This window comes from Rattus norvegicus, chromosome 12, assembly GCF_021556685.1.
Source record: "Rattus norvegicus strain SHRSP/BbbUtx chromosome 12, alternate assembly SHRSP_T2T, whole genome shotgun sequence".
NCBI lineage: Eukaryota > Metazoa > Chordata > Mammalia > Rodentia > Muridae > Rattus > Rattus norvegicus.
The window spans coordinates 17,906,764-18,031,581 of NC_141545.1; the positions used below are offsets into that span (position 1 = coordinate 17,906,764).

The 124,818-nt window shown below is 50.2% G+C and overlaps 6 protein-coding genes across 19 annotated transcripts; 5 read left to right on the plus strand and 1 right to left on the minus strand.

The window, feature by feature from the left end:
• The first annotated feature begins 7,105 nt into the window (after nt 1-7,105).
• Nucleotides 7,106-20,706, plus strand: Zdhhc4 (zDHHC palmitoyltransferase 4). Of its 4 annotated transcripts, XM_087578237.1 has the most exons (9): nt 7,127-7,180; nt 7,801-7,980; nt 10,341-10,465; nt 11,587-11,660; nt 12,986-13,164; nt 13,707-13,973; nt 15,301-15,426; nt 16,914-17,158; nt 20,363-20,706. In XM_087578237.1, exons 7-9 carry the CDS (start codon nt 15,360-15,362, stop codon nt 20,651-20,653), a joined length of 603 nt encoding a protein of 200 aa, XP_087434363.1. In that variant the 5' UTR covers nt 7,127-7,180; nt 7,801-7,980; nt 10,341-10,465; nt 11,587-11,660; nt 12,986-13,164; nt 13,707-13,973; nt 15,301-15,359; the 3' UTR covers nt 20,654-20,706.
• A 1,132-nt stretch (nt 20,707-21,838) lies between these two features.
• Ints15 (integrator complex subunit 15) lies at nt 21,839-36,204 on the plus strand. Of its 3 annotated transcripts, none has more exons than XM_087579286.1 (6): nt 21,839-22,326; nt 22,773-22,994; nt 25,003-25,168; nt 29,069-29,593; nt 30,452-30,491; nt 35,433-36,204. In XM_087579286.1, the coding sequence occupies exons 2-6, from the start codon at nt 22,812-22,814 to the stop codon at nt 35,632-35,634; spliced, it is 1,116 nt and encodes a 371-aa protein (XP_087435412.1). In that variant the 5' UTR covers nt 21,839-22,326; nt 22,773-22,811; the 3' UTR covers nt 35,635-36,204.
• Nucleotides 36,205-45,133: 8,929 nt separating this feature from the next.
• Nucleotides 45,134-52,505, plus strand: Zfp853 (zinc finger protein 853). 3 transcript variants are annotated; one of them, XM_087579660.1, is made up of 4 exons: nt 45,134-45,291; nt 45,830-46,070; nt 46,557-46,679; nt 49,127-52,505. In XM_087579660.1, exons 3-4 carry the CDS (start codon nt 46,595-46,597, stop codon nt 51,118-51,120), a joined length of 2,079 nt encoding a protein of 692 aa, XP_087435786.1. In that variant the 5' UTR covers nt 45,134-45,291; nt 45,830-46,070; nt 46,557-46,594; the 3' UTR covers nt 51,121-52,505. The 3 variants fall into 3 exon arrangements, with proteins under 3 accessions (XP_087435786.1, XP_087435784.1, XP_087435785.1); XM_087579658.1 differs by having other exon boundaries at nt 46,562-46,679; XM_087579659.1 differs by lacking the exon at nt 45,134-45,291 and having other exon boundaries at nt 45,491-46,070.
• Nucleotides 52,506-71,104: 18,599 nt separating this feature from the next.
• On the plus strand, nt 71,105-90,296 carry Zfp316 (zinc finger protein 316). 3 transcript variants are annotated; one of them, NM_001107121.2, is given in 7 exon segments: nt 71,105-71,269; nt 76,183-76,299; nt 76,649-77,025; nt 77,170-77,261; nt 77,862-77,988; nt 78,414-78,527; nt 84,895-90,296. In NM_001107121.2, coding segments are annotated over 5 exon segments (3,051 nt in total). In that variant the 5' UTR covers nt 71,105-71,269; nt 76,183-76,299; nt 76,649-76,673; the 3' UTR covers nt 87,261-90,296.
• Nucleotides 90,297-93,420: 3,124 nt separating this feature from the next.
• On the minus strand, nt 93,421-106,941 carry Zfp12 (zinc finger protein 12). Of its 4 annotated transcripts, XM_087577915.1 has the most exons (6): nt 106,737-106,941; nt 105,805-105,864; nt 102,084-102,210; nt 101,753-101,848; nt 97,139-97,257; nt 93,421-97,046 (listed from the first exon to the last, which is right to left on the minus strand). In XM_087577915.1, the coding sequence occupies exons 5-6, from the start codon at nt 97,210-97,212 to the stop codon at nt 95,423-95,425; spliced, it is 1,698 nt and encodes a 565-aa protein (XP_087434041.1). In that variant the 5' UTR covers nt 97,213-97,257; nt 101,753-101,848; nt 102,084-102,210; nt 105,805-105,864; nt 106,737-106,941; the 3' UTR covers nt 93,421-95,422.
• A 6,860-nt stretch (nt 106,942-113,801) lies between these two features.
• On the plus strand, nt 113,802-121,261 carry Spdye4 (speedy/RINGO cell cycle regulator family member E4). Of its 2 annotated transcripts, none has more exon segments than NM_001034153.1 (7): nt 113,802-114,042; nt 115,420-115,638; nt 116,737-116,795; nt 117,356-117,441; nt 118,415-118,583; nt 118,761-118,863; nt 120,400-121,261. In NM_001034153.1, coding segments are annotated over 6 exon segments (696 nt in total). In that variant the 5' UTR covers nt 113,802-113,939; the 3' UTR covers nt 118,821-118,863; nt 120,400-121,261.
• The last annotated feature ends 3,557 nt before the right edge of the window (nt 121,262-124,818 follow it).

A 124,818-nucleotide genomic window follows, 5' to 3' on the forward strand; every position in this document is an offset into this window, starting at 1 on the left:
CTGGCCTCTGTGAGCATATGTACATGCACATAGACAGACAAACACGCATAAGGAAAGCAGAAAAATTAACCTTTGAAAACAAATAAAGTATCCTGACACCTTATTCTAGTTTTATTTCTGTTACCATGATAGAATAACCTTACCAAAAACAGCTTAGGGGAGCAAGGGTTATTTTATTATAACTCCAGGTTACAGAATAGCAGGTAAGTTAATGCAGGTGATCACAGCCAGTCAAGAGCAGAAGGAAATGAATGTGTGAGTACTTAGAACTCAGCTTTCTCTACTCTTACACAGTCCAGGGTTCAAAGCCAGGGAATGGTTCCACCCACAGTGGACAGTTCCTCTCACATCAATTACAATCAAAGCAATTCCTCACAGACATCCCCACAGGACAACCTGAGCTAGGCAAAACCTCACTATGACTCTCTTCCTAGATGATGCCACATTGTGTCAAGCTTGTTATTAAACAACTAACCATCACTCTTACTCTTACTCCAGAACCTTCTTGCTTTGTTCTTCCGTTCTGTCTGCATTTGTTAATTGCCTGTTTATGGCATCAGTGGCCAGCGTTTACTGAAAATGCTCCAGGGACACTTCCATGTTTAATCCTCACAATAACCCACCAAAGTAAATTCTCTCATCCCTACTTTTGAGTCCGAAGAAACCGGAGAAACAGAGAGGTCAGGTGACCCACCTGGTTTCACACAATAGGCGCTATCGGAAACCAGGAAATTCCGTCTCTGAGCATGCGCATTAGTGCCTTTATGGCTACGCTAAAGAAAATGGCTCTCCCTTCCCTTCCCAACTCTACCCATCTTCATGACAGGATGTCCGCAGGCCCAGTTCTGTAAATGACAGCCTTAGGTAGCAGCTCACTGTGTAGACCAGGCTGGGCTTACATTCACAATCTTCCTGCCTCAGACTCCTGGGTGCTGGGATGGTAGGCGTGTCCCACTATGCCTGGCTGTGTGTGCACACTCTACCTTTCCTTACCTACCCTTGATATTCCTTGGGAAATATCAGTTCCCAGCTGATATTTCCATACCTGTGTTTCTTTCTTTCTTTCTTTCTTTTTTTTTTTTTTTTTTTTTTTGGTTCTTTTTTTCGGAGCTGGGGACCGAACCCAGGGTCTTGCGCTTCCTAGGCAAGCACTCTACCACTGAGCTAAATCCCCAACCCCACCATCCTGTGTTTCTTGCTGGAACTATCTTTTCATCTGTCCACAGCAGAGCTCAAAGGGGGTCAGAACGCCCTTGTGGTCAGAGCTCAAAGGGGACCAGGACGCCCTCGGGGTCAAAAGTTTTATTATTTACTTTTCTCACTGCTGTGAGAAAATACCTGGCACTGGAGACTTAAGGAAGGGCTAACACGTTAGTTTTGTTTTGTCTGTGAGCACATGTGTAAATGTGTGTGCTGTAAACCGGAAGTTGGTGTCCATTGTCTTCCCTAATTCTTCTCTGTCTCATATATTGGGACGGCCTCTCACTTACAGGCAGAACCTGCTGAATCAGCATGCTGGGGCTTTGGAGTGGGGGAGTGGCCGCCATCTGTGCCTTCCTGTGTTGATGTTACAGGAGGGTTTCCACGCCCATGTGGCATTATGTGGGCTTCTGGGGAACCGAACTCCTGTCCTCACGCTTATGGAGCAAGCTCTGCCCATGGCATCATCTCTCCAGACCTCAGGGCCTATTTCTACAGTGTTTCGATTCAGAAAGTTATGGCTGGCCGTGCGAGTTTGAGATGGTTGAACACGTTGCATCTGCAGTCGGTCAGGACAGCAAGAGGCAAATGCTGGTGTTCAGTTCATGTCCAAAAGACCCAGCCCCACAGCACGGTGTTGCCTGTATAAATGGGTCTTCCCTCCTCCGTGGACCCCTTGGGAATGTTGCCATACACATAAGTACTCAATATATAGAGAACTACATAGTTTAGGAACAGTTCAAAATGAGTCCCAAAGAGGAGGTTCCTAAGCACAGTGCAACCATCACAGAAGACAAGTGCAAATTCCAAAGGGTGAATTGGACTCCCACAGACTGATGCAAGCCAGCTCACTGCGATATGCTGTGGCGCCACCTACTGGCCAAAGTAATTTTTGTTCTGATACCTCCCCCTCTTCCCTTCCCTTCCCTCCCCTTCCCTTCCCTCCCCTCCCCTCCCCTTCCCTCCCCTCCCCTCCCCTCCCCTCCCGTCCCCCTCCCCTTCTTCGTCGTCGTCGTCTTCTTCTTCTTCTTCTTCTTCTTCTTCTTCTTCTTCTTCTTCTTCTTCTTCTTCTTCTTCTTCTTCTTCCTCCTCCTCCTCCTCCTCCTCCTCCTCCTCCTCCTCCTCCTCTTCCTCCTCCTCCTCCTCCTTCTCTCTCTCTCTGTCTCTCTGTCTCTGTCTCTCTGTCTCTCTCTCTCTCTCTCTCTCTCTCTCTCTCTCTCTCTCTCTCTCTGTCACAGAATAACTTGTGGATGTCAATTCTCTCCTATCATTATGTAAGACCTGGAGATGAAACTTGGGTCATCAGGGCAACCAGCACCCTTACCCTCTGAGCCACCTAGCAGGCCCTGTATGACTATTTCCTTCAGTATAGATTTACATCAGGTATAATACTGATATCAGGACGAACTAAAACAAGTCAGGTTTTACCTCAAAGAAAAACATTTCTGGGGTTGGGGATTTAGCTCAGTGGTAGAGCGCTGGCCTAGGAAGCGCAAGGCCCTGGGTTCAGTCCCCAGCTCTGAAAAAAAGAACCAAAAAAAAAAAAAAAAGAAAAAAGAAAAACATTTCTGTTATATCTCTTCCTCCCCTAGTCTGTTTTCCCACGGAAAAATTTCCTATGACCAATACATTTCTCCCACATGAACAGCTATGGAATCTTTATGCCTCTGTATGTGTGCTTGTGAGCATGTAGAGGTCAGAGGTCATTCCTTAGGAGACACCGACCTTGCCTTCATAGCATAAGACTATTTACATGTATGTGTGTTGCATATGCACGTGTGTAATGGGACCCATGAGCCCATGCACACATAGAGGCTGGAGGAGGAGGCCAGTGCCATTCTCTCCCATTTTCCTTTATTCCTTTGAGGCAGTGTCTCTTGCCAAACTCGGAGCTCTTGTTTTTTCCAGATAGGCTGATAGCCAGAGAGCTCCAGTAATCCTCCTGCCTCCACCAGTCAGGACTGGAAGTCTGCAGCAGTCCACTTTTGCTTTGGTGTAGGAATACTGGGAGATAAATTCTGGACCTCGGGGTTGAGCTATGACACTAGTCTCCAATGTCTTTCTTAAAGAGTTTCTCGTTGGGACACGGAGGGAATCCGGCAGCCTAGCCCTGCTGTGAGCCAGCCCCTTTGATCTTCCGGATTCTGGCCTTCCAGCACTGGGTCACAGGCCAATGCCACCAGGCCTGGCTCGATTTGTTTTGTTTTCCCTGAAATAGGGTTTCTCTGTGTAGCCCTGGCTGTTCTGTAACTCACTCTGTAGACCAGCCTGGCCTCAAACTCACAGAGATCTGCCTGCCTCTGCCTCCTGAGTGTTGGGATTAAAGTCGTTCCCCATCATGCCTGGCTATGTTTGACGTTTTCTAAGTGGGTCTCCATGTTGAGTCAGGTACTTTACACCCAGGCCAGCTCCCCCAGCCCAGCTAGGAAGTCTGTATCCCATTTCCTTACTGTCTCAGACAGCCTCCCAGGGACAAAGGATCACGGTATAAAAGGTGGTTGATCCTGTCAATGGATCTCAGGGCAGGTTAAAGCAAACAGACAGACAGACAGACAAAACCAAACCGACACCACAGGTCCAGTTTCTGGGGTTGGCAGAAAAGTCTAAGAAGAATTCTTTGCTCTATGCATCAAAGGCAATGCAATCCTTTCTGGAAGGCTTGAGAAAAGCCCTTATATTTTGGCTTTAGTATTTTTTCCTATTGGCTTATAAAACGGATTCCAGTATTCGTGATTGGAGGTTCTGAGGGGCAGAGAGGGAAGGGCAGAGTTTAAGAAGCGTTTATTCTCAAAATCCAGCAAAGTACTGAGAAACGTATCCAGAACTTTTACCATGGAGACAGGGTTCTGTCATATCTAACCTGGGTTCCCCTTGACCTCTCAATCCCCCTATGTCAACCTCCTGAGTGCTGGAGTCACAGGAATGTGTCTATGTGTCCACAAACTCATGACTTTCTTCCCTAACCTTATGAACCTCCTTCTTTCACCCCACCCCCACCCCCGGAATCATGGGACTGTACTACTGGGTTTGGTCCTGTGATAATTTTTTAAGCTAAGAATGCTTCATTGAAAAACTATTTGTAACATTACCAAGTAGCCAGGTATGATCCAGCACTCAGGAGGCAGAGGCGGGGAGATCTCTGGGAATTTGAGACCAGCCTAATCTACAGGGTAAGTTCCAAAACAGGACTATACAGAGAAATCCTTTCTTGAACTGCCCTCCCCTGGAAAAAAATTACAAAGTAATTACAAAGTGTTCTGCAATAAGAATGTTTTTGTTTTTCCAGACTGAGTCTCATGTATGGTCTGGCTGTCCTGGAACTCACTAGGCTGGCTTCTAACTTACAGAAATCCATCTGCCTCTGCCTCTCTCGGAGTGCTGGTATCAAAGGTGTGCACCATAACTCTTGGCTGAAACTGTCTATGGAGACAGGTGTATCCCATCTGTGGCCTACACGCTGAATGCTGTCTTATGTAACCTAAGGTGGCTTCAAAATCGTGTAACTGAGGATGACTTTAAACTTACACTCCTTCTGCCTTCACCTCCCCAGCAATAGCATTACAGACATGTGCCGTCATGCCAGGCTTCATGTGGTGCCTGAGACGGAACCCAGGGTCTACCCAGTGACCCATAGCCCCAGCACAAGTTTTGTAATTGCTGTTTGACTGATATGTTCCCTTGACCTAGATGAGCAGCTGGTACCTATTAGTCAATATGTGTTTATTGAATGACTATGTATTCATAAATACAAAATGAGTTCTAGTCAACCCTATAATCCCAGCACGTCTGAAGCTGACTCAAGAGGACTGTGAGTTCAAGGCCAGCCTGGGGCACATCATGAGAAGTTGCCTCTCCCACAAAAAACAAAAAGAAAAAAATGGAGTTTGCAGGATACATATCAAATAAGGACGATTCCATCACAGAGGAGGTGGTCCCTGAAGGTTTTGTTTTGGATAACGTGACTCACTTATAGTCCAACCCTTTTCTCTTTGTGTGTTTATTGAAAGGTGACAGAACACAGGATGAAATGGATGACTGAATTGAGAATCAAAGTTGGTCAGAACTGAAACTCTCTAGAGAAAACCACAGAACCCTGCATTTACGTTGGGGAAAATTCAAGGTATTAATTGCAGGCTCAGTGCTCACCAGCAGGGGTGAAGCCTGCTGGAGACCTTGATGAAGTGTAGCCTACTCTGGATGCCAGAAGGTCTCCATATGGAACCTTTCAGGTCTCACCATACCTGCTCATTCTGTGTTCCCAACATTGCAAAGGCCGTGGATACAATATATTCAGAAAGATGGTTGTTGGTGGGTTTTTCTTTTTAATTTCTAAAAGGAAAAAGAATTCAGAGGCTAGGGTAGGAGGAAGCAAACAGGAAAAAAGAGCATTGAGGCTAGTGTTTAGAGATCAGACATTTTTCCTAAAAGGGAACCTGTTTTTCAGAGGCGTTAAGAATAGTTCTCGGAGGACCTGGGGAAACTCAGACAAAGCAACACCCTGCAGGGAACTTCTCAGTGCTATGTTTAGAAGCAGCTCCTCTCACCCCAAGTCTGCCCATCATCCAAACAGCCTTTTTATCCTCAAGAATAAAACACCAGTCACTGCTCCCTACAGGGAGGATATTCAAAGCTGTACACAGAGATAGCAGAAGCAAGGGGTATGCCATCAGCAGAATCTGACTCAGATGGGGACATTATTGTGATCTCTGGCAGTGTTAGATGCTAGGACGGTCTGGACAGGTCCCAGTGGTGTGGCTGTGAGAAAACTGTCTGCCAGGAAGACACAGGTGCCACTGTCTAGGGCACCTGCTGAGTTGTCAGGGGCCACTGATGAGTTCCTCCCAGGACACCGAAAGGCCCAGGCACAGTCCAACGGTTTTCCTGTACTGACCCAAGACAGTCTTCGTTTTCTATCAAAAGCGCTAAAAAAAAAAATTCCAGTCCCCGTGTTGGGTGTGGTTGTGTGTGCCTGCCATCCCAACCAAAGTTAGGCTGAGACAGGAGGTTCAAAAGCTCAAGGCCAGGGCTGGGGATTTAGCTCAGTGGTAGAGCGCTTACCTAGGAAGCGCAAGGCCCTGGGTTCGGTCCCCAGCTCCGAAAAAAAGAACCAAAAAAAAAAAAAAAAAAGCTCAAGGCCAGTCGTGTATAATTTGGTGGGACTTTAATTTTGTTTGTTTTTAGAAAAGGTCTAGCTACGCAGCCCTGTCTAGCCCGGAACTCAAGTAAACCAGAATGGCCTCTGCCTCAAAAGAGATCTGCCTCTGCCTCCTTAGGGCCGTGATTAAAGTCAAGAGCCACTATGCCTAGCTGAAATTTTAGTTCTGGAAAGAAAAATTTAAAAAGAAAATAGCTTTTCTACCCACGCATATAAAAGAAATCCAAATTAAACTCAGCTGATCACAACAAGCAAACACACTCACCAGAGTTAATTAAATAAAGGCCACGAAAATGGGACGGGAGTTTGAGAAATGAAGGGAATCAGACATTGTACATGTAGTAAACTGTCAAGTAATAATAAAAGTAGGGGGCTGGAGAGATGGCTCAGTGGTTAAGAGCACTGACTGCTCTAACAGAGGTCCTGAGTTCAATTCCCAGCAATCATATGGTGGCTCACACCCATCTATCATGAGATCTGATGGCTTCTTCTGGTGGATCTGAAGACTGCTACAGTGTACTTATATATAATTGATAAATCATAAACAGTTTTAAAAATAATAAAAGTAGGAAGGAAGAGAAGGAACAGGAAGAAAGACACGTTAAAAGAAAAAGAAAGAAAAAAGAAATAAAGACCACAACGGTACGAAACATAACATGCTCGCAGAACGAGAGGCCAAACCCAGTAATCTCCTGCCTCCCGCTACTGTTTCCGTCGGAAGTCGCCTCTATCGCGGGCACTGATGACGCCATGGACGCGCCGGAAGTCTCCGGGAGCGCTCAGCCGGGGTCAGCTGGCAGCGGCTGACAGTTGGCCAGGCTTGGGGTAAGGTAGTTTCGGGAGGTTCTGTGATATCCCCACTGGGCGGCGGCCGACGGGACCCCATGTTTGAGCCTCCCAGTTATGTGTGAGACCACAGTCCTCTGTGAGCTCCCTGCATCCCGCTTCCTGTGTCCCCCTCTCCCAGTCGGCTGCCCGCCTGGTCCTCATTCCGGACTCTAGATGCAGTTATGGTCTCACAACCTGCTACAGAGCCTTCCTTATCTCCTCTGAACCGGACGCATCTGGGATCTGGTTAGGGATGGTCTCCATTCACTATTACCCTTCCCTGGTTCCTCACAGCTGCAGATTCTGTGACCTCAGTATGCAAGGGCCATGAATAATGTGTCGGGAAAGTGTCCAGCAAGGGAAAACTCCCGGGAACCTACCTCATGTGGACAACCTCACTCTGAGTTTGGACCCAGGTGTGGGCGCCTCAGAGATAGGCGTAGTGACAATGGCAGCTATAGGTAGGGATGGTAGACCCCAAACTAGTGGACTTTTAAGTTTTCTTCCCAGTTCAGCGGCGGTGCAGCATCCTCTACTTCCGAGCGCCTTTCACAATGCAGTCCACCACTGACACTTATTCAACACGGTGTAAGTGTTACACTTGATTGTCTTCGCAGCCACTTCCAGCCTCCTGGAACAATCATGTCGCCGGTTTTGCGTGTGCCGAATTCATAGTGCTGCCCCAGCAGAGCTGCTATCTGAATTCTCCGTGGATGTGGCAAAGGGGAATGAACGCTAACGGTGTCGCTGGAAGTGTCCGACCTAGAGAAATATGTAGACTGGAAACCTGTTACCTTGTGAGAATGGCCTCTTTTGTTTGTTTCCTCTTTTGTTAATAGTTTCTTTTTTTCTTTCCTTTTTTCTTTTTTTCGGAGCTGGGGACTGAACCCAGGGCCTTATGCTTGCTAGGCAAGCGCTCTACCACTGAGCTAAATCCCCAACCCCTGTTAATAGTTTCTATTTTGATTCTCTGAGTTGGAATTTTGGCCCAGAATCCGGCCTTGGTAAAGCCAATGTCAGTATTTTGTGTCTTAACACAGGCTTTTTATATTTCTGCATTCTGGTTCTCGTGGGTGATAGGTGACATCATGGCCATTGACCTGTTTAATATATCTGAGTTTGGGTGTGGGACCCTGACTACCTTTAGGAGTTGCTCATTCTAATAAACTCAGTAGATCCATTGTCAGGGCTTTATCGGTGTCTATGTGAATATTTAAAGCAGTAAAAGGGTTTGTTGCTGGGTGTGGTGGTGCAACTCCAGAATCCCAACACTTGGAAAGCTGAGGCAGGAGAATTCTGAATTCCAAGCTAGCCTGGGCTGCATAGTCAGACTCTGTCTCAAAAAACAAGGAGTTGATGGGCTGGGAGCTCGCTCAGTGGATAAGAGTGCTTACAGTGCAAGCATGAAGTCCTGAGTTTGGATCCCCAGCTCCAACATGAGAGTGGCTTAATGGCTGTCAGCCTAGCCACAAAATGCTGAGCTCCAGGTCTGAGCTCCAGATCTCAAGACAGTGGTTCTCAACCTTCCTAACGCTGTGACCCCTCAATACAGTTCTTAATGTCGTGGTGACCTCCAACCATAAAATTATTTTCCTTGCTACTTCATCAGTGTAATTTTGCTTCTGTTACAAATTATAATGTAAACACCAGTGTTTCTGGATGGTTTTAGGTGACCCCTGTGAAAGGGTCATTTGACCTCCAAGGGGTTGTGACCCACAGGTGGAGAACCGTTGCCTTAAGGGACTGTGATGGAGAATGACAGAGAATGTGTGACATCTTCCACATGCCTGCAAGCATTCACTTGCGAGCACTGCCCCACCAAACATCAGACACGGAAGAAAAGGAAAGTAAAACATATATCTGGTGGTCAAGCAGTTCAGTATAGTCCCAGCACAGGGGAGGAGGTGACAAGCAGTAGGCTCTGTTGGACTTGCTGGCCAGCCAGTCTAGCTGAGTTTGTGAGCTACAGGTTCAGAGAGAGAGAGAGAGAGAGAGAGAGAGAGAGAGAGAGAGAGAGCGAGAGAGCGCATGTCTCAAAAGATGTGGAAAAGGGCAGGAATGGTGGCTCCAAGATAGATTGCTTGCCCAGCGTACATGACATGAAGTCCGAGGTTCAATTCTCAATATTGACGGGGGTGGGAAGGAACCCATTGGACTTGACTTGCCTTGACCAATTCTTTGGGATGGAGAGCTAGCTTAGCAAAGTACTTGTAATGTAAGTGTAAAGACCAGAGTTCAAATCCCCAGAACATATATATAGAAGCCTGCTGTAGCAGTGTGTGTCTATATAATTCCAGTTTTCCCACTGTGAAATAGGAGAGTCCTCAGAAACACACAGGCCAGCCGGCCTGGTGGACGCCACAGAGAACAAACAGGAAACCGTGTCTCAAACAAGCAGGGTCTGGGCTTGGTCACACACACCTTTAATTTTAGCACTTATGATGCAGAGGCAGGTGGATCTCGGTTGAGGCCAACTTGGTCTGTGTAGTGAGACCTTATCTCAAGCACCCACAAAAGTAATAACCAGGCCCCAGCACTAGTGAGATGTCTGTTGGGTAAGGGTATCTGCTGCCATGCCTGAAGAGCCTGTGTTTGTCCCCAGGACTCACGTGATGGAAAGAGAGAATCAGCTCCCCAAAGTTGTCACACACACACACACACACACACACACACACACACACACACTCTGTGGTACTCACATGTGCACAGAGACAACAATGTAGTGTAAAATAAGGTGAAGCATGATTGAGGAAGATACCCTATCTCGACCTTGGGCTCAGGCACACAGAAACATGTTTGTGCACACCTGCAGACACATGTGCACACACAGACATGTGCACACACTGCCTACAGACAAACTAATGAAGGGATTTGTTGCCTCAAAGGCAGGCCTCGGGGCTGGGGATTTAGCTCAGTGGTAGAGCGCTTACCTAGGAAGCGCAAGGCCCTGGGTTCGGTCCCCAGCTCCGAAAAAAAGAACCAAAAAAAAAAAAAAAAAAAAAAAAAGGCAGGCCTCTTTGTTCATCTTGAGAATGGCCTAGGGCTTACCCACCGATCTGATCGTGAATCTCAACTGCAGGAGTGAACCCGGGGCCGGAATACGTGCTGGGGAGAAATCCCTCAGCAGCAGCTGCTCATGCTGTCTCTTCCTTCACAGCCTCCAGCATGGACTTCCTGGTTCTCTTCTCGTTCTACCTGGCCTTCTTACTGATTTGTGTCATCATGATCTGCATCTTCACGAAAAGCCAGCGTTTGAAAGCTGTGGTCCTGGGAGGAGCACAGGTAGCACTGGTCCTTGGGTACTGCTGAAGTTTGAATACTGTGCTAGGTGCTAGTCTGCGAGGCTCACCGGACCAGGCAGTGTGAGTCTTGTGTTTAATCTCAGCACTTGGGAGGCTGAGCCCTCAAGGCCAGTTGGGGCTACCTCACAAGAGCCTGTGTTTAGACAAACAAAGAGTCGTCTTGTTATTTAGCTTTGAGATAGGTCGAACTTTCATGGTTGGCTTTGTAAGCAGTGTTTCATGTCTGTGTCTGGGTGTGGATGTGACCAGTGTTTGACTAGAAATGCTTGCAGCAGGTGTAACACATGTGACCAGAAAGCTGAGCATCTAGCTGTCCATCTTCACATCATCCCATCCATCTTCCCTTGGGGGTCAAAGCAAGGTGGGGGCAAGTAGCCATGAAGAGGTTGACTTGGGAGGGACCTGGGGATCTGGAGGCAGACCTTGAGCATGGAGTAGAACCCAGGGTGAGGAAAGGTCAGCCTCCACAGCAGCCTCTGCCCACTCCCTTTTCTCCAAAGACTCTGACAAACACATTCTTTGCAATCAGGGTAGAAATGGAGACGTTGCCTACACGACCTACACTTAGGAAGCTGAGACAGGAGGACCATGAATTCCAGGCTAGCTCAGGTTATGTACTGAGCGTTTCAAACACAGAGTGGAGCTGAGGAGATGGCTGAGCAGTCACAGTGCTTGCCGTGTAACCAGAAGGACTGGATGGCAGAGAAGCAATGCAAGAGAAGGAAGAACAGGGCGACTCAGATCCCCAGAGTGGATGTAAACCCTGGGGATGGTGGCCGACCTGTTTTTCAGTACTTGGGAGGCAATGCCAGGAGATACGCAGGGCCCACTGGCTGGCTAGACTAGCCACATAGGGAGCTCTGGCTTCAGGTGAGAGAGCCTGTGCCAGTATAGAAGGCGGAGATCCATTAGGGAAGATACCTGGCTCTGACCACTTGCATGTGTTCATATGTGGACACGTGCACAGGCACCACACACGTGAGCAAGTCCGCCATGTGAAGACACAATGATAGGCTAACCACCACTGCAAGTGGAAAACCTCCTTGTGTGGGAGTGAGGGGGGAGAGGTGAAACTGACCCTTCCTTCTCCTGTGATTTCAGGTATGCGCCCGTGTAACCCCACAGTGCTTCCAGAGGGCCGTGCAGACGCTCCTTCATCAGCTCTTCCACACACGGTATTTGTGGCTCAGGGTTTACGCACGGCCACAGTCAGCCTGGGTGATTAATTGTTGCCATTCGATAGCTTGTGGGAGCACCTTGTGGTTTCCAGCGGAGTAAAGGAAGGATGCCGGACATTCAGGGCGGGCTGGGCTTGGGATCTCTCTTTAAGATCATTCACCTTTTGCTGTGGGCTTTTAAGGTAACTAGTGTGTTCTTTTCATTTATCGATTGACTGTGGTGCTGGGGATCGAGCTGGAGGTGTTGTGTATGTCTGGCACGCTCTGTCTCAACCACTGAGGTATATCCCAGACCAACATGGCCAGTTTGTTGGGGTGCAGTGCGGTCTCATTTTACAGCACAGGCTGGCTTGGAACTGACTACATAGACTATACTGACCACAAACTCATGACAGTCCTCTAGCCCCGGCCCCCCAAGGGCTGGTATCATAGCCATTTTTCTATTGCCTCCACATCATGTCTGCCTTCAAGTAAAGATGCTTAAAAAGTAGGAAAGTGTTCTTAAATACGTCTGTAAAGTATATGCGAAATGTACTTCTGTTTTTCATTTAATTATTTTTTTTTCTTTTTCTTTTTTTCGGAGCTGGGGACCGAACCCAGGGCCTTGCACTTCCCAGGCAAGCGCTCTACCACTGAGCCAAATCCCCAACCCCCTTCATTTAATTTTTATTTTAAAAAAGCATGTGTTTGTGCCTGAGCATATGTGCCCCACACATGTGTAGGAGCTGGTAGAGGTCGTAAGAGGACTTCGGGTCCCTAGGACTAGAGTTATAGATGATTGTGACCTGACATGTGGGTGCTGGGAACTGAACTTAGTCCACTCCAAGAGCAGCAAGTGCTCTAACCACTGACCCATCTCTCCAGCCCCAGTTACTGCTACTACTACCACTCCTACAACCACCACTGCCACCACCACTGCCACCACCACTACCACTGCCACCGCCGCCACGGCCACTGTTATCCACAGGGTCCACAATGTGCCTCTGGCTGGCCTAGAACTTTCTATGTAGAACTCAGAAATCTGCCTGCCCTGGCCTCCTGAGTGCTGGGGTTAGAGATGTGTACCCATGCCTGGCTTTTGTTTCTGAGAGAGAGCCTTACTATGTAGCCCTGCCAAACCTGGTTCTTTCTGGGCAGCCTTGGCTGAACTCAGACTCAAGACAAACCTGGCTCTGCCTTGAGGTTCTGGGGTTCAAGGCACGCGCTACCACATTGGCCCTGGTTAACTCTTACAGAGGTGGTTGGCGGGGGTTGTGTTCCTCGGATTCATGTGGGTTCTTCCTGGAATGGCCTGTGCATAAGGCGCATGCGCTTCCTTCCAGCCACCCGGCCTTCCTTGCCTTGCACCTGCTCCTGCAAGGGCTAGTTTACGCGGAATACACCTACGAAGTCTTCAGCTACTGCCGCGAGCTGGAGTTCTCCCTGCCTTGCCTTCTCCTGCCCTACGTGCTGCTGAGTGTGAACCTGGTCTTCTTCACCCTGACTTGTTCCACCAATCCTGGTAAGGCAGGTTTCATGTCGGGGCTGTGACAGCTCACGCCTGCTGCTCAGTGTCACAGTTATGAGCTGTCCCCTGTGAGATGGCAGAAGGCCCTCTCTTACGTTCCCACTGTCTTTCAGCTTTGAATATTTTCCAATTTTATATTTGGTCTTTGATCCGTGGGTTATTTACAATTTTATAATATATTCACCAGCGTGAGACCTTCTAATATAGGCTGTTTATTCTGAGACCAGGCTTGTGTCTCAGGCTGACTGAACCTGGGAGCTCCCTACTCGCAGCAGGCTGTGGTCACAGGCATGTGCCTCCACACTGGCTTCAGTGAACCCTGAACCCTGGCTTCAGTGAACCTTTCAGTTCAAAATTGCCTATGTCCATGGAGAGCTGTGGTCCCTGTGACACAGCTTCCTTTTTACTTTATTTTTAATTGTGTGCCTTTCTCTTTGTGTGCATGTGGTATGTTCATGTACACGTGGAGGCCAGAGGGTGTGTGAGCATGCATGTGTGATTTCTGTTTTCTTTCTTTAATTTTTTTTTTTTTACAGCCAGTCATTGCCCCGTCCCGATCTGCCCTCCAACAGTTCCTCATCCCATTCCTCCTTCCCATCTCCAAGAGGATGTTCCCACCCCACCTCCACCCCACCACTGCTCCCCACCTCCTGGGGCCTCAAGTCTCTTGAGGATTAGGTGTGTCCTCTCTCACTGAGGCCAGACGAGGCAGTCCTCTGCTGTGTATGTGTCAGGGGTCTCATATCAGCTGGTGTGTGCTGCCTGGTTGGTGACTCGGTGTCTGAGAGATCTTGGGGGTCCAGGTTAGTAGAGACTGCTGGTCTTCTCATGGGGTCACCTTCCTCCTCCTAGCCTGTTTTTTTTGTTTTTTTTTTTTGTTTGTTTTTTTTAACAAAACAAAACTAAATAGGGTTTGTGTGTGTAGCCCTAGCTGTCCTGAAACTCACTTTATAGATAAATTGGCCTCAAACTCAGAAATTTACTTGCCCGTACCTCTCAAGTGCTAGGATTCACACTCTGATATAGATGAACCCTGAAATGTTCTGCTGGGTATTGGAAGTTAGCACCAAAAGCTGCAGATTATTGTCTCCATTTCTAATACTCTCTCTTTTGTGGTGATACTGGGATGGAATTTAGGGCCCACTGCATGCTGAGAATGCTTGGGCACTGCACCCCTTCCCGGCCATAGCATTTCGTTTCCATGAGTGATGGAGAGGAACTGGGAGTAGCCGATGGCCGCACAGCTCTGGTACCCTGCCAGCCACGGCGCTCAGTGTGCTTTAAATTGGCTCACATCTAATCACAGCATTTGGGAGGCTGGGGCAGAAGGATTGCTTCAAGCACAGGGCCAGCAAAATGGCTCAGTGGTAAAGGCACTTGTTGCCCAGGCCAAGTCTGACAACTGAACTTGATCCTAAAACCTCCATACAGGTGGATGGAGAGACGGGACCCATACAGTTGTTCTCTGGCCTTCACCTGGGCTATAGACACAGTCTACACTCATACACACGATACTCAATAAATAAGTGACTTGGATCCCTGCGTTGTTGCCCAATAAGCCAGTTAGTTACTCAAAGTGAGTTAGGGACTGGGTGGCTGCTGTGTTGGTGAAATGCTTCTATGCAAGCCTCAGGACCCTAGTTCCATCTCCAGAACATGTAGAAAAGGTAGGGGCTGGGAGCAGTGTTTCTCACCTGTGCTTCCTCACTGGGTGCAGAGACAGGAGGAGCCCTCAAGCCTTTTGGCTAACCAGCGTGGCCCAATTTCTAAGCTCCAAATGAGTAGGAATCTGTCTGAAAGAAAGTTGTCGGGGTTGGGGATTTAGCTCAGTGGTAGAGCGCTTGCCTAGGAAGCGCAAGGCCCTGGGTTCGATCCCCAGCTCCGAAAAAAAGAACCAAAAAAAAAAAAAAGAAAGTTGTCCAACAACATTGGAGATTGACTTCCAACTTCCACATACATGTGCACTTCGCCACACACACACACACACACAAGCACACACATGAACATCACAGAAGAGAAATATGTTTTTTTTAAAATAGTAATCACAGCAGTTTCAGCTGCATTGTGCTAGTTTGGGTTTTGTGGCCTGGTCAGCCACATTGCTTGAAAGTGAGCTTCATCCCTCCTCAGGAACCATCACTAAAACGAACGTGTCATTACTGCTGCAAGTCTATGAATTCGATGAGGTGATGTTTCCAAAGAACTCGAGGTGCTCCACCTGTGACTTAAGGAAACCAGCGCGCTCCAAGCACTGCAGTAAGTGTGACTTCCGGGCTCTACAGCCTCCTCTCCTGGCACGCACTGGCCCATTCACAGGGGAATGCTGGCAGGGCAAACACACCAGCCTCCATGTTGGCATTGTCCAAGGTTTACCACCTAGTGGACCGGAATGGGGGTCAGAGGTTGAAGACTGCACACCTACCAAGTGCAAGGCCTGGGCTCCTCCCCAGCTCAGGGAAGAGGAAACAGACTGACTGAGAGTGTCCACATCAGTATTGGACTCCATCTTATCCACCTCCATGTTCAGAGTGAACTCAAGAGTTTTGTATACGTCAAAAGCCACTAAATCTGCTAATGTCCAGAAACTACTTTTTCAAGTTTTTCTTGTTCCCAGTTGGTGTGTAGTGACTATCATAGTTACACACTGCAGTTCTGTTTAAGATACATGTGTGTGTGCATGTGTGTGTATGGGTAGATGTGTGGCATGTGCGTGCGTTTGTGCATGTGTGTGTATGGGTAGATGTGTGGCATGTGGATGTGTTTGTGCATGTGTGTGTATGGGTAGATGTGTGGCATGTGCGTGCGTTTGTGCATGTGTATGTATGGGTAGATGTGTGGCATGTGCGTGTGTTTGTGCATGTGTGTGTATGGATAGATGTGTGGCATGTGCATGCATTTGTGCATGTGTGTGTATGGGTAGATGTGTGGCATATGCATGTGTGTGTGCATGTGTGTGTATGGGTAGATGTGTGGCATGTGCGTGTATTTGTGCATGTGTGTGTATGGGTAGATGTGTGGCATGTGCGTGCGTTTGTGCATGTGTGTGTATGGGTAGATGTGTGGCATGTGCGTGTGTTTGTGCATGTGTGTGTATGGGTAGATGTGTGGCATGTGCGTGTGTTTGTGCATGTGTGTGTATGGGTAGATGTGTGGCTTGTGCGTGCGTTTGTGCATGTGTGTGTATGGGTAGATGTGTGGCATGTGCATGTGTTTGTGCATGTGTGTGTATGGGTAGATGTGTGGCATATGCATGTGTTTGTGCATGTGTGTATATGGGTAGATGTGTGGCTTGTGCATGTTTTTGTGCATGTGTGTGTATGGGTAGATGTGTGGCATGTGCATGTGTTTGTGCATGTGTGTGTATGGGTAGATGTGTGGCATATGCATGTAGAGGCTAGGGGTTGATAGCAGCATCTCCTTCAGTCACTTGTCACCTTATCTGTGGAAGGCCGAGCTCACTGATTTGCCGGCTTGCTCAGGGAATCTGGTCTTCTGCCTACCTTGGTTACAGGGAGGCTGTGAGCCAAGCCTGCCCAGCATCTGTCCACCTAGGGATCTGGCTCCAGGCATGCTCGCATGGCAAGCATTCTTACCTGGTGAGCCACTCCCCAGCGCATACCCTGCAGCTCTAAAAGCGTGGTGATAACAGCCGCCCTGCCCCCAACTGTCAGTGCTCAGGGAACAGTCCAGATGTTTTTATCATCTCTCCAGGACAGCCAGCTGAACCGTTCCTTTCTCTGCAGGGGTGTGTGACCGGTGTGTGCACCGCTTCGACCATCACTGTGTTTGGGTGAACAACTGCATTGGGGCCTGGAACACCGGGTACTTCCTCATCTACCTCCTGACACTGACAGCCTCTGCCGCCACCATAGCCATCCTGAGTGCCGCCTTTCTGCTCCGCCTAGTGGCAGTGTCAAATCTCTACCAGGAAACTTACCTGGATGACTTGGGGCGTTTCCAGGCTGTGGACACAGGCTTTCTCATTCAGGTAATTTTGTACTGGGTCCCAGGAAAACACGAAGCTACTCTTTTATTCTTTTTAAAAAATAAATATTCTTATTCTTTGAGAATGTCCTAGATGCATACAGTGTATCTTGCCCCTCCCAACTCTGTGTCCTCCCTGGGCTGCCCATAAGTACTCATCGTGTGGGGTCGTTTACTGGGTCACACTCAGCCTTCCAGGTCCCACACCCTTAAGGGAAACTGACTGCCCCTCCCCCAGAAGCCATTAACTACCTACAGCTACAGGTTAGGAGGAAGGGCTTTGCTCCTCTCTGCTCTGGGGAATGTTGTCTGGCTTGATCTTGTGCAGACAGCTGTCCCTGCTATGAGTTCATGATCCTGTCATGTCTGGAAGACACTGTTTGACTCCAATCCTCCTGGTCTCTGGCTCTTTGAGACTTTCTGCATCGACCCCCACCCCCATCCTATGTTAGTCCCTGGCCCTTGGTGTGTGTGTAAAAGAAATAGAGTCAGAGATATAAATGTCTGTCCCCTTTTATGACTGAGCACTTCACAGACACTTCTCTGCACTTTGACCTGTTGTCTGCACACTGTCCACTGCATAAAGGATTTCCTCTGATGAGGTCTGAGACCTGTACTAACCTATGGGTAGAGAGATACGACTTCAGAGGGCAGTGTGATACTCCGTCCATTCAGCAAAATAATAAAATAATAACAGCTTCATCCCCGGGGCTGTCGAGCCCTTGGATTCTTGGTCCTTTATCCTTTTTTTTTTTTTTTTTTTTTTTTTGTAAAATGCCTGACTTGCTAGAACTTAATATGCAAATCAGGCTGGTCTTGGACTCAAGAGATCTGCCTAAAGAGTTATGGGTTAAAAATGTGTGTCATTACACCTAGGTAACATACAGGGTTTAAAGTTATTACAGCTTAACTAATTTACTGTGATGGGGCCCCGTGTATATCAGGCTGGAGGTTTTGATCCTTTTGCTTCCTGATCCTGGGTACTGGCATAGCCGGTGTATTCCACTGTGCCTGGTGTATGCAGAGCTGGGGGTCAAATGCAGGGCTTTGTGAATGTACAAGTCAATGGCATTGGGGCATTCGGGGTTGTGATCGAGCACTTCAGCACTCCTGTGTCTGAGACCATTTTATTACCCCCAAAGGAACACTCGCCATTCCACCTGCCCCCGCCATGGCAACCATTCCAGAGCTTCCTGTCGCTCTGAGTTCCTGTAAGTGGACATTTCACAGGTTCAGTCATGCAGTATGTGACCCTCCACACTGGCTTCTCAGTGTTCTATGGTCCATGCTGGAGCCTCAGTCGCTTCTTCATTCCTTTCTGGGATCAAGCAGTAGAGTTCACGACCCACTATAATTTACGTGCTTTGAAGTTGATGGATGCTTGGCTAGTCCCGTTTCTGGTTACTTTTGAGTAATGCTGCTGTGAGCAGTGCACACACTTCTATTGTCAGCACGACTTCATTTCTCTTGGGTGTGTGCACAGAAGTAGATTTATGAGGTCGTGTGTGCCTTCTAACCACTTGGACAATAGCTAGAATGTTTCCTACAAGCACTGTATAAGGCCTACAGTCTCTGACTGGTCACCAACACTTTAAATTACCTACCTCTAACAGTTTTTGTTTTGTTTGGGGGTCGGGTATCACTATGTAGCCCAGGCTTGCTCAGATGCTCAATCCTCCTGCCTTACCTTCCCAAGTGCTGGGATACATGTATTATCATCCTGTCCAGTTGGTATACAGTTTTTGGTATAAGAAGCTTAGACGTCCTTTGCCCACTGTCTCCTCTCTCTGTGACTTGAGTTACGCAGATGCTCTCATCAAGGCTTTTGATGAGAGTTTTTTCCTCCTCTGACTTCCAAAAACATTGAATTCTAATTTTTTACCCCTCATATTATAAAAATAACATGATATTCAAATAACCAAGAAGTAGCATTTGGCTTAGGGATCTACATGGCTGAGTGGGTAAGGCACTTGCCACATGAAGGAGGATCTCAGTTAGGATCCCAGAACCCATATAAAACACAGTATGGCAAACATCAGGAACACCAGGCCGAGGGCACTGACAACAATACCCACCCCTCTAGATGGGTAATGCGAGGCTAAGAGATGGAGACGGAAATCCTAAGAGCTCACTGGCCAGGCAGCCTGGCATTCAGCAGCAAGCACTGTGGAGAGTGAAGACAGACACCTGACCCTGCGCTCTGATGTAGACACGTGCAACATAGCACCCGCAGAGAACTCTCACACTGGGAGATGTAAGAAGTGTTTAAAAGAAAACATGCAGCGTGAGACCTCTGCCCTGCCTGTCCACTTCTGGTTCTCAGAGGTGGCCTGGCATTATACCCTCACCATCCTGGTGCCACAGTCACATAATGTACCAGGGGGAGCCCTGAGCCTTACGTACTCACTGCGTGCCAATAATCCACAGTCTGAGTTGACTTTTAATTGCTGCTTGGTCAGACCCAGGGTCTCATTCTTCCTCATACACAGCCATTTAATTTGTTATTGTTTTGTTTTGATGTCTTGAGACAAGGCCTCACTCTGTATCTTGAGCAGCCTGAGACTTGCCATCCTGGTTTCAGTCTTGTGAGAGTTAATGCTCACCAGCTTCCACCGTCATTCATAAGCAGAGACACTAGAGGGGTGGGTGTTGTCAGTGCCCTTGGCCTGGTGTTCCTCTGCTCAGCGGCCTTAAAGAGACTGGTTTGCCTTGCAGGGTTTTAGTTTGACGCATGAGCTGTCTTCACATATTTGTCTTATAAGCAGTGGATGGGCAAAGTGCTGTGTCATGAGTGACCTTTCTGCCTGTGTGACAGTTATCCTGCAGGAAGCTCTCGCACACACTAGAATCATGCCTGGGTTGCCTGTGTTGACTGCGACTCAAATCTATGTTTAAAGGGTCAGAATTGGGGCAACTGAAGTGTATGTATGTGCGTGCGTGTGTGTGTGTGTGTGTGTGTGTGTGTGTGTGTGCTTGCACTTGTGCACACAAATGTGTGCATGGGAGACAGACAGAGTCAGAGGCACAGAAAAGAGACATAGAGAATTTTGAACCCAGGGTCTCATGAATGCTCCGACATTGCCACACCTCTGAGCTGTGTACATTGCCTGGTGGTCAATAACTGAGTGGTGGGTGTGTACCGTAGGGCCAGGCTGGTGCTCTCGGACATCAGAATCTATTTGCTAACGCTCTGATTTTCTGCCCCCAGCACCTGTTCCTGGCTTTCCCAAGGATTATCTTCCTGCTGGGCTTTGTCATCGTCCTGAGCTTGCTCCTGGCTGGCTACCTGTGCTTTGCTTTGTACCTGGCTGCCACCAACCAGACCACAAATGAATGGTATAGAGGCGACTGGGCCTGGTGCCAGCACTGGCCTCTGGTGGCCTGGTCCCCATCAGCCGAGCCCCAGATCCACCAGAATATTTATTCCCATGGGCTTTGGAGCAACCTTCAAGAGGTCTTTATACCTGCTACCCCCAGTTACAAGAAAAAGAAGAGATAGAAGGGAGGTGTCCAGCCTTTTGAATACAGTACACAGCTATTTGTACTCATGGATATTTATTTTCTCAGCCTTGTTTGTGATGGTTTCCGCTGCGTGAGTGTGAGTGGCCTTTTGGTGGGGAGACAGAGAGGAGAGCCGGGCTTGCTGAGTTCTAGTACTTCCAGGGCACATTTCCCTCCTGCTTACTTCCAGAGCCAATACCTTCTGAGGTCCTAGTGTGAGAAGGGCCAAGAGATGGCCAAGGCTCAGGGTGACATGGAGGCCTTTGCACTGCACCCTTGGGTGCCTGAACTAGGACCATAAAGCCTGTTCCCTGGTGTACACGAGTCTTGGCAGCGGCATGTCTCGGGGTTGTCCCCAGCTGTGCTCTCCCCTAGTCTGTCCCTCCCAGGCAGGGCTCTTTATCGCTTTCACTAAATCCTCACACACAGGCCTCCTCCTCCTATTCATTGTTGTACTTGTGAGCCATTTGCCATTCTGTTTAAAAATCTCCAGTCTTCACTGGGCAGTGATCCTTTGATCAGGAGGCAAAGGAACGTGGATCTCTGAGTTTGAGGCCAGCCTGGTCTACATAGCAAGTTCCAGGACAGCCAGGGCCACACTGAGAAACTCTGTCTTGAAAAACCAAAAAGAAAAAAAATCTCCAATTTTCACTGACAGCTAGTTCAGTGAAAAGCAAAAATGATTGCCCATAGATTGTATACGAATACTGGGGTGGGAGGTGGTGTAGGGCCAGAGGTTTTCAGGAACAGGGAGCATGTGGGCTGAACCTTGTACTAAGATCCCCATAGTCCTCCTGGGCTTGGCTAGAGCACAGCAGTTAAGAGGGGCCAGGAGTCAGGAGAGAATTTGGAAACAGGGACTCTGGAACTTATGGATCAGGGCCTGAAGGTGCTTACCAGAATCATTTATCTTAGTAGTCACCCCCTCCCCCCAACACACACACACACCCCGGGGGCGATAAGAACATCTTCTGGTTGGTGGGGAGCAGGAGAAATCCTGAATACGTGGTGCTGGCTCAGAACACCTCTGAGTGTCTGATAATCAAACATTCGCCGGCTAGAACAGGACGGCGGGGCGGGGCCTCGTGCTTGCCCGTGCGGGCCTCACCGCCAGGGGGCGCCCACGAGAACGCGCGGCCGCGGCCCGAGCTTGGCCCCTGCGGGCCGCCGTCGCCACCCCGGCATTCAGCCGCCGGTTCGGCCGAGCGGCGTCGGCTCCCGCGGCTCTGGGCGGCGCCGCAGTCGGACCCCAGGACACCCGCTGATCCGTGGCGACGGCGACGACGACGATGGTTCCCTGAGCGGGTCGGCGCCTCTTAGCGGCGGGCGGGCGGGCGCCGCGACCCTGCCCTAGTCGGGGCCCAGGCCGGTCGCGCCTCTTTGTCTCCGGGCGGAAGTAGGACTCGCGGCGGGGACGGGGCGGCCGCACGATGAGCGACATCCGCCACTCGCTGCTGCGGCGCGACGCGCTGAGCGCCGCCAAGGAGGTGCTGTACCACCTGGACATCTACTTCAGCAGCCAGCTGCAGAGCGCGCCGCTGCCCATCGTGGACAAGGGCTCGGTGGAGCTGCTGGAGGAGTTCGTGTTCCAGGTGCCCAAGGAGCGCGGCGCGCAGCCCAAGGTGCCCGCCCCGGCCATGCCCTCGCTCGGTGACAGGCGCTCGCCCCGAGGTCTCGCTCCTCTTTCAGCCCCCGGCCCTGCAGTCCAGCGGCGTTCTTCAGCCGCGTGCCCGTTTCTCAAGCGTGTGACAGTCTCCCACCAATGATCCTGGTGGTGGCTTTGGGAACTGGCTACTTAACATCCCTCTGGGATGTTGCTTTACTAGATGCAGGGCTTTTACTTTGCTTATTCTTAGGGTTAAATCCCTGGGCTTAGGCTCCAGAAAGGTGAAAAAGTACACCCTGGGAGAAAGAACAGATTTTTCCCCCTTTTTGAGACAACCGTCTCACTATATACCATGTATCTCGGGCCAACCTGGAACTCAAGATCCTCTAGATTTAGCCTCTTGTGTGCTGGGATTCCAGGCATCCACTCCCCTAATCCTTTACTGTGGGAGCTAAGGGGCAGGTGTAGACCCTCTTCTCTCACAGCTTCTCTCCTGGGTTTGTTTTTACAGAGACTGAATTCGCTTCAGGAGCTCCAGCTTCTTGAAATCATGTGCAGTTATTTCCAGGAGCAAAGCAAGGACTCTGTGCGGCAGATCATCTTCTCCTCCCTTTTCAGCCCCCAAGGGAACAAAGCCGACGACAGCCGAATGAGCTTGTTGGGAAAGCTGGTCTCCATGGCCGTGGCTGTGTGTCGGATACCCGTGTTGGAATGTGCGGCCTCCTGGCTCCAGGTACTGCTCTTGAAATAGTGTTACTTCCCAGAGTCTCCACAGACAGGATAACAAGAGTTTGGATGTCACTGGATGTCTGTAGAGATCTTTTACACACGAATGATGTCATCAGTCACTGTGGCCTGGGTGCTACACCCACTCTCGCTTTTATGGAGCTAACAATTTTTGTTTGTTTGTTTGCTCTTTTTGAAACTAGGATTTTGGTATGTAGTCCAGGCTGGATTCAAACCTCATGACCCTCCTGCCTGAGCCCCCTGAGGAGCCACTGTACCTGGCTCTTATGCACACAGTGATAAATGGTTAGGGTTTGTTTTATTTTGAAACAGGCCCTGATTATGTAGCCTGGGCTGTCCTGGATCTCAGAATGTAGACCAGGCTGGCCTTGAACTCAACCAAGACCCACCTGTCTCTGCCTCCTGAGTGTTTGCGACTGAAGGTGTGTGCCACCACACCGAGCTTATTTAAAACTTCTACTTATTATTAATGTGCTTGTATGATGTGTGTGTGCTGGCCTGCACCACAGCACATCTGTAGGGCTCTCAGGACAACTTTGCGAAGTCAACTCATCACTGTCACCTTTTTTTTTTTATTTTCCATTGTTGGAGACAGGGTTTCTCTGTGTAGCCCTGGCTGTCCTGGAACTCACTCTGTAGACCAGGCTGGCCTCGAACTCAGAGCTCCGCCTTCTTTGCCTCCTGAGTGCTGGGATCAAAGGTGTGCATCACCACCACTTGGCTTCCTTGGCTCCTTTGCATCGTAAATTTTAAAATTATTTATTAGCTTTTAATTGTTTCCCGTGGGGATGTTTTGCCTGCACGTATGTCCGTGTACCACCTGTGTGCTTGGTGCTCACATTATGGAGGCTAGAAGTGGGTTTCCGATGCCTGACTCCAGTTACAAATGGTTGTGAAACAGCATGTGAGTGCTGGGAATCGAACTTGCGTCCTCTGGGAAAGCAGCCAGTGCCCCTAACCACTGAACCATCTCTCTCTAGCCCCTACTTCTTTTGCCTTAATGTAGTTACAGAGTTTTCCTTCTGTAAGAGCTTTACTGGCTGAACCATCCACCATACCCCCATTTTTTTTTTTTTTTTAAAAGAGTCTTACTGTATACCCTTGATTGGCATGGAATTCACTATGTAGACCAGGCTGGCCTCTAACTCATAAAGATCTGCCTCCCTCTGCCTTCCCAGATTAAAGGTTTGTGACACCACACCTGGCCTTAAGTAGATTTTTTGATAAAGAAAGAAAAAAGGCCTCATCTTCAGAATAAATAGAAAATCGCTTTGTGAGCCAACATGACTGGATTTTAAAGCCAATATGCAGAGGAAGGAGAGAAGCCTTAGTGGTTAAGAGACATACTGCTCATATAAAGGACCCAAATTCAGTTCTTAGCACCCATATCCAGCTTCCAACTGCCTCTAACTCGAGCTCCAGGGAATCCATCGCCCCCTGTCCTTGAATGCCTGTACTCACATGTACATACTCACACAGACACACAGGTCTACACGCCAGGAAAAATAAAGTCTTAAACAAGTGTAGCCATACAGCTTAGGCCAGCCTATAATCTATGATCCTTTTGCCTCAGGCTTCCTAGTGCTGAAACTGAAGCTGGGACCCCCACGCCCGGCTGTAGCAGACATTTGATCATGTGATAATTCACACACTCTTCCAAACCTCACAGTGATTACCAAAGTCACCTCTGGACCAAGGAACAAGACAGGCAGAAGGTTTATGTAAATATTCCACCCTTGCAGGCTGTTGCAAGAGCTCACCTCTGCCCTCTAGTGTGGGAGTGTAGGATAGCAGGCTGATGTGCTCACGGGTGGCTGGGAAGTGGTGGACTGGTTCCTTGGGCTTTAGATGAGAACCTGCTCCAAGGGGCTCTGTTAGCAGGTCTACCCGAGCCCCGAAGCGGCTCCATCCATTGGGTGGTCCTCACTGTTTATATCAGCCGTTACCTGCTAGCTCAGGGTTCCTCAGTGACTTGGACTGTGGCTTCTTCCCAGCGGACGCCTGTGGTCTACTGCGTGAGGCTTGCCAGGGCCCTTGTGGATGACTACTGCTGTTTGGTGCCAGGCTCTGTTCAGACACTGAAACAGATCTTTAGTGCCAGCCCTCGTTTCTGCTGCCAGTTCATAACGTCCGTGACCGCGCTCTACGACCTGTCATCAGGTGAGTGTCCAGCAGCTTCTGGTGAATGCCAGCTTTGTGTATTTTATCTTCTTTGAGGCGCCAGGGATAGAACTTGGAGCTGCGAGCATGCTGGGTAAGCATTCTACCCTAGAACTACATCCCATGCACCAGTGACTACATTGTTTTTGTTTCATTTTGTTGTTTATGTGTGCATGCATGCATGTGTACAGCGTGCGTGCGTGCATGCGTTCATGCGTTCGTGTGTGTGTGTGTGTGTGTGTGTGTGTGTGTGTGTGTGTGTGTTACATGTGTGCAGTGCCCACAGAGGCCCTTGGAGCTGGAGTTACAGATGGTCCAAATGTGGGAAGTGAACTCAGGTTAAGAGCAGCCACTCTCCAAACCCAGTGCCGTTGCCCTTTATTTTAACTGCAAAGTCTGCGTCGTTATTGTGGGACTAAGCCTAGACCTGCAGCGTCTGACCTTTGTCATTTGCTACAAGCGGCTTTGTTCAGTCCTTCCCAGTGGCTTGGGTCTGCATGGCATCAACAAGCCGGTTAGGAACCCAGGACCTGGAGCTGAGGTACAGACGTGTCACCGCCTCTCCACAAGAGTCATTCTTTTTTTTTTTTTTTTTTTTTTTTTTTTTTGGAGCTGGGGACCGAACCCAGGGCCTTGTGCTTGCTAGGCAAGAGCTCTACCACTGAGCTAAATCCCCAACCCCCACAAGACTCATTCTTAATTATGTGCATGTGTGTGGGCGTATGCACTGTAACTGTGGGTGCCCAAGAAAGCCAGAACTGAGTGTCAGGTCCCTTGAAGGGGAAGGCACAGGCAGTTGTGAACTGTCCAGTGTGGGAGCTGGGAACCAGACAGGTCCTCTGGAAGAGCAGCAGCTGTTCACCTATCTACCTACCTACCTACCTACCTACCTACCTACCTATCCATCCATCCATCCATCCATCCATCCATCCATCCATCCATCCACCCACCCACCCACCTATCCATCCATCCATCCGTCTATCCATCCATCCATCCATCCACCTACCTACCTATCTATCCATCCATCTATCTACTACCTACCTAACTACCTACCTACCTATCCATCCATCCATCCATCTATCTACTACCTACCTAACTACCTACCTACCTACCCATCCATCCGTCCGTCCGTCCGTCCGTCCGTCCGCCTGCCTGCCTACCTACCTACCTACCCATCCATCCATCCATCTTTAAGGTTTCTTCTTTCTCCTCCTCCCCCTCTCACTCTCCTCCTCCTCTTCCCCTCGTCTTCCCTCCTCTTCTTCCTCCTCCTCCTTCCCCTCTCCTCCCCCCCACCCTTCCCTCTTTTCCTCTTCCCCTTCTCCTCATTTTCTTCCCGTGTGGGGATATTTTGCCTGTATGGGTATCTGTGTACCACATGAAGCCTGGTGTCCACGGAGGACAGAAGAAGGTGTTGGTTGCCCTAGGACTAAAATTGTAGATAGATGCGAGCCACATGTGGGTGCTGGGAAATTAAACCAAGGTCTTCTGGAAGGATAGCCAGGAAGTAGTGGCCAGAGAAGACACAGATGTGGAAGGACTTAGGCAGAAAGCCCTGCTTATTGTTCCTGTCCTGGGAACGTGTCCATGAGCGAGGGAATGGGCCACAAAGCCCCAGCTGCGGAAGCCTGAGCCCCTGCCCTGTTTAGCCACAGTCAAGTGTCTACTCTGGCCCCGGTAGCAAAGTCCGGGCTGTGGAGGCCTAAGCCCCCTGTCCTGTTTAACCATAATCAGTGTCTACTATGGCCTTAGGCTTATAGCTTAAGGTTTAGGCTCATTGTTTTCCTATAAAGAGAAGATGTTTGTGCTGCTTTCTGTGTGGAGTTAAGTTCTGAGCCTGCTCTTGTGCTCAGGGTTCAGTTTCCTCCTTCTGTCCTTTACCCTTGCTGCTCTGAGGGCTGAGTCCTGATCTGATAGCTCAGCCAGCAGTTTGAGAGTCTTTGGGAACATTTTCTATTTCCTGTTCCATCTCAGCCCCATTGGTTATGTGTGTGTGTTTTGTTTTGTTTGTTTTATTACACTTAACCTTTGCTGCTCTCAGGCCAAAGCAGTGCTTCTACAGAGAATTGAGTTGTGCGCATGTGGTGCACACACATGTATGCAGGCAAACAGGTTCAAGAGCACGGGTCTCCTCTGTGGGAGTGGAGAATTCAGCCACCAGGCACGCGTGCCACATGCATGCCCAAGGCATGGATGCACACCTTCGCCTGAACGCATGCTGTCTTTAGGCCACGGCAGGTGCCTCCACGGAGGCCTGGGCATGCGTTAGAAATGTAGGTGGCAGGGGGTTGGGGATTTAGCTCAGTGTTAGAGCACTTGCCTAGCAAGCGCAAGGCCCTGGGTTCGATCCCCAGCTCCGAAAAAAAAAGAAAAGAAAAAAAAATAAAATAAAAGAAATGTAGGTGGCAGAAGAGGGGGCAGAGGCAGGGTTGCCACAGGGGGTTGTAGACACAGCTGCTGTCTCCTGCCGGCGGTGTTGTAGGGACAGTCTGAGATGGTCTTTCAGTAGAAGAAAGGGTGGAAGGAAACCTTAGTCCCACAGAGGGAGCGCATGCTTGAGCAAAGCGTGGACGGGGACTCTGTCAGGTCTTGCTCTCCCGTGAGCTGAGAGTGCATAGCCTCAGAGAGGAGCCTGGGCCACATTCTCAGCGTATACTGTGCTGATGCCAAATTGGGCAGTGTGGCTTGGTGACCTGTAAACCAGGTTGCCAGGGTCAGATGAGCCCACCACCTGTTGGTTCTGTTTTGTCCTGTTTGTGGTTTGGGCTTGTTTTGTTTTGTTTAGTTTTGTAGAGACAGGGTTTCTTGGTATAACAGCCCTGGCTGTCCTGGACTTACTTTGTAGACCAGGCTAGCCTTGAACTGACAGAGATAACCTTTTGCGTTTGCCTGCTGAGTGCTGGGATCAGAGGATGCACCACCAGGTCCTGACTCCACCCCGTGTTTCTAATGAGTTCTGAGAAAGGACTGTGGGGTGCTGTGTGGATTATGTGGGTTGGTCTCTATAAAGAAAGGACTGGGGCCAGCACCTGACACGTGGTAGGCCCAGAGTTAGTGCCAATTTCTGCCCTCGTTAGTGCTGCTCAGAAGTCAAGCTGGGACTTAGATAAGGGTTCCAGCTTTGGGGCTGAGATGGCTACTGGCTGCCGCTGGATGACTAACGGCACTCCAGGCTACTCTGAAGGTCACCGTAGCTGTCACTGTGCTATGGAAGAGATACTGGATATAGGGAAGAAACCTGTGCCCAAGGAAGGGGTGAGGTACACCAGTAGTTCTGAGCTAGGGGCTAGTGAGGCAGCTCATTGCGTAGAACAGCTGTTCTCAACCCCTTGGGCCACAATCCCTTTGGTAAATAAACCTCTATCCAGAAATATTTATGTTACAGTTCATAACAAGAGCAAAATTATGGTTGTGAAATGAAAATAATTCTTTGGTTTGGCGTCACCATAACACGAGGAGCTATATTAAAGGGTCACAGCATTAGGAAGGTTGAGAACCATGTGTAGAAACATGTGTCATACAGTGTGACAACTTGAGTTCAATCCCTGTGACCCGTGTATAAGTGGAAAGAGAAGGGACTCCTGCAGGTCCCTTCGCATATGTGACCTCCGCATATGTGAGGAAATGAGTATGTGTGTGTAGGGAGGAAGTGATGGAGTTCAAGGGAATTGTTAACTTACTGAGGTGGTTTTTAATTTTTATTTGATTTTTTTTTTTTTCCTGAGTCTTGCCTTTGGCCATAGGTTTCTGGGCAGTGGAGCAGATGTGGGAAAGGAGACAGGTTGAGGGACTTGGGCAGTAGGCATCTGAGTACCAGACTGTAAACTAGGGCCCATCCCCCCCGTCCACTCTGCTCCTGTCCCCGGCCAGAGCCACTCCTGACTGAATGTCTCTTTGCAGATGACCTCATCCCGCCTTTGGACTTACTTGAAATGATTGTCAGCTGGATTTTTGAGGACCCAAGGCTGATTCTCATCACGTTTTTAAATACCCCCATCGCCGCCAACCTGCCCATAGGATTTTTAGAGCTCACGCCCCTCATTGGGCTGATCCGGTGGTGCGTGAAGGCCCCTCTGGCTTACAAAAGGAAGAAGCCTTGCCTATCCAATGGCCACATCAGTCACAAGGTTGCTAAGGACTCAGGCACGGGCACAGACAGAGACTCGCACCTGCTGTACTCACAGCTCCACCTGAGTGTCCTGCAGGTCCTCACGACACTCCAGCTGCACCTGACCGAGAAGAACCTGTACGGGCGCCTGGGGCTCATCCTGTTCGACCACATGGTCCCGCTTGTTGAGGAGATCAACAGACTCGCAGACGAACTGAACCCTCTCAATGCCTCCCAGGAGATCGAGCTCGCACTGGACCGCTTGGCCCAGGCCCTGCAGGTGGCCATGACGTCGGGGGCTCTGCTGTGTACGAGAGGTGGGTGCTGATCCCGTGACCCCACGCTGCAGGCAGAAAGATCAGGGGATCCTAGACAGATACCGCCTTTGCTTCTTTAGGGACTTGCTCCCCATCCCCGTGACTATAAGGGAGGTTGGTGGAAAGCCCTAGAATGTCCCCTAGGGTCACTCATGGGGTGCTGCTGTGCTCTAGAGAAGACACCTAGATGCTGTTACCTGGCCCTTTCGGGACAGTGCGACTAGAACCTACAGAATTTTTCCTCTGTAGGACTAAGATTGCAGTGTGGGGGTGTGTGTGGGGATGTGTGTGGGGTGTGTGGGGGGTGGGTTTGCTTTGCATAGCCCAGGCTAGCCTGAAACTCATGGTAGTTTTTCTGCCTCTGTACTTGAGTGCTAGGGTTATGGGAGTGAACCCCCATGCTTGGATGTGTTTGCTGTCTGGTTTCCTCATTTGGGGAGTGGGCAGACAGCCCTAGAGATGGAGCTAGGGCTTTGTGGCTGGCGAGCACTCTGTCACTGAACTGTAGCACCAGCCTTGTGTTTGTTGTCTAATGGACTGATGGCTCTGTCCCCAGTGGAGGGTTACGGTTAATGATCCCCCCTTTTACCCTGGGCACTTGGTTACTTAGTAAGAGCTCTGTTTGTGGCTCTTTCCCAGGCAGGCAACAAATTGTCAGCAGGGCCACTCCCTTTCAAGTAGCTTCTTCTGTTTCTGGTTTGTTTTTTCTTTTAAGTGGAAACTACCATTCAGGAGAATGCAGTTTCTAAGGAGGCTGGGAGCTTGCTGCAGCAGGTCCTCCTGCTGTCTGGTCAGCGGTCTTGTTGAGAACCTCGAATCCAGGCCTCCCCGTCTAATCCCATGTCTCCTTAATTACAGATGACCTGAGAACCTTGTGCTCCCGGCTGCCCCATAACAAGTAGGTGTTCCTACCTCCAACTGGGTGGGCATTGCTGGGACAGGGCGGGAATGACAAGAGGCAGAGCAGGGCAGATACCTTGGTCCTGGGGACAGATTCCGTCTGCAGGCAGCCAAGTATCCCCTGATGGGTTTTTTGCAGGGTCAGATTAGCCGAGGCTCAGGACAGCCCTCTCCCAGTGTCACTCAAAGCTGCTAAATCAGTATGCTTCTATCAGAGCAGTGCTTGACCTCGGTGTGTGTGTGAGCTGCTGTCCCTTTCAGAACCCGGACATTGATTGCGCTTCTGTGCCTCTCCTTAGAAGCAAAGCCAAAATCTGTATGTGCCGAGGGTGATGTGCCGTCACACGGTGGTGACCCTGAGAGCCCAGTGTGCTGGTCACACTTGTGTATGGGTTCCCTTAGCGGTACTTGGCTTTAGAGGTATTTGTGGTGGTGTTGGGGCAGTCTCTCTGTGTCTCTGGTCTCAGTTTCCTTTTGGGGTGGCAATGCTGTCTGCCTCATAGGGTGCCTCATGGGAGCCATTGTCCCTTTCAGAATGTGAGCATTCTAGTCCTGTGACTCTGTCCTTAGAAGCAAAGCCAAAAGCTGCGTGCTTGACAGAGTCTCATGCAGTTGTCAGGGAGCATAGTGTCCTTAATCCCAGGTACAGGGGACCAACTGATCACTAACCAACCATCGTACCTCAGACGAGAGGGCTGCAGAGCTGCTAAAAATAGTGACTGTGGTTGGGACACACTGATGCCCCAGCAAGGGGCAACTTGTAGCACACAAGTGTCTGTAATTCCCTGACAGGGACAATGGAAACAGTTGAGCTCAGCTCAAGCCAGGTGGAAGGTGAGAGCTGGCATCTGAGGTTGTCCATTGACCTCCATGTTTGCCATGGCGTGCATGTGCCCTCATTCACATACATGAGTGTCCGTATGCACGTGCATGATTCACGCGTACATGTGCATCTTATACACCCACACAGGTAGTAATTGTAACCACTGAACAAGGTGCTGTTTTCAGTTGAAGTCAGGCGTGTGAACAGGGCAGGCTTACAGCAGTGTGAGGTGTGAACAGGGCAGGCTTACAGCAGTGTGAGGTGTGAACAGGGCAGGCTTACAGCAGTGTGAGGTGTGAACAGGGCGGGCTTACAGCAGTGTGAGGTGTGAACAGGGCAGGCTTACAGCAGTGTGAGGTGTGAACAGGACAGGCTTACAGCAGTGGTGAGGTGTGAACAGGGCAGGCTTACAGCAGTGTGAGGTGTGAACAGGACAGGCTTACAGCAGTGTGAGGTGTGAACAGGACAGGCTTATAGCAGTGTGAGGTGTGAACAGGACAGGCTTACAGCAGTGGTGAGGTGTGAACAGGACAGGCTTACAGCAGTGTGAGGTGTGAACAGGGCAGGCTTACAGCAGTGGTGAGGTGTGAACAGGGCAGGCTTACAGCAGTGGTGAGGTGTGAACAGGGCAGGCTTACAGCAGTGTGAGGTGTGAACAGGGCAGGCTTACAGCAGTGGTGAGGTGTGAACAGGGCAGGCTTACAGCAGTGGTGAGGTGTGAACAGGGCAGGCTTACAGCAGTGGTGAGGTGTGAACAGGACAGGCTTACAGCAGTGTGAGGTGTGAACAGGGCAGGCTTACAGCAGTGTGAGGTGTGAACAGGGCAGGCTTACAGCAGTGTGAGGTGTGAACAGGACAGGCTTACAGCAGTGTGAGGTGTGAACAGGGCAGGCTTACAGCAGTGGTGAGGTGTGAACAGGGCAGGCTTACAGCAGTGGTGAGGTGTGAACAGGGCAGGCTTACAGCAGTGGTGAGGTGTGAACAGGGCAGGCTTACAGCAGTGGTGAGGTGTGAACAGGGCAGGCTTACAGCAGTGGTGAGGTGTGAACAGGGCAGGCTTACAGCAGTGGTGAGGTGTGAACAGGGCAGGCTTACAGCAGTGGTGAGGTGTGAACAGGACAGGCTTACAGCAGTGGTGAGGTGTGAACAGGACAGGCTTACAGCAGTGTGAGGTGTGAACAGGACAGGCTTACAGCAGTGGTGAGGTGTGAACAGGGCAGGCTTACAGCAGTGGTGAGGTGTGAACAGGACAGGCTTACAGCAGTGTGAGGTGTGAACAGGACAGGCTTACAGCAGTGTGAGGTGTGAACAGGGCAGGCTTACAGTGGTGATGTGCAGGTAGGACTGCTGGTCTTGTTCATTTATTATTGGGTTCTGGGTCACTCGATCCTGTCACTTTTTACTGGGTCCCAGGACTGGTGCTGGCAGGCGACCTGGATGAGGAGGTAGACATCTTAGCTGCACCAGTTGTCATAGCCACCCACCAGCACCTGGCTCCTGGCTCTGCCAGAATAGCCAATCTGGGCAGAAGTTGGCAAGTCAGCTGAGTGCTGCTTCACTGCAAGCTGAGGAAGGGTGGTGTATGCCAGGGTGGGGCCCTGTCACCCACCCCTCTGCTCTTGAGTTCTTGTGGGAGAATGACTGAGTGTCTGGCCCAGTAGTGAAGCGGGAGAGGTGCTGGCAGAACACACAGGCCACCCTCAGTGGCTGGAGTGTTGTTCAGGGGCCCACTGCTCCTTTTCTTCTGGCTACCAGACCATTGCATTTCACCTTGAATACTGAGTTCTAACCGCCTGGTTTGTGCTGACTTTCCAACCAGACTGGAAGCTTCTGGAAATGCTAAATCTCTGGCAGGGTACGGCCTCTGCAGTGCTCACTGGGCTTATTGACTTTTCTGTTTCTTCTTTCTTTTAAGAGAGAGAGAGAGAGAGAAATACAGACAGACAGATAGACAGACACTGGTCTTGTAGGCCAGGCTGACCTTGAATTCACCTGGCTTATAAATGTTTTGATCGTGCTTCTGGCCCAGAGATTTTTTTTGGGGGGGGGGTTGTTTTTGTTTTTTTCTGTTGTTGTTTTTCTTGAGACAATGTTTTCTCTGCGTAGCCCTGGCTATCCTGGAACTCACTCTGTAGACCAGGCTGGTCTCAAACTCAGAGATCCACCTGCCTCTGCCTCCTGAGTGCTGGGTTGAGGGTGTGCCCCACCACTCAGTTGTTTTAACAAAAAGGAAATGGGTGTAAATGAAAATGCCGCAGGGGTCTGGAGAAGTGGCTCAGTGGTCAGAGCACTTGTTGCTCTTGCAGAGGACCTGAGTTCAATTCCCAGCCACAACTGACTCCAATGCCCCACACCTCCTCCTGGCCTCCTGTGCACTGAATGTATGTGGTACACAGACATGCATGCAGGCGGAACGGCCTTACACATGAGAAAAGTAGAGGTGTGTAGGGTTTTGTTTTGTTTTTTTTTTTTTCTTTTCTTTTTTTTCGGAGCTGGGGACCAAACCCAGGGCCTTGTGCTTGCCAGGCAAGCGCTCTACCACTGAGCTAAATCCCCAACCCCGTGTGTAGGGGTTTTGTTTGTTTTTTGAAAAGGGCTCGGGATCTTTGGTCTGTTAACTCTGCCCAATCTCTTCATGGCTACAGTGACTGCTAAGGTCAGCTTTGGGTCCCCTGTGCTGCTCTAGAAGGGTCTGTGACAGTCCCACCCTCTGCTTTAGGGAAGCTCAAGACAGTGTCCAAAGAGCAGCAGGGTCCACTTGAGAGCAGGCTGTCACTGGGTACAGCCATGTCGTGGTCAGTGTGCCGAGAGGTGCAGCATGGTGGAGTTAGGGGTCAAAGGGATGAGAGGACCAGAGTTGGATCCGAGGCTGGATTTGGTGGAGAGAGAGCAGTGCTGTCCCCAGGCTCACGTGAGGTTGGGAGAGGGGTGAGCAGAGAGCTTGTGTCTGCAGTGGAGACCTAAGCTGGGAGGCTGCGTCCTCAGCCTGGAGAGCCAGGTTGATTGACAGACTGGCTCAGGGAAGGTGGACAGGCTGAGCTTTAGAGCAGGGAAGTTGTGATCCTGCTGACAGCTGAGAAGAAACCGGGACAGGAGGCTAAGCAACGCTGAACTCAGGATGGGGCATTCCAGACGGTGGAGGTTGTAGAAAGGAAGGATGAGGTTTTGGTGAGGATCCCAAATAGAGCGTAGGGGTCTGGGTAGGGAGGGCATGGCTCTGGCGTCTGGCTTCCTCAGACCTTGGGGTATTATCCTTCGAATCATAATGAGCTATTGAAAAGCTATCTTTGTGGGGCTTGTGTGTGGAATGCAGTCAAACTCAATTAGAACTGACATTTTCCTGGTGGCCAAGTTATTGATGCTTGGTGAGGTGAGGTGAATGGGCTCAGGCTCAGGACGGCCTGGAGGCTGTCCTAGTCAGAGTTGCTATCTCTGTGATGAAACACCAAGACCACAGCAAGCTGGGGAGGGGAGGGTTTATTTGACCCCCATATCCTGTTCCTCATAGAAGGCAGTCAGGACAGGAACTCACGCAGAGCAGGGACCTGGAGGCAGGAGCTTCTGCAGAGACCGTGAAGGAGGGGTGCTGCTCCCTGTCTTGTACCCCATGGCTTGCTCTGCCCGCTTTCTTATAGAACCCCGGACCACCAGCCCAGGGATGGCACCACCCACCATGGGCAGGCCCTCCCCGGTTGATCACTAATTAAGAAAATGCCCTACAGCCAGATATTATGGAGGCATCTTCTCAATTGAGGTTCCCTCCTTTCAGATAACTCTAGCTTCTGTATAGTTGGCTTAAAACTAGTCAGCACAGAGGCCAGCCTCTGTGAGCCACAGCACATCCACCCATCCTTGGCGTATGGATTGTAGCTTCGTCCTTGCACATCCTTCTCTCACAATCCTGGACTAGATCCTGCCAACCCCATCGTTCCCTTCCCCAGTCTCCTGTGCTCCAAGGTCACCTCCCAGGAGCCTCTGACTCATGAGGTGTGAGGCACCAGGTACAGAGAGAGGGACAGAGCAGCTTCTGGAGTGTTGGGATGACACGCTGTGCTAGCATTTGAGAGAACAGGCCAGAGGCCCAAGTGGTCCTAATCTCTCTCCTTGTGTTTGCAGCCTGCTCCAGCTGGTGATCTCGGGCCCAGTGCAGCAGTCGCCACACACCGCTCTTCCCCCTGGGTTCTACCCACATATCCATACACCCCCGCTGGCCTATGGGGCTGTGCCCGCCCACCCAGCTGCCCACCCAGCCCTGCCTACGCACCCGGGGCACACCTTCCTCTCAGGCGTCACCTTTCCATTCAGGCCCATCCGCTAGGCTGGCCCTCCCAGCCAAGCCGCCAAGCGGCTGTGTGCCTTGCACCTGGGCCAAGGAAGCCTTTGGAGAGGGGCGTGCTGGCCCCATGGACAAGGACCCCTGGGAGGCAGCGGGTGGTCCCTCCAGCTGGCAGAACCATCTTGGTACTGATGTCCCAAGTTGCTGTTGACGGGGTGCCTCCTACCTGGTCACATTAAATATCCAGATTGGATGATGAAAGGGAGTGGGCTCCGCCCTCTGCAGAGAGCGCTGGCTGCGGGTGTTTTTAAATAAGCCAGTGACAGCTGTCACTCACGCACACCACCAGGGAGTGCTGGTGGGTAGCCACCCATGGGTCTGTTTGTCCGGCCTCAGGAATGTGAAGTGTCTCTGCCACCAGCACCTGTTTTCTGCAGCTCTATGAGCTCAGAACACAGAGGGTAAGACCCAGTTCCTATGCAGCACTGGGCACTGCTCAGGGACACCTGTTGGGACCCCCGTCACCTTGGAAAGGATCTGGGTTTTATTAGGGGGCGGGTATCTCTAAATTTTCCTTTCATGTGTTCAAAATAAATTTTTTTCTAAACAGTTTCATAGGCGTTATGGAATTTTCATTTTGTGATGCTGAGATTCAAGCCCATTCATTGCTTTTAATGAGCTTCATCCCCAGCCCTTTGGAACATACATCTTTAACTAAATTTTAAGAATTGGATATGCATGGATTTCTGTACCATGTGTGGACAGTGCCCCTGGAGGCCTGCTGGTTGTATGTTTGTGTGGGTGCTGGGAACTGAACCTAAGTCCTTCATCAGCTTTCCACTTTACTGTTGAGGCATGACGTCATTCTGACCCCACGGCTTGCCCTTTGATTTATTTTGTTATTTGTGTGTGTCTGTCTGCAGACAGGCCTGCATGTGCAGGTCAACTTGGGTCATCACTCTTGGCCACCAGCTGCTTGGTTGCAAACTGCTTGACCACAAGCATCTCTGCTTGCTGTTTCAAGCTTCAGCAAGCCCGTCACCATCCCACACCGTACTGGGGTTACAGGTGCACATGTGGTCAGGCTGAGCCCTTGTCAGGGTTCTGGGCATCAACCTCAGGTCCTCGTGCTTTTGCAGTAAATACTCGAGTGAAGCCATTCCCCACAGCCCAGCTGCTTTGGACCAAAACTTGAGATTCTGTCTCCACTGGAGCCAGGGTTCTGGGCTCTGCCCAGACTGGATGTGCAGACTGCTTCTGTCCTGTGGTCAGTCCTCTCTGGGGTACCAGGGATGGGACTCGGGGATACCCCAGGACATTGTTGGAAGGGACACTCATGTCCCTGTGCCTATTAGAAGTGACAGATGTCAAGAACAAACAGCAGAGCAGGGTGGGATTAAATGGAAAAGTGAAGAAGCGAAATCCTGAAGACTAAACCGGAAGACAGTGCCAAATCAGACGGCTTGGGAAAGCTGTGCGCGTGCGCGTGCGCGTGTGTGGTCATGCAGGTGTGTGTGAATGCCTGCATGTGTGCGTGCACGCCCATGCGCATGTTTATGTAGATCAGAGAACATCTTGTGGGCACCAAGTGGATTCCAAGGATAAAACTCAGGTCTCCCAGCTTGGCGACAAGCAATTTAAGCACTGAGCCGTCCTCCTGACCCCCCGCGATGGCTTTGTAAGAGCAGCTGGAACTGGAATTGACGTACCCAGTCGATCCACTTGTAATGTACACTGTAGTAATTATTCCTGTATTTCCACGTGGCCATTCAGCATCCCTCAGTATCCCCCAAAGATGCCAGCACCCTTCAGCACTTACTCCCCCTACACCCAAGCTTGGGCAGCCCCCATCTCCTTTTTCTCTAAAGGTTTTTGCCTTTTCTGGAAACTTCCTATCTGTGGAACAGTGCAGAATGCGGCCTTGTGTCTGGCTTCCTTTACTTAGTGTGACGTCTTCAAGGGTTTTGTTGTTGTTGCGTGTGTCTGCTGTTGTGTGTGTTTTGCCAGCTCGCGCGTGTCCGACCCTTCACCGTGTGTGTGCAGTACCCTCAGAGGCCAGAAGGGGGCATCAGATCTCCCTGGGACTGGGTACAGGCTGAGTGAGCCACCCGACTCAGGTCCTGAGAACCTGAACTTGGATCCCTTGCATGAGTAGCTTTTAACCACAGAAGCATCCTTCCGGCATCTATTCATTCGCTTAGAGTTCTCACTGTGTAGCCCTGGACAGCACAGAACTCATAGAAGTCGGCCTGTCCTGCCTCCCAAGTTCTGAGACTTACGTGTGCATCTACATCTGGTAAGAGAGTCTACATCTGGTAAGAGAGTATAATCTTAGTGTTTTAATTGTGCACATATATGCATATGTATGTGTGTGTGTGGGTTTGTGCATGCAGATGCAGTGTTTGCAGAAGCCAGAAGATGTCAGATTCCCTGGAGCTGGAATCAGAGGCATTTGTGACTTGGGTACTGAGAGCCAAATGCCTAATCTCTGTAAGAACAGCATATGCTCTTAGTGATGGAGTCGTCTCTCCAGCTGCTCAATTCCTTGTTTAAGGCTGAATCCATTGTGTATAAAATGTGAGATACCAAAACAAACAAACACACACAAAATTGGTCTCGTGTGTGTGTTTATGATATGAGTTCATTTATGTGTGCTTCAGGCTCATGCATGCCACAGCACACATGGAGGTCAGAGGACAAATTTGGGAGTCCTCTCCTCCCACCCAGGGATGTGGGGTTTCAGACTCAGGCAGGGATCACACAGTAAATACTGTTACCCACCGAGCCATCTTCTTGGTCCGTCTACTTTAAGTTTGAAGCAGGGTCTCTCACTCAGTCTTATGCTCACCCCTCTCACTGAATTGGCTGGCCATTGAGCTCGAGGTGGCTCCTCTTTCTATCCTTCCTGCTGCTGGCGTTATAAGGACTGTGCCTGGTTTACACGGGTGCCGGGGCCCTGACCTCAGGCCTTCATGCTTGTGGGGCAGGCACCTTACCGAGTTGCCCATATTTCCAGCTCCAAAGTGACTGAGTCTCATGGATGTGTCCCGATGAGGAATGGCAGCAAGTGCTCCTGATATGATGGCAGGGTCCCGCGTAAATGTGAAACACATTTTTAGAAAGTTTAAAATGAGGGGTGAGGGATTTAGCTCAGTGGTAGAGCGCTTGCCTAGCAAGCGCAAGGCCCTGGGTTCGGTCCCCAGCTCCGAAAAAAAGAAAAAAGAAAAAAAAAAAGAAAGTTTAAAATGAGGTCTATCTGTGCACATGTGAGTGCGGTGGCCTGGGAAGCCAGCAGGGGGCATCCGATCCCCTGTAGCTACAGTGACCGGTTGTGAGTCAGCCGGTTGTGAGTCAGCCGACTTTCTGTGCTGGGACCCAAACTCAGGTCCTCTGCAAGAGCAGCAGGTTCCCCTAACCACTGAGCCACCTCTCCCTGTTCCAGTTTTGGCTTTTATGAATATTGTCACCATGGCATGTGTCTATATGGTTTTGTGTGCATGTGTCAGTTCTCTTGGGAGTCAGCACGAATACAGGCTAAGTACAGAATTCTTTTGATAAGGGGGAAAAAAACTGCTTGAGTCGCTATACACAGGAGCCAGGTGGGGTTTTTTCCCTGAGGCTGGGATAAAATACCCGGACAAAGGTAAATTAAGGGAGAAAGGGTGTCCTCTCAGGGTGTTAGCTCAGGATTCCAGCCTCCAGGCCAGCAGTGGAGCCGGAAGCATCTGGCCCCGTCACACCCGCAGGCAAGAGCAGAGAGAGTGAGTAAATACACACTAGTGCTCAGCTCACTCTCAAGATGGGGTCCTGAGCCCCAGCTCCCAGAATGTGCTGCCCACATTCAGGGTGGGTCCCTCTATCACAATTAAAATCCCCACACAGATGTGCCTGCCCACTGGCCGACCTGTTCTAGACAATCCCCCATTGATGCTCTTCCTAGATGACTCTAATGGTTCTCAGCCTGTGGGTCCTCACTCCTTTGAGATTTGATGAGCATGTCAACAGGGCTCTCAGATAACCCGTGTAGGGAAGATTTACATTACTGTGCATGGCAGTGGCCAAATTACAGTTCCGCAGTAGCAACAGAAGTAATTTTATGGTTGGGGGTTGCGACGGCGTGAGGAACTGGATTAAAGGGTCGCAGCATTAAGAAGGTTGAGAATCAGGACTTTGAGTATCAAGTTAATCAAAAACAGCCCTCACACAGGCCAGCTAAATGTAAACACGTAAGTCTTTAGAGACCACAAACTCTAGGAAGGACTGAATGCTACAGTACACTGGAGAACATAGAGCTGGTTGTTGATAATGTAGGTGTCTGGGCCAGGTGGGCATTAAAAAGTGTCACAATTTGAATGTGAATCGTCCCCACAAGCACGCATGTGTCTGCACACTTGGTCTCTAGCTGCTGTCTTGGGACATCCTACAGCCTTTGGGAAGCGGGGTGCTGAGGGAGGAAGGTCAGTTTCAGGAAGGCGGTCCTTGAGGGTTATAGCCACACCCCCTTCCTGTCCAGTCTCTGTTTCCTGATCCTCTCAGATGTCCCTGCCTTGAGGTGCCTGCTGCCACACAGCAGGACCAGGTAGAAATAAGATGCTTCCTGTCTTTGCACAGGTGCATGCTTATGTGCATGCGTGGGTGCAAGCGGTGTATGTGTATGGTGCATGCTTATATATACCTGTGTGTGCACTTGTATGTGTATGTATACATACATACAGTGGCCAGAGGAAGACACCGAGAGTCCATCTCTGTCACACTCTGTCTTCTGCTCTTGAGATGGCTCTCTCACTGAAGCTGGAGCTGGCTAGGCTGCCTGGCTGTGGAGCCCCAGTGGTCCTGCTCTCTCCACCCCGGAGCTTTTTATGCGTGTGCTGGGGGTTTGAACTCAGGTCTTCGTGGCAGATACTTTACCCACGCCTCAGTCCATCTCCCCAGTACTTACTATTTAAATGTATTATTGATGTTGTCATCATTGTTACCATTTTAAGACAAGGCCTCATATAGCCCAGGCTAGCCTTGAATTTGAAGTAGTATGTAGCTGAGGATGACCCTGGACCCTCCCACTTTCTCCTCCACTGTGCTAGATTCTGGGCTTCCACCCAGTGGTGGGGTTTTTTGTTTGCTGTTTTTGTTTTTTGATTTTGGAGTTGTTGATCATGCATCCCACCTGGCCTCTGTGGTTTTTGAGCCTCCAGGTCTAGCTGTTCAAAGCAGGCGTGCATCTCTGCAGAGTCCCTTCCCAATCGCCGTCTGCACTTTCCTTGAGCCTGGGGTTACCTGAGAGGCAGAAAACTGCCCTGTACATCAGGCTAGGGCTCCTCTCTTCATGGCATCAGAAAACTAAGACAGCCTGAGTACCGAGCTCAGTCCTGCGGACACACTCAACTCATGTGGCCTGATTCCTGCACAGTCTTGCCGCGTCTACACCACCTGTGTGGCCACTTGGTTCCTCTGGCTTTCTGGATGCTTCCAGCCGCAGAACTCTTCTCCACGGTCTTGACCAGGATCTAGACAGAAGGGAACCCATAGTGGATGCCACTGACGGTGACTGGTGACTCTGGGCTCCTTGGTAACCACTTTACCACCACATCTCCTGCAGTGGCTGGAACCGCCCCAATCATATAGAAATGGGCTACTTGGCTGGCAGCCCTCTGTCTCTTCCTGACAAGATTCCTGCCAGAAACTATGCAGAAGGGAGTTCGGAGTGTGGGTCAGTTGACAGAGTGCGTACATGGCATTCTCGAGACCCGACGTTCTATCCCAGCGCTCCATACACTGGGCATGGTGGTCCGTGCCTGTATCCCAGCACTTAGGAGGCAGGAGATCAGAAGTTCAAGGTCTACATGGTGAGTTCGAGGCCAGCCTGGGATAGAAGGCTGCCTCAACAGGTGGATCTCTGAGTTTGAAGTCGGTCTGGTCTACAGAGCAAGTTTCAGGATGATCAGGGCTACACACAGAAACTCCTGTCTCCAAAAACTGAAAGAAAAAGAATAATTAACAACGCTGCTGGTGGGTCAGCTCAGTGGATCGGGGTGCTTGCCGCCAAGCCTGACAACCTGAGTTTGATTCCTTGGACCCACGAGGGAGAAGGAAGGGACTTATATGCTGTGGTGCATGCCCCCTCCCCCACCCCAGAGAATACATGTGATGCTTTTTTTTTTTTTTTCTTTTTTTTGGAGCTGGGGACCGAACCCAGGGCCTTGTGCTTGCTAGGCAAGCGCTCTACCACTGAGCTAAATCCCCAACCCCACATGTGGTGCTTTTAAAAAGATTTATTTATCCGAAAAAAAAAAAAAAAGGGCTGGGGATTTAGCTCAGTGGTAGAGCGCTTGCCTAGGAAGCGCAAGGCCCTGGGTTCGGTCCCCAGCTCCGAAAAAAAAAAAAAAGATTTATTTATTTTATTTATATGAGTACACTTTAGCTGTCCTCAGACACACCAGAAGAGGGCATCGGATCCCATTACAGATGGTTGTGAGCCACCATGTGGTTGCTGAGAACTGAACTCAGGACCTCTGGAAGAGCAGTCAGTACTTTTTTTTTTTTTTTTTTTTTTTTTTTGGTTCTTTTTTTCCTAGGCAAGCGCTCTACCACTGAGCTAAATCCCCAACCCCACAGTCAGTGCTCTTAACCACGGAGCCATCTCTCCAGCCCAAATGCGATTTTAAAACCAAAAAGAAAAACTAGGTTTCTAATCAGTTTGATTGGGTGTAAGGCTGAGAGGAGGGAAAGATGTGAGTAGGGCTACCAAGCGAAATCATGGCTCAATCAATAGAAATAAAAGAAAGCACTGAGTAGGTTAACACCAGAGTGGTTAGAACAGACAGACTCAAGCACGGGAAGATTCCTGGGCTCAGCCCCAAAGACAAGTGTAACCATGGAAACGGTAAACATACATGCATCCAAGGTTGCAAAAAAAACAAAAAACCAAAAAAACCAAAAAACAAAACCCCATAACCACCAGAATGGGTGCAGACTAAACAGGTTAGGGGCACAGTCCTGATGAAACCAGTTCCAGGGTCCCCAGTCTACCCAGGCTCCTGGCCAACTAGTTACAAAGTCAGGATTTCCCATGGCCCACTCAGGTTTGCTGTGCAAACACACAGAATTCAGGAAAGCACTGTTTTGGTCAGTGCCGAGATCACGTCTTGGAACTTTTGGACTGCTTGGCAAGCAGGAACCAACTTAAGCTACATCCCTCTTCCCCTCACTCCTATCGAAGCCGGCAGTGCTGTGGGTCTGTACTCACGTGCTTTGAAGACAGACATGGCTGATCCCTGGAGCTTAGTGACCAGCCAGTTTAGTTAATCAGGGAGAGCTCTAGGTCAAAAAATAAGGTGGAGGCGGGCTGGAGAGGTGGCTTGGTGCTGCCCCCTTGTGGACTCCAAGGCACCTGCACTCAAATGTCCAAATGCTCACACACAGTATTGACATATGGCTTCTACACCTATGGGCGCGGGCGCACGCACATAGGGAAACAATTGCTTCCCAGAGACATCTTGTTTGTGGAAATGATGCAAAAGTCAGCAATGATTTCCAGAAATTCCTCTCCCACACACAAGAAAAGACTATAGAAGGGTCTGGGTGGAGCAGACTAAGGGACACCCAGCAGAAGTGTCTTGTGCTGCCTCCAGGCAGAAGATAAGAGGTTTAGGACAAGGAGGTGGCCCGTGCCATGAGACGGAGGGAGCTGTCTGGGTGAAGTGATGGCACTCAGGCCAGGTGGGAGAAGGGATGGAGGGATAGGCGTGCGGTGGGGAGCAGAAGGGGATGCCTGTTTTGAGGTTGGGAGGGCCCTGTGGATGTGTAAATACTTTTGGAAAGAATCCAGCCATGCAAGGGAGGGAGCAGTGAAGGATCCAGGGAAGGGGACTAGGAGAAGCTTAGTGGGAGAGGAAGTTTGTAGGGCAAGCATAGGACTTGAGTTTGAATCTCCAGCACCCATGTAAAGAGCCTGCATACTGGCTGGCCTATAACCCCAATTGTTGGTGGGGGGCAGGGATAAGAGGGTGGCTGGGGCTTGCTGGCTGCCAGCTCTGCTGCAGGGTTAGCTTCTGTCTCAAGGGAATAAGTTAGGAAATGCTAAGTAGAGGGCACCCAGCATCCTCCTCTGACCTCTTTAAATGTGCATATGGGTGCACGGGCTCAATTGCACGCGCGTGTGAACTCACACATGCACGCACACACACATGCACACACAGGCACACTTGCACGCATGTGCACGTGCACCCCCCCCCCCAACACACACTCACTCAGAAGATGGAAACAGTAGGGGCTGGGTTCTCTGGAAGAGGCTCCCATCAAGGACACGCCCACCTGTCTGCTCAGCTGCCCTGACACTGTTGCCTGGCAGCCTGTCTCCACTTTCACAGATGGAAGACTATATGGTGCCTCTGGTTACTTGGTTGCCAGAAGCCCCTGTCACTCCAAAATAGCCCTGCCTCCAAAGCTGGGTCCCTACTGGTGTACAGCTCGATGCATCATCTCGGCCCTCTGCACCCATTCCCTTGGTAGGCGGGCGCTGGTTTGCAAGGCATCGTCATTCAGGCTTTTCAAGCCAGGCCTGGGGGGGGGGGGGCAGGAATCGTGTGAATTGGAGACTTTACTGCAAGCAGGGAGACAGAAAGAATGGGGCTGTGATCCCAGGAAGGGCTCTTGTCCCCCCTTTGAGGACGTCTCCACTCTAGAGGCCGCTCTGTTTTTGGCAGATCTGAGTTTTTCAAGAAAAAAAATTATTTATTTCTGAGACAGTGTCCCATGTAGTCCAGACTAGCTTCAGACTTTATATGTAGCCAAGGATGGCCTTGGACTCCCGATCCTTCTGCTAACTTCTGGAATGACAGGCTCATACCTGTGGGTGTGGGTTTTATGCACTACTGGGGATGGAACCTAGGGCTTTGCGAGTGCCAGGGCACTCACAGGGCTTACAGAGCTTCATTCGCCACCTCTTTCCTACAGAACTGAAGCAGTGCTTCTTCTGTGAATTGTCCAGAAGCCTGTGGTCTGCCAGGAAAGCTGAGTGAGGGAAATGCAAATGGTGAACTCAAACCTCTTGGAAAAGAGACACACCCCAATTCCTATTCTTACTCCTACCCTCAGGCAGGAAACGATTTGTTATGTCTTCAAACAAACGGGGGGGGGGGGGGCGGAGGAGAAGCCACTGGCTCAGAACGCTGGGAGCCGGTCTCTCCTCTCCCCTCCTCCGAAAGGCTGGAGGCTGAATGAGGGAGGGCCTCTGGTTACTGGAGAGAGCAAGAACCCAAAGAGATAACAGCAGTTCCCTCAGTTCCCGAGGGTGGCCCGATGGAGCTGGCACAATCTCTACCTGTCCATCTCTGCCAACTCAAGAGTCTGGGTTGGCTGTTCTGAACCTGCTGGGATCAGGAAAGGGCTCCCCCCCCCCCCCGTTAACTGATTAAGAACGTGCTAATTAGCCCCAATTCGTACGCCACAGTCAAGGGAAGAGTGTCCTGAAGCTACACCTATGCTTCAGAGAATAAAGGGGTGTTGGCTGGGAACCCCCTTCCTCTTCCAGCCTTGCAGCCTCAGTGACAATCGCCCACCGTGGCGCACGGACACGCGCACAGCACCAGGCGATGCGTTGCGGCGTGCGCTGCGCCCAGCATCGGCGGACCCTGAGACGCACGCAGGGCCGACCATCCTGTCCCCATCCCCACCCACACCTCCCCGGGGTGGGGGGCCCTGGTGAGTGGCCGGGCCGGGAAGGGTTAACCACACAAAGCTGGCAGCGCGGCCTAGAGAGGCGGCGGCGACCACGGCTAAGGCGAAGGCAGCGGCTAGGGTGGTGGCGGCGGGGGCCGGGGCGCGGGGGCGCGGCGGGCGGCAAGGGCGGGGGACAGGATGCGGATGCCGGGGGGACTTCCTGTGCCGGCCCCCCAGCGCCCCCGCCCGGGCCGGGCCGCTTCCCGCTCGGACGCACAGCACGGGAGGGCGGGCGAGCGATCCGGGACCCGGCCCGGCCGCGGCGCCCGCCCCCCCCCACGCCCCCCCCCCCCCGCACCCGGGCACCTGTGGCAGGTTATGGTCCAGGACCCTTGTCACCCGGTTCCCACCGAGCCAACCTAGGGCCCTAGTTTGGGCCCTGCTGCGCGCCATGGGCCACCCGGATCAACCCTGATCCCAGTTCTGGATTTGGAACCCTGCCTCCCTTCCCTGTCCCTACGCGAGAGTCTCCACCAAACTTCTGCCTGGGAACTCCACTCTGCACCTTGTCTTGGCCCAGGGCGACCTCGGCAGCTCTGACAGTGAAGACCCTGCAGAGTACCCGTAAAGGGTTCTCCCGGGGGTGGTCAGAGCCTCCATGGCTCATTCTAGATGGAGGTACCTCCGGAAGGAGCTGGTTGAACGGCCGTGGCCTTCACCTTGTAGCCACTGGTGACCACACCTCCCCTAGCGCAGAGGCTGCTGCCAGCAGCGGCGGCGGCGGCGGCGGCGGTGGCCGGCGGCGGGAAATGCTGTTCCAGGTGAGGCCTGGCGGGAGATCCTTGCAGGCGCGCACAGACGCTTCTCTAAGGAGAGCTTCTAAAGCCAGAGGGAGGTGTAGGCAGCTGGCGCGGGGGTGTAGGGACTCCCGAATGTGCAGACCACTTCTTCAGAGAGGACTCCGGACAGGAACGCAGGCCTGCAGAAGGCTCCTGCCGTGAGCTACAGTGATCTGGACACCTACTTCCCAGGGACCTGGGGTGACACACCTGACCCATGTGCCCTTTGAAGCCTGGGGGATGGTCATTCTTTGGAAGGAGACAAGGAGCTGTGCCCATGGGCACAAGCTTCCCAGCCTTGGGATAGGTTAGTTCCCACAGTCTTATGTCAGGGGGCAAGAGGGCCACTGGTCAGCGGAGGTGAATTCCTGTGTACATCCATTAAGTAATAGTTCTGGCTATTCTGTGTAGGAATGGGGTTCAGCCACCACCACCTCCCTTCTGAACAGTTTCCTTTATTCCTCTTAGCACAGCCTGCTCTGGGAGAACCTGGTGTGACGGCCAGGATGGAGCTGGGCCCAGCAACCCAGACTTTTGTGTTGGAGCTTCGATGTCTTGAGGATGGGGGTCCAGGGCCTGACACCCTCTCAGGTGAGGGTTGGGGTGTGGAGACAATGGGTCCCCTCCACAAGGATTCTTCAGTTGAGTTTGCAAGGTGGCACAGTCCAGACCACCACAGAGGAACCCCATGTGTGACCAGCATACTCATGCCCGCTAACCCCAGCTACCTTAAAACTTGTTTTAGGACCTGTTGTGGTGGCTGTCAGGCAAGGTCTTGCTGGAGAGAGATACTTAGAGATTTAGTAGCTTCATCTCTGAGACCCGCATCTGGATTGGCTCTACCCTGCTTTTCCCAGGTGCCCCCCCAAACCCCTACCATCTCCCATCTGGGGCTGGAGAGTTTTTCCTCTGTCTCTAATGCCTCAGACACTGGCTGAATGGCTTCTTTCCTGCCCTTACCTCTCTACCCTGTGCCCATCTCCTTCCCTCCACACACAGGCTCCCAGGATGTGGAATTTCCCAGTCCCCTCCCTGAGACCCGTGCAGGGGCGGGCAGCCTTTAAGGGTGGACAAGAGTCAGCTTTCACATTTTGTGCTTTAAAGGCAGCAAGTGACTGTGTGGGGACAGACTTGAACAGAGTTGAGAGAACCAGGAAGAGCTGGGCCTGGGGACACCTGACTGGAAACCCAGAACTTGGGAGGCTCAGGCAAGAGGGTCACAGTTTGACGGCTTGACCCATATAGTGAGTTCCGAATTAGGACTATATACAATGAGACAGTGTTGCACAGCAAGAGTGAGAGAGAGCGAGAGAGAGCAAGTGAACGAGAGAGAGAGAGAATGAATATATATCAGGAAAATTAGAGGAATAAAATTAAATGGGGCTCTATGAATTGAACGAAGACTCTTTCCACTTATAAATTTAACTCTAGCAAGCACACACTTCAGGTGACATCTAACTACATGGTCAATAAAATGCTTCTGTGGAAACTGCTGTCCCAGGAAGTCAGAGTGACCACGTGACCAAGCTAGAGATGAGGAGACCTCACACCGAGGTGAGGTCTGTCCCTGCATAAGAGGCACGAGAAAGGAGTGCGTGAGAGGGTGCTGATCTTGTTCTAGGGACACATTCCCATAGCTGTCTTCATCTACGACCCAACACCCAGCTGCCCAGTAGAAGTGTCTCTGGAAAAGAAAAGGTGCTCCAGGTGTCCCAGTGGGGAAAGTGTTGGCCCTCCAAGCTTGAGGACAAAGGTTTGAGTCCCCGGAATTCAAGTGGAGGCATAGTCTGTAATCACAGCGCCTCTATTGTGTGACAGGAGGTAGAGGCAGGAGAATCCTTGGAAAGTCCAGGGCCAGCTGGCCTGCAGTGACAGAGAAGAGACCCTGTCTCAGAGTGGAAGGTCAGGTCCAGCACCCAAGGTTGTCCTCTGACCTCTGTAGGTGTGCTGTGGCACCTATGTTCCCACGAGCACACGCATGGATGAACATACACATGTACATACACAAGACACACAGATTTTAAAAACACATCCAACAAAGGTGATTAGAAAATTTGTCTTTGTACAGTATAATTATATGCAACTATCTGTGTGTAGTATGTGTGGTGTGCACATGTGCCTTCATGTTTCTTGTCTGCATTCGGGTGCTCATGTGCATGGGTGTGTGTGGACACTCGTGCACATGCGTTTGGAGGCCTCAGTCATACTTGATCATTTTCCACCGTATGCAATGGGACAGGGTCTCTGAGTTAAGCTCAAAGCTTGCCTGCATGGCTAGTCTTCCCAGCCAGCTTTTTCCAGGGACCCCTGGCTCCACCGTTTGAGGCTGGAGTGATAGGCATGCTGCTGTGTGTGCCCGCCTTTCCAGTTAACTTCGGAAATACAGACTCCCTACCCTGGCTTCCTTGCTACTTCAGTGGTTTCTAGAAATGACTTGCCATGTATTTATAGAAATGGCTCGTTATTCACAGACAAGGCAGATTTCACTCGTTTAAAGTGTGACCATTGTCTCTGGTGGTAGTGGTGTGCACCTTTAATCCCAGCACTTGGGAGGCAGAGGCAGGCGGATCTCTGTGAGTTCAAGGCCAGCTTTATCTAAGGAGCTAATTCTAGGATAGTCATGGCTACAAAGAGATCCTGTCTCAAAAAAAAAAAAAAAAAACAGATAGATAGATAGATAGATAGATAGACAGACAGACAGACAGACAGACAGATAGTGTGACCATAAATGGGTTCAGAGCTCAGCCACTGGAATAGCTGGTCTCCCTATATGGGGAGAAAGAGCTAGACACATTTCAGGGAATGGTGTCAGGAGCCCCAAGAGCTTGGGGACGCTGACTTGTTTGAAGGGGGCTCAGTGGGAGTCTGAATGGGGTAATCAGGGGGTCTCTGGGAACGTTTGTCCTGTCATTTGATCTCACATTTTTGGGTCCCTGCTCAGAGCCCCTTAGTGTATCCTGGGTGCATCCTTTTGAGGTCTGGTCGAGATCACCGCCTATGAATCCTTCTCTCCTGGCTTCCTGCCGTTTCCACTACAGGTGGCAGTGGTGGGAATGAGAGGCAGGAGGAAGAGGAGGTTCAGGAGGGGCGCAGCCATCCACAGCAGCCAGCGCTGGCAGCCTCAGTCGGGGTCAGTAACTATGTCTACTATATCGAGGCAGAGCAGCAGGAACCACAGGACTTGCGAGTGCACCGATTAAAGCGTCGGTCAGAGCCGGAACAACAGCTGGGGCACAAGCAGTTGCAAGAGCAGCAATCTCAGCCTCAACTGTTAGGATCCCAGCCAGAATTGCAGCAGCAGCAGCAGCATGAGCAGCAGCAGCAGCAGCAGCAGCAGCAAGATGGGCAACAGCAGCTGTCTCCACCACAGCAAGAACGACAGGAAGACCGGTCCATGCGGCATCATCAACCACAACCACAGCTGCAGGCGGTGCAGCTGCCGAGACTTGGACAAGAGCAGCATCTGTTGCTGCAGCAGCACCAGACGAGGCAGCCTCCAAACCAAGCACAACAGCCGTTTCCACAGCAGCAGGAACAGCAGCAAATCCAACAGCAGCATCTTGTGCAGCAGCAAATGCATGAGCCTGCGCCACAGCAGCAAGTGCAGGAACAACACCAGTCACAGCAGCAGCAGCTTCTCCAACAAGAGCAGCTGTTGCAAGAGCAGAGGCAATTGCTGCTGCAGCATGTGCAAGATCAAGCATTGCAGTTACAGCAAGTGCAAGAGCAACAGCTGTTGCAACAGGAGCAGTTGCAGCAGCTGCTGTTCCAACAGGAGCAACTGTTGCAGCAACAGGCACACTTGCAACAGCAACACTTGCAGCAACAGGTATTGGTGCTACAGCCACAGGGACAGCTACAGCAGCAGCTGTTGCTACAGCAGCAACAGGCACACTTGCAGCAGCAGCTGTTGCAGCAGCAGGAACAGCTGCAGCAGCAACAGCGGCACCAGCAGCTGCAGCCTCCTCCACTGGAGCCAGAGGAAGAAGAGGAGAAAGAGGAGGAGGGAGTGGAACTGGAACTCATGCCTGTGGACATCAGATCTGAGCAGGAGCTGGAGAGGCTGCAGGAACAGCGGCAGCTGCAGCTAAAATTGCAGGAGCAGCTGCGTCAGCTGGAGGAGCACCTGGAGCAGCAGCAGCAGATGGAGCAGCTGCAGCTGCAGCAGATGGAGCAGCTGGAGCAGCTGCAGCAGCAGCAGCAGCAGATGGAGCAGCTGCAGCTGGAGCAACAGGAGGTGCACCTGGAGCTGACCCCGGTGGAACTAGACGCCCAGCAGGAGGAGCTGCAGCTGGAGCTGACTTCTGTGCAGCCGGAGCTGCAGCTGGAGCTGGTGCCCACTCCGGGGATTGCAGCACCGGCTTCAGCCACCGTCGTGGTGGCCCCTCCAGGTTATGTGGTGCTGCAGGAGGTCATGGTGCTGCCCTCTGTGGCCACACCCACTGTGGTGGCCATTCCGGGGCCCGCGGGGAGTGCGGCTCTAACTCCCGCCAGACAGCGGAGGAAGCGGCGAGTCCGGAACAGGCCGACCGTCTGTGGGGAATGTGGCAAGGGTTTCAGCCGCAGCACGGACCTGGTGCGACACCAGGCCACGCACACTGGGGAGAGGCCGTATCTCTGCAGCGAGTGCGGAAAGAGCTTCTCGCAACATTCCAACCTAGTGACCCACCAGCGTATCCACACGGGCGAGAAACCCTACGCCTGCACCTACTGCTCCAAGCGCTTCAGCGAGAGCTCGGCGCTCGTGCAGCATCAGCGCACCCACACCGGAGAACGGCCCTACGCCTGTGGCGACTGCGGCAAGCGCTTCAGCGTCTCCTCCAACCTGCTGCGCCACCGCCGCACCCACTCGGGTGAGCGGCCCTACGTGTGCGAGGACTGTGGCGAGCGCTTCCGGCAGAAGGTGCAGATCCGCAGGCACGAGCGCCAGCTGCATGGGGCAGGGCGCTCCCGAGGCCTGGGCCTCCTGCGGTCCTCCAGGCCTGTGCCCTCTACAAGGGCCCAGCAGACCTCTGCCTCCGGAAAGCACTGAGAGGCGTTAGAGCCATTCACACACACCTCGACCCTAGTTCCTGGTTTTAACTCCAATTTGAGGACATTCTGGGCATCTTGAATTATTCTTAGGAAAGGAAGACTTCCAGCTTTTTCCAGACCCCTCCCTCCCAAACACCAAGTTCACAGATTCACCCTCCCCCCCGAAAACCATCTCCAGGCGGGTGAGAGAGACTGTCCAACTTTGTCCTTTCTTGGGAAAATAGGACTGAGAACTGAACTGGCTTTGTGGCAAACAACAAACGTGAGGTTTGATTTAACCGAACACCAACCAGCAAATGAGATGGGCAAAGTCTGTAAGAGCTTGGAGAATGGATTGCTCTGATACTTAAGGAGAAACTGGAAGGGGGGAGCTGAGGGAGGAAGCTCAGCCTGGGGTAAATTGCTTGCCTAGCAGAAAGCCCTGGGTTTCATCTCCAGCACCAATACAAACCTGGTGTGTGGACATATGCAATCCCAGCACTTGGGAGGTGGTGGCAGGAGGCTAAGGTCATTGTCCGCCACATAGTGAGTTGGAGGATAGCCTGGGTTACATGAGACCCTGCCTCAAAAACAAAAACAAAAACAAAAACAAATAAAAACCGGTGGTCTTCAGGTTGTCACAGTGCAGTGAACTTGGTCAAGGCAGTGAATTTTCATGACATAAATCTTGAAAATATTTGTCAAGATGAAACGTGGAAGGGTGGTGCAGATGCCTGGTCTTTGCTCGTAGACAAGGTCACGGTGGCAGTCCAGTCAGTGTGCAAATAAAAGCCAGAAGTCCTGCTCTGGGTGGAAGGTCAAACCTTCCTTCCCATGGAGTCCAGACTACAGGTGTTAGAAGCAGATTCGGGGACTCTGTTGGAATGTCCCCTAGCCATTTGTATGTCCTTACTGTCCCCTGATGTAAGAATACAGGTGAAGAAGAGATTTCCAAGAAGAGCTTGTAGCCCCGGCCTAGCCTAAGCCATCTAGATGCTGTCCAAGTGGTCAGCACCATATGACCCAGGGACCACAATCTCCAGGGCTAAGCTACGGGGAGGGGTGGCCAGAGGAGTCCCTGCCTCCTGCTTGGGGGTGTGGGGGAAATGTTGGGGACAAGGACTGGGGGTATCAGAAAGGCTGTAAGCCATGCTTACCAAATCACGTAGGCCAGGGACTGTCTGAGCAGCGCACAGTGCTGGAAGGTGTGTGCGTGGAGGAGGTCTTCCATGGTCCCCAGCCAATTCCTGCCCCACCTAACCTCACTTGCCCACTGTGGCTGCTTGATTCCTGCCCTTTCTCTGCCCTCCCTGCAACTCCTTCAGTAACACAGCCTGCCAAATTTTATACATGTGTTGGCAAGTGAAAAACAAAACTTGGGAAATAAAGTGGATAATGCCAATAGTTTGTCCCGTCTGTGATGCAAACTTCACATTTCACACCTTGCCTGGGACCTCTAATCTTGTTGGTTTCTTTGAAACAGAGTCTCACAGATCCAGGGCAACTTCTCTTGTTTGTTTAAAACAGTCTCGTGCAGCCCTAGGCTGGCCTCAAATTCGCTATATAGCAGAGGATGGCCTAAGGCTGACTTCAGATTCTCCTGCCTCGGCCTCCCGAGAGCTGGCACACAGGTGTTGGGGATCGAACCGAGGGCGTTGTGCGTTTGAGGCAAGCACTGTGCCAGCTGAGCCCCATGCACAGTCACAAGCTATAGATTCTCTTTTAATGAGAGTCTCAAAGAAATGTGGCCCAAGTCATCCTTGACCTTGCAATAATTCTGCCTCAGCCAGCCTCTTGGGTACTAAGATTATAAGCATGTGCCACCTTATACTGTGTTTATAACAAACCTGTGTGAATGTGCACATGTTTGTGGGGGATGCATGTGTTACAGTGCACATAAGAGAGCTTTATAGAATCGATTCTCTCTTTCCTCCTTCATACAGATTCAAGGGATTGAAGCCAGGAAGCCAGGCTTGTGTTACAAAACGGTTCTACCCGCTGAGCCATCTCGACAGCCCCAACCCTCTTTCCTTTTTGAGACAGGGTCTCTCAACTGACCTTGGAGCACATCCATTGGCTACGCCGGCTGCTAGCGAGCCCCCTTGTCTCTGTACCCCTCCCCTCAGCTCTAACAGAGATATGTGTTACCACGCCTGTCTTCTGTGAGGGTTCTGGGGATCTGAACTGGGGTCCTCCTGCTTGCACAAGCTCTTTGTGAACTGAGCCATCTCCCTAGGTCAGAACAAATCTTTCCAAGGATGAAAATGTGTGGGTGTAGGCCCGTCTCTCTCACCCTTCCTAATGCGTGACTCTTTATCAGTTGCTCACGTTGTGGTGACGCCCAACCATAACATTATTTTCATTGCTACTTCATAACTGTTGTCACAAACTCACTAGAAGGGAATAATTTTATTATATTTTAAATTTATGTATATATGTATTATGTGTGTAATGTGTCTGTGTCAGTTCATCACCACATGTGTGCAGGTGCCTACAGAGGCCAGCAGAGGGCGTTGGACTCCCTGGAGCAGTGAGCAGCCCAATTTGAGTGCTGGGAACCAGACTGCAGTCTGAAAGAACTGTCAGCACAACCATGCTGGCACTGGCAGATTCTGAACTGGGAACTGCGTGTGCGTGCGTGTAATGGAGACCTCAGGCAATGGGTGAGAGCGAGGTGAGAAAGACTTCTCAGGAGGCAGGCTTCATTGAGCAACTCCTTTCGTTGGGAAAAAAGAGGCTATTTCAACCTTTTGGGAGTGAGTGTACATCATTGACCATCGAATGGGGGCTGAGGTTTTGGGAATGCTTCATTTGCATGAAGCAGAATTTCAGGTACTTGTTGGACAAGACTTTATAAGGGAAGGGAAAGTTTAAATGCCTGCAACTATGTAACGGCCTCTGGAGGAGATGAAGGTCTGGGCCATACACCCATGTGCATTGGGACAAGCAGGCGCAGGAGGATTGGCCCTCACTCCTACTGTTCTCAAGATGAGATTTTGGGTGTTGGACTCCTGCTCCAGATTCCATGGTGCCCAGGCCCCACTGAAAGGAATCCTTTTAAAGCAATTGTATCAAAACAATATGGATGAAATCTAAGGACTTCAAAAATGAAAAGATACATTTTTGGCACTAACGCAATTCTCATGTTTCTCACACATATATACATATATGTATACATATATACACACACACATATACATACATCTATGTATATATATTTATGTGTGTACACTTGTATAAATGTATATATACATATGTATGTATGCCTTGATTCTTTTTTTTTTTTTTTTTTTTTTTTTTTCTCGGAGCTGGGGACCGAACCCAGGGCCTTGCGCTTCCTAGGTAAGCGCTCTACCACTGAGCTAAATCCCCAGCCCCTTACATATGTATGTATATATGTATGTATACACACACACACACACACACACACACACACATGGTATGTACAAGGAAATGGACACAGAAGTCCCCAAATACACTCATATAACAGCTAGCTGACCTGGTGGCACAGCCTCTCATCCAAGCTCTCTGAAACTTGAGGTTGGAGGATGGCAAGTTCAAGGTAAGTGTGGGCTATGGAGAGACAGCTGCTGTTACCTGCTTAATTCCTGCTCTGCCCTCCACACTGGCCTCTGTCAGTGACAGGACTATCTGCCAACCCAGCAGTTTTCTGGAAGTTTTTTTTTTTTTTTTTTTATCTTTGACCTAATTGAGAAGATACAATTGCCCACTTAAACATACAAAGCCCGGTACCATCCATCCCTTGAGAACATTAATAACAACCTGTAAATACACAGGGCAGAATCTTAATAAATTACTGTTTTTCTTTTCTTTTTTTTTTTTCAGAGCTGAGGAACAAACCCAGGGCCTTGTGCTTGCTAGGCAAGCGCTCTACCGCTGAGCTAAATCCACAGGGCAGAATCTTAACATCACCTGCCATGGCTTCTCCCCTCTCTCTCTCTCCTCTGTCCCTGTCTCCTCCTTTCTCTCCTAGTCTCCTCTTCCTTCATACTTCTCTCCTGCCCATCCTTCCTTCTCCTCCAATGACAGGCCTCCTTCTATCCTGTACCTGCCCCTCACCTCTACTTTACAAATTCAATGGGGAGGTGGTTCTGGTGAAGTCACCTGAGTTCTGAGTCCTTGACTAGGCAGCTGTCCTTGGGGCAGTGGAATTAGCATCAAAATACAGATAACTTCAGGGCAAACCACAACATTTCCCCCTTTTTGTCCAGTTAAAAAGCCTTTTCACTTACATATAAATTGAGTACAATTTTAACCATTCTATAATTTGTAAAGCATATCACAGTCTCAACACCTAGTCCATCACTATATCAATAAAACAGAACATTTAGTTATCCATTCCAGCTTAAGAAAGGCTTAAAAAATATATATCTTGGCTAGCTTGTATACTATCTGATAACTATCTAATAAAATATGTATTTTCAGAGTTAAACAGCCTGATAGGCTATGAGACTATAATCAGTCTTCAACCCTGTCAGAAATCTGGGAATGACCAAATATCTATACACATAGGAAGCCTAACATGGCTTCCAGAACTGAGAGGTTGTAGAGACAAATCTCCATTAGCACAGTCCCCTGTTAGCAACATCTTCAGTGCAAGTCTTCAGCCTTCTGGCCCAAAATCAACTGAGAGACTCTTGAAATGCAGATTTTTGAAGGGCTGATGTGTTGGCTGAGTTTATCAGTCAACTAGTCTGCGTAATTTGTCCTTTTCTGGACAGTTTTAGTCTGCAGATGAAACAGGCAGTTTTGTCCAGTGGCTGCCTAACCACAAAGTATTGCCTTACCTGGAGTAGAGATGTTCACATTCTTCATTAAATCCACCAAAGGGGAACTGTTAGGAGCAGATATGTCTCAACAAAAGATACATAACTTTAAATCTCAAATTTTGTGGATTTCTGACGTTTTTGAAAACCATCTCCCTATGTAAGACAATCTGGACTGTTGTCTCCATATCCTAAATTTTATCTTGAAAGCACTCTCACAAACTCAGAGCCATGACTTTGCTATTTGAATCTTAACTCACAGGTGTAATCAACTCAGAAGTTTGTAATGACAACAATAGAAGGATTGGCTCTAAACCTTGTAAACTTTTTTGACAAAAAAAATTCTATGCCAAAACAAAGATACGATTTAAGCTTAGTTACCAAATGAAATTATGACTGTACAAGTCAATCTAGGTAATTCCTCCCTGTTAAATTACAACCAATTTTAAATTCCTCATAAAAACAATTTTATTTATTTATTTTTTCCGGAGCTGGGGACCGAACCCAGGGCCTTGAAAAACAATTTTAGAATAACCACTTTCAGCCCCCCAAAGTCCAGGGAATTGGGGCGACGACTCCTCTATAACGTCTTCAAGCTGTACATGGGTGTTGAGATATCCTTAAGGGTAGGGGGTAGGAAGAATGAAGCAAATGCTGTAGCAGGATGTGTCCTGACTGGACCCAGCTGAAAGTTCTTGAGATCAGGATTCCAAGTAGGCACACTCTGTAAAATACAACTCTCAAGACAAAAGTTTAAAATCGAGATATCTTTTTGTTTGATTCTCCTGAATAAATTTTTCAGGCGGTCTACCTCTATCAAATCTGATCAGTATGACTCTGTGAGGTTTCCAGAGCCTAATCACACTTTTTAAAAACACAAAGACAAAATCTTTCTCCCAAAATACTGTGTTCCTTAGTCTGAAACCAGAAAAGCTTGTATCTTGCACTCTCTCCCAGAGTAATAATATAACCCTAAAACTCAATGTCACACCCATCATGAAGACTAAACAATTTTTTTAAAAAGGAAGTAAGCTAAACAATGATCCTGATAGGCTTTTGCACTCTGTGATATCAGGAAATTAACCCAAAATTCCCGTGGAGCCCATGTTAAGAGACTTCGAGCTTCCTGTTGTGGTAAATATCAAAAGTAACCACAAACCCTCGATAGCCGGCATCAACAAGCCATATGGCCTTTAGCGGGGTAATTCATAAAACAAACCAAATACCTTTTATCAATTACAGTATCAACAAGCAACACATCAAACCAGGACTTTAGCCCAAAATCTCAATCTGTCAAACTCTCTACCCGGAGCCACAGATTTTTATTTAACCTTAATAACTTCTATAATATATGCCTGCATTCACTCTCCCCAGTGTTACAGACATTTATCACAACTCTCTACTTGGAGTTAGTGACCAATTTTTCCCTATCTAAGTTCCGAAACATAGATGAAAATCACCACGTGATTCGGGTAATCTCTTTACTCTCCTTAAAACAAACTTAAACACATTCTATCAATTCTAAAACCAACAAACAACTTAAAACTCAGGACTTTAGCCCAAAATATATCCATCTGTTAAGCTCTCTACCCGGAGCCACAGATTTTTCTTTAACCTTAATAACTTCTATAATATATGTCTGCATTCACTCTCCCTGGTGTTACAGACATTTCATCACAACTCTCTACTTGGAGGTAGTGACTAATTTTTCCCTAAGTTCTGAACCGTGGATGAAAATCCCCACCTGATTACTCTCTTCTTTCTAAAAACAAACTCAATCACCTTTTAATAATACCTGTAATTAAGAAGTAGCTTGCCTAACTAGGATTTCAACCCAAAATTCCTGTGGAGCCCATGTTAAAAAGAATAAGAATATCCTGAAAGACTTTCTAAACAACTTTCTTTAAAAAGCAGCTTTTAATCTCTAACTCTCTGATCTGCCATTACTTCTCACACAGCAGGGGACCTACAGCCTGTCTGCCCAAGTGGCTTCCCCATTTCTTTGTTTGAATTCCCGCACTTAAGATATCACATGACTTAACATGGTGCCGGCCTCCTCTTAGAAAATAAAAACTTTCTCTCTACTCTCAGGATTACTAGTGGATTCTTGCCCATCACCTTGGCTCGCCATCTGTTGTTGTCGGTAGAGCATGAGACTCTTAATCTCAAGGTTGTGGGTTCGTGCCCCACGTTGGGCGCCATCTGTTGTTATACAAATATAAAAATAAAAGAGTAGTAGTCTTTTACCCCGCTGGGTCCGCACCTCGGTGCCCAAAGTATCTGCTAGATATCTTGGCAGAAACACATCTCAGCCACACACTTTCCTACACTCAAATCCCCACATAAAAGAACACACAACACAGTAATCTTTGACCCAATTGATAAGATATAATTGCCCACTTAAACATACAAAGCCCAGTACCATCCATCCCTTGAGAACATTAATAACAACCTGTAAATACACAGGGCAGAATCTTAACATCACCTGCCATGGCTTCTCCCCCCTCTCTCCTCTGTCCTGGAAGTTTGTTCTTTGTATCTGCTTTCCTGCCGCTCACCAAGGGAGAGGGGGACACGGTCAGCACAGGAAGGAGCGGGTCATTTCAGGACACCTGAGGTTCTGAATGTCCAGGGATAACTTGGTTCACATACAGTAGCTTTGGGCTGACTCCAAGCCTGCTGGAGTCCTCCAGATACAGACATGAGCGATCTGTCCTTCAAAAGCCACCTGTGTGCCCTGTTTTTGTGTGACAAAACTCTTCCTGGGGAGATACAGCACATAAATCTATTCATCCTAGGTAAGGGATCCCAAAACAGACAAAAGTACAGATACCACTGAAGTCCAACCTTGTGCACCAATGAGGTGACTTACAGGAGTATGGATGAGGGGTCACTTACAGGAGCAGAAATGACTCAAAGGTAGCTACATTACTAAAACCCACCTCAGCATGGGTGACAGCTCACAAAGCTCGGGACCTGGAGTACACTGCATAGCCTGCAGGGAGTTCAACAGGTTGGATGGTGACCTTTCTAAGAGACTCTGGTCTAAACCCCTTCTAGGCAGCTGGTCTGGTTTCATGTCGTCACAGCTCATCTTTCCCGAGCCTTCTCCACTGGTCTGTTCTAGTAGTCACAAAGGGAACTTTTAGCTTTTATTGCTTATTCTGACGGGAAGGGGTCTAGTGAATTTAGTCAGTTTCAGGGACTTCCTAAAGCTATTTTGAGGTGTTTATTGTTGGTGTACTTTTTGGGTTACTTTATTGGTTCTATTATCTATCACCCTACCACCCTTCCAATCCCCCCCCCTTTCTTGGTAAGAAAGAAAGAAGGTTAGAGGAGAAAGGGAGAGTAGATCTCTTTAAACTACTTCTTACTGATTCAGGGCCTCGAGTTCCTTGGAGCAAGTGCAATGTCCTTCATCAGGATTTCTCCAACCAGCAACCCAGCAATGCAAACTCAGTAGCAGAAACCAGCAGCCCTTTCGTTTTTATACTCTTTCTCATGAATACCCAGATTTCTACACATAAATTTTCTGCAGCTGGCAAAAATCACGCCCCTCCCAGAGCACAAGACAATCACAGTTCACGGCTGTGGACAATCTGAAGCTCCCTTGTATCCTACACCGAGGATTAAAACAAAAAATATTTATATAACGTAGCTGAGTTTTTTTTTTTTTTTTTTGGTTCTTTTTTTCGGAGCTGGGGACCGAACCCAGGGCCTTGCGCTTCCTAGGTAAGCGCTCTACCACTGAGCTAAATCCCCAGCCCCTAGTTTTTTTTTTTTTTTAAGAAACCAAAATATCGCTATATTTCTCCCTTTGTGTCCAAAAATTGACTTTTCTCTAACATTAATAAACTATATACAATAAGAACGATTCTGAGAACTGCCGGGTGGGAATTGTATTTACAATGTCCAGGCCACTTGTGTTTGGCAACCTTGGAGAAAGCACTCTACTATCTATACTATCTTGGTAGGTTCCAGATTCTGTACTTAAAGCATTTTCTTATCATAACTTTCATTTATCAACTAAAATAAAAAACTTTTTAGGCCTTAAAACATTTTCTTTGATCCTAAACGACTTAAGCTTTTATATCTCTAAATCTTTAATAAGGAAAACTGTGAGACTCTAACTTTCCAGTCTTTGACTTCATCAGAGACCTCAGAAGGATCAATTTTACCAGAGTGAACAGGAAGTTCAAAGCGAGCAGCTTCCGAAATGACGAGGCTGCCGGCTGCCTAGACAGACCAGAGGCTGTTCTATATGGTTGGGGCATCCGATCTTCAGCCAACAGGCCCAGAGTATCTGACGGACTTCTCTGTGAAGCAGGACTTTTGAAAGAAATGGAATGGGCACTGTTCAGAAAGGAATGCCCCATAAGTGTTACCACAGCAAAACCGGAAGAGTGTGTATATATATGATACATTAAGAGCTGAAAATGTATGTATATACACACACACATATATATAGTCTGTTATAGCAAATATAAGCTTAAATTTCTATTAAAAATTCATAACGATTAAATAATCCCTGAGCCTTGGAGGGGGTAGCTATACATGTCCCCCTATGACTGAGAAATGACCACCATGCTGAGGTGACAGTCCCCTGTTCTCAGGAGCTACACCAGCAGTTGAATTGAGGGTGGCAGCAACAGTGCCTCGTGGGCTACATTCCCATGTTTCGACGTCAGTTTGACAGGTGCATCACATTCATCTAACAAAACCATAGAAGTTGCTTGCCCACTGGGACCTGTGATCCCCACAGCTACAGGGTTTTGTCCTGGCTTGCAGTACTGCATATGACCCTCCCTCTGTGGGGTGGGGCTTAAATCCAATTGGAAGGCTGTTGGCCTTACCTGCCATAGCCCAGCCACAATGGCACAAGTCAGCGCATCCTGCTTGGCATGTTGGTGTTTTAGCATCCAGGGTCCATAGCCAAGTAGGAACGCTGGTGACCGTTCTCCAGCAGCAGCCCTCACGGTCCCCTCTGTCACTCTGAAAGCCAGACGGCAGGGCGGGAGTTTCCAGTTCAGTCTCAGCTTAATTTCTCTGTCTTCCAGTCAAAGCAGTGTCTTGAGTAATAGGGTTTTACCGTCTAATTCCGGGACTCGCCAACAGCAGTAGCAAAGGTATTTTTGGTTTATGGAGTCTTAAGGGCATCCCTAGCCAGCACCTGACAGGGAGGTAGCCCACCCCTGGCACTGGGGTTTTCGTTCAGTAATGTTATGGCTTGTGGGAGTGACCTTTTTCACCCATGCAGGGTGCCCTTTGGCTCCTTACCCCTCTCAATTAACCCAGCCCTGGTAGGGTTGTCAGGCACAGGAAAGCTCCATTGTACCTAGTTCCCTCTCCAGTGACTTTCCAAATCTGCCAAACACTCAGAGGTTAGCATCATGGCATCTATATAACAGAACCTTTCCCAGGGGATGGGTAGGACAAGGCAACATCCGGTATCACTATCGATGGAGCGCTCTGAAAGGGTCTAAGGTCTATTGTCTGTTCTCAGCTATTTCAAGTGAGCCCAGAGGGTCACAGCTAACAGGTCTAATGCGGTAGGGGTGTTTAGTCTGTTTGTATCACTTGCTTCCTCCACAGGTCAAGGTTGGGCACAATGGATGGGTAAGGGGTCTAACCTAATCACCTCCTTAGGATCTTCAGTCATCCTCTCCGAGCGTGTGTGTTTCCATATCCTGGACCTCTTCCACAGAGCCTTCCTGATAAACTCAGTGGCCCTCAGGTGATCTACTCGGACCTACTCAGGGCCAAAGGCGAGTGTGACCCTGCCCTCCCTCGCTGTACTGCTGTCTCCCTGGGTTGGAGTGGCCCTGGATTGCCACTGTAGCTCTTCACCATGCTGGACTGTTTTGAGGAAGCCCTGGCTGGGCAAACTATCTTCATCCCTGTCATAACCTTTTGCTGGAGAGATATCCTCCTTAGTCTGAGGAGATAATCACCCATCGCTGGGACAGGCTAGTTGTGTTCACTTGTATCGATCTGTCGCGGATGTCTTCTATGAACTGCTGTGCGGGCTTCCGTACCAGCCTCCAGGTCCCTGCCTAGATCGGCTTTGTCCTTGACGTCTCTGTGAACACAGGTCTATCTGGCCCAGTGAACTGGGATTCAAACGGTCCCTCTTATTCCTGGTTCCTTCCACAGCATCTACCCCTCCCTTCCTGTCCCTCTCACCTCTGAAACTTGTGGGTCCTCAGACAGAGATAGCCAAGTGTTCCCAATGGCTCCGATGAGCCAGTCCATCAGGGACCCATTTTCTTGACGCCATCTTGGGTTACGAAGCCTTTAGGTGGACTGGGAAGTCACGCTGCTCAGTGTGCCTGCTTCCACAGCAGTCAGACCGATCCCATCCATTCCCAAGTCCCATACCACCAGGAGCCAGGCTGTGACGGGCTCCTCATTGCTTATTTAAAAGTCTCCCCGAAGGGGTTGGGGATTTAGCTCAGCGGTAAAGCGCTTGCCTAGCGAGTGCAAGGCCCTGGGTTCGGTCCCCAGTTCCGAAAAAAAGAAAAAAGAAAAAGAAAAAGTCTCCCCGAGTTCCAGGAGCTCAGGTACCAATGATTGCAGTTTCTTGTCCTGGACCACTGTTACCGCCCCAATCTGAGTCGTATTCAATTTCCCCTTTTTTTTCTTTTTTCTTTCTTTTTTTCTTTTTTTTCATTTTTCTTTTTTTAATTATTTATTCATTTATTATATATAAGTACACTGTAGCTGTCTTCAGATACACCAGAAGAGGGCATCAGATCTCTTTACAGATGGTTGTGAGCCACCATGTGGTTGCTGGGAATTGAACTCAGGACCTCTGGAAGAGCAGTTGGGTGCTCTTAACCGTTGAGCCATCTCTCCAGCTCTTTTCTTTCTTTCTTTCTTTCTTTCTTTCTTTCTTTCTTTCTTTCTTTCTTTCTTTCTTTCTTCCTTCCTTCCTTCCTTCCTTCCTTCCTTCCTTTCTTTCTTTCTTTCTTTTTTTCGGAGCTGGGGACCGAACCCAGGGCCTTGCGCTTGCTAGGCAAGCCCTCTACCACTGAGCTGAATCCCCAACCCCTTTTTTTTTCTATTAAAACTCAGACCTGAGGGGCAATTCTATTGCTTTTGCCCTGGTTTCTTCCTGCTCATGAAATCTTCCCTGGGCTTCAAGTTCTGGGAACCCAACAGGGGCTCTTGAGCACAGTACTAACCTGAACTCACTTTTCCTTCTGCCCCCTGGCCTTAAGAAGGGGCAAACCAACACCCTTACCTCGCCTTCTCATGTATCCGGTTGACTCGCCAGGGCAGAGGCTAACGTGGAGGATGCCGCCACCATTTCCCTTGATTCGGTTCTCCCTTTACACAATCAAGTTCCTGCCTGACCACTGTCTCGGCCTCAGATGCATTCACCCCTGGCTTTCTCCCCAGACACTAGTAATCCTGATGGCTCAGCCTTAGTTGCACGCCTCACTACCCCATAGTTAGAACCGTGCAGCCAACGTCATCCCCAAAGACACACTAACACACACCATACAAGAAGGGACAACTCTATTGGAATTTCCTCTGAAGATGCTCCTCCCAACACCCCCCTCCGTCTCAGGTTGCTCAGCAACGGCCTCAACTGCATCCCTTGCTACCCATAAGCAGGACCATGTACTCAATCCTCCCCAACTCATCTTTAGTTCCATTGTGTCCCTGTCTGGGCACTAACTAGGATGTATGACAAAACTTTTTCCGGACGAGACAACACATACATCTCTCACCCCAGATAGGGATCCCACGACAGCTCAGAATAATGACACCACTGAAGTGCGATCTGATGAACTGGGGTTACTTACAGGGATATGGGTGGGGTTACACACGGGAGCAGAAATGACTCACAGACCGCTGTAAGGGTGATGGGTGATGGTTTACAAAAACTGGGAACCCAGAGTGCACCACACAGCCTGCAGGCAGCTCACCAGGTTGGAGAGACTTTCCAGATGACTGGGTCGAAAGCCCTTCCAGGCAGCCGGGATGGTTTCCGCCTCTTCTTTGCAGCTTGTTATGTGTTAAGGCCTTCCTTCGGAGAGAAACTCTCAGCTTTCACTGTTTACTCTGGCAGTGGGGACTTAGTGAATCCGGTCAGTTTCAGGGGACTCTGGAATCTATTTTGAGGGGTTTGCCTACCTGATTAAGGGAAGCTATGATTTGTTTATCAGCTCCTATATTCTCTACCTCTTTCCGATTCTTATCCCCCCCAGTCCCTTTCAATCCTACTACACTAGGTAGGAGAGAAAGGAGGGAAAAGGGGCGTAGACCCCTATAGGCTACTTCCTGCTGATGGGGACATTGGGTTCTTTGGGTCAAGTTTAATCCTTGTTGTCAGAATATTCAGCTGTCCACCAAACCAGCAATTCAGCAGCAACAGGGATCAGCAGGGACCAGCAGGGACCACCAGAGACCAGCAGGGACCAGCAGGGACCAGGAGGGGCCAGCAGGGGCCAGGAGGGACCAGCAGGGACCAACAGGGACTAGCAGGGACTAGCAGGGGCCAGCAGGGATACCAGGGATAGCAGGGACCAGCAGGGGCCAGCAGGGACCAGCAGGGACCAGCAGGGGCCAGCAGGGACCAGCAGGGACTAGCAGGGCCCAGCAGGGACCAACAGGGATAGCAGGGACCAGCAGAGACCAGCAGGGACTAGCAGGGGCCAGCAGCAATGGAGGCAGCAGCAGGGAGGAGCAGCAACTACACAGGCCCTCTTGGAGCTCTCCCACTTACACCTTCTGCAGAGGCAGAGTCCCCAGATTTTGCAACTGGCAAAAATTACTCCCCACTAGAGCATGAGACAATCACAGTTAGGGGCTGTGGACAACCTGAAGCAGCCCCGTATCCCACACTTGGGATTAAAACAAAACATTCACATAAGGTAACAGGTTTAAAAGAAACCAAAACTCTCACTAGAATAGACTGTTTGAGTGACTGAGGAGAGTTAAGGAATGCTCACACCAGCTCAGTTTTTAAAACTTGCACAGGGAAGCAAAAAGTCTGGCATGGGAGCACTGACCCGTGTCCCCAGATCTGACAGACATCCATAGTGCCCGTTTGTCTAACCTTCACTTAGATTTATTTATTTAACTTTGTATGTGTGTGTGTGTTGTCAGCATGTATGTATATGAACCAGGAGCATAACTGGTGCCAACAGAAGTCGGAAGAGGGCACCAGATCCCCTGGAACTGGAGCTACAGATGACTCTGAGCTGTTGGTGCTGGGAACCACCCCTGAGTCGTCTGCAAAAGCAGCTTCTCTCCACCCCCTGTAGTGCCAGTTGGAAAAAGAAAGAAAAGTGGCCAGGATGTAGCTCGGTTGGTAGGGGACTGATCTAACATGTAAGAAGCCCTGGGTTTGTTCCCCAGTATCTCATAAACTCGTATAATGGCACGTGTGTTTGATCCCAGCATGCAAGGCATGGTGGCAGGAGGATATGGAGCAAGTTTATGTCAGACTTAGCTACAGGAGAGTCTCTCTCTCTCTCTCTCTCTCTCTCTCTCTCTCTCTCTCTCTCTCCCTCTCTCTCTCTCTCTCTCCCTCCCTCTCCCTCCTTCTGTCTCTCTCTTTATCTCTCACTCTCTCCTCTATCTCTCTCTTCCTCTGTGTCTGTCTCTGTCTGTCTCTCTGTCTCTGTCTCCCCCCTTTCTCCCTCTCCCTCTGTCTCTGTGTCTGTCTCTGTGTCTGTCTCTCTGTCTCTCTCTTTCTCTGTCTCTGTCTCTGTCTCTCTCTCTCTCTCTCTCTCTCTCTCTCTCTCTCTGTCTCTCTCTCATGCACACACACATACACGGAGAGGGAGAGAGATATTAGGACTAGGGAGGTGGCTCAGTGGGCAAGAACACTTGATACCCAAGCTTTAGGACCTGAGTTCGAATCATCAGAACCCACATAAAAAGGTGAGGATGTACCCTTAAGCCCAGCGCTATAGGGAGTGGAGACAGGAGGATTGCTGAAAGACCCTGTCTCAAGGGAATAAGGCAGAGAGTGATAAAGGGACATTTGACATCCTCTTGTGGCCTCAGTGTGTGGGCACACAGTGTGCACATAACACACAGACGCTCAAACACACACAGGTAAATACATACACACACATGCATACACACTCATACACCAAAAACACATACAAACACAGAAAGTAAAAATGCTAACATCCCATTAACTTCAGGGCTAGAGACCTGAGGATAAAACCAGCTTAATCAGGAGCACAGCACGCATGCGGTCAAGGAGCTGGGGGCGGGGCAGTGTCAGCAGATGCAAAAGCATGAAGAATGGGGGATTCTGGCTAAACAGTCCAGGGATGGTGCTTGTGCAGGCAGGCGAGGGTGGTGGGAGGGTTTCATCAGATATTGAGGGTGGGGCTTTTGGATAAACCGACTGGACGAGATTTTTGTCACTACTAAGATGGCAATGGTGGCGTAGAGCACAGGGGTGGAGACACAGTCGAGGACTCTCAGGGGTCCCCTTGGGCATTCCTGTGTCTTTAGGCAAGATACCCCACCCCTGTTCCTTTCTGAGTGTTTGCAAGCACCTGGAGTTGGTCCGATCCTGTCTGGTGGACCCTCTGGCCACTTTGATTTTATACGCAGTGAGAAAAGAGCTGGCCTTCCTCCTTTCTACTCCCCTGACCACGCCCGGGCCCAATGACGGTTCTCTCCCCATGCCATAGAGTTGCTCTCCGCTGGGGTGTTACAGTGGACTTGATTGCCTGGGCAGGGCAGTAGGGGGCAGATGTGGCTGTGCTAGGGAGTGGTGGGACAGGAAGTGGGACTTCATCCAAAGGAAAGATGGTCCTGTTTCTCGTGCTGGTGTCAGTGGACCACACTGCAGACCTGGGACACTTGTGACTCTAAAGGGAAATCTGGTTCACATCTTCATGGTGTGTCACTTTGTCCATCAAGGTCGCCTCAACAGCTGTGTGTGTGTGTGTGTGTGTGTGTGTGTGTGTGTGTGTGTGTGTGTGCGTGTACATACAGGTGCACGTGTGTACATACAGGTGCACGTGTGTACATACAGGTGCACCTGTGCACCTGTGCCAATGCCCATGGGGAGGCCTGAAGAAAACTACAGTTAAGCGTTTTCCTTTGTCACGATCTACCTTGGGTTTTGTGGCAGGGTAGCTCACTGAACCTGGAGTTCACTTACTCAGCTGGACTGGCTGGATCCGAGCTCCAGTGGTCTTCCAGCCTTCCTCCGTAGTTCTCTTCCCCCTCCCCTCATATTATCTGTTGGTTTATTATCAGACGGGGTCTCTTACTGAATCTCGAGTTTGCTGGCCTGTCTAGACTGACTGCCAGCAAGCCTGTGTTCCTCTTGTCTTCCTTTCCCCAGGGCTGGAATTACATGCACATGCCAAGATGCCTGACCTTTCCGTGGTGCTGGAGATCTAAACTCCGATCCTCATGCCTGTATGGTGGCCCTTTTGTCCAATTGGCCCTGTACCCCCTCAGCAACTTTTGCCTGTCTTCTTGCTGCTTCCTGGGACTCTCATATATCACCCCCACCATCTTGGCAAAACACACCCTCTCTGTTGTCCAGTTTGATGGGGCTATTTGAATAACCCCAAACTCCCACGGCATGCCCTCACCCAGAGCCTACTGTGTCCCAGTCTCTGGTCACCTGTCAGGCTGGAGCAAAGCCTTTAATACCAGGGAAGCATGGGTGACCCACTTTGCACTTCTCTCTCTCTCTCTCTCTCTCTCTCTCTCTCTCTCTCTCTCACTCCATGGGGTTTTGTGGGAGACAGACCTCACAGTTACAGCTTCTGGACTTTCTTGATTCCCTAAGGGAGCAGGCTCTGCCTTCCCTGCTTTGTGACCACTGTGCAAAAGCTAAGCCCAGGATGGAGGGACAGCTCTTTCCCAGTGCAGGTAGATAGATATTTTTTGCACTGTAAACTTTATTTTGTGAATGTGTGGTTATGTGTTCACATGTTCCTGTGGGGGTCAGAGGGCAACCTTGGGTATCTTACCTCAGGAGCCTTAACTTTATTTAAAAAATTAAAATATTTTTGTATCTTGAATCACATGTGTGTATGCGCGTGCATTTCTGTGCACAAGTACACTGTCCATAGAGGCAAGTGTGGGTTCCCCAAGCTGGAGTTACAGGTAGCTGTGAGCTAGCCACCTGATAGGAGGACTGGGAATGAACCCAGGTCTCCTGATAGAACAGTACATGTCCTTAATCACGGCTCCATCTCTCCAACTCCCACCTTTTTTTAAGGGTTTATTTTTTTTATTCTATATGCATTGTTGTTTTGCCTGCACGTGAGTCTGTGTGAGGGTGCTGGGTCCCGTAGAACTGAGTTACAGACAGTTGTGAGCTGCCATGTGGGTGCTGGGAATTGAGCCCAGGTCCTCGTGAAGAGCAGCCAGCGCTCTTAACCACTGAGACATCTTACCAGTCTACCACCAACACACACACACACACACACACACACACACACACACACACACACACACTTTCTGAGTGAGATTCTCACTGGAACCTGAGTATCACCCATTAGATCAGGCTGGCTGCCCAGTGAGCCCTAAGGGACCTTTCTCTCTGGCATGAGAAGCACAAGAATGCACCACCATGTCTAGCATTTTACACATTTGTCTTTCTTGCTTCTGCTCTCTTGGGGTGCACAGGCCTAGGCAGGCCTTGTCCCCAGGCAGGCTGCCAATCCCCTCTCTTCTCTATCTCTGTAAGCATCTGGTGGCAGTTGGATAAGTCCGTGATCTGGGCGGCCTCAACCTCCTTTCTTCTTTCTCAGAAACGCATCGTCTGCTTTTGGTTTCCCATCGAGTGAGACTGGCTCCTCTTTGCGTCCTTGGGTTCGAGCCTGTCAGGGATGTTACAGGAAGACAGGTGACTGGCAAGCCTTGGGCATCTCTACATCCCAGCTCATGTGAAAAGCAGCACTGGACAGGTGGAAGAATATTTGAAATCCTGGCATTGGAGAGCAGGAGGTCAAGTCCATCCTGGGCTTTGTAGTGAGACTATCTGTTCTAGCTACTTTTTCTGCTGCTGTAACAAAGCACTCTAACCAAAAGCATCTCAGGAAAGGATGTATTTTGGCTGACAGCTTACAGTCTGTCATCATGGGAAGCCAAGGGAGAAGCTGGAGGCAGGAAGTAGAAACCATGGAGGAAGGCTTCTTACAGGCTTGCCCAGCTGCCCTGTTCTACACAGTTCAGGTCCATCTGCCTAAGGGTGGCGCCGCCCACAGTGGGCTGGGCCCTCCCACATCAATTGGCAATCAAGAAAATGCACAGACTTGCCCACAGGCTAATCTGATGGAGGTAATTCCTCAGCTGAGAGCTTTTTTCCTAAGTGCCGTGACTTGACAGCCAAGATTAGCCAAAAAGTCGTGTACACACACACACACACACACACACACACACACACACACACACACACTCCCCTGACAATGCAATGCAGCGAGGATCCCTCACTAGAGTCTGCCGTGCTGTTTGAGCTTCCAGTCTCCAAAACTGTGAATTAAATACACTTGTTTTCTTTACTCTCATCCCCTCAGAAAAAACACCCTCATATTCCACTTGAATTCCAATCACCCACTGTAGGTAATGCTAATGTCCTATCTGCTTTGTTTTCAAAGGAGCTAGGGATGCAACTCAAAGCCTTAAGAATGCTGGGTATGCATTTTACGGACGCCCCCAGATCCTCACTAGTGGTTTCTAGGCAAATGCTCTACCATTATTAAGTCATATCCCCAGCTTCTCATTGGTGTGAATTCTGGGTAATCAATCTGCAACTTAGCCACAACTTCGGCCCCTCACTGGGAGACTCTAAGTCAGGCCTGGAATTGCTAAGCTAAATCCCCCAGCTTTTAATAATTTTGGAAATGGGGGGGCCTTACTAAATTTCTCGGGTTGGGATTTCAAGCTTGCACCACTGTGTCTGGCTGCACGACTCTTGTAACACATGGCCTCCATGTGAAGGTCTGTTTCCCCACTTTCCCAGCTGCTCACTCGACAACAGGGGCCAAGGCTGTGGAGAGGGAGCACAGCGTGGATCGTGGCAGGAACACACACATTCATCACTCACAAGAGACTGGCTCCTCTTCCCTTCCCTGGGTTTCTAGCTTGTCAGGTATCCTGCAGGGAGGCAGATGACTTGCCAGGCAACCTGTCCGTGTAAAAACTCAGGGTGTGTAAGAATGCCATCACAGAGATAGCTCACGTGCACACATGTGAACACATATCCCAGTAAAGACAAGAGACAAGTAGCTTCCTTCCATGTGTGCCTGCATGTGTGTGGGCAGGAAGGAAGGGTGAAGTTCTGGTCCCTAGAGAACCCACAAATAGAGGCAGGGGTTAGGGCTTACCCTAAAATGAGTAAGGCTGTGAATCCTAAAGCATGAGAGTTTCACAAAGACTTTTCAATATAAGGGAGGGGCAGGCAAGGAAGAGAGGAGGGCAGAAGCTAGCACCCTGGTCTCCCCAGGATCATGTCCAGGGTTGGTCTCTGTAGGTACCTAGGGCATTTACTCCAGACATAGGTGGCCAGCAGTCTCGGGGTCCAGGGACTTCATAATAAAAGATGGCCCATTTGGGGCTACAGAGCACTGCCCCAGTGGCTGTGAATATATCATTGGGCTGTCAAAGTTCAACCTGTCAAAGTCATGCAAGGCTATTTCTCCATATTCCTTCCAGGTGTCGGGATGACAGACTAGGGAGTTGAAGAACATAAGTCTATTCTGGAGTCAATCTTCAAGCGTTCGTGAATTTGACTGCTATAGTCCACAGCAACCCCTCACGATCTGCCACACCCTTATCAGCACTGTCCTGCACACACAAGTAACGCCAGAAGGGTTCAATCTCCTGGCCACACCCTTGCCTATATCAGGGTCAGACAAGCGCTGCCTGAATATACACAGGGGGTCACTACCCTTCTCCACCATCATGAGATCCAGGGAGGGTCCAGTGGGCAAGAGGACGGGCTCGCGGCACATCCTGGCATGAAGGTAGACCCAGGCTGTCGTCTGGAGGAAAGAGATGCTTGCTGAGGCTGGCATGATGTCGTGGACATCTGCAAGGGTGGGCAGGGGTCTCCTGAAACATAGAGAAGCAGGTAATAGAGGGATGCTCGTTGCAAGTAGCCATAAACATCCTCCATGCATATGGGGGTGCAGCGCAGCAGCCCCCTGTCTACACTCAGAGCTCCGTTACGCCCCATGACCGGAAGTGCCCCCCCGTGGGCGCGGACAAGGCGGGGCCGGCAGGCTGCACTTCCGGTGCCCACGCGCCGCCGCCTCCTCCGCCGTCGCGCAGCTCGCGGCCGTCACTTTGTGTAGTGCGGGGGGGGTCCCCGGTGGTCACAGCCCCCCCACAAGTCCGTGTCTCGCTCCGGCTTGGCCGGGCCCGGGCGCGCGCGCGGTGAGTGGGGCGCGCGGACGCGGCAGGTGCGCGCGGGCGGGACGCGCGCGCTGGGGGCGGTGGCGGCGGCAAGGCTGGCCGTCATGGATGCTAAGGAGCTGGAGGCCTCGGGTGTCCGTGGGGAGATCGCGGGGCTGCAAGGCTTGTCCTTGGTGGGGTCGGAGCTGCAGCTGCACGGGCTGGCTCTTCCAAGCCCCTAGATCCCCCCAGTACCGACCTGGGCCTGCGCGGCACGTCACGGATGGCTTAACACCCCAGAGGGGAGCAGACTCTAGCGTGGGAGGGGGCGGGCCAGGGACAACTTGCACTGCACCCTTGCAAGGTGCTAGCGCCGCCTTCTCCAGCTTAGGGGCGGGTGCTGGGCTGGAGCTGCTCCCGCCCCCTGGAGAGACACCTTTCAAGGAGGGCTGTCACCACTCTGGCCCAAGCGTGTAGTGGATGCTAGGTTACACCCACCTAGAGGGAGGGAGAAGAGGGAAAGACTTTGTCCTGGCGCCCTACAGCCAGCTTTGTGACATCGAGGGGAAGTGGCTCAGCCTGCTTTATCTGTAAATGGAGGCTGGCCGGGCTGCTCTGCTAAATCTGATCCCCACACCCCAGGTGGGTGGCAGAATCTAGGGTGCGTTATGTGGACACAAGCAGAGAGAGAGAGGAGGTGCAGGTACCATCGAGGATCAGCCCAACTGCTCAGCCTGGGTGGGTGGCTTTGGCATTTTGTTCTGGTCTAGGAGGCTAGCGGGCCTGGTTGAGGAGCCTGGTCTGGGGGTCGTGGATGACATCCACGGAGCAACCCTGGAGAGTAGGGGCTCCAGAAACTGGCCAGATGGTGAGGATCATAGTGAACAGGGAAAGACATTCTGGACAATGTGGGGGCTACTGAGCAGGAATGAAGATAACTAGATACAAGTGTGCGTGCACGCGTATGAACACACACAAACATGCTCCTTCACATGGGTCCCCCTGGATTTGGGACTTTTCTGGAGTTCCTAACTTTTCAAACTTTACCATTGTGTCTTTGCACATTCCCTTCTCATGAACAGCGCTGCACCCCATCCTGAATGTCTGCAGCACTGTCCCCTAAGCTCAGGATTTTAGTGGAAAGATGGGTCGAAGTGCCTCAGGGGTTTTGCCTGATGTAGCTGTGAACTTTGCATTCTAATCCAGGATGAGAGGTCAAGGAGAATGGAACAGAAAGGCATTCTAGGGGCTGACTGGCCAGGATGGGGCTGAGAATATCCCAGGAGAAGGGGAACCCAGGGCCTGAGTTGCAGGAATATGAACTGACCTACCCGGGTCAGACTGGTTTTCAGAACTTGTATTCTGAATCCTGGGTGAAAGCACCTGGAGCATCAGGCCTTTGTTGGCTTCTGCCCTGTCTTCCCATGGACATTACAAACCTTAGAGGCTTTTAATAGTTTTCCCCCCTTCATGCTCTGTCCTGACAAGGAGCAACTCAAGGGAGGAAGCATTTGCTTTGGCTCACAGTTTAAAGGCAGCTGCTCACATGGCCTCCCCAGTCAGGAAGCAGAGAGGTGGATGCTGGGGCTTAGCTCACTCTCCCCTTTTCATTCAAACCAGAGCCCCAGCCTAGGGAATGGTGCCGCCCATGTTTAGGGTGGATCTCCCCACCGTGGTTAACCTAATCTAGCCGTTCCCTCACGGACATCCCCGAGCCATCTTTTCTTCTGTAACTTCACATCCTGTCAAGTGTACAACAGTAACCATAACAGGGCTGGTGCACGGACTCAATTTTATCCACTGTCTTCTTTGGAGACAGAGACTCTCCATGGCTTCTGGGGTGGGTTTTGGTTCCGTGTACCCTTCCCTCAACCGTGGCCTGCCTATTGTGGAGTGTGACAGTGGAGCCCTGACAATGATTTAAAAAAATATTCAATGTCCATGTCATTAACTATAGATCTCTGGGCCATGTCTTTAGTAAGTACTGGAGTGACTACTGTGTATCTGGGATAGGAAGTAAGGGGAAGAAATTGAGACTCTTCCTCATCCCTCGGTAATTTGTCCGTAAAGAAAATGTGCGTGCTGCCTGGGAAGAGACGTAGCCAAGGTGGGCTGCCTCTTCGTCCTCCCTTTTGTGTACAGTGTATCCACACAGTTTTGTGTGTGCATATGTGCATGCAGATACATACAGTGCACATGTATATAACAGAGGTCGGCATAGCTGTCTTCCTTGGTCACTCGTCATCATATTATTTGAGGCAGTGTCTCTCTGGTCCCAGAGCTTACCAACTCAGATTGCCTGACTAGCACAGCCCAGGGCTTGGTTTACGGATAGATAGCACTGTGTTCTGCATTGACACACACCCCCCCAACCCCCTTCTGGAGGATTGAATTCAGGTCTTCATGCTACTGTGGCAAACATGCGAATTACCTCCCCAGCCCCAGCTTTACTCCTTCCTTGGGTCCTTGCAGACAACAGTCTGGCTCCGGGAAGTCTGAAGTTGCTGCCCAAGGTGGTGGCCAGTGGATAGGCGTTAGCTCTGTGGGTGTCTGGGCTCAGCTTGGCTCTATAGCCTTAGGCCTGAGTAAGCCCTTCTCTAGGTCTGAGGTAGGTAGGTGGTGGTTGGGAAATCTCTCCCTTAGTGTTCTCGGTGCCTCTGGGTTCTGGCCAGGACAGCTAAGGCATACATCTATTCCTACCCTTCAGGCATCTTTCAACACCAAAGAGCCCTGGAAGCCTCTGATGCCTCTCTCTCTCTCTCTCTCTCTCTCTCTCTCTCTCTCTCTCTCTCTCTCTCTCTCTCTCTTTTTCTTTTCTTTTTTTGGAGCTGGGGACCGAACCCAGGACCTTGCACTTGCTAGGCAAGCGCTCTACTACTGAGCTAAATCCCCCCCCCCATGCTTCTCTCTCTCTCTTTTTTTTTTTTTTTTTGAAGGTTTTTTTTTTTTTTTTTTTTTTTTTGGTTCTTTTTTTCGGAGCTGGGGACCGAACCCAGGGCCTTGCGCTTCCTAGGCAAGCGCTCTACCACTGAGCTAAATCCCCAACCCCTCGATGCTTCTCTTAAACTTATTTCTGTGGCTTCAATCTTTGAGACAGGTGCTCCTGAATATAGCTCGAGATAGTGCTCGGGAACAAGACAAAGGGGACTTGTGGATGTCAAGAGTCCCAGCCTGTGGATTTGGGAGGAGGGGCATGACGGTTGGCACTGGCAGGGATGATCAGAGAGTTCCAGCTGCTAAAATATGGGGTGGGGTGGGGTTCGTTTAGTTTTGTTTTGATCTGTGTGTGTGTGTGTGTGTGTGTGTGTGTGTGTGTGTGTATGAATGATGTGTGTGGAGGCCGGAAGTCAATGGTTCAATAGCTGTCCACCTTAGGTTTTCTAAGACAGCGTCTGTCACTGAGCCTGGAACTCACTGAGCTGAATTGGCCACGTCAGCTGGCCAGCAGGTCCCATGGAACCTCGTGTCTCTGTCTCCACAGTACTGGGATGATTGGCATGTACCTCATGCCCAGCTTTTACATTCTAAAGAACAAACTCAGGTCGTCATGCATGTGAAGCAAGCATTTTACTGACTGACCCAGTACCAAAGTCTAGAGTTTAATTAAAAAAAAAAAAGTATGTGTTTTGCCTCCATGTGTGTCTGTGTACTACTTGTATGCCTGGTGCCCACAGAGAACAGAAAAGGACATGGGATCCCCTGGAACTGGAGCTACTGATGGTTGTGAGCCACCCTGTGGGTGCTGGGAATTGAACCCTGGTCCTCTAGAAGAGCAGCCAGTGCTGTGAACTGCTGAGCCATCTCCTCATCCCCTAGAGCCTAGGTTTTAAAGATGTCTGAACAGAAAGGGGATAGGATACAGTGAGCCCAACCTGAGCAGGCCGCTCATGTGTGTCCAAAGGAATACCAGGCACAGTGCTCCGACTTCTCATGGCCCTGGGCATCTTCACCTGCCACCGTCTGGTTTTAAGCTTCCTGAGGCAATGCTGCCTGCTGGAGGTGGCTGCAGGGTCTGGTGTGGCCTGGCATTTCAGGACCTTTTTGGAACTCAGCATGCTGGGGTGGCCTGCCTTGCTTTGCAAAATAGTCCCATTGAGATCTGAGATACACACAGGGTAGGTTCCAGGTGGCAGGGTGGTGAAAGGAGACATGGGAATGAATTTGTGAAAGCCACCGGGGCAGAGAGATGGCTCGACAGCTAATGGTGCCTGCTGTCAAGGCTCACGTCTTGAGTTTGATCCCCGAGACCCAAGCGGTAGGAGAGAACTGACTCCTGCAAGTTGTCACCCTGTCTTCACCGTTGCCATGACGTACGTGCACCACTATTCCACAAATTAAACAGCAACGAAAACATAATCAAAAAGGAAACACAATTACCCCACTCTGGAGATCCCCTGGGCTGGGGTTTTGTAGATAAGGAACAGTTTAGTGGCTATAGGACCTCTGTTCCTGTCCCCTTAAGCCCGTGGCTCTAGGCTCCAGGCCAGATTCAGCTAGACCGAGTCTGTGGCATCTTTGAGGGAGCAGGATTCTGTGAGCCTCTGAGGTGTTGACATCTCAACCATGCTTATTCTCTGACCCTCCAGTGTAAAGGAGGGTCACCTCACGTGTCACCAGTGATGAGCCAGGCTCCATCTCTGTGCCTGAGATTTGCACAGCACCAGGGGAAGATCAGTAGTCGAGTAATGCGTGCTCATGGCCCTCCATGTCTCTTTCTTTCTTTTTTTTTTTCTTTTTTTTTTTAAACATTTTTTTTAAAGATTTACTTATTTTATGTGAGTACACTGTCGCTGTCTTCAGACACACCAGAAGAGGGCATCAGATCTCATTACAGATGGTTGTGAGCCACCATGTGGGTGCTGGGAATTGAACTCAGGACCTCTGGAAGAGCAGTCAGTGCTCTAACCACTGAGCCATCTCTCCAGCCCCCTCCATGTCTCTTTCTTGACTTACAGACGGGGTTCTGAAAGGAAACAAGATCCTCTTCGGGCCCTGCATCTCCCCCAAGCCTTGTAAGTGCCTGTTGTCGACAGTCCTCGGGCCTGGCCTGGTTCATGTGCACCGAGGGCTGGGTAAGCCTCTTTGCTTTCTGTGTGGACCAGGCCGCCCTCTGTAGATTACACTCATGGATCAAACGTGGATCCCTGGGGCTGGCTCTGTTGCCTGCATCCCATGCTTCTGGTCCTGGAGGATAGACTGGGTTGGGATAATGGTGACTCACCCAGGAACAGGTTGGAGCTCCCACTAGACACACGGCTGCTGATGAGAGAACCCGGAGCCATGTCCCAGAGGCTGTTGAGGAGGGAGCCCCTTCGGTGGTGTTTCTGGGCCTGCTTGTTGCCCAGCCTGAGATGGCAGGTAGAGTTCAGTTCCCCCACTTAGCTCTTGTGGCCACCTTTGCAAAACGCCTCTGTGTTTCAGGCCACACGGAGGCTCTCTCCCGGGGATGATGGCTGCCCTTCATACTGCTCCAGACTCCCCAGATACCCAACTGGAGCCAGCAGAAGATGGCTCGGAATGTGATGCTGAGCCCGAGGAGGAAGAGGAGGAAGAAGAGGAAGATGACGAGCAGGGGAGAGAGGAGGAAGAGGTAGTAGTAGAAGAGGAAGTGGCCACACAGGTGCAGGAGGCGGCGGGAGTGGAAGTGGAGGCCAACTCAGCGGACACTGGTGGTGGCGATGATGGCGATGACGGTGATGTGGAGGAGGTGCTGGCAGAGGAGCAGACTCTGAGCTTAGGGACCCAGAAGCGGCTTAGCAATGGTGCTGATGCCAAGTCACCAGCTCTTCAAGGAAAAGGTAAGGACGGGACTCTGCCCCTGCCAGGGAGACGGAGAGGCTGGGGCCGTGAAGGGGGACCTGGATCTGAAGTGTGGGAGGACCCAGGGGCCCCACCCTGCTTGCCAGCCAGGTACCATTGGCTCTGAGCATTCTTCCTTTCAGCCCTGCAGGCCTCCCGGCTGCCTCCCACTACTCAGGGTGACGATCCAGAGGAAGAGGAGGAAGAGGAAGATGACGAGCATTTCCTGACTCAGGTGAGCTGCTCTCTGCATAGGCAGCTCTGGGCACCGATCAGCCTCTCTGTCCCCAGCGGCCTTACACCGTGGTCTGGAGCCCTCTGCGGGTGGGGCATCAGCGAGAACATGGCTTCAGGTTCCAGGCCCTGGGTTTATGTGGTGATGTTTTTCCCCAGGTCCCTGTGCCTTCCCAGGCCATCATGTTGTTTCTAGTACTGTAGCTCCCACCCCGAGTCAGGTTGGCGTTTTTTAGAATGGCTCTCCCTTTCCTGGGGTCTGTTTTCCTGCTGTTGGGTCAGGTGTTGGCACCCACATTCAGTTTGGTTGGTACCACCTGTCCATCCGAATCCCAGCCAAGGTATTTGCTGGGACCAGTGGGTGTGGCAGGGAAGGGATGTGAGGGTAGCAAGGGCCTCTGCCCTCTCTGAGTCTGAGGTTTTCATCTCTGGATAGAAGATGGGCCCCATCACAGCGTGAGAGGCCTGAGAGGCTGCAGTAGCATGTGGACACATGTGGTCCCATCTATGATGGGATGCTGGGCTTTCCAAGCTTATTTCAAATGGGTGCTGGAGGCAGGGCATCCCTTCAGCCTCTCTCCTGGGGCTCTGTGTTCCTCAGGGCCTGGTGACTTTTGAAGATGTGGCTGTGTACTTCTCTTTGGAGGAGTGGGAGAGGCTGGATGTGGACCAACGGGACCTCTATCGGGATGTGATGCAGGAAAACTATGGGATCCTGGTTTCCTTGGGTAAGGAAACCCCCCCCCAGCCCCCAGGGCAGTCAGTGAGGGCTCTGAGGGCTTAGCTTCTTGAGCCAAAGGACTTTAGAGCAGTCAGGCCATTTTGGCCTCTGGGTGCAGGGAGTCTGGAGTAGGGGAAGACGTGCTATGAAGCTGTTAGTCCACCGGCCTCTCAACCGTGCAGCCCAAGAAGCCTGTAGGTAGGAGCAGAAAGGGTGGGTATCCTGATGGAAGGTGTGGGGTGGGTGTGGAAGGACAGCTGGCTGGATGCAAGGCTTCCGGGGCGTGGACTATAGGAGCTCAGAGCAGAGGTGGTGGGAAGGGCTGGACTGGGAGGGCAGAGAGCAGAGGATTCGAGTGTGGACCGGGATGCCTTGGGCCCCATTGGAGCAGCCATCATCCCTGCAGCTGTCGTCTGTCCCTCTCCTGGGCAGGATACCCAATCCCTAAGCCGGATCTGATCTTCCACCTCGAACAAGGAGAAGAACCTTGGGTCGAAGACAGCCCCCATCCCGAGGAGGGAGACGTCGTCACTGGTGTCTACACGGGTGAGTGGGACACCAGCCTTGGAGGGTCATTGCTCAGAGCTGTGTCTGACTTTAGCCTTTACCAAGGCAAGCACTCAGCAGATCTTCGCCTGGTCCTCTACCTCCCTGAGAGGTTAATGCTAATGTCTTGGGGTCTGCAGTGGTTGTGAGGAGACAGGGAGGGCTGCTGTGTGCTGACCCCTGCCGTCCGCTCCCGAGTCTTGGTCCAGCTTCACAGAGCTCTAAGGGCTAGTGCACGTCTTTAGAGAACCTTCAGAGTCCATTTCGTTTATTTTTTTCTTCCTTCATAAATGAGTGGAGTTGGCAAACTGGCACAGAAACCCACCAAACCGTCAGTGTGGCTTTCCACACTTGGACCAACCAGTTTTCTGGCTTGCCCACCTATTTGGCCATAAGGGGTCTCCACTTCCTCCGCAGTCTCTCCACTTCCTCTGGAGCCATCCAGCCTGATTTTTCTCTTTTGAGACAGAGTCTCACTGCTTTTGGAGGCTCACCAATTGAGGCTGGCTGGCCCATGAACTCCAGGGATCCACCTCTCTCTGTCCCTCCGGGGTGTGCCACCATGCCAGCACCTCCTCTTCTGTCTCCCCCTCCACTGCCTTGCACTGGTTCAGGCTTTGCCTGTTCAACTCCCTGGGCCCCACATTATGCATACGGAGGATAAAGCAACTGAACTAAACCCTCAGACTCCACCCCGAGCATGCACATGGAATACGTTATGGGTTCTACACATCTCATGGGGTCTTTGGAGTGATGGAGACCCTTGCCTGAAAGGTGTCTCTCTGGGGGGCTGGGGTGTTGTCACCCGACGGTGGGGTTATATCATAGATGTGTATGAAAGCAAGAAGACGGGAAACCTCACTCTGGTGTGCTCATGAGTCCTCACAGCAGCGTACTGAGGGGCAACCAGGAATCTAGCCTTCCTTCAGATGAAGCCCCCAAACTAGGTAGTGTTCTTTTTTTTTTCCGGACCTGGGGACCGAACCCAGGGCCTTGCAGTTGCTAAGCAAGCGCTCTACCACTGAGCTAGATCCCCCAACCCCCTAGGTAGTGTTCTTGAGGGCCCAAGTGGGAGGTGTGTTCCATTCATGGACACGTCTAGAAAACCCACTTAGAGTGGGACACGAGTCAACCTCTTGAGTGTAGGTTCAGGGTGTGCCCTTGTGTTCCCTTGAAGGGTCCATGGGAGGAGTGTGGTCCTTCTCAGTGCAGGTGACACCAGGTAACAGGTGCCACACAGCTACACACCTGGATGGGAACCGGAAGCTCGTTGAGAGGACTGGCTAACTGGGTCAGTGGCTCTGTTTCTTCTGTGTTGGAGCTGGTGGCCCGAGATGTCTCTCAGCCTGGCTCTGTCTGCAGAGTGGCAGCTGGCAAAGGGTCCATGAACATCTTCTAAACAGTGGTTCTCAACCTTCCCTGTGCTGCAGCCCCTCATGTTGTGCTGAGCCCCAACCGAAGAGTTATTTTCATTGCTACTTCCTAACTATAATGTTGCTACTGCCATGAAGCACAATGTGGACATCTGTGTTTTCCGGTGGTCTTAAGCAACACCTGTGAAACAGCTGTTTGATCCTCAAAGGGTCATGACCCAGCACTCAGGAGGCAAAGGCAGATGAATCTGCTTGAGTTTCACGTGAGCCAGGGCTACAATGTCTCAAGAAAAAGAATCATGGGTGGGGTCAGAGGACAACCCCAGCGCTAGTTCTCACCTTCCACTTTTTGCAACAGGGTGTCAGTATGATTCACCACTCACATAGGGTCTGCTAGCTGCCTGTGGGCTCTCCAGGATTCTCCTGCCCGCCAAAGGATTAATTGATTAGACACGAGAACTACGCCTGGCTTTTCATTGGCACTTGGGGTTTGAACTCAGGTCCTCATGCTTGCATGGTGAACACTTTACTTCTGAGCTATTCTCCTCCCAGCCCCCAGTGCATGTCTGATGTGTCACATGACTGCCCATAGGGGATCCAAACGTGATGGCCGACTTTGGGGGAAGCCCTCAGGTCTTCCCTTCTGAAGATTCTGAGGATACTGAGAGGTTCATTGTCTGCCTCTCTTTTTCCTCTGTCCTTTTATATTCGTCTCTGCCCAGCAGTGCCAGCTGGGCACTGAGACTGTCTGAGTCTGTCCTGAGGCTGGCCATCTGGATTTCTAAATTAGTCCTGTAAGACAAGACTCTAACCTGCCTCTGTCCCTTGTGAGTTCAGCTGTACATGACGTGTGGGCGCCTGGCCTCGTCCCTTCATCAGGTGTTGTCACTTTCTGTGTGATGCTCAGTCCCACTGCCTGTCAGCCTGGTCTCTAGGTATCCTAGCCACCTCCAACTCTTCACTCCTGCATCATCCAGACAAGTTCATCCTCCTGACCCAGTTTCCACACCAGGGTCCTTGGTCCGTGTAAACACCCATGTGGTCTGGAGAGATCCCTGCCTCCAGTCTGCAGTGCAGGGAGTGCAGCCGGAGAAGGCCTACCCCAGTGGCTGCTGCCCCTTTCTCTGTGTCTGTGTGTCCCTGGCCTTATGACTTGAGACAGACCTTCCCTGCGTTCTTCCTCCCTAGCACTACAGAAGCTGTGCCGACTAGAGCAGGACTGGCCCTGTAGGGGCCACCCCGACTCCACTGCAGGCTTCTGCCCGTTTTCTTTTCTTGATGTGTGTGCATGTGTGCATGTGCACATGTGCAGTTGTGCATGGAGGCTGGAAGTCAACATAGGAGCTGTCTGCCTTGCTGAGGCAGGGTTTCTCGCTGGGATCTGGGGCTTCATGATTTGGCCGGCTGGCCGGTGAGTCCAAGGACTCTGTCCATGTCCGCCCTCCCTAGTCTGGATCACAAGCACATTGCCACATTAGCTTTTCACACACGTGTGCTGGGAAAACTCAGGGGTTTGTACTCGTGTGGCAAGTGCTAGGATTTACCATCTTCCCAGCCCCATTTCCGGAAGAAAAGGATAAAAAGGACACACAACACCCAGGAGTGGCCCCGTTTAAACATTAAGATATAGTTCAGTGGGTAGAGATGTGGGTTAAGCAGTGAGGATCCAGAACTAGCAAGTAAGCACAGCTGTGGTGGGGCTTGGGGCATGTCTGGAGCCCCTCACGTGACCCTTCTCAACGAAGTGCACGCTGTGAGCCTTGGGACAGCTGACCCAGCGGCTCTTGGCTACCTAGTGGTTCAGCTAAGCAGAAATGAGCACAGGGAAGGGAGAGCCACAGGGAAGAGGTCTGTTGGCCAGGGGCAGTGCAGGAACACCCCAGCAGGCAGTCCGGCACACAGCCATGAACAACTAGACACTTGAGAGCAGCGCTTCTCATTCTATGGGTCGAGATCTCTCTGGGGTCGCATTATCAGATATCCTGTATATCAGATATTTACATTACGATTCATGACCCTAGCAAAATTCATTATGAAGTCACAATGAAATAACTTTATCATTGGGTGTCTCCACAATATGAGGGGCTGTGTTAAAGGGTCACAGTTTAGGAACATTGAGAACCGCTGTTTTAGAGGGTCCCTGGAGGGAACCTGGAGAGTAGCGTCCTCTAGTCCTAGTCAGGGCACAAAGGGCTGGAGTTCTGTCGTTTCCCAGGTCCCTGGGCTTGGTGCAGGTGGGAGGGAAGAACAGACAGTATCTGGCAGAGAGGCTGGCTTAGCACCTGGAGCAAAGGGGCAGACAGATGTCCAGGTGCTGAGCACATGCTCTGATGAGGTGACAAAGGTCTCCATCTGGGCAGACCCAGCTCCAGTTAACACTAGGGCCTTGGTATTGAATCTGCACATCACGCATGAGACATCAAGGCCAAAGAATTGCTGGTTTTTTAGAGGCCACTCACCAGCAATTTGGGGGTGGGGGGCAACCCAGTGCCCATCCCCAGAGAAGGGCTGCCTGCCTCCAGACCTGTTTGCTTGTCCACAGCTTGGCTTAGGGGGCAGATGCCAGTTACAGGAGCTGGTTGCCTTTCCAAGCTGTAGTTCAGACACCTCCCTGGCAGTGATGCTGCCAGCATCTATAGACTTGCACACCACTGTAGAATGCCTCCTCCCTTGGGGACTGTCCCCAATAAGGGAAGGAACTTTGCCTGAGCTCATCTCCCACTGGAGATGGGGGTGGATGCTTATCTGGGCCCATCAGGACAACAGATTGTTAATGGGAAGAAAATGGCAACTTGACTAGGGACCTCAGTCTCCAACACCTTGTCAGGATCAGTGGTTCTCTACGACTGATGCCAGGCTGCCTCCAAGACAGCCAGCGCCCCACCCTGTATCCTTGGAAGGGACTGGTCGCTCAGGGTCTCTGGAGCAAAGATCTGGGTAAAGGGCCCAGCTTGACTCATGCAGTCCTCAGAGGACACATAGACTTGGGGCATCTGCCATGGGAGATCTCCTGGGGTGAATCATGGAATGAACTAGTTTCGGGCTTGTAAATCCCAGGACTGTGCATCAGAGGAACCTAGAAGACTCATACCGCCAGCTGCTATAACAAAGAGGCTGTGACCCAGTGACATTTGAGACATGGGGGAAACTGGTGACAGCCCACAGTTCTGAGGGCTTCAACTTACTACCCTCTACCAGCTCCTCTCCCTTTTCCCTTACTGTGAGCAGGAAACCGGTTTTACCAGGGTCTGGGTATCCCAAGCTCAGGGCATGGCTTGTGAAGATATTCTTGTGGCCATGCTGTGTAATTTGCTGGACAGTGGGCTTTGAGCCTGTGTTTTCCTGGAACCTTCACCTACGGTCAGATCCTTGGAGAAAGTGTTGGGTACAAGGCAGCCCTCACCCCAACTTCACTACCCTGTGGGTCTGGGTTTGGCCCTCAAGGTCACCTTGCTGCCCTCCCCCACCACCTGCTAGCTGTTAAGGAACACAACACACCATAACCCTAGGTTTCAAGTCTCACGGCACGCCTGACGCCTGATGAATCCTCACCTGAGACTTACAGAGACAGGCTCTGTGTGGTGGCTGTCACTGGAGATGGCTTTGAGCAAACACTCTAAGCAGGAAATGGGGGACCAAAGCTGGTCTCTCTTGGGGTTCTCCTTTCCCAGAAGGCCTGTAGCTTCCTGAGGGGTACCTTGGGGTAGAGCCAGCTCTGACTTCTCCAGAGTGGCCTCTAAACACCGCTGAGCACAATGCAGGCCTCATGCTTGCTGAGCGGTGCCAACCCGAGGTAGCAGTGAGTCCCCAGGCCTCTCAGAATTACCCACCCCACAGAGAGAACTTTGCAGAGTGGGGTGCAGGGGCTTACCTTCTAAGACAGTAGGCATCCCTGCTGTCCCCAGACTCTGGCCAAGTCCCAGCCTACCCTCTCAGCTCTTGCTAGAACTAGGTCCCGGAGAGTTGCAGACTGGCTCAGAAATCCAGGGACTTGGATTTGTTCCTCTGCATTGGCTTCCCTGCCTTACTGGGCTCATGGGTACGTGGCCGCCGGCCACTCCTCATTACTCTGGTGACAGCTGGAGGTAAACTGGCTTAACAAATGTTTCCATTTACAGCTTCTAAATTATATATTACCACAATGGTGGTACAGACTAAGAAAAAAAAATGAACCCATTTCCTTGCCATATGACAGTGTGCTCATCCCTATCTGTGGCTAGGCCCTTGCAGCTTCGTGTGTGTGGCACTGTGCTGTCTTCTCCTGTGAATAACATCTAGAATGCAGAAGGAGGGCTGCTGACCTTATAAGCCAGCTGTGGTTTTTTGAGACGTCTTGGCCCAGTCCCTGGCTTCTGTGGTCTAGGCTCACCCGGGGCCAGCAGCAGTCTAGATGGGCCACACCTCTGCCCTCAGATTCAAGTGGCTGGGAGGATTTTTCTGCCCTACCTGAGGGAGCTCAGCCCTTTCAGTGGCTGACTTCTGAGGGGGGTATGATGAACGAGGGTGGGGGGGGGCAGGTGCTCTGAACACTTCCAGTGTCCCTGTGTCTCCTGGGTGCATCATGGGGGCGTTGTCAACAGGTTCATTTCTGGAATGAGGTGGCCCTACAGACCTGTTTGTAGAGCCCACAGGTTCCAGAAAGGGCAGTAGTGAGTCAGGCTGTGTATCTCGATGGGAATGGCACAAAGTCCCAGGCGTACTCACAATACACACATCCTCTAAGCTGCCCCAGAGTTCTGCAATGCAGAGTTCAGGAAAATGAAGCCCAGGGGTGACCTCTAACCCGGAGGAACTCAAGACCCCACATACACGGCTCCTGGGCACTCTTTAAGGTGAGTTCTCCACATGGTTCTCCCTGACTAGCCGTTTCTGTCCTGAGTAGAAGGGAACTGTGGCATGCACCACACACAGACTGACTTAAGGGTCTGGCTGCCATGAAGGCCAATTTCCCTGCCAAGGTGAAATTGTACCGTCTTTCTCTTTTCATCCGTCAGGAGCCTGGTTCTGGAACGACGACCTAGAGGACCACGAGGAGGAAGATGATGAGGACTTCCTTGCTGAGATGGCAGAGGAGGAGAATGAGCCCCCCGGGCTGTGGTCTGCTGCCTATGGAGTGGGGGATGTGCCTGGGACTTGGGGCCCCGACGACTCAGATTCGGTGCAGACCCCAGAGGGTTGGGGACCCAACCCAGGCAGCCTTGGTATTCTGGCGGAGGAGGTTGAAGCAAAACATTTCCTGTCCGGTCGGGGGCCTGGGGAGAACTTTCTGGTGCCCTGGGCATTTCCCGCAGTGGCTGTCCCCATCGGATGTCCGGAGACCACTTGCGATGTGTGCGGCAAAGTGTTTCCTCACCGTTCGCGCCTGGCCAAGCACCAGCGCTACCACGCAGCGGTCAAGCCCTTCGGTTGTGAGGAGTGCGGCAAGGGCTTTGTGTACCGCTCGCACCTGGCCATCCACCAGCGCACGCATACCGGCGAGAAGCCCTTCCCGTGCCCGGACTGCGGCAAGCGCTTCGTCTACAAGTCACACCTGGTCACGCACCGGCGCATCCACACGGGCGAGCGGCCCTACCGCTGTGTCTTCTGCGGCGCGGGCTTCGGGCGGCGCTCCTACTTGGTGACCCATCAGCGCACTCACACGGGCGAGAGGCCCTACCCGTGCTTACACTGCGGCCGTAGCTTCAGCCAGAGCTCAGCGCTCGCCCGCCACCAGGCTGTACACACCGCTGACCGTCCTCACTGCTGCCCTGACTGTGGCCAGGCCTTCCGCCTGCGCGCCGACTTCCAGCGTCACCGGCGTGGTGGCGGCTGCACGGAACCCAGCAGCGGCGATGGCGCGCTTACCGCTCCACACGAGGTAGGGATGGCTCCCAACGAGGTGGAGATGGCAATCGCGGCCGTAGCCACGGCGGAACCCGAGGAACTGGAGTCCGGGCTCGCAGAGAAGAATGAAGAGCCCAAGGCTGGTGTGGCCGATGGAGACAATGAAGTTGAAGTCAGACAGGATGAGCAGGTGGTGGTCGCTGCGGCAGCAGAGGCGACTGTCCCCGACAGCAAGAAGGATCCTGAGCCAGACAGGAGGTTTCGTGAGATGGGCAACGGCCTGGCGGAGGGCGAAGGGCCTTCCTCGCACCGGTTCGGCTTCCATTTCCCCATGCACCCCAAGTCCTGGCTGCATCCGGACGGATTCCCCTTGCTGGGGTTCCCCGAGTTCTCTGAACGGCTGCAGACCGATGGGCGCCATCTGCCCGGTCCCCTGGGCGCCCCGCTATCCCTGCAGGGCATGGGGTTGGCTTGCGACCCGTTCCGTAGCGCGGGCCCCGGCGCCAGGGCGGATAGTGGCCTGCGAGCATTCGCGCCCGCCGTCGGCTCGTTGCTGTCGGAGCCGGCACCTGCCGCGCTGGCGGAGGAGGAGAGTCCGTGGATCTGCTCGGACTGCGGCAAGACGTTCGGGCGGCGCGCTGCGCTGGCTAAGCACCAGCGCTACCACGCGGGCGAGCGGCCCCACCGCTGCGCCGACTGCGGCAAGAGCTTCGTGTACGGCTCGCACCTGGCTCGGCACCGGCGCACGCACACGGGCGAGCGGCCCTTCCCGTGCCCGGAGTGCGGCGCTCGCTTCGCCCGCGGCTCGCACCTAGCGGCGCACGTGCGCGGCCACACGGGCGAGAAGCCGTTCGTTTGCGGCGTGTGCGGCGCGGGCTTCAGCCGACGCGCTCACCTCACGGCACACGGGCGCGCGCACACGGGCGAGCGGCCCTACGCGTGCGCCGAGTGCGGCCGGCGCTTCGGCCAGAGCGCGGCACTAACGCGGCACCAGTGGGCGCACGCCGAGGAGAAGCCGCACCGCTGCCCCGACTGCGGCAAGGGCTTCGGCCACAGCTCGGACTTCAAGCGGCACCGACGCACGCACACGGGCGAGAAGCCTTTCCGCTGTGCCGACTGCGGCCGTGGCTTCGCGCAGCGCTCCAACCTCGCCAAGCACCGGCGCGGCCACACGGGCGAGCGGCCCTTCCCCTGCCCAGAGTGCGGCAAGCGTTTCTCTCAGCGTTCCGTGCTCGTGACGCACCAGCGCACACACACAGGGGAGCGGCCGTACCTGTGCTCCAACTGCGGCCGGCGCTTCTCGCAGAGCTCGCACCTCCTCACGCACATGAAGACGCATCGCGGGCAGGGGGGCGCGCCAGCGCAGAACACCTCCGCCAAGGCCCAGGCGCCTGCCAAGGCAATACCGCCTCTGCCTCCATCGGGCTCGGGCTCCGGCGCTGGAACGCTGCTCGAGTTCGCCGGAGGAACCAGCTTCGGCTCCGATCCAGCGGCGTTCGCCAGCCCCTCGGGCACCTACGAGGAGAGCATCCTGTGAGGCCTGTCGAAGCGCGCGGCGTGTCCTCCGTCTCTTCCGCGGCCTAAGGATTCCCACTCTTGGGTGCTCAGGTCCCTTCCGCCCCAAGCTTCAGATCTGGCTTGGGTGCGCATGGGCCGCCATCCTGATCAAGACCGACCCATCCCTGGATCTGTGCTACAGGGGTGGTGGGATGGCGGGCAAGACCTATTAGTTCATCACGGATCCGGTTCAGGTGGCCTGTAGAGCCCCGCTGCTTTAGGAGTCTGTCACTGGGCTCTCTGGTGCATTTGGGTTTCTTGGTGGGTTTGACCTCCACCAATCTCCACCAATCTCTCCCTGGGAGATTTGGGGACCATCTTCCTGTCATTTGAGTGAGTCCAGTATGTTTTCAGAACCTAGTGCTGGCAGGAACCTCAATAGGTTTTGGGGGAAGTGGAGGTACCAACAGGGGAAGATTTTCTGTCGATTGTAGGTATTCATTTCCATCTCTTATATGACCGAAGAGTGTGGGAGGAGTTGAAAAAGCAAAATACCAAACGGGTAGCCAGGTTTCAGATGCTGTCAAGGTCCCTGGGGAGTTGGAAGCCTTATTCTTTGAAAATCCTCACTCCAACCCCTAAACACAGGTCCGACAAGCCCTGGCTACAACATGGATTTTGGTATTACTATCCCCTCTCAGTCTGTTCTCTAGTGGCTACAAGTAGCACACATGGGCATATGTGGGGTGCTGGTCTGGGCTCCTAGCCCCCAGCCTTTCCTAGCAGATCCCTCCCCTGGAGCAAGTGACTGTGGAGTCCTGCGTTCAGTCAGCCTTTCCACAGCACTGGGGTGGGCCCAGGAATCTTCCCTCTTATCCTGTAATAAGGGCCCTACATCCTCTGCAAGCATTTTCACTTGGCTTCTGGGGTCACCCTACACAAGAAGCGGGTGGTGTTTCTGCCATGGGTGGGTCCGTGGCCACAGAGGGATTGGCGGCTTGCACAGTGGTTGTCCACATAAGGGATTATGCCGATCTGAGCTTACAGCACCTTACTCTGCAAGGCCCCTGTACAGTGGACAGCCCATACTGTTGGCATCTGTGGAGGGTTCCCAGGAGCCTCTCCCACCTTCCATGAATTCTGGGCCAGTGTGACTAGGGGCTAGAGAAGTGAGATTTCCACCCAACTGCATTCCCTTTTAGACCTAGATCTGTTGTTGTAGTATAGACATGACCTTGGGGCCCAAAAGCTAACAGGCTGGCTGCTAGGTGCTGGGTGGGTCGTCCATGGGTGGGAGGAGAGCCTGGGTGGTGAGGTCGAATTGAGTGGGGAGGAAGACATGGGTCCTTGTTGTTCAGCAGTGGATGACACACATCCCTTTTCTCTTTCCATGTCTTCCGGGACGAGCTTCAGAACAAGCCAGGGCAGGGTGGTCTGTGAGGGTGCCATCCCATCCCTCTTAGTCTGCAGCCATAACCACCCTGCCCCCTCTCTTGTGGACAGGGGGACCTAGCTTTAATAAAGGTGGAGTAATAAGCTTTTGGACTGGACTCTACTTTTGCCCCACCTCGGTGCCTGTTAGTGACACTCACTCTGGAAAGCCCATCTCCTTTCTGACCCCACCTCCCACCCTTAGAGAAACCAGAATCAAATCTGGCATCACGGATTGGGCCTGCATCCACCACATCTTGCTGGGATACCTCACACTGCCAGGAATTTGGAACAACATACACAGGCATGACTGTGACTAACCTTCCAGGTTGAGAGCAGGCCTAGTCTCCTTCCTGGGAATGCAGAGCCCTGGCCTTGGCCTTGGCCTTTTCTCAGGGACTCCAGGGCTAACTGACTTGTCTACTCCAGATCCATAAAGGCATGACCACCCCAGAGCTCCCAAACAACCCCTTTAAACTGGCTTTCCTTAGTCTTCAAGCTGATCTTTTCCCAGTGGGTTTGAAAAAAATATGCAAACATGACTTGAGACATGGGGATGAAGGAAATTAGTATTTCCTTTAAAACCACAAACAGGCCAGCCAAGGGATGCAGTAGGTTGGCACAGAGTTTGCTTGATATTCCCACTTTTCCTCTCCAGAGCCCCATAAACCAGGGACGCTTGTCATCCCAGCACCCGGGAGGTGGTCAAGAGGATCAGGAATTCACCGTCATGTTCAACTCCATGAGTTTGAGGCCAGCCTGGGCTACACAGAGACCCTACCTCAAAAATAAACAAATAACCCGGACTTTAGGAGGCGGATGCTTTATAAGACAAAGATGGTTGAAAGGCCAAGCAGATCCTTGATAAAACTCACCATTGACTGCAGCTGGAGTTTTTCGTGTTGTGTCTGTCCTAAGACTGGAAAAAAACAAAAGGTCTCTTCATTACCAAGGAGGGTAAAGCCCCAGTGACCTCTGAAATGTGACCAAGGGTGACATTTGGAGGACTGCTCTTGGCCATTTCCTGCCTTGGCTTCCATTTTTCTTCTGACGTCCCTGATTTCTCAGCCTTTGTATTTTTTTCGTTCGTCTCTTTAGACACTTATCTTCTCTGTCTCTTCTCTGCTTATTCAACAGTTTTAGATTCAAATAAAAGTTTATCTTCCTTGTTCATTATTTCCCCTCAGATTATAAGTTAGATATGAATTGTAAGAACTCCCAACAGTCTGAGTCGTCAAGTTCACCTTCACACACCCCCTCCCCTGACAAGACCCATCCTACGCAGTACCCAGGCTCCTGGGCACACACAGCTCTATATGGTAGTGGTTCTGATTAACAACGTGCTTCAGATAACTGTTCGACAACTTGCTTTCCCCCACTTCTGTACTGTGTAGAATTCATGGTCACACATGCCTGATTCGAAGTCTCAACAACAGGGGGCAGCAGAGAGCGTTGAGCAGTCAAGAGCACTGGCTGGGCTTCCAAAGGATCCCTGGTCACATTCCAGCACCTGCCTGGCAGCTCTCAAGGCTTCAGTCCCGGGGACCTGACATCCTTTTTTGGCCTCTGCAAGCATGGGAATGTATGTGGTACACAGACATGCAGACAGAGCACCCATACACATAAATAAAAACCGAACAATTTACTTCATCGTGTGCCTCTCTACTTTCCCCATTTCAGATGTATTTTCCTCATTTCACCTGTTACAATTAGAACATGTGTCTCTTAGGGGTGTTTGTTAATTAGTTTGTCTGTTTTAGATATGTGGAGCTGGATAGACGGCTTGGGAAGTAAGGGCACTGAATACTTTTTTAGCCGAGTTCCTAGCAACTTCCTGGCTGACGAGCCCATGTACCTAATTTTAGGGGACCTGACCCCTCTTCTGACCTTTGAGGGATCCTGCATACACGGCACACAGACATACCCTCAGACATAAGATATTTAAAAATTGTGGATGTATATGAATGTTTGCATGTGTGCACATGTGTTTGCAGGCTTGAGGCTGATGTTAGACGTCTTCTGCAGTCACTCCACCCTTTTCTTTCTTTTTTTTTCCTTTTTGGTTTTTTTTTTTTAAAGATTTATTTATTCATTATATATAAGTACACTGTAGCTGTCTTCAGACACACCAGAAGGGGACATCTGATCCCATTACAGATGGTTGTGAGCCACCATGTGGTTGCTGGGATTTGAACTCAGGACCTCTGGAAGAGCAGTCAGTGCTCTTAACCACTGAGCCATCTCTCCAGCCCTCCTTTTTGGTTTTTTGTGGCAGAGTTTCTCCACGTAGCCTGGAATTCGCTTTGTAGTCCAGGCTGGCTTTGAACTCACAGAGATTCACCTTCTTATGCCTCCCAAGTGCTGGGATTAAAGGCACACGGCCACCATGGCCAGCTTCACATTATATTATTATTATCGTCGTCGTCATCGTCATCATCATCATCATCGAGACAGGGTCCCTCACTAATTTGCTGGCAGGCTAGTGAGCCCCAGGAATCCTATCTCCCCACTCCAGGAGGAACTGGGGGTCAAACTCAGATTTCATGTTTGCATAGCAAGTCCTTCATTGACTGAGCCATCTCCTCAACACGCTGAATGTTTCACTAAAAGGCTGCCTAGAGAGGAGAGGCCTTATGCAGTAAGACTCCAGTTCAGGTGTGCTGTAGCGCCTGACGCTGTTATCCCATATTCCTTCTCAAAGTGCTTCACCTGCTCTGCCGTCCCTGACCGGGTCTCTAGTTCCATGTTCACACGGTTCTTGCTTCTATGCCACCTCCAGCTTCCGGTGGTAGCAACAAGCCAGATGCTTTCACAACATCCAATGGAGGAGGGAGCTAGAGAGATGGCTCAGCTGCTATTAGACAGTTGCAGACAGGCCAATTTCTTGCAACCACAGGGTGACTCACCACCATGCATAACTCTGGCCCCAGGGGACTCAATCTTCTCTTGATTTCCATGGGCATCTGTACACAGGGTGCACATGTGTGCACTCAGGCATGCACACACATAGATGAAATCAATGCCTTTTTCATTTTTGTATGTGTGCATGCATGTGGTCACACAGGTTTCTATGCACGTGTGATGCCTGGAATCATTCCTCCGAGTTATTCATTGAGGCAGGGTCTCTCAATTGAACTGAGCTCTCTAAAACTGTTCTGGCTAGCCAGCCTACTCTGTGACCACTCATATTTCCCTCTGAGGCTAGAGTTACAGGTAGGCCACCACATGCTCCCTGCCTTTATATGGGTTCTGAGGACTTGAACTCTTGCTTGCAGGGCAAGTATCTTAGCTGCTGAGGTATCTCTTCAGCACAACTTACTTCTCATAGTCATCTGTGTGGTAGCAGACATTTCCTGGCAGGTTTTACTTTAAGCTTGCCATAATTTGGGGGGCAGTCATGTGACTTCCTGGCTAGCGTTGGATCACAACTGGGTGCAGAGATAACAAGAATGAACCGGGCAAATCCAGGGTTCACACACGTAATCCTGGCGGTAGTATCATGTCTTCTCTCTAAATGTCTATTATGGGTTGAGGAGATGGTTCAGTCAGGAAGCTGCCTCTTGTACAAGTGGGAGGACCAGAGTTCCAATCTTCAAAACCCATGTAAAAAGCTGGGGGTTGGGCACATTAACAGGTAGATCCCATCCAATTCACACATGTATCAACAGGCTTCAGGTCCTTGTCCCAAAAAATAAAGGAGTGATGGAGGAGAGATGCCTGATGTCCCCTTTGGACCCCCACATGCACACACAGTGATGTCTATTGTCATCGAGTTGTGATACAATTGTGGGAAACTTATGTGTATGTGGGTATCTACTCCAGGCTGGCTGGCCTGCTTGTCTTGCCTCTGTCTTCCGAGGGCTGGGATTACAGGCGTACACCACCATGCCTTGCTCTAGCTATCATTTCAGAATATGCTAACAACCTTTTGTTTCAACCCCAAATCAAACCACCTACCAGATTTTATCAAACTCACAACTGTACAAGGTCATGGGAGGTATGGGGTGGCTGAGCGACAGAATGTTGAGTCTCATACATGAGTGATGGGACATTTTGTATAATGGATACATTGTTCAAAAGACACGGGCTATCAGGAGATTATCTGAAAGTGAACAGAATTAGATCCTGACCTCGTGCCAAGTATCACCGAATGAGGGAAGCGATGAGCCATGTGTGAGCTAAATGGCCCCAAATAAACATCATGTATTAGACGTGGAGTAAATCTGAGGCTGTCAGTTTCCAAAATTATATGTGTCAAACTGGCGCCTCACGTCTGTGCTCCCATGGTCCGGAGAGTAAGACAGCATTACCACTATGAGTTCAAGGTCTATCAGGGCTGCAAGGCAACATCTGTATCTCAAACAAGTCAAAAGAGGAGCTTGGCTGGCAGAGTGCTTGCCTCTGCCTCGCCATCCCATCCTGAGGACCTGAGTTTGATTCTCAGAACCCATGTGAAAAGAGCCAGAAGCAGCCCGGGGTGGTCGATGACACCTGGTACTCTGCAAGGACCAGGACTTGAGTTCTACCCCCAGGTCCCGTGTATGCAAGCTGGGCATTTGTGGGACCTACGATGGGAACTGCATACAGGTGACTCCTGACACAAGCTGGGGCCTGTAAGTGAGACCATGTCAAAGCAAACAACAGAGACAGCACCCAAAGAACGACACTTGAAGTCATCCTGGGGCCTCCACACACATGCACACATGTGCACGTAGGAACACACGGGGAAATAATCTTACAGGCCAATGACAGGACACCTCAAGGAAGAGTACACATTTGTTTCAAGTTCATTTTCAATTCTCAGGTTATTTATATACAAATTTACAGGCAGTAAATCTCTCTATGGACACATCAAAATAAACGATTTGCCTAAAGTCCACTTCAGAATTGCAGAACTCCTACAAAGCGTAATGCAGAACAATGTCTTCTTGTTATTATCAGAATGTCCCTAAGTCACCTGGTTTAGAAAGTCTCTTAGAAAAAAACAAAAAACAAAAACCACAGTCCAGACCCAGAGTGGCTTACAGGTCACATTGGTTTAGTGGCTCTGTGATATCACTCAGGTCCCAGCCAGGACTACACATGGTACACGTGGTTGGCAGTCATGATCAGGAACCGCATCCAGAGAAGGTGATGCCCACAAGGTTCTACCTCTCTGAGGAGACCCTTTCAAGAAATGCTCTCATACCATTTCTGATTCTCTGGACTTAGGTCCAAGGTTCTGAGAAAGGATTATCTCCAGGAATTAAAACTTCCCAGGAGTTACCTCCCATCATCCAAGGAGGAACGCACTTGGACAAGCCAAGGAGGGAGCGGCAGAAGGCACTGGGTGAAGTCTGCCACGTGCCTCTGTGTGTGTTCTCACTTCTGAGGGACGGGACAGCAGGGCGAGCTCATAACCATGGCACGCACCATGCTACCCAGCCACTGTGCTCCGAATACTCGTAAGCATCCATATAAAAAAGTGAGTTAACGCATATAGAAATGACAATATCCTAAGTATGGTTCTTAGCTGTACCCAGTACAGTGAGTGCTAAAGCTATTTCTGATCTGTATAGACTTCCGGCTTAGTTTAAAATTATCTATTCCAAGTTTTCTATTTTATAGATATATTTCTGAGGGGAAAAAAAAAACCTGGCTTCCTTACAGAGGACAGAATCCTGTGATGATGACCAAATGCATTTTAAAATCCAAGGAAAAAATGTGAGAAAAAGCAGAGTTCGTAATTTCCAAAACTACTTCAGTGGCAGTGCCTATGGAGACAGTAACAGGACGGGAACCTGGAATGGGTAATCTCACCATAGGTTACAGAGCACACACTTTTCCAAGCTTGGTTCAAACTGAACGTGAGACTTCTGTGAAGGTTACCGAAAATGAAGCGAGAAACCACAAGCCCTACGTTACCAGGTTAGTGCGGCAAATTTGGCTAAGCAGACTGACAATTTTACATCTTGTAGTTGGATTGTACTTATTTCTAGCAGAGTATTTAATTTTTTAAAGATTTATTTATTTCGTGTATATGAGTACACTGTCGCTGTCCTCAGACACACCAGAAGAGGGCATCAGATCCCATTACGGATGGTTGTGAGCCACCATGTGGTTGCTGGGATTTGAACTCAGGACCTCTGGAAGAGCAGTCAGTGCTCTTAACCACTGAGCCATCCCTCCAGCCCTCTTCTTTTAATTGTACAAAGTGTCCTTTAGTATTAGCAGTTTCCGAAGGCGTGTCCTCCCCACATTCCTTAAGTTGAGTCAGTTCCCCGCTAAGCAGGTCGAGGTTATGCTGAAACGTATTTCTACATCTTGACTCCTGTATAGTCTGCTCTGTGGTCTTTTCCGGACTGCGGTTCCTGCCCTATGAGTTTCTGATGGATCTGTTTCACACAGACTTGTTCGTTTGTGTGAGCTCTCTGACACACGTGTCCTTTGCTATGCGGGAGTGTGATTCTGAGACCACCTGAACACCTACGTCTGTAAGATGACATCATCATTGTGTACACCCTACGTAATTCCCTCGTGTATTTTAATTCCCCTCCAGTTTATCTATAATGCTTAATACCGTATCAAAGCAATATAAAGATTTGTTACATTGTACTGCTCAGGGGATGGAGAAAAAAAATAATCTGTACAGACTCAGTACAGGGAAACCCCTTTTCCTACATAGTTTTGGTGGGTCCTAAGAGACAGAACCTAGGGGCACCGAGGGCCAACTGTACCTCAGGGCTCAAGTGTAGGCAGGAGTTTCTAGTCTACTGAGACGGTAGTCCGACTTTAAAGGAGCCTTCCCACATCAACCCCACTCCCGTTCCCTCTCCTGTGAGTTCTCTGATGGCTATTGAATGCTGACTTGTGGTAGAATTTCTTCCCACACTCTGTACATTCGTAGGGCTTCTCTCCTGAGTGGGTTCTGCAGTGCACGGTGAGGTACGACATCCGAGAGAAGGCTTTCCCGCACTCATTACATTCGAAGGGCTTCTCTCCAGAATGGATCCTGTGGTGGATAGTGAGGTACGACATCTGGGAGAAGCACTTCCCACACTCATAACACTCGTAGGCTTTCTCTCCCGTGTGTGTGCGCTGATGTCTGTTAAGGGCTGAGTTCTGGCAGAAGGTCTTCCCACACTCGCTGCACTCATAGGGCTTCTCTCCTGAGTGAATCCTGTGATGGATGGTGAGGTAGGACATCTGAGAAAAGAACTTGCCACATATGTAGCATTCATAGGGCTTCTCCCCTCTGTGAATTCTCCGGTGTCTACAAAGGGCTGAGTTCTGGTAGAAAGTCTTCCCACACTCACTACATTCGTAGGGCTTCACTCCTGAGTGAGTTCTGTGATGGACGGTGAGGTAGGACAACTGTGAGAATAGTTTCCCACACTCCGTACACTCGTAAGGCTTCTCCCCCGTGTGCACCCTCTGATGTCTCATGAGGGCCGAGTTCAGATAGAAGGTCTTCCCGCACTCCGTACACTCGTAGGGCTTCTCCCCCGAGTGGGTTCGGTAATGCACAGTGAGGTACGACAACCTGGAGAAGAACTTCCCGCACTCGTTACACTCGTACGGCTTCTCGCCTGTGTGTGTCCTCATGTGCGTGGTGAGCGTGGACTTGCGGCAGAAGCACTTGCCACACTCGCTACACTTGTAGAGCTTGACGCCTGTGTGGATCTTCTGGTGGTCGTTGAGTGCTGACTTCTGAGAGAAGGTCTTTCCGCAGTCGTGACAAACGTAGGGCCTCTCTCCCGAGTGTGTCCTCTGGTGCTGAGTGAGGTGTGTCTTCTGACAGAAGGACTTCCCACAGTAGCTGCACTTGTAGGGCTTCTCGCCGGAGTGGGTCCTCTGGTGCTGAATGAGGTGCAGCTTCTGGTAGAAGGTCTTCCCGCACTCAGTGCACTCGTAGGGCTTCTCCCCCGTGTGGGTCCTCTGGTGTACCGTGAGCGTGCCCTTCTGGCAGAAGGACTTCCCGCACTGATTGCACTTGAAGGGCTTCTCTCCCGTGTGAGTTCTCTGGTGAATGATGAACTTGGACCTCTTGCAGAAGGACTTCCCGCACTGCTGGCAATCGTAGGGCTTCATTTCCATGAGGGACTCCTGGTGGGTGCTGAGGTCTGACGTCTGCAGAAAAGCTTCCTCAGAATCATTCCAGTCGCAGGGCTCCTCCTCCAGGTGATTAAGAAACACAGCGCTCTTTGGGAAGGGTTTCTGCCACTCGACATAGTCCAAAGGCTTCTCCACAAATCGAACGTTTTGATAAACACTTTCTTCCCTTAGAGAACAGTCCTCCTCTCCATCTCCACTCAATTCATCGTCTCCAGGATGTGTTTTCTCAAGCTTACCGTGGAGGAGGGGCTTCCCACACCCAGCACACACATTGGGCCGCAGTTTTGCATAACTTCCATCGCTACGAATGAACGCGGAGACACACATCAGGCTCTCCTCACAGGAGCTGCACTTAGGGAGGACTTTCCCTGATGGGGCGAGCTTTTTTGCTACCTCAGCGGCCATACGAGAAGCATCGAGCAGGCTTCCATAGCTGAACACAGCTGAACGCGATTGGTCCTCCTCATCTTCCTGGACTTCCTCCATCGGGCTGCTTGCGTGCCAGATCTCGTCTAGAAGGAGGCAAAAGTGAACCAAGGTTTGTACGTTTCCAAGTAAGACACGGCCTGAGACTGACACAGGGCCTCTCATCTGGTGCCTAGCCTCGCGGCGCTGTGAGGGCTTGCTCACACTGCTTATTCTCTCGGAATGACACGGACAGATCCCACTGGTGGGAAGGAGAGTGAGCCAGTGAAACACAGCACCTCTGAGAAGGGCCGCTTCGGAGTATTTTGTTCACACACCCGGAGCAGTAACGGGTAGAAGGCTGACAGAAGAAATCTCAGCAAACAGGGAGAGCCTTCAGGACAGCTAGGAACAACAGGGAGAGCCTTCAGGCCAGTCAGAAGCATCAAAGCACAAGAAAGAGAACAAGCTGAATGGAAACAGGGCGTTGGTTTGACACTGACGAACACCGCTCCCTCTATCACTTCACACACTGGGAGAGAGAGGTCAGACTCCACGGCACGGCTGACCACACTGACACACTGTGCCAAGTCTCAATTCTGCATCCTTCTTTGCTATTTTGATTTTCCACCCCACGTTAGTGTCATATAAGTTTTACACGTAAACTTGCTTCATGTTTAGAACCTGGGACCCAGGCGTTCACTTGCAAGGAGAGTTCTGGACCACCTATGTGGGACACGGAGTATCAGATGGCACTGAAAAAAGTGTTGTGTGCTAAAAGCATTGATTTAAGAAAAAAACATTCTGCCAATGCTGTGGTTTAAGACTGAGTGCATTTGACCATGAAATCCTGTGTTGTATGAACTGCTGTGGTCACCCAGGGAAGGTATTTAACAGCCTGTATTGTCAGTATCCCCACGTCAGCAGGATGTGATGGCCTTTATATCACAGGGTTGCTGCGGGATTGTAGGAGTCGAAGAGCTCAGAACAACACATGCAGGGAACACACATTCAAGATCGCCTGAGCAATTATTTTTCCCACTTTTAATCTACCAATAACTGTGGTAGCCCGCTGTGCTCGTTTGAATGAGCTGTCCCCTGTGAGCCTTGAGCGTTTAAATACTTGGTCCCCACACCCCCCATGGTAGATGTTTGGGGAGGATTAGGAGGTGTGGCCTTCCTGAAGGATGACACCAGTGGCAGCTTTCGGTGCCATTTTGAGTGAGCTCTCTGCTTCCTGTTTATGGACTGAGTCCTGAGGTCTCAGCTGCTGCTGCTGCCTACCTGGGGCCATGCTCCCTGCTGTGACAGTGATGAACTTTCTTCCATACATTTTTCAGTTGGTCATGGTGTTTTATCATGACTACTGAGCCCATTCCTACACGACCCGCGCAGTTTCCTAACTCTGGACGTGACTTTCAGGGAGCATGGGGACCATAAGAATTGGGTCCCTCAGTGTACTTCTCCAGTGATGATGTTGTTTTCACTTATCTTAGAAATTATAAAATAGACCAATCTTATTCAATGTCATGCAGATTAAGTCACACATTATCAATTTAATCTCCTTAACTCACAGCCTCCCAGAATCCAGTAGTGTCAAAAAATCAACACATCAGCATCTGGACCCAGTGCTGACCTGAAGAACTGAAAACACCCTGTTCCAGAAAAACAAGAGGGTCTCATGCAATACATGGGAATCAGAATTTGCTTTGGCGATCCATACTGTCAATATCACTATGTCCTATCAAGTCGGCTGAGATAGATCACAGTGCCGCTGCCCTATGCTAGGATTTCTGGGATAGCCAAGGAATTCTTGGTGCACCGGCACCCACAAGTTTCCGTCCCTACTGCTCTCCTGCCCGACTTCTTGCCCACTTTACTGCAGAGAGAAGACTCAGCAGTGGCAAGAGGGACCACACTTCCAGGGGTAGGAACTTGAGCTCAGACTTACAAACCTTACTATGTGGGGATGCACAGCTCTATCCTACTGAAACCATACAGCTGCAGACATGAAAAAAATTCATAAAGAGAAGATGCTAAGACCACGGGCCATGGAGGTTAGTGAGTGTTTCAGGAAACCACTTCTTACAGGCAATATGGAACAGTGTTAAGCCTTGGGAGACAAGGAAATTAAATAGTTGATTTTGTAAGGATGTCTCCTCCCTGGGTATCTCAGATGAAGACTCGTTCCAAGCCAATTAGGATTTACAGAAACCCAGACACCCTTCATGCTTACATCACAACCGTACAGGGTAAAGGAAGATATTTCCTAAGGGAAAAACTGCCCGAGAGACTCTGGAGACCAGATCCACCTGAGGAGCTGATTGATAGTCTTAGAAACTGTGAGGGCCATGGTGGGAAATGAGAACAGTGTGACCGAGTGGCAAGGGGAGACAGGAAGTGCTCAGTCACCATCAGCTGCGAGAGTTCCCGATCAATTTTCACACACGTCAAGACCAAAAGAAACGCATGCAGAGAAGAGACGGTAGGAACTCGGCAGAGTGGCTGCAACCCCAGCGTGAGTCGGCAGAGAAATGGACAGGCAAGCGAAACCTGACTGAGCGGACAGTGGAGAAGCCTCTGAGGAACCATCCAGCCAGGGGACACAGGTGGGACACGATCCTTCCCAGAGACTTAAGGGAGGGAAGACAAATGAATCAAAAGCCACTTCAGGGGGCTGGGGATTTAGCTCAGTGGTAGAGCGCTTACCTAGGAAGCGCAAGGCCCTGGGTTCGGTCCCCAGCTCCGAAAAAAAAGAACCAAAAAAAAAAAAAAAAAAAAGCCACTTCCGTACACAGTACAAGGGCATGTCATTTAAGGGCTTGGGAATGAAACTGTAAGTGGTGTGTGCCAGCACTCGGGAGGCAGAGGCAGGCGGATCTCTGAGTTCAAGGCCAGTCTGTTCTATAGAGCGAGTTCCAAGCCAGCCAGCCAGGGCTACACAGAGAGACCGTCTCTAAAAACCAAACCAAAACACGAAACAAGCAAAACGAAACTCTGTAAGAATGAGCTATGGGAACAAGAAAAATGCCAATAGAGGGTGAGGCTGGGGTCACACAGTTTAGGATAGAAATTCTTTAATCTGACCTCAAAGAAAACAAAGAGGCGGGAGGTGAAATGGCTTCACCGGGTGAGGGAGCTTTCGGCTCAACCCTAGCAACTTACGTTCGTCCTCTAGATCTCCCATGAAAGTAGGAGAGAATCACTCACAAAAATTGTCCAGTGACCTAAGACGTGTGCTGCTGCCCAAGTCAAACACAAACGCTCCCAATAATACAAAATAAAATCAACATGGCTGGAGACGTGGCTTATCGGGTAAGAACATCAGTAGCTCTTCCAGGGGACCTGGGTTAGGCTCCTAGCACACACATGGTGGCTTACGGCCAGCCACCTGTCACTCTAGTCTGAGGACAATCAATGCCTTCTTCTGTCCTCCACAGACACTGCACGCACATGGTACACAGACATACATGCAGGCAAGATATATGTGTAAGATAAAAATAAAAGTTAAAAAAAAAAAAAAGAGCCCGTGAGAGTTACTATTGGCACCTCAAGAGCGCTGAGTCACCTAGGAGTCAGGCCTCTCAGCAGACCTGTGGGGATTATCCAGATAAGGGGGCTTGATGGGAGGGGACCACCCACTGTCTACAGCACCAGCCCTTGGCTAGGATTCTGGACTGAATGAAAAACAGGAAGGGATTCTGCCGAGCCCCAGCGTGCATCTCTCTCCCTTCCTCACTGCGGATGGATGCGGTGTGAGTGACTGCCTCAAAGTCTCCAGACTGCGATGAGCCCTTGAGCTGGAGTCAAAATAAAAAAAACCAGGGCTGGACAGATGGCTCAGTGGTTAGAGCACTGACTGCTCTCCCAGAGGTCCTGAGTTCAATTCCCAGCAACCACATGGTGGCTCCCAACCATCTGTAATGGGATCTGATGTCCTCTTCTGGAGTGTCTGCAGACAGCTACAGTGTACTCACATACATAAGATAAATAAATAAATCTTTAAAAAAAACAACAAACGTTTCTCCCTTAAGTTCCTTTGGTGGGGGTTTTATCCCAGCCACAGGAAAGTGACTGATACTGAGCTCCAAGCGTTTCAGTCAGGGAGAGAATGAAGAGAGAAGCAGAGGAGTTAACGACCTGGGCGTGAGGAAGGTTAAGGTGTCTTCTGATGACACACTTACTAATGCCCGGACGAGAGAAAACTATGACATCGAGTAACTCAAAACGCTAAGGTCCAAGGCACAGAGAAAAACGGAACTGACTTCTGTTCTTTCCCCCGCTCCTCAGACCCCTCCATAAGCACCCCACCCCCAAGTCTCTCTGTATAGTCCTGACTGTCCTGGAACTTGTTCTGTACACCACACTGGCCTAGAATTCTCGGAGCTCTACCTGCTCTGTCTCAGGTGCTGGGATTAAAGACGTGCACCTCCCACAGCCAGCTAGGAACCTTTGATTGTGGGTAGTGGTAGCCAGGGGGAAACTCTATAACCGCGTACTTTCATGGGGTAAGGGAGACGCCTTTAGGGGTAACTCACTACCTGCAGTAACTTCTAAAGGATCTCCCCAGCTACCACCTGCTCTCTGCCTCCACTAACACACCTGGATAGCTCCGAGGTGAGAGAGCTCCTTCTACTATCCATGGCTCGTCTCCTCGTTCCAACTTGATGATAACATCCGGTTTGATAATGTGATACCCTGTTAATGAGAAATGAAAAAGAACTTGAGCCTGCCCGCGTGCCTTGGGACGTCTACCGTACTGGGAAAGCTCCACTGTGCCAGTTACGTAGCACAAGAACTCCGGGCTCTCTTTCCGCAGAAAGGTCAGGACCTTCTGGTGGTCAGAACAAGCCGCTCACAGTCGACTCAAAGCTAAAGGCATCCGCTCGGATCCAGCCCACGTCCGAGCACCTGGGAAGCAAGCGATCCTCACCCACGGAGACGAGGTTGCTGTAGGTCTCCAGCATCACATCCCGGTAGGTCGTCCTCTCCTCAGAGTCCAGCTGCTGCCACTCCTCCTGGGAGAAGGCCACAGCCACATCCTTGAATGACAGCGGGGCCTGCAATGACACGATCGGAATGAGGACATTTATAAAATGCACAGAGGGAACAAGTGTTTCTCGAGCTACTGGTACAGTTAACCATGAGCACTGTGTACCTTTATGTTACTGACCTCGAGAGGAAAAGTCTACTTATCAAAAGCACACTGTCTTGTGGCTATGGAAATGTGTTTGCAATATGAGTGTTAGTGCCAGAGTTTGGACTTCCAGAAACCCATGCAAATGCAAGGCGGGTATGGCTGCCCATCTGTAGTTTCAATCTTGGAAGTCAAGACAGGGGCTCTCCAGAGGAGGCTGGTTTATCCAGATTAGCCATACTGGGGAGCTTTGGGTTGGGATAAGAGCTCTTCCCTTAGTGAATAAAGTACAAGGGTGACTGATAATTCCCAATACCAACCTTGGCCTCCACAGCCACTGATACATGCAAACCATGCATAGACACAAATGCACATGTGAGAAAGAAAGAAAGAAAAAAAAACCCCACTACCTTGGGGCTCATTTATGCACATTAAGAAAGCAGTGGGTGGGGCTGGAGAGATGGCTCAGCGGTTAAGAGCACTGACTGCTCTTCCAGAGGTCCTGTGTTTAAATCCCAGCTCAAAACCATCTGTAATGGGATCGGATGCCCTTTTCTGGTGTGTCTGAAGACAGTTACAATGTACTCATAAATAAAAGTAAAAGAAGAAGAAGGAGGAGGAAGAGGAGGAGGAGAATGAGAAGGAGGAGGAAGAGGAGGAAGAAGAGGAGGGAAAAGAGAAGTAGGAGAAGGAGGAAGAAGAGGAAGAAGAGGAAGAGGAGGAAGAGAAGGAGAAGTAGGAGAAGGAGGGGGAGGTGAAGGAGGAGGAAGAGAAGGAGAAGTAGGAGAAGGAGGGGGAGGTGAAGAAGGAGGAAGAGGAGGAGAAGTGGGAGGAGGAGGAGCAGGAGGAGGAGGAGCAGGAGGAGGAGCAGGAAGAGGAGAAGGAGAAGGAGAAGCAGCAGCACTGGGCTTGAACTGCAAGCTAGGCACAAACCTGGCTGCTGGAAACTCAAAAACCAAGAGAAGCAGCTCTGTCCACTGAGGGCCTCAGGCACAAGGGACACCCATGCAATCCGAGGTCCACCCTGCTCGTCTGGACGCTCTCTATCTTGTCTCCAGTATATGAACAAGGCTGGTGTCCCACCCCTCACTTCCCTGGCTCTTCCTCACGCCCTCTGCTAGCTCTTCTCTCCTTCAGGGGCCAGAGCAGTGACTGCTTTGACGGAGAGCCTGCCTGGAATCGTGGACAGTTTAATGGCCCTCTATGCTCCATCGCTTCCCAAGTTATTACTGCTCGCCCAAGCCCCTCCTGTCCTCCAGACACGCATGCCCCCATGCTGCACTGCTCACCCTCTCAATCAATCCCAGAACTTGGAGACGTGCTACTCTTCCCAGCCAATGCTCTCATGATCCCCTTGCCTCCGCTTTCCACAGCCGTCCCGGACAGGCAGGCACACACCCACCTGGCATTTCTTATGGGTTTCTGAAGATCTGAACACCAGTCTGCACACTCATGGGGCGAATGCTTTAACCACTGAGCTGTGTCCTCAGCTCCCTGAAACACATCAGCATTACAACTGATCCCTGCGGGCACCAGCGGGCATCGGCGACTCTATGGGAGGCACCAAGCACTATGAAGTAGACTCCAGTGGTATCTATGCTATCGGCCATCAAGTGTATCATAGTATAAACATACATTAGCCATACAACAAAGATGCCTCAAGCCAGTGACCTGTTCTCAGGCGATAAAGATGTGAAACCACTGCGTTGGAAAAGAAATGGAATAACCAAGTGTCCAATAAAGGAAAACATGAGGGCCAGCAAGATGGCTCAGTGGGTGAAGATGCTTGCCACCAAATCTGGCAACCTGAGTTCAATTCCCATGGCCTGACTCCTAAAAGTTGTCTTTTGACCTCCACATGCCCAACATGGCACCTGCACAAGGGCACCCACAAAATAATTCAAACAAACAGACAAACAAACAAACAAAACCCAAACCCAAACAGTACCATAAAACAGGACCACAGATCTACGGCTCGTGAGTGTGAGCTGACAGCATCTGTCTTTAAGTAGACGAACTTCTCTTATATTAAAAGCACCCAGGGACCAGCTCTGTACCGAGAACCCATTGAGGATAAACTCATCCCCGATCTGTGTGTTTCTATTGGAGACTCTCCCGCTACAGGAACCTAATGAGTCTCTAGGAAGGAATATTCTACTCTTTGGTGAATGAATGCTGATATCTACAAGAGTACACTGGCATTTGCCAGCGAATAATGACTCCTAATTAATGAGCAACTCTAGCCAAGGGGAGGGTGGGAAAAGTCAAATGGGTCATTGAAACTTCTTGGTCATTGAAAGTCACCATCAGGGCCAGGGATGGCGGCATATGCCCCTGGCTGAAGTTCTCAAGGGCAGCCTGAGCTACATACCTGAAGTCTCAAGGGCAGCCTGAGCTACATACCTGAAGATCTCAAGGGCAGCCTGAGCTACATACCTGGAAGATCTCAAGGGCAGCCTGAGCTACATACCTGGAAGATCTCAAGGGCAGCCTGAGCTACATACCTGGAAGATCTCAAGGGCAGCCTGAGCTACATACCAAGACCCTCTCGAACCAAGCAATGATGCAAAAAACAAAGAAACTGAAACAAACCCAAGAGAAAGTGCTCAAACCGTAGAGAAAACTGACTGTGGTGGTAGGCAATGGGATCTGAATGCACCATATCCTTGGAGAGTTACTGGCAGGGCAACGGAGCAGTGGAAGGAAAGGAACGAGAGACAGGACAATAATGGGCGAAGAGACCAACTTATTTAGATGCATGGAGTCCGTTAGGTTCAGACATATTCCACAGAGATGCTCAGCAGGAAGCTGGCTGATCCCCAGGTAAACCAACCCAGAGCCACTGGGGAAAGCCAGGAGAGGCAGATCTAAGCAGGGTTAAAAGATCCTCATGAGAGCAGAAGAAATTCTAAATCCAGGAACAGGGCAGCATGACAGACATCAGAGAAACAGAGGAGACTACAGAGGCAGCTCAAGACAGGGAGACAGAGGGAGGGAGGGAGAGAGACAGAGGGCGAGCGAGAGAACGTGAGAGCTCGTGTTAGAATACCACTGGAGAGCTGGGGCTGTAGATCAAAGGGTCAATCTTAAGCCAAGGAAGGCAGCAAGAGCCACGTCATATCCACAGTGAGGAAACAGGGGGAGGAAGACATGTTTGCGGGGACTCAAGTCACTCTCTCCAGTCATCCTGTCCAAGATGCCCAGAGTATGGCCTTGTCCAGAACAAAATAGGTTTTCTTACATCGATGAATGTGATCAAGACAACGCCCAACAGACATGCCCAAGAGGCTCATCTTTAAATCTGGTCAAGGTGCCAAGGACAGCATCCTCAGGACTTGGTATGGGCTACGTTACCTACAGATACGAGCACAACAATCCTCACTACTGTCCACTACTGTTTTGTCTAACATTTATCTCTTTCTATCGTATCGATTTTCCCCGTCAAAGTCTGATCTGTCCTTCGCCTCTTCCAGTTATAGCAAACCAAACTAGACAATGGAGACAAAACCAAACTTACCAAGGATGTATTCATCTTCTGCTGCGGTAGGAAAAATCTGTAGAACTAATGCAGTCGGGTCTGGGGAAGGAAAAACAGCGTCATTATGAGTGGGCGTGGAAAAGGGGGACTCTCCTGCAACAAAACAAAACAAAACAAAACAAAACAAAACAAAAAAACCTCCTAAAACATTCCCAGAAGAAAACCTTATGGACAATGCTCTCGTTGCCCTTAAGAAAGGACTGGAGAACAGCAACCATGCATTGGGACGTGGGGAAATGAACTAATGCAGCTGTCGAGGTGAATTAACCAGAAATGCTAGTTAAAACAATTGACACTTAGCATGGGATACAAAAGAAATCTCACAGGCTGCTTTATAAACAAGACAGCCTGGTGGGAACTATTTTTTATACTGTAATTTATATAAAATTACGCGGTACTGTGACCATGACTTTAATACTACAGAAGGAAAGCCGGCCAGGGACTTAGCACTCGGTTATATCACCACCATCGCAGACCCACGGTGTTCCCCTATGAACATACACAAACTTTTCCTGAACTAGACCATAGGATGCTGCAGGGACAGGCTCGAGAAAACTAGCAGGCAGAGCAAGGATGCTGATGGCACCGAGTGACATCACGAGACTCTGAAGCTCCGGGAGGAAGGGGTGTTAAGTGAGGTACCAGTGTGGACAGCGCCTCTGCAGCTCAGGCCACTGAGCTGACCCCTCCTACGCCTGCACGCCTCGTCCTCGGACCATGTACGCAGCCCAAAGTCGTGAACACGAACATTGCTACCATCCCGGATCCCACACGCTGAGGACATCAGGGAGCCAAGGCCTGGCGCAGGCGCTGATCGCTCAGGCCCCCCGCAAGAAGTCTCAGGCCCCCGCAAGCAATCAAACGGACCCAGCCTCCCTCCCGCGGCCCCGGTCTGCACCCTCAGGCCTCACCTAGGAGGCCGCGCCCGGGTCTCGCCGCTCTTGTCAACCTGTCCCTTGGCCTCCCCGGCCTGCAAAGGTGCGTCCGCCAGCTGCCGACCAGGACGCACGGACCTCGGCCCCGCAGGCTCGCGACACCAGCTCGCACTCGCCAAAGCTGCGGATGCGAGCGTAGAGACTCAGACCTCAGGAAGCCAGGGCAGCGCAGCGGTTGTGCGCTTGCGCGAGCACGCACACAAACAGAAGTGCGCACGCGCAGCAGCGCCTCGGCGCTAGTCCCAGTGGTCTTCCTCTCATTCTTGTGGGGGGGGGGGGTTGGGGGGCGGGTTCCCAGAAGTCTTAAGCTTCTAGGGATCGTCTCACAAGTCTCCTCATTTCAGCGGCTTGTGGGCGCCGAGCTGAGAGCAACAGTAATGGCAGCCCCAGCGGTCACCATCGCGTTTGTCCTCACTCCCTTTGAGCCTCCCGGAATGGCCTGAGGGTTTATATCCAGTTACCTAGACGCCCTGGGCCGGAGGCTTTTAGATAAAAGGCAGATCCTAACAGTGTGTCACACTCTGTTTAACCGAAGTGCTAGAAGTTTCCATCAAACACTTACATATAAGAAATGCCCAACAGTTCTTTTCCAAAGAAGACAAAAACTGGTTTTGCTGGATCACACAACAAATGCATAAAAAATTCTAAAAGCAACCAGAAGGTACACAAAGAAAGGAAGAAAAAAAAGTGCTTGTCTAATGACTTCTCAAACTCGATGTTTGCAGTCGGGCGATAATGTTCAAACATGGAACCCTATGATCAATGATCCCTCAGATTTTACCTGCCTTCCTGAATAACACAAAAGTGTTCTTGTCCTATCGGTTTCCAAAGCTGATGGAAACCGAACAAAAGCTGCAGATGCAAAAAAAGGAAGGAAGAGAAAACACAAATGGTGGGTTTCTAGATCACGTGGGTAATGAACAAGAGATTAAAAACAGAACCAGAAAGAACACACAGAAAGAAGAAAATAGCTCTCTGCAATGTGACCTCGAAAGGTGATATTTGGGGCCAGGCAACAATGACAATTTTTAAAGATAGTACAGTATAATGAACTTCAATATAATGAACTACAGTATAATCAACTTCTTACAGAAATAATGCAACAGTGTTCTTGTTCTAATTCTTCATAAAGACATTGACATCAAAATTAATAACAAAGTCTGTCAACAGAGTAAGTTCTCTGCGTTGGTGCAGAGAGTAAGTAACATTTTTATCCCAGAAGAAACACCAAGCACCTTCAAGGGCCAACTATTGAGCAAGCAGCAGGAGACAGGAGCGTCATTAATTCCCCTCAGATGCTGCTGGGCACAAATGGTCTCAGGAGAAAGGGTGAGGACACCTTGGAAGGACTGTACTGCAAGCCTGGCTGCACCTTCTCCCAGGTCTGTCCTCAACTCACCTGCCCATCAGAGCTGGTTCTTAGCTCATGAAGCAAAATCTCCCCCATCCCTGTGACAAACACAGAGTTAAATGTCTGAGTGAGGGGCCTGGGCTAAACTCCCCGGTGACTGGCAGATAGGAAGACTCTTTTCTCAAGGTTCACATTCCACAGGGGGGACTCAGGTCTTTCAGAAAAGGAATTCTTGCTTGCAATGAGGACGTTTCAAGCTCATTTAATTTCTGTGTTAAGAAAAGACTTTGGTTTGTACAAACAGACGGAACAAGGGCCACCATCAGCAGGCTGACATCCGTCTGCTCTGCTCAGATAGGAATTGAGTAGCCAAGGAGTCACTCCACCAGTGTGGGCCATCTGGACTCCGTGTACCTCCGGCAGTCAATCTTTGTTTTCCCTTTTCTGTCTCCTCATCCTATCACAGCTAACCTGCTGAACTGACAATAAGGATCAAAGATAGGAGAAGGCTGCTGGAGAGAAACCTCTTGTGGAGCCTGATGTTACAGATGGGCAGAAATGGCTGCTTTCCTCTGAACACATTTCAACAGCCAAGCATCCATGAACATCAGGCAGCTTCCTCAAGGAGACTAGAGCGTTGGTAGTAGACATCCTGGTTGCCCTGAGGGCAGTTCACCAGACTGATTGGCTAAGGTCTTCTGCTTAGCACACCCAGAAAGAGGCTAGCTGCTATGGATTATGGAAGTAAATACGTAGCTTCTTTAAAGGAAAAATAAACACTAACATGGGTGCTCAGAATAAAGGTTTATTATTAACATTAATAATTAATTCAATATTATTTACTAGTGTTCTATACTCAGCTAAATACCCTTGGGAGAGCTGGTCATTCCATCTGCTGAGAGAGAGAGAGAGAGAGAGAGAGAGAGAGAGAGAGAGAGAGAGAGAATGAATATATGTGTCTGTGTGTCTGCGTGTGTCTGTGTGTGTCTGTGTGCCTGTGTGTGTCTGTGTGTGTCTGTGTGCCTGTGTGTGTCTGTGTGCCTGTGTGTGTCTGTGTGTGTCTGTGTGCCTGTGTGTGTCTGTGTGTGTCTCTGTGTCTCTGTATGTCTGTGTGTCTCTGTGTCTCTGTATGTCTGTGTGTCTGTGTGTGTCTGTGTGCCTGTGTGTGCCTGTGTGTGTCTGTGTGTGTCTCTGTGTCTCTGTATGTCTGTGTGTCTGTGTGTCTGTGTGTGTCTGTGTGTATCTGTCTATGCATCTGTGTGTCTATGTGTGCCTGTGTGTCTGTGTCTGTGTGTTTGTGTGTCTATGTGTGTTTATCTATGATCTCACACATGCTGTACAAGCACTTAACTACTAAGCTACATCTGGCCCTTTTCCGTATCCTCCCTGTTTTGAGTTGACTCACTAAGTCACGCAAGCTGGCTGGAAACCACTCTGGAGCCCAGGCTGGCCTTGAACCTGCAATTCTGAGTAGCTGTGACAGTCCTGCACTATCAGCCCCAACTTCCTAAGGAATTTTTAACAATTAACATGGGTCAGGGATGGAGAGGTGGCTCAGCAGTTAAAGAGCATGCACTGCTCTTCCTGATGCTCAGAGAACCTGAGTTTGGCTCCCAGCACCAAAGTCAAATTATAACACCTGTAACTCCAGCTCAGAGAATCTGATGCCTATGGTCTCCAAACATAAACACGCACAAGCACGCGTGTGCACACGCACACACATGCGCGCGCACACACACACACAGGTCATATTTATATTTTCAATCTTCATAAATTACCAAAGGGCATCAGGTAGATACCATGTAAGCCTGCAACTGGACTTCAATCCCTAGAACCCCCAGTAGAAAGAAAGAACTAATTCCCAAAAGTTGTCTTCTGATCGCTTGCATGTGCTGTGTACACACTCATATACAACAAACAGCAATAATAAATCAATTTAAAATATAAAGCTACCATGAAAACCAATATAAACACAAGCTACATGGTCTTAAAGACAGAGGATACAAAAATCTCCCATACTGCAGCAATTTTCCTCACTGAGTGTTTGTGTATGAGAAACAACCACTCAAGAAATCTCTGTAATTACCTTTCCTGTCCACCTCAAGGTTCATGACTCTGGGCCCCAGACAGGCAATGTTTGCTGTTAACCTCTGCAGTTTAGCACCTGTCGGTGGCCACTACCTAGTTGGGTGGTAAAACGTTGAATCGTAATTGTCAACTTGACTGGGTTTAGAGCCACCTAAAAGACTGCTTTAATTTCTGTTCATGTCGCTTAGATAAAACAGCTTAACACAAGCCACTTAAGGTAAAGAATGCTTCTTTGGGTTCACCATTCAAAAGTGGTCCATGGTGCTGGGGAAGCCTAACAGGCAGGAGCTTGAAGCAGCTGGTCACATCACATCTACAAACCAGGAGGCAGAGAGTGATGAGGGGTGACTGTGTTTACCTTTGCCCTCTCTGTTTATACAACCCAGGGAAATGGTGCTCTGCAGTCGGGTGGGTCTTCCTAACTCAACCAAGATAATTAAGGTAACTCCGCAAGGGCTTGTCAGGAGACCATCCCACCCTGGATAATCCCTCACAAGTCTGCCTTGTAGGCTTGTCTTGTAGGTGACTCTAGATTCTGTCAAGTTGGCAATCAGCACTGACCATCACAGAGTCCCCTCCCACTACTGCCTCCACCCCTTCGCCATGACGGACTATAGCTCTCAAACTGTGAGCTCAAATAAACTCTTCCTTCCTAAAGTTGCACCTGTCCAAGATTTTGTCCCAGCAGTGTCCTCAACGATGGCGCTGTTTAGGGAGGTCCTGAAAACTTAAAGGGTAGACCCTGGATGGAAGAAGTAGGTCCAGTGGGAGCAGGGGCAATTTATTGGCTCTATCTGGTCCCTTCCTGTCTTCCCTGATCCATTTCCTGTCTGCTGTGCAATGAGCCATCCCCAGTCACAGATGTTTGCCACTGTCATGTTCTGCCTCACAAAAATCGCAGAAGGACACAGCAGAGGGGCCATGCATGAACCCCTTGAGGTGATGAGGGCAAACAAATGTTCCTCTTTCAGGAGTCTATGTCGGGTATAGCATCCCAGGAATATGAAATCAACTCACAGAGAAAACTGGTGTGGTTTCTAAACCTATGGAGCTGGCTTGAAAGAGAAATTTGAGAGTCCCGAGCTGCACAGTAGAGAAGCTTAATGATGTTGTAAGCCCAGCTGGGTAAGAAACCCTAGAGTGAGTTCAAAACATGACTTCCAGGAGACACTCAGTGTTGACTGCACTCAGAAGTTTTGAGTGAGAAGGAGACATTTATTGGAAATTGCACGTGAGGCCATTTGTATCACCTTCTGCCAAGAAACTTGGAAGTATTTTGTCTGTGCCCTGAGACTTTGTTCTCATTGTTTGTTTGATTTTTGGCTTTGTTTTTGTATTTTTCACAGGGCCTCAGTATGTATCTTTGACTTGGAACTCACTATAGAGACCAGACTGGTCTCTAGCCTGCAGAAGACCCTCCTGCCTCTGCCTCGTGAATGCTCAGATCATAGACATGAGCCACCATGTGGCCCCGAGTCTGTGGAGCTGTGACAGAGTTGCCACCACTCTAGAACTATCTTACATTAATTGCTGTCAGAAAACTCATCTTAATCGTGGGCAGATCTATTTTCTAGGTGAGAGATACTAGGCTATAAAAGATGGAGAAAGGGGGCCAAACACCATCATGTATCATTCACTCTCTGCTTCCTGACTGCAGATGCAGTGGGACCAAAGACTTACTTCAAGGTCTTGCAGCAGGAATTTGTTGCCACAGTGGACTATACCCTGAGCTGTATGTCAGAATCAGTCTGTTCTCCCTTAAGTTGCTTTCCTTGAGGCATTTTTTTTTTCATCATAGCAACAGACAAAAAAAAAAAACCCACAAGAGATTAATGTATTAACTAATGCCATAAAGGAATTTTAGGGACAGCATAGTGATTAGAGTATGGCATGGTTATCATAGGCTGCTTTTAGCCAGGTTTAAAAGTAAAGATTAAGAGTAAAAGCAGAGCAGAAAGACTTGTGAAAATGTCTGTGGTTTGGTCAAACATATATAAAGTTGAGGCGAAAGCAGAGGTGGTTTGTGAAAAGCAATGTTGTGGCTAGGGACATCCTACCCAGAACCTGCTGCTGTTCGGGATAGCCCATTGTAAAATTCTCAGTGGTACAGCAAAAGCAGGAATGTTGTGACTGTGGTCAGACCTCCAAATGTCAATGGACACTTATCCTTATGTTACTACAGCAGGCAGAGGATGGGATCTTGTAAGCCACTAGTAAAGACAGAGAAGATTGCTTCAACTGGACCCCTGGCTATCAGTTGCATCTTCCATTGTACAATGAATGTAGTCAACCCGTGACTGAGTGTTCTGGTCCTCTGTCCTGTGCCCTAGCATGGGTTGCCATCTTGGATACTTTTTTTTTTTTTTCGGAGCTGGGGACAGAACCCAGGGCCTTGTGCTTGCTAGGCAAGCACTCTACCACTGAGCTAAATCCCCAACCCCGCCATCTGGGATACTTTGATGGTTAGATTTAATTGTCTACTTGACACAATCTAGAATCATTTGGGAGAAAGAGTGGATTGTCCTTTGGGTATGTCTGTGGGTTATGTTAATTGATGTGAGAAGAACCAGCCCAGCGTGGGCGGCACCATTCCCTGATTCAGAACTGTTTAGTCAAACTGAGCACCAACAGTGAGTGAGCACGTGTGCATTGTTTCTCTCTGCAGATGTGATGTGCCCAGCTGTTTGACACCGCCTTGACTTCACAATGATGGACAGGAACTTGGGTTTAGCTGCTGAGATGAGCCCTTTTCTTCACATAGTTGCTTTTGATCAGAACATTTAATCACAGAACAGAAACATGAATAGGATAGACACTGAACATCAACTCTTCTGCTAGAGCATGCCACACCTTTCTGCCCAGGATCACCCCTTCCTCTGTGACTTGGAAACACTCTGTTTGGCAGTGAGTCTCAGGACTGGCCTCTCTCCCAGGGATCGAAATCCAGAGATTGTCACTTTATATATTTCCCCTCTTTGCCAACTGGACCATATGGAAGAGTCAGTTTGAATCCTGAAGATCTATTGTGAGCGTAGGCAGAAAAAAAAATCCCCCATTAGCAGCCATCTTCTACACCTAAGGGCCTCACTAGATTTTAGGAGTCATAGAATTGGTTAAAGACCATCCTACACCATAGGACAAATGGAAACTTCAGAAAAGCAGGCCCACCAAGGCACAGAGATGCTAGGGGCAGAAGGCCAGGCTCAACTTTCCTCTGAGGCCTTCATGTTCATATGGACACTACAACCATGGGTAGCACTCGCCATCCAGGAACACTGGTTCAAAGTTGCCATCAGAGAAGGACTTCTGGCCTGATACTACCCTGCCATGTCAGATCTCCACCATGTCTCTCACAAGCCCCTCGAAGACTCTATCCTGCTACGTTCATCCCTAGTGGTCTTGCTTTCTTTAGATTCCCCATTGCATTCTCCAAATCTAGATTTCCAAACCTGCCCATTCATCCTCGGAACCTATCAACCCATCAGTTACACATGTTGTCTTTCAAACCGGTTGCCAGGTTGGAAGGCTGATGACCTCACAGGCTTCCGCCCCTCCTGATTGGAAGAGCCAAACTCTGTGGAGCTAGGCAGCAGGGTGGACAAACACCTTCTCAGGGCTCTCCTCCACAGCTGATCTCTCCCTAGACTATAGGAAGAACCAGGAGTGGATTCAGCCAGAGTCCAGGAGGAAGGCGAGGTAGACACGGGTCTAGGATTCAATAGAAGGGAGGGAAAAGAGCTATGGCTGCCAGTGGACCTTCCTCACAGTCTGAGGAACAATGTCCTCAGCTGAGCACCACGATGGCCTCACCGGTGATGGATGATGATATCCCAGGACTATCAGGTGAAGTTACCAGGGTGAGAAGAGACGTGAGTGGGTGGCAGGAAGGAGGAAGGCTATAGAAGTAAAGAAGCCGGGCCCCTGGTTACCAGGAGAAGGAGAGGGCAGGCAGGTGGGATGTGGATGTCACATGGATCGGAAACCTATAGAGCAAGGAAGGGGAATGAAGGATTATAAAAAGACATTTCTTCAGGAGGCAGATTTCTGAGTTTGAGGCCAGCCTGGTCTATACAAGTCCAGGACAAACAGAGATATACAGGGAAACCTTGTCCTAAGCAAAACAAAACACAAAAGTAAATAAATATATTTATAAAGTTAAAGAAAAAAGAAAAAATTAAACCAAATGGAGAAATGATGTATAATGGGAAAGAGACTGAGGTTTCAAATGGGGGTACACAGAGGGAAGGAGACTCTATCATGTTTCAGGGATCTGTGAGGAGAATGCAGCCCCTAGTATATACATTGCAAAGAGGACAGACAAGGAGACTGGTCTTGGAGACGGAATGGGTGTAGGAGACAGGCTAACCCCTAATCCTCAGAACAAGCAGAAACATCAATCTGTCAGTTACACATGTTTTATTTCAAACTGGTTGCCAGATTGGAAGGCTGATGACATCATAGGCATCCGCTCCTCCTGATTGGAGGAGACACACTCCATGGTGGCAGGCAGCTCGGTGGACAACAGCATCTTCTTGGAGTTTTCCTCCACTCCTGACTTCTCCCTAGATGGGGGAAGGAACCCCAGGCGTGGATTCAGCCAGAGTCCAGGAGGAGGGCGGGATAGATCAGAGTCCGGGATTTGTGGAAAGGGGAATACAGGTTGGGAGAATCGTGACTGCTGGCCAACTGTCATTGTGTTCTGAGGAACAGAGTCCTCAGCCTGGCATCACCAGGCCCTCACCTGGGGTGGTGGTGGATGGGGAGATCTCAGGAACGGCAGGTGAGGGGACAGAGCGAGAAGAGCTGTGAGAGGGAGATGGTAGGGAGGAGGGCACAGAAGGAAGGAAGGAGGGCCCAGGATGCAGGGTTGGAGTCAAGGAGATCAGGGCGGCAGACTCAGGTGTCACATGGACAAAAACCCTGTAAAACAAGGAAAGGTGTTAGTCACGAGGAATCAAAGACAGGACAGAGAAGGGGACCCAAACAGAGACTTCCTTTCTATGGCACAGTGTATCTCTAATGAAGAAGAATCTTGAGGGACAGGGAGAGGGGACAGGCACAAAGTGAGGGAGCAAGTGGATTTCCATTCAGGGGGAAGGAAACCACACGATGGTTTGGGGAAAGGAAGCAGCTGAAGAGGTTTGGGATGTTTGGGGTGCTGGGGACAGGGTTGAGAGCATCAGGCCTGAGCCTCACACTGGGTGGGCTTTCTTCACATAGAACCAAGGGTGGAAGCCAGGTCCCAGCCTCCATCCAGCAGCCCAAAGCGGAAGAGGGACTTGTCATCGGATTCTGAGGATGACCTGGCAGAGCTACTGGAACCGGATCCCCAGCCGGTGTGGTCAGTGGAGACACTGTGCGGGCTCAGGATGAGGCTGAAGAGGCGACGTGTGTCTACAGTGCGTCCTGAACACCACAAGGTCTTCACCAGGCTGCTCGGTAAGAGACAGCGGCACAGCTAGCTCCTTTAAGCAAAAGAGGGAACTTTTAGTCAACCCTCTTCCCTGTGGAAAATCTGCCCTCACAGACCCGCACTCTATCAGCCTGAACAACTTAAGTTCAACCGATTCTCAGGGTCACATAGGTGCCCGGGGGGCTTAGCTAGAGTTGAAGTAGATCCACATGAGGACGAGAAACTCTGTGCTCACCCAGCCTCTGTGACTTTGCTGGGTTGAGGTGTCTTCACCCCCACACGAACACAGTCATGTTCCAACCCTCATATGACATGGGACTGTCAGCATAAGTGCTTCTGGCTTATGTGCATTTGGTACAGTGAGGGATTATCACAGTCTGTTGTAGCATCTTGGTCCTGGGATACAGATGTAACTCCGTTGCAGGTCTTGTTCGTCACAGTCACAATCCTGGAGAGGGAGATGGTAGGGAGGACTTTTTTCTGAACTTTGCTCAGTGCCTCCTCTCCCGAGTCTCAGATGAGACCACTGTCCCTTCCTCTTTTTTTTATTCTCCTATAACGCCTATAACTAACAGTGATGTTGATCTTTTTTTTTTTTTTTACTAAACCAAAACAATTCTCCAGCCCTAGATAACCAGCCACTATAGGGTCTTAAAAAAACTTCCACACGAAGAAAGAGCCTGGAGCTTCACAAGCCGGGCCTCCACTGTCTGCGCCTCCCTCAGTATCCCTCAAAAGGAATCTCGGCTCCCACAAAAGAACCCGTTGAGATCTGAACACTAAATGGCTTTCCAGCCTCAAATTCCATAATCCTTGCCTTAAACAACCTGGCAAGCCCATCTCGGCCACAGCACCATTTCTGACTCCTGGCATTAATCAAGGGCACCTACAGAAACAAAAATAATAGAATGACATACACAGACAGACAGACAGACACACAGACACATGCAGCACAAGGCACACAGCATTTGGTAGATGGGCTTACAGGATACGGTATGGACAGTCCAACAACATCAGGTCTCACACTGGTCCTGGCCTGAACCTTCTCCCACGGAGCTGGTTCTCCCAGCGGCAGCTCCCAAGCTGTCCCGGTTCACACTATAACAAGTGCGCTTCCTTCACAGAGGATCCCGTGGTGAAAAAATTCCTGAACTGGGACAAGATGCTGAGGGTGTCAGACAAGGTGAGGAGTCCTGCGCTGAGCTGGCCCCCTGCTCCTGTCCTGCCTGGGGAGAGACCTCACTGACCCACACTCCTCTGTCCTTCAGTGGTTCCACCTGAACACACACGGGCCTGGCCCTTGATATCCTGTCAGTGTCTCTCTGCGAGGACTGGCAGCGTCTTCCAGAGTGGACAGGAGGCTCCTGCTTCACTGGGGTCCTTGGGATCTGAGCCCAAGGCCACCATCCTACCCTGGGAATTGCTTCCTCTCTCTCCACAGTTCTCTGGGGTCCTTAGCTTCAGCTGGACAAGCTCCTCCTTGTCCCTGATGGCCTAACCCCCCCCCCTCAGAACTGACCCAGAGCCAGCCATCCTCATACAGGCTGCAGCAAGCCATGCAGCCATGCAGGAGCAGCAAGGGCACCTGCTTGTGCCCTCTCACCCTCCCTTGCCCACACTGCAGGAACCAAAACTCCAGGCTCCTCTCTGAACCTCATGCCCACCTCCGCCACCCTTCCTCTCTCCCTACCTTCCTCCTCTCCAGGGTGTGACCGCTCCTCTCTTGTCTCCTCTCTCCATCAGTATCTCCTGTCTATGGTCATAGCTTATTTCAGCCGCGCTGGGCTTTTCTCCTGGCAGTATAGGCCAATCCACTTCTTCCTGGCTCTGTGAGTATTTTCGTCTCCTCCCATTGCTCACTGCCCTGGTGGTTGGGGTCACAAAACGTGGATCTCTAGCCTATCCTTGCAGCGTAAATGCCCGTAAACTGTTTTTTTTTTTTTAACTAATGAAAACCAACTTATATCAGTGAGAAATTTAACAAGGGCGGGGGAGATGGCCCAGTTAGTAATGGTGCTTGCTATACATACACGAAGATTTGAGTTCAGATTTTTTGCCCACCACACAAAAAAGTTGGGCAGGATGTTAGAAATTCCAGTGCTAGAGGTTCATGTAAAGGAAGGCCATTTGGGGTTCAGAGCAGCACCCCCAGCCTAACTGGTGAGACCGAGGTCCCAGTATGAGACCCTGCCTTAGGAAAGAAGATAGCTCGCTCCCAGGAACAAGTCAAGCTTGGCTTCTGGGTATGTTTACATGCTCAGTTGTGCAGCCCCACCCCCAACACACACACGCATCTGCACACTCAAGAATGCATAGAATAAAACCAGGAAACACACAGTCCTTTCTAGAGAATTAATCCTGTCCCCAAGCACTAAGGTGGTGCGTGTGTCCCTTCCTTGACTCTCTCCCTCTGCGTCTTTCTTCTATCATACAAACCAAACCTGTCAGCCACTGAAAGGAGAGGATGACCAGGAAAGGAAAACAGGGTCAGTCCCGACACTTAGGTGCTGAGCCTGACCTGACACCAGTGTGTGCACACAACATAAGCTCAGGGAAGAGGGAGAGGATGGAGACGGGAACCCTGGGGTCTTCTCATGTCAGGTGGGCAAGGACAGCATCGGGATCGGTAGGCACTAGTGTTTGTCAGCTCCATGTGACTGGTGCCTTCAGGTGGCCTCTGTTCACAGTGAGATGGTCCCCATCATGCTGGAAAGGCCTGATGCTGTCCCACGATGAAATGTCCCCCAGCATCTTCAGGATCCTCCTTGGTAAAGAGCCATAAACACCCTGATTTTTCTGCAGGTACCTGGCCAATGACATGGAGGAGGACAACCAGGCCCCTAAACAAGACATCTTTTACTTCCTCTACGGGAAGAGCTACGCCCAGCGCCCGATGTTCCACAAACTGCGCTTCCAGTTCATTCGCTCCATGGGCTGGAGGATCTGGGTGTCCCGGGAGGAGTGTGAAGAGGTGTGGAGGGGTTTGAGGGAAGCATGGGGTGCAGAGGGCCAGCCTGGGCAGACAGAGAGAGGAATGGGGTTGAATATGGGAGGTGGGGGAATGGAAACCTTGAGGCTAAACAGGGAGAGTACAGGGTGCCCCTGGGGTGAAGCCAGGCATTGCTCAGGGAGCTGTCTCTCTCTCCAGATCCAGGCTTACAATCCAGATCTCTGGGTGTGGGCACGAGATCGCACCAACCTGACCTAGAACCCTAAAACTGTGGAGGCCTGAGGTCATCGGCCTGAGGAAGGTATGTCGCTGTTCTCTGTGGTGTGGACTCCTGTCTGTGGTCTAATTAGGAAGGTCACTGAGCCCCCACCTGAACCACCCTCATCCCTCACTCACCTCCATACTTAATAGCCCAGCCATTAGCATTGCTGTATTGATCCCATCACACACACACACACACACACACACACACACACACACACACACACAGAGAGAGAGAGACAGAGAGAGAGAGAGAGAGAGAGAGAGAGAGAGGAGAGAGAGAGAGAGAGAGAGAGGAGAGAGAGAGAGAGAGAGAGAGAGCGAGCGAGCAAAGAAAGACAGGATCTTGGGGAGATGGACTATGTGATAGAAGTCACAGACGAGCTCAGAAGTGGGCACTGTTACAAGGACTGGGACCGAGTAGACATCTTTCCACCCCCACGCAAGCCACCAGGCTCGTTTCACCAGCCCCAGGGGCTAATTTCTTTTTTTTTTTTTCTATTCTTTTTTTCGGAGCTGGGGACCGAACCCAAATCCCCAACCCCTCCAGGGGCTAATTTCAATCTGCAACTAGACTGACAGATTTGGACAGAAGATGAAACCAATACTTGGTTTTCATCCCACGTTAGTTGCCGAGTCCCAGATAAGGGATCTCAGCGTTACTTCAGAGGTTAAGGTGAGCAGTACACACAGAGACTCGGATCAGGATGCTAATACGGTACTGATGTGTACAGCATGGTTAGAAGTTCCGATCCGAAGCAAGTGGTGAGGAGTGAGATGTGAATTTGTTCCAAGCCACATTCTGAAAGTGAATCTCGGGTGCCTGTGGTAAAGCAGGGTGCTGCTGGGCCTGACCTTAGGCAGGTCAGGTGACTCTGAGAGTCAAGCTTACCAAAGGTTGAGAATCACAGTTGAACATGATGCTTGAGGGTTGAGATAAAAAAAACATGCTTGAGGGGTTGGGGATTTGGCTCAGTGGTAGAGCGCTTGCCTAGCAAGCGCAAGGCCCTGGGTTCGGTCCCCAGCTCCGGAAAAAAAAAAAAGAAAGAAACGTGCTTGAAGGGGTGGAGAGATCGCTTGGTGGTTAATAGCACTTGCTGCTCTTTTAGAGAATGGGACTTGATTTCAAGTGCAGAGGAGGGTGGCTCACAGCAGCCTAAAAGCCTTTCACAGGGGATCTGAAGGTTTCTTCTGGCTTCTGCAGTCACCTTCAAACACACACACACACACACACACACACACACACACACACTTTTTTTTTCTTTTTTTTTTGGAGCTGGGGCCCGAACCCAGGGCCTTGCGCTTGCTAGGCAAGTGCTCTACCACTGAGCTAAATCCCCAACCCCACACTTTTTTTTTTAAAGGATCAAGTGTTGTTCTGTGGTAGAGCCTCCATGTGTTAGCCCCGCTACTGAACCCAGCACCACAGAAGAAATAGACAAAAGAAAGAAGGATTAGAGATAAGTTCACACTTGCCAAGTGCTCTGACCTCTAGTCAGGACTGACTATGACATAATCATTCACGCTTAGAGAATCACGTGTACAAAGTCTGACGTGGCTTCCCTCTTCCTTCCAGATCCCTGTGCCTGAGCGAGACACTCTATGTCAACATTGAGGGCTGCTGGGGGAAAGGAGAGAGGACTGACTACATTCTTCGAGAAACCTAGAAGAACCCAGACTCTTCTAAAATGAGTGGGATGGAGTCACCACATTGTGCTGCTGGGAGCTGGGACACTTGTAGTGGGTTCTGGGAGGGACCATAAGAAATCAGGATTCCTCCAGGCTCCATTCTTTCCAGAGGCACCATCTAAATGTTATCCCGAATGTCCTCAGTCCCCACCTCCCCAACCGTAGCAGCAGAAGGCCTGTGGTTTCCTGTAATTGGTCTCCACCGCTCCAGCCCTTTGAAGGAGGCCCCTCAGGGCTCAGAAGTGAAGGGAACTACCTTCAAGATATAGTATTTGATTTTATGTAATTGTAATAACTTTAACACATCACAAACTTTATTGAAATATTAGTATACATAACAAGTTATATTATTAATAAACTTTATTATTATAAGTTGACTACAGAATAATTAGCATATTCAATATTTTATGATAGTTACTGTTTTGAGAACATGCTGTTCTCTTATCTTATAACGTCTTTATACACATTGTTATTTCACTTACTAGAGAATTTTTATCTTTTTATATATATATCTTTTTGTCTTATATCTAGGTGATATAACCCTAGATCCTTAGGAGCATGTTTTTATCTATTTGATATTTAATCTCCATTGTTGAATATGAATATTGAGCTGAGGTACTCTAAACCACTTGGTCATGTCTGTGTATTACTTTTAAGGGGGTTTGTGTTCGAAAGAGAATCCATGCTATGAGGTCCTTCTCCTGGGGACAGACAATAAAGATGAAATATGTTTCATGTTCTCTACATAAGTTACAATGGTGACTTTGTTTTCTTTCTGCACGTATGTGTGTGTGTGTGTGTGTGTGTGTGTGTGTGTGTGTGTGTGTGTGTGTCTGTGTCTGTGTTATGTACTCACGAATGGCTTCATGTTCACCTGTGCTTAGATCAGTATGCCTGTCAGGATGTTTGTATAGGGGAAGTGGAGGTTTGAGGTTGATTTCTGATGTCTTCCTTGATAGCTTACTACCTTCTACATTAAGGGAGTGTCCCCAGAGAACCCAGAGCTCTCCAATATACTGAGTCTCTCCAGCTTGCTCTGAGGATGCACACTGTCCCATCTCTGATCTCTGAGAGCCAGAATTACAGAAAAGTTACCGTCCCACCTGGCAGTTACAGGTGTGAGGATACGAACCCGGCCTTCAAGCTTGCTGCTCAGAAGGAAAGAGCTTTAAGCACTGAGCTATCTCCTAAGCCCTGCTACTATGATTTCTCCAATGCCTTTCTCTTGTGTGCCGTTTGTCTGAAGTGATCGTGTGTCACATCATTGAAATAAATGAAGAAAAAAAAAACCCGACAATTTTCCTTCAAGGGCAGAGAGCATAATATACAAAAGAGACTATGAATCATAATTACCCACTTATAGCCTTAGCAGATGAGGAAAGATCTTGTCTGTCTGTCTGTCTGTCTGTCTGTCTGTCTGTCTGTCTGTCTCTCTCTCTCTCTCTCTCTCTCTCTCTGTGTATGTGTGTGTGTGTGTGTGTTCATGAAGGGCAGAAGTTGGCATCAGGCCTTTTCTTCAATATTTCTGCACTTTTTTTTTGTTGTTTTGTTTGTTTGACTCCTCCACCCCCGTGTTTCCCCCTCCACTTCTGAGAGAGGGGGAAGCCCTCACATGGGTACCAACCTGCCCTGGCACACCGAGTTGCAGCAGCAGGATTAAAAACATCCTCTCCCACGGAGGCCAGACAAGGCAGCCCAGCTAGGAAAGGGGTCCAATGGAAGGCAACAGGCTCAGAGTCAGCCCCTACTCCAATTGTTAGAGGACTCATATAAAGACCAAGTGTGTAGGGAGCCTGAGTCCAGTCCTGCATGCTCTCTGGTTGGTGGTTCAGGCTCTGTGGGTCCCCATGGGCCCAGGTTGATTCTGTAGGTCTTCTTGTGGTGCCCTTGCTCCCCTCAAGCTTCTCCAATTCCTTCCCCTGTTCTTCCACAAGTCTTCCCAAGCTCCACCTAATGTTTGGCTGTGGGTCTCTCTCTGTTTCTACACACTTCTGGATTGCCAGGAGCCATCCAGGAGAAGCTAAAATCTAGCAGTGATCTTACTGTAGGTGCAAGGACAGAAGATAAAATATTGATGGGGTTTATCTATACAAAACTCCAATGATAGGGGTTGGGGATTTAGCTCAGTGGTAGAGCACTTGCCTAGGAAGCGCAAGGCCCTGGGTTCGGTCCCCAGCTCCGGGAAAAAAAAAACTCCAATGATAACTTAGTTGCAAATATTATGATTTTTAACTCTCTGTGAACTTGTGGAGCCAGTGACAGAAAATTAATGTTTAACCAGATAATTACTCTTAATGAAAATATGTGTAAACATCTCTCTTGTAAACTTCTTATTCAATTTATAATTTTAATTTATGTTTGAACTTCTGTGAACTTCCGTTAAAAACAAAATGATACCAAGAAAAGCCACATGATCTATTTCCTTAGAAAAGACTTGGGGCTGGGGATTTAGCTCAGTGGTAGAGTGCTTACCTAGGAAGCGCAAGGCCCTGGGTTCGGTCCCCAGCTCCGAAAAAAAGAACCAAAAAAAAAAAAAAAAAAAAAAAAAGACTAGGAAAGGGTTTGGGGATTTAGCTCAGTGGTAGAGCGCTTGCCTAGCAAGTGAAAGGCCCTGGGTTCGGTCCCCAGCTCTGAAAAAAAGAAAAAAGAAAAAAAAAAGGAATGATTACATTGCATGGCGTTCTTTCATCAGAGAAGGAGGAGAGAGCAAGATTGGGAGGAGGAAGGAGAAGGACGGCAGAGTAGAGTAACAGAATTTAAAAGGGAACTTAGAAATTAAGAGAGCAATACACAGAATGCAGAGAAAAAGAGGGACGAAGAAGAAGTTGCAGAGAGCAGAAAGAGCAAGGTTTTTCTTTGCCAGGAACAGGACAAGTCTTTTCTTAACAACAAGGCAGGCTCACCCTTACTAAAGAACATAAAGCTTTTTTCTTATAGACTTGGGCTTAATTTATGTAGCAACGAAAAGGTAAAAATGTTTTCTTTCTCTATGTAATAGAGACTGTAGCTCATTTTTCATCCAGAATGAACAAATTCTTTCTGCACTGGCACTTGGTCTTTGCTCCATATGCATATGTAAGTATGGAAGTGTGTGTGTGTAAGTATGTAATTATGAGATAACAAAGTAGCTGAGCCCAATTGGAATGTTTGAATGTGTATGAGTGTGTGTGCTTGAGTTTGTATATGTATGTGTGTGAATTTATGCATATGTGCTTGTGTAAAAGTTTTTCCTTCTGCGAGTGACTCTCTTCTCCTGGTTCAATAAAGTTTATTGCTCCAAACTTCCCCTGTCACCTGACAAGTGAGAGGTGAGGTTTCTGGGCAAGAGAGAAAAAAGCCCTAACAATCGTTTACTTAATCCCCAACTGTTGGAGATTATGGGATACAGATGTTAATCACCCAAGCAAATAGTTTTTAACTTCAGAAAAAGCAAGTTATTAGGGTTTTTTTTTTCAGTCATCATCATCGTCATCTTCTTCTTCTTCTTCTTCTTCTTCTTCTTCTTCTTCTTCTTCTTCTTCTTCTTCTTCTTCTTCTTCTTCTTCTTCTTTCTTCTTCTCTTCTTCTTTTCTTCTTCTTCTTCTCCTCCTCCTCCTCTTCCTCCTCCTCCTCCTCCTCCTCCTCCTCCTCCTCCTCCTCTTCTTCTTCTTCTTCTTCTTCTTCTTCTTCTTCTTCTTCTTCTTCTTCTTCTTCTTCTTCTTGTTTAAGATTTATTTATTTTATGAGTACACTGTCACTCTCTTCAGACACACCAGAAGAGGGTACCAGATCCCATTACAGATCACTGTGAGCCACCATGTGGTTGCTGGGAATTGAACTCAGGACCTCTGGGAGAGCAGTCAGTGCTCTTAACTGCTGAGCCGTCTCTACAGCCTGAGACCATCAGTCTTTAAGTTACTTCTATGTCCAATGCTTTGTCTCGCATCAAACCATTCTAGAGCTGGGCTGGCTTCCAGCACTGGATGAAGCCTCTCAGAAGATATTTACGCTAGGCTCCTGCAAGCAGAGCAGAGTATCACTAATAGTGTCAGAGGTTGGGTCTCTCCCAGGGGCCGGGACTTGAGTTGGACCAGTCATTGGTTGGCCAATCCCTCAATCTCTGCTCCATCTTCCTCCCTGAACATCTGGGAGGCAGGGCAAACTTTGGGTCAAAGGTTTTGTGGGTAAGTTGGTGTCCTGATCCCTCCACTGGAAGTCCCACTTGGGTATAGGAGGTGGCCACTTCAGTCTCCATATTCCCAGCTGCTAGAAGTCTCAGCTAGGGTCACTCCCTTAGACTCCGGGGAGCCTCCCCCATCTCAGGTCT

Excerpts from the sequence above, each read along its gene's own strand:
- Zfp853 (XM_087579658.1), top strand. Across the intron at positions 46,680-49,126 it reads AGGGCCTGACACCCTCTCAG|GTGGCAGTGGTGGGAATGAG; the intron begins GTGAGGGTTGGG and ends TTTCCACTACAG.
- Zfp316 (XM_087578241.1), top strand. The coding sequence starts at position 76,674 with ATGATGGCTGCCCTTCATACTGCTCCAGACTCCCCAGATACCCAACTG. Across the intron at positions 77,989-78,413 it reads TGGGATCCTGGTTTCCTTGG|GATACCCAATCCCTAAGCCG; the intron begins GTAAGGAAACCC and ends TCTCCTGGGCAG. Across the intron at positions 78,528-84,894 it reads CGTCACTGGTGTCTACACGG|GAGCCTGGTTCTGGAACGAC; the intron begins GTGAGTGGGACA and ends TTCATCCGTCAG.
- Ints15 (XM_087579285.1), top strand. The coding sequence starts at position 22,086 with ATGAGCGACATCCGCCACTCGCTGCTGCGGCGCGACGCGCTGAGCGCC. Across the intron at positions 22,995-25,002 it reads GTGCGGCCTCCTGGCTCCAG|CGGACGCCTGTGGTCTACTG; the intron begins GTACTGCTCTTG and ends GCTTCTTCCCAG. Across the intron at positions 30,492-35,432 it reads TCCCGGCTGCCCCATAACAA|CCTGCTCCAGCTGGTGATCT; the intron begins GTAGGTGTTCCT and ends TTGTGTTTGCAG.
- Zdhhc4 (XM_087578237.1), top strand. The coding sequence starts at position 15,360 with ATGTTTCCAAAGAACTCGAGGTGCTCCACCTGTGACTTAAGGAAACCA. Across the intron at positions 15,427-16,913 it reads AGCGCGCTCCAAGCACTGCA|GGGTGTGTGACCGGTGTGTG; the intron begins GTAAGTGTGACT and ends CTTTCTCTGCAG. Across the intron at positions 17,159-20,362 it reads ACACAGGCTTTCTCATTCAG|CACCTGTTCCTGGCTTTCCC; the intron begins GTAATTTTGTAC and ends TTCTGCCCCCAG.
- Zfp12 (XM_087577914.1), bottom strand. Across the intron at positions 101,849-102,083 it reads CAGCAACCTCGTCTCCGTGG|GGTATCACATTATCAAACCG; the intron begins GTGAGGATCGCT and ends TCTCATTAACAG. Across the intron at positions 97,258-101,752 it reads CTCACCTCGGAGCTATCCAG|ACGAGATCTGGCACGCAAGC; the intron begins GTGTGTTAGTGG and ends GCCTCCTTCTAG.